Source organism: Apodemus sylvaticus, chromosome 23 (genome assembly GCF_947179515.1).
Source record: "Apodemus sylvaticus chromosome 23, mApoSyl1.1, whole genome shotgun sequence".
NCBI classification, from domain to species: Eukaryota; Metazoa; Chordata; class Mammalia; order Rodentia; family Muridae; genus Apodemus; species Apodemus sylvaticus.
The window spans coordinates 40,840,762-40,984,940 of NC_067494.1; the positions used below are offsets into that span (position 1 = coordinate 40,840,762).

At 45.3% G+C, this 144,179-nt stretch overlaps 1 protein-coding gene across 2 annotated transcripts; it reads left to right on the plus strand.

Annotated features, from left to right (window-relative positions):
• Positions 1-21,953: 21,953 nt before the first annotated feature.
• Fndc1 (fibronectin type III domain containing 1) lies at positions 21,954-105,163 on the plus strand. Of its 2 annotated transcripts, XM_052169752.1 has the most exons (23): positions 21,954-22,227; positions 42,649-42,843; positions 46,020-46,106; positions 46,680-46,748; positions 58,880-59,086; positions 62,490-62,588; positions 64,448-64,565; positions 66,912-67,099; positions 68,133-68,240; positions 70,432-70,620; positions 72,226-74,622; positions 76,476-76,576; positions 78,537-78,648; positions 79,546-80,010; positions 86,306-86,374; positions 88,898-89,041; positions 91,485-91,715; positions 94,366-94,474; positions 97,393-97,472; positions 100,946-100,975; positions 102,096-102,257; positions 103,414-103,536; positions 104,428-105,163. In XM_052169752.1, the coding sequence occupies exons 1-23, from the start codon at positions 22,128-22,130 to the stop codon at positions 104,541-104,543; spliced, it is 5,499 nt and encodes a 1,832-aa protein (XP_052025712.1). In that variant the 5' UTR covers positions 21,954-22,127; the 3' UTR covers positions 104,544-105,163. The 2 variants fall into 2 exon arrangements, with proteins under 2 accessions (XP_052025712.1, XP_052025713.1); XM_052169753.1 differs by lacking the exons at positions 42,649-42,843; positions 46,020-46,106; positions 46,680-46,748.
• The last annotated feature ends 39,016 nt before the right edge of the window (positions 105,164-144,179 follow it).

Below are 144,179 nucleotides of genomic sequence, written 5' to 3' on the forward strand. Positions count from 1 at the left end.
TACTCAATGAGAAGCGACTTTAGGATGAAGGGCTTATTTTGGCTTACAGTTTGAGTGTGTGGTCCAGTGTCAGGGGACAGCGTGATGGCAGGAGCTGGGGCTGCTGCTCACTGTGTGCGGCCAGGGGATAGAAAGGATGAATGATCGTGTGAAATTCAGTCTAGTACCCCAACCCATGGGATGGTGCTGCCCACCTTGAGGGCGGGACTTCCCTCCTCAGTTGCCTCTCCATGGAAATGCACCCACACGTATATCTCCTGGATGATTCTAAATACAGTCAAGTTAACCATGGCCATTAGCCATCACACCCTGTGGTGGTTTGAATATGCTTGGCCCAGGGGGTGTGGCACTATTAGAGGGTGTGGCCTCATTGGAGGAATTATGTCATTGTGGGCGTGGCATAGAAGCCAATCTTCTCCTATTGGCCTTCCGACGAAGATGCAGAACTCGCAGCTCCTCCTGCACCATGCCAGTTTGGAGATGCTGCCATGCTCCCACCTTGATCATAATAGACTGAACCTCTGAACCCGCAAGGCAGCCCCAATTAAATGTTGCCTCGGTCATGGTGTCTGTTCATAGCAGTAAAATCTTAACTAAGACAAACCCCAGGATTTTAGTGACTCACTATACATAAGAAGGTACATTTCTTGTCCACAGGAGCAAGTCACACAGTCAGGTCAACAGGCATCTGGGGACTCAGGGTCCTTTCACACATCCGCTAAGCTCTTGGAAGGAACCAGAAATCTTCTACTGGGTTTTCTACAAGTTGGCCACCAGAGGGCGAGAAAAGTCCTGTAGATGTTTTAGGGGCCAGGACTTGGCAACGGCATAGTATTGACCTCTGCATTTTACTGACCAGAAAGCAGTCATTCATGACCCTCCGTACATAGAAGCGGTAGGCAGAGAAATGCTGGGGACGTACAAAGGTATGTGTTTATTCCTGGTATTACAGCAAAGACCACACTCATTTGTTGTCCAGCCCATCAATCTGGGGGTCAGAGGTCCAAACCAAGCCTGAAAGATCTGGGATACTAATAGGATATCCACATGGTGCAGGGTGGAGGTGGGGTGGGGGGTGGAGTGGGGGTGGTGAGGTGGGGGCAGGGTGGATTCCTGTAGAAACAGCAGGCACGTCATCAGTCACCTGGAAAACGAAACCCAAACCTCTTAGCCAACACTGTATGAGACGCTGTGGACCGTTTCCTGAGGAGGACTCCACAAACTCTTCAAAAGTCGGATTTAGGAGTGAGTGCGTTTAGCTTATATCATTCCTGTGGGGCAGGAACCCCTTTTGGGAGTCCTTCCCTCTTTGATCTTGACCCTGAAAGGTCAGAAACCATCAGACCAGAAACATTTATGGAGGAAAGGCTTCAACAATTTGCATGTTCCCAGATGTAGCAAGGATTGTGAAGATACAATTTTGTGTCGTTTGGAATTTTTATCTCTATAAAGGAGTAGACATTTTTGGTCACTGAGTTGACATTGGTTTTGGCTTGAAAGGGTCAGAGACTTTTTTTTCCTCCTTAGCGGCCTCAGAAGTCATGCTTATCCGAATTTCTCTCTGAGGCAGAAGAACTTTATCCAATAAACATGCTTTAAGGAACAGTGGCTTCTTTCTGCGGGTGTCCGCAATGCTTAGGATTCCGTAGCATAGATAGATGTATGACCTTCCTCCTTGCCGACGGGGTACATGCCACTCTGCCCATCAACTGGGTGAAATGGGTGGGTGGGTGCTCTCAATATGGGAGTGAACAGGAACCCTTGACCCCTGATCACAACATCTCCCTTCCCCAGAGCAGTTAACAAGGAAGCAGTGCTGGCTGTTAGCTATAGGTGATTCCACTAGGCTCCTCCTAAGGACCTAGCAAAGACATCGGTCATCTAACGCAGTATGTTACCTGCTGCTGCTGCCAGGTGCAGATGTCATATAAATCTCTCTCTCTCTCTCTCTCTCTCTCTCTCTCTCTGTGTGTGTGTGTGTGTGTGTGTGTGTGTCTGCTTTGTCTCCTAGTTTCTGCCCTTCTCTGTCCCCTCTTTTCTTCCCTCATGGCTCTGTTTCTGTCTGTCTGCCTCTACCTCTTCTCCAGGCCCTTACTCCCCTCCCTTCCCTCAAATAAACCTCCTTTATACCAGATTTGTTGTGCGGTGTGATTTCTCAGGGAGCTATGGGCCCACCACATTAAATGTCATAACAGCTGTTCTTCTTAAACTATGACAATTCACTCTGTCTTGGTTAGGGTTTCTATTGCTGTGATGAAACACTGTAGGCAAAGCAAGTTGGGGAGGAAACTTACACTTTTCCTTACACTTCCACGTCACTGTTCGTCACTGAAGGAAGTCAGGACAGGAACTTAAACCTAGCAGGAACCTGGAGGCAGGAGTTCATGCAGAGGTGCTGTTTACTGGCTTGTTTTCCATGGCTTGTTTAGCCTGCTTTCTTATAGAACCCAGACCACCAGCACCACCCACAATGAGCTGCCTCCTCCCCCCCAAATAAATCACCAAGAAAATGACCTCCTGGCTCAGCTACATCCTGATCTTTTTTCTTCTTCTTCTTTAAGAAGTATTTTATGTATGTGAGTCTTTAGACATACCAGAAGAGGGCATCAGATCTCATTACAGAGGGTTGTGAGCCACCAGGTGGTTGCTGGGATTTGAACTCAAGACCTCTGGAAGAACAGTCAGTGCTCTTAACCGCTGAGCCATCTCTCCAGCTCCTACATCCTGATCTTATGAAGACCTTGTCTCAATCTGAGTCTCCCTTCTCTTTGATGACTCCTGTTTGTGTCAAGTTAACATAAAACTAGCCAGCACCTTGCTCCCACCTCCCTAAGAAAGACAGCTCTATCTCCATAGGCTTGTGGAGCCAGGAAGTCATGTGATCCAATTAAGCCAATCATATGCTCCTTCCTGGGACTATGACTCTTGGGCACACTAACAGAACAATCTATTAGAGGGTAGTGACAGTGGCGGCATCTGGGTCGGCCCCAACTACGTCGGTGGGATCGGGTGGCCCGGTAAGCAGTGTGCGCCGCCAGGATCCTGTTCTCCATCAAAGCCTACCACATAGAGAGGGAGAAGGGGAGGAACCTGGAGCACTGGGCCATCTGCAACCTGGGGCCCTGGGTGAAGCGCTCCGCCGCCCTGGCCTCCAGATGGGGTCGAGGATTTGGTCTTTTGGGTTCCATTTATTTTTGGAAAAGATGGTGTATTAAATCAGCTAAACAGGGTCTTTGGACTTATATTTTATATGCTACAGTTATTACTTAGCATGACAGCAAGCGCAGTTGGTGCTCTGGTTCTCAGGAGCTCCTCCATTGGGTCTGTGTGGGGTCTTTGTGGCTGGCCTACACTGTGCTTTGTGCTGAAGGAGTTTTGCATCATCTGCGTCACCACGTCGTATGTGCTGAACTTCCTCCTCCTCCTCCTCCTCCTCCTCCTCATTAATTGCAAACGACAGCCTAAGGAAGACTGAAGGCCAATGAATCTCCACCCAACCATCTCAAGCACTTCTTTAAGTTTATTTTGCAAGGATGTTGTTTTTGTTTTTTTTTGTTTTTAAAAATTCACAACAGACACTTTCCCTGAGAATCTTAAATTGATTTTTAAAAATATTGTAAATTAGAAGAAGGGGCCCTAGCTATTGCCTGGGTCAGTCTTCATTTTAAATATGGACACACACAAAAGGATAAGCTGGGCCAAAAGACAAGCTTTAACTTTACCTTGAAGATGTGTCTGAGATAATCAAATGTAGCCCTAGACTCCCCAGTCCTCAACTGTAAAGTGAGCAGCCATTGCTAGTCATTCTTTAATGTGTATAAATTCAATTTCAGGTATAACAAATGTGATCATGAACATGAAAATATTTTAGAATAGATACAGAATTAAGTATTGCCATGTTTACAATAAAAGAGAAAAATCTTTATAAAAATCTAGTTGAAAAATGGGAAATGGTCAGAGGCGGTGTGCCCCAAACAAGTCTGGGAGAAGCTGGTTGGGTTTTTCTGTCCCAGAGCTTTCCTGGGTCCTGCTACCCCAACCTGTGTAATTTAGCCTTTTCTATACCCCCTCCCCCCCAGTCATCTCTTATTCTCCTTACACTCTTTAAAAGCTTAATTTCTCAGTTCTTTGCCAAAACGTTTATTATTTTAACCAATAATACCCTTAGTGTCTCCCCTCCCCCAGGGGCAAGTATAGAATATGAGGCAGTGTGAAAACTTCTGGCAACATCTGGAAGAATTGGAACTTTGTTTTATTTTGATTTGCCATTAACAAATCTGTGTCACATAGACTCTTCTCTTTGTTTTCCTAACACAGTAACAATCTTACTTTTTTTTTTTTTAAGTATCATGAATACCCAGAGGGGGCTTGAAGAGGGTATCAGATCCCCGGGAGCTGGAGTTACAGATGGCAGCTGTGAGCTGTCCACTGTGAGTGCTGGGAACAGAACCCAGGTCCTCTGGGGAAGCAACAAGCGTTCTCAAACCATCTCTCTAGCCCCTTGCCTCCACTTTGGCTTCTTGAGAGTTGCTTGTTTTTTAGTACAATGATCGTGGTACTGGAGCGGCCAACAAATAACTCACTCATTACTGCCAGAATACAACTGGTTTGTATTAACTTGCAGGAGGCACCCTTGGTGAAATGATCTAGTACCAAATTAATTTTGCTGATACGTGGGGTGATTCACAAGTACCTTAAGTCACAGAATTAGACACAGCCTTCTTGCACAACCACATTAGATAGTATAAACAATGACATAATCAGTAAATACTGGCACAAAGGATGGACTATCATGATATTAAGGGTTTCTTCAATGAACGTACTTACTGCTTACTATATTCTTACTTTAAATATACATCAGGGGAAAATGGCAAGTGTGAAAGTAGAACATTTTGGGATTTGAATGGGCAGCATATGACAACAGTTCAGACCAATTGGGCCGGAAATAATACATTTATAGTATGTGCATGTAGGGTTGTCTGTGTTAGGTAAAGAAAAACTTCCAGGTGACTTACGCAATAGATGAGTTCTATATAAAGATGAGTTACAGCAGAGACTGAATCACTAAGAACTGTGTGTCCTGGGAAGAGTATGAAGAAATAGCTCCATGCCCACAATCAAGTCACCAAAGTATTTCATAAAAGGAGACGTGTGTCCACTTTCTGAATTCTGCTTACTTTTACCCAGACTTTTAAAGACAGTGGAAACGACCCAGAGGAGAAGGGCTCTCAGAGCTAACACCGGGGCTTGTTACGATTCTCCTAAGAGCCAGAGCACTGGTCACAAAATTTGAGACCCACCCTAATCATGTAAATGAACACATCAAACAGATGAGATCAAGAGCCAGCTCTTGCTTTACAGGGTCACTGTAAGGAGGATCACTGGAATAAATAAAGAGTCCTGTTGTTCTGTTGCTAGGACGTGTGGAAAGAGCGGCTCTCACGTGCCAAGCCATGCAACTGACAGCAGGGAAATATTGCTAAGTGTCTGGAAGAGATAACGGGCTTCGTGCCAAAGACTCTGGTGCAGCTGGGATAGGACTGATGACCATGAACATCCATGTTTCCTGCGTTTCACAGTTAAGGGCAACTCACAGGAGAGTCCTGATTGAGACTATCCACGAATCTAGGGGATCTCTCTGGGTTGTAAATTTAGTAAGAATAATCTCATTTTTTTTCCAACGTGAGGAGATGTGGAATTTTATCAACTACTTTCTGAGTCAAATGACCCTATGACCATATGAGGACCATATGGTTATTCTCCTGACTGTGGTAAATTACATTTACTCCTAAAGTTAAATGTCTTTTGAATTCCTGGGAAAGAGGGAACTTGAGTATGTTTTCATTTTTTTTCAATATTAAGCTGGATCTGATTTGTTAATTTTTGAAATGGTATTTGTACCAAAGTTCATGAATGTATCTGCTTTAGTCTCCTGCCATCAGATTATCTTTGTCTAGTTTTGCTATCAGGTCTGATTAAAGGACCGTCCGGGACTTCCTTTTTTCTGGGGTTAGATTTAGAAACTATAATCTCTAGGAATTTTTTGTTTTATTTTGTGTGGATCGACTCCAGGGTCTTGTGAACTCTCAGTGGCTGAAATACCACCAAGGCATATCCCAGGCCAATGGTTTTTCTGTATTGTATTTTTCTGTACTGTATTTTTATTGATCTTGCTTTGTAGCTGGGGCAGGTCTTGATTCCCATGCCTCATCTCCTGGGTGCTGGGGTTACAGGTGTGCACCAATATACCCGGATCAGGGATTTTCTTATTTTACATAATGTTTCAAATTTGCCAAAATATTTGATGAAGTAATTTTAATCAGATAAAATAATCACAACAATTCAGACATATTCTTTTTAGTATCTGTGGCTTTATAGTTGTTTGCTTTTAAAAGTTCCATAGTCCATGCCTTCTCTAGCTGATCTGTTTCTTACATATTTAAAACACAAAAATTTAAAGTTGCATATTTCTCTCCTATTTCAACATTAGAGCTATATACTGTCTGCTTTTTAAATCTGTGTATGCATGTGCCATGGTCTTCATTCTTGTCTATGCTTCCAACATCTTATAAGTTGCCACACACAAAGTTCATTATTGTTCAATTTTTTTTAGCATCAAAAGGTTCTATTTGATGATGTCTAATTTCTAAAAAAGGATAATTAAAATTTCCATTTCAACTCCCGACTTCATCTCAAAATAAAAAGAGACCATAGTCTGTATGATCCCAAGTTTGTGAAATTTACTCTGCTCCTGTTTGACCCAGTTTATGATCAGATTTTCTAAGAAGGACCCCACGCGTGCTTGAGGAAAAGGTGCTTTGCGTCCATGACTGTGCAGTCAGGCCTCTCAGTGAACAACTCAGGTTTTCCACACCGTTGCTATGTCATCCAGTTTATTCTTCCTTGGTGGAGACACGGACAGCGAAAGCCACTCCTCATGGTCTTGAAGTTGTATGATCCGTATTTTTCAATTTTGCCACGTCCGGCAACAACGAAAAATGTAGTTATCCCCATCTTTCCACCAGGACAAAGCCAGTTCTTTTGAATACCTTTGCCTGTGCTCACAGGAAAAATTCTTTTTTGTGTGTGAAGCCAGAATTTCCATTATCTTTTTTCTAGGTTATGTATCTTTATGATACTCTATATTTGGTGTCTGATTAGACATATCTACTACACATTTTAAAATTTCTCTGTTCCCCAGACCTTCCTTCCAAGTCTATCTTTTATTCCTGAAGCACCTTTAGAAGCCCCTCTAGAGAAAGTCTACAGGCAGTGATTGCTTTCAAAGTCTTGTTCATTGGAGAATGCCTCATTGTACCAAATCCTTGAAAGGTAATTGTGCTGAGAACATAGACCTAGATCTTCACTTTTCCGTCTGTGGTGGTTTGAATACGCTTGCCCCATAAGGAGTGGTACTGTTAGGAGGTATGACCTTGTTGGAGGAAGGGTGTCACTGCACTTTGAAGCTCCCTTGTGTGCAGAAGATCAGTTTTCTGCTGGATACAGTCAGATTGAGATGCCAAACTCTCAGCTCCTCCTGCACCACGCCTGCTTGGATGCTGCCCTGTTTCCTGCCTTGATAAGCCAGCCCCAATTAAATGGTGTCCTTTGTAAGAGGTGCCTTGGTCATGGTGTCTGTTCACAGCAGTAAAACCCAAACTAAGACACCATCCATGTCTGAAAATTTTGTTTTGGCATCCTAGTGAGAGGTTTCCTTTTGCAGGCCTCCCCTTGCTGCTTTCTGGCTGCTTGCTGTTCTTCATCTGTTGAACCCTGGTGTGTGCAGACATGGGTTTCCTCGTGCTCCTCTGGCTTGGCACTCATTTGCTTCCGGTATCTGTGGATTTACATCTCTCCTCATCCTTCAGTCACAATTCCACTGAGCATTGCTTCTTCTCTGTCCAGTCAGCTTTTGCCTTCTTGGACGTTGCCTGGACACCTGTTAGACCTTTCAATGTCATTTCATCCTTTTACTTCTTTATAGTCCCTGTCTTCTTGTGTATATACACACACACACACACACAAACACCCCCCCCCCAAACACACACACACAATGTTGGTAATTTCTTTTCTGATTTTATTTTATTTTATTTTGTTTTTTTCAGACAGGGTCTCTCTACACAGCCATGGCCATCCTCGGACTCACTCCACAGACCAAACTGGACTTGAACTCACAGAGATCTGCCTGCCTTTTTGCCTTCAGTGTGCTAGAATTGAAGCTGGGTGCCCCCGTGCCTGGCAGCAATTTCTGAAGGAGTCTTTCACTTCCCTAGCAATCTCTTTGGCCATGTCTAGTATATTTCAGACTAAGTAAAGGTCAGAAGATGTCAGATCCACTCTCTGCCTGTGATTCACTCTCTGCTGTGATTAGCTTTGATGTTAATGATGACATTTCTTTAAGCCTCTTGACACACACATGTGATGTTCAGCTAAACCTTGCTTCACAGATGTCATCTAGGGACTTGTTTCTCTGCTGATGTCCTCACTCAAGATGCCCTGCTGACATCTGATCTGAATTATTTTAGTGCTTCCCAAGCTCCCTCTATACCTTCATTCTTTCCCACCTCTCTGATCTCCAGATAGCTGCCTAGTATTCTTAAGATATGATTGTGAAGTCTTTCACAATACTGGGGTGTCTCCATCTACTGCTCCTCTGTAAGGCATGATTAGTGGCCTCCTCTTGCCTTCAATCTTCTTTTTAATGAATTCTAACCAGTCTTTAACATCTGATGCCCGTAGTCCCTGTATGCATCCTTCTGTCTAGATAGTGTGCATACTCAAGTCTACTTTCATTTTTTGCCTTGGTCTCTCCAAGTCCCAGTCATCACCACTTCCAAGGGAACTAACTTTTCTTCAAGGCCCAATTCAGTGTTTCTTTTCTTTATAAGCCACAGACCCAGCTGAGAACTTGTAGTGGCTATTCCTGGTCATCAACTTGACTATATCTGGAAGGTAGTACAATCCAGAATTGGAAGGCTCACCTGTGATTCTTTTCTGGAGGCTAGGAGATGCAAGTTTCTGACCTGGATCTTGGCTTGGAGATCTTGAGGCATGGTGGCTATGAATCCCAGAAGATTAAGACAAGGAGATCTCTGAGTTCAAGGTCATCTGGGACAAAGCAAGTCCCAGATTCAGGTGTGATGGCACACACCTTTAATCTGGGCCACACCTTCTGCTGGAGACCTATGTAAGGACATTGGAAGAAGGAAGATTCTCTCTTCTTTGCCTGCTTGCCTTGTGGGACTGAGCAACTGCTAGATCCTTGGACTTCCATTCACAGCTGCTGCTGACCATTGTTGGGAGTTGGACAATAGACTGTAAGTCATCCACAAAGTTCCTTACTCTGTAGAGACCACCCATAAGTTCTGTGACTCTAGAGAACCCTGACTAATCCAGACAGTTGCTGGCTGCTGGAGGAGGATGTGGTCCCTGGTAGGTAGGTAGACCATGCTCCAATGGATGGCCCACACCTGTGTTTATATGGGCAGTCCAAGTCTGACTCAGTGGGCTGTTAAAACTCCCGACCCCCAACTCAAAGCAACATGGACATGAAGCCAAGAGGCAGTGCTTCTGGGAGAAGGTGCAGGAGAGTGGAGGGTAAATATGATCAAAATACACTGTGTGCACGGATGAAATTATTAAAGGATCATCAGAAACTTATTTAAAAAAAAAAAAACGACTCTACAAGATGGGTGTGGTGATGTGTGCTTTTAATCCCAGCACTCAGGAGGCGGAGGCGGAGGCGGAGGCAGAGGCAGGTTGATCTCTGTGAGTTAAGGCCAGTCTAGTCTACAAAGAGTTCCAGGACAAAGAGAAACTCTGTCTGGAAACAAAACAAGGCAAAGCAAACCAAAACACAACACAACAAACAAAAAAGACTCCTCTAAGATGACTTGTGAGTAAATTCTGTTGCATTTTCCCCGTGCTTTCAGCTGTTTCTCTGTGCATATTCTTGCACACACTCACACACACACACACACACACACACACACACACACATGTATGTGTATGTATAGAGATTTTTGTCTCAGAAAGTAATATTGTATTTCTTTTTTTTGCCCTGCCTTTGATGTCAGATTCTGTTCCATCTTTGTAAATCAGTTTTCTCTTCCCGTCATTCCAACCCCATCTTTAGGAATTTTCAACATGAAGACAACTGCTTTTAGAGCTTCCTAAACGTTTTTCTGGAGCACAAGCAGACACGATGGAGAAACTGTAGCGACCATAACTGTTTGATTCCCCCCAAGGCTCCGCAGGACTTTTTGGATGGAGCAGGGCACACACAGGGATGGATTTGGAGGATGGTTTAGGGGCCAAATTCTGAAGATCTGTGGTTTCTGTGCATTAGGAAAACAAACTCAAGTAAACCAGAGGCACCACCCTGAATGGATGAGAGCCAGAACTCATGAGAATATCTGCGTTCACAAAGAGAGGAGTTGTGTGGTGTAGGGCTGGGGTTTGGTTCCTTTGATGAAGGACTCTGCTCATTACTGAGTTTATGCTTGTGAGCCAGCCCTTCCTAATATAACCGGGGATAGTTCCTTGATTTGGTGAGGGACTCAGTAGTTCCAAGCTTCTTGTTGCTTTTGGTACTTCATGTATTTTCTTTCTTGGCAACAGTTCTAACAAGGCATCCTGCTTTAAAACACTTACACACCAATGGTGGGTTCATGTCAGGCTTTATGACCATGCCCACCGCAAAATGAAAGGAAGAATATCCGGCTCGCCCAATTGGCCTCGTTTCTGAGTTCACTAACCAGTGCAATATGCAAGAGGAGGATTACCTTGCTGCAGTCCAGCCTTGACTTGAGATGACGTTTACTTATTCACAGACACCTACGTCACACATTATAGGACAATGTGTCATGGCCACATTGGAAGACAGTGTCACCACCCATTTGTGCCTGTGTGCCTCTGTTTATCGTAGTGTTCTGCATGTAATGGGCATTCTGGAATGTCTTTAAAAAGATCCATGAAGTGATTTATATAAAAACAAAAAGATGTTAGAGATTCAGTATGTGCTCCATTTTTTCAATAGTTTCATGGGCTGGCATCATGATGTAGGCACGTGTGGAAGTGAGAACTCATGTTGTAAGGTGGGCATCTTAGTCAGGGTTTCTATTCCTGCACAAATATCATGACCAAGAAGCAAGTTGGGGAGGAAAGGGTTTATTCAGCTTACACTTCCATGTTGCTGTTCATCACCAAAGGAAGTCAGGACTGGAACTCAAGCAGGTCAGGAAGCAGGAGCTGATGCAGAGGTCATGGAGGGATGTTCCTTAGTGGCCTGTTTCCCCTGGCTTGCTCAGCCTGCTTTCTTATATAACCCAGGACTACCAGCCCAGAGATGGCACCACCCACAAGGGGCCCTCCCCCCTTGATCACTAATTGAGAAAATGCCCCACAGCTGGATCTCATGGAGGCACTTCCACAACTGAAGTTCCTTTCTCTGTGATGACTCCAGCTTGTGTCAAGTTGACACACAAAACCAGCCAGTACAATTGACCCCTTGTCAACTTGACACACAAACATATCACTATTAAGCCTCAACCCTTACTTTTTTTATTCATCCCCAAGATCTAAATAACTTTAAAAGTCCCACATCTTTACATACTAAAAGTTCAATTCCTTTACAATATCTAATATCTTTTAAAATTCAAAGTCTTTTAAAAATTCAAAGTCTCCTAATTGTGAACTCCACTAAAATGCCTTCTTCCTTCAAGTGGCAAAAATATCAGGGCACAGTCACAATCAAAAGCAAAATCAAACTCCAACCGTCCAATGTCTGGGATCCACTCACAATCTTCTAGGCTCCTTTGTCTGAGGCTTTTGCAACTCTGTAATACAATTTAGAATGTTATATTAAATATAGAATAAATCAGAGTCCCATGAAAGCTGCCTTCATTCCATCTCTGTGACCAGAAGAACACCCGTGAGGACCCCCAGTCTTCATCTCTGAAGATTCTCACCAGCTCAACATAGTGCCAGAGAAAACCAACTTCCCCCACAGGAATCCTCCATCGACAAGCCGCACTGAAGATGTAGTTGTCCTGAGGACCAAGATGTCACCTCTGCACATCCCAATTGCTGTTGGAAGGGAGGAAACGCAAACAGGGTGAGCATCACCAACTCTGAAAGAAAAAAGGACTTGGGTGAATGAGCTCCTGCCCTCCCTCCCCCAAACTTGGACATAAACAGTCAGCCTCTCGTAACTGACTAGATGCACCTCCTCACTAGTGAAATGAAAAAGACCATTTCTAAAATGTGGTTGCTGCAGGGTCTCTGCCTCAAGTCACCCACCTGTCTTCAGATCCACAGGATCATGCAGGGTGATCATGTAATCTGGTCACCCCGCCCCCCATAGCTAAGTGATGGGATGTGGGGGGGGGGTGTGTGTGACCAGATTACACTGGTTTCCTGCAAAGGGCCATCCTCCCAACCCAGTACTGCTGAATAATGAATGTCCATGCATGAACTCACAAGTCCTTTCCCTGTACTGGCTACAAGGTAGGGCGTGTGCTAGGTCCTAAGGGTGTAGGATATAGTGTACGTAACTTAGATGAAAATGTCCCTCAACATGATACTACTGGAGGACCCTGCTGTTCCACTCCTGGGCATATACCCAGAGGATTACCCAGCATGCAATAAGGATACACGCTCCACTATGTTCATCGCAGAACATAGTTATTTATAATAACCAGAAGCTGGAAAAAACCCAGATGTCAATCAAAGGAGTAATGGATACAGAAAATGTGGCATATATACACAATAGAGTACTATTCAGTCATTAAAAACAATGAATTCATGAAATTCTTAGACAAATGGATGGAACTGGAGAATATCATCCTAAGTGAGGTAACCCAGTCTCAAAAGAATACTCATGGTATGCATTTACTGATAAGTGGATATTAGCCTAGAAGCTTGGAATACCCAAGACACAATTCACATATCAAATAAAGCCCAAGAAGAAGGAAGGAGTGGCCCCTGGTCCCAGAAAGGCTCAGTGCAGCAGTGTAGGGGAATACCAGGACAGGGAAGTGGGAGGGGGTGGATTGGGGAACAGGGGGAGGGAAGAGGGCTTATGGGACTTTCAGGGAAAGGGGAGATCATTCGAAATGTAAATAAAGAACATATCGAATAATAAAAAAATAAAGAAAATGTCCCTCAAATGTCTATGTATTAAAGCTTGGTCCCCAGCTGGCACTGTTGGGAGGCAGTAGAAACTTTGAGCGGTGGGGACAAGCCAGAGGGTCTTGAGGTCGTTGGGTAGATGGCCTGGAATGAGATGGTGGAACCGGGACCTTTCCGTTTTTTTTCTCCTCTTTGTTTCCTGTCAGTGGTGAAGGATTTGGATTTCCTGTGCATTCCCACTGTGATGTGCTGTGTGGTGCAGGTCTAAAGCAACAGGACTGAATAAACACTCTCCACTCTATCGTGAGCTGCACGGATCTCAGCTGTTTGTGACTGTGAGGAAAAGCTGACAAACACGTAGGTTGTGAGCAAACCCAAGCGTGGCACCTGCTCTCATGGAGCGTGTCCTCAAGCCAGAACAGGGGACAAGGATTAACCCCAAAGAGAAGAGTAATTCCACAGCCGGAAGAACATCTACATATAGAGTGGATATAAGCAGATTTCCCTGACTTAGAGAGGTTTGTGGGCAACTCCAGTGGAAGTTGAATTTGGAAAGGCTAAGTGAAGACAGATAGGGAAAGTGGCCAGTAGCAAGCCGTGAGGAGATCCAGTGGCTCTGTGGTCTGAGCAGACAGGTTGTGGATAGGCCTTTTGTGAGTGGCAGAGAGGGGGACAGGAAGGGGCTTCGATATTGTGGAGATGGAGAGTCACTGGCAGGGGGCGTGTGTGAAGAGACGCTGGAACAGGTAGATGCTTCCAGACAAAGAGAACGCCTTGGGGCTGAATGTGCTGAGGGCTTAAGTCATGACTGGAGCAAAAGCAGACAGACAGGTCCTTCCCTGGTGGTTCAAGTGCTTCCTTTCTTCCCCGGAGCATCATGTAAATAAGAACCGAGAATCGCCTCAGAGCTGTAAGAGAAGGGCTTAATTCAGATGACACAAAAAACCACAGAACGTTGCTGATGAGATGCCTCTGTCAGTAAAGTGCTTGCTGCACAGGCATGGAGGCCTGAGTCAAGTTCTTAGCATCCCTGTAAACGCTGGGCATGGCAGAGCATGCCTGTAATTCCAGTGCTGGACTGGCAGAGAGGATCCCGGCCTGGGCCTTGCTGACCAGCCAGTCTAGCTAATCGCTGACCTCTGGGTTTGGTGAGAAGCCCCGTCTCAGAAATAATGTGGAGTGCTGTAGAGAGAGGCTGGGTGGCACCATGGCTGAGTGACTGCTTCAAACGCAGGCTAGAAAGACCTCAAGGAGAAATGGAAGAGTCCTTGCCCCGGTGCTGCCCAGTCAACACTCTTGTTGGAGAGTCATGCTAAGTCGTTCTAAGATGGTACAAAGTTCGCCAAGCTTGTCCACGGGAAATCAGGCCGACCTCCCCTGGTTGGGCAGTTTACCGACTGAATAAATGTACAAACCTTTTCGGTTCTTCCACCTCTGCAAAATGTCTTCTGTGACAGTTCAGGAGCACGAAGGAACGGGCGCCACGCCAGCTACTAAGCCTTGCATATGTACAGAGGGGAACACGTGAAGTCTTCCCGGCCCCTCACAAGGCTGCCTTCCCGTGAACTTCTGAAGGGAAGGATCGTGCTACCAGGGCTTGAGAGGCTTGCTTGACTTTTCCACGGGGCAGCTCGCTGGAGTGATGGCGAGTCTATTTTCGACCACCTGCCAGCTGGTTCTGATGTCATTTTGCAGGTGAGCACAGGCCTGTGCCCTCCCTTCTTGACCGGGTACACAGCTGAGGTGCATCACAGGACTACTGAGCCAGTCGTTAGCTTCCCCATTCAGAGAACAGTGTCTGTCTGTCTGTCTTTATGCTGTCTGAGGCACGGAGGACATGGGGCTTGGAGGATACATTCTGGATGACCCAGCAGCTTTGGATTACGGGTGCACAGCTCTGTAGCGGGGTGTCCGGAGGTGAGCTGTGCACCGACCTTGAACCCTGGCGACCTGGTAGGCGGCTTCAGCCTACATGGGACCGGAAGGAGTTGGGTCACGCCTCCGGGCCCCTGGCTCCTGGTGCAGTTGCAGACCACCCCCCAGACCCTCCCACCCTGCAGGAGAGGTGTGTGGCCATCAGTCACACCCCAGGCCCCTAGTATTCTGGCTGGACTCCACCCCCACAGTTACCTGGCAACAGCCAGATAGCCCCGCCCACTATAAGAGGGGCTGTTTGCTCTCTTCTCTTTCTCCATCTCTTGCCCTCTTGGGCTCTTCCCTTCCCCCTTCCCTTCTTTCCACGTGGCCATGGTTGGCCTCTACCTCTCTACCTGCCCTCTCCCACTCTATTCTTCTACAATAAAGCTGTAAAACCATGAGCTGCCGCCTTCCGTCTAAACCTGCCGTTTGGAACAGGCCCACAGCAGAGTTTCCTTCATGGCTGTACGGTGGTCTCAGCAAGGGCCCGGGAGTCAGTGATGTGCAGCCTGGGAAGGTGGCCAGGCATATGTTTCCCTAGTATGGTGCCCAGGCCAATGTTTAAAACTGTGACCGCAACTTGAGGACTGTACATTTTGAGCTCTGCTGCTACCCAGACTGGTCATGGCCTCCTGTGCTCTCTGGTAATTGCCTAGGATTAGAGTAAATGTGACTGTGTCTACCTACAGCAGCGGTTCGCAACCCGAGAGTCGAGACTCCTTTGGCGAACCTCTATCTCCAAAAGTACTTACATTGTGATCCGTAATGGTAGCTGTACTGGCTGGTGTTGTGTGTCAACTTGACACAGGCTGGAGTTATCACAGAGAAAGGAGCTTCAGTTGGGGAAGTGCCTCCATGAGATCCAGCTGTGGGGCATTTTCTCAATTAGTGATCAAGTGGGGAGGCTCCTTGTGGGTGGTGCCATCCCTGGGCTGGTAGTCCTGGGTTCTATAAGAGAGCAGGGTGAGCAAGCCAGGGGAAGCAAGCCAGTAAGAAACATCCCTCCATGGCCGCTGCATTAGCTCCTGCTTCCTGACCTGCTTGAGTGTAAATGGTGGAGCTGGGCTATTAGCTATCTCTTGTGATATGGTGTGTCTGACTGAGCTAGAACACTGAACAGAAGGAGAGATCCTAAGTCTCTGGCTTTCTGTTTATATGCTCTCTCTCTCTCTCTCTCACTCTCTCTCTCTCTCTCTCTCTCTCTCTCACACACACACACACATATACACACATAGCCACATACTACAATGTGTAACCAAAACCCAGAGATCACACCCTGCTATTTGTGACAAAGTCTCTCATTGGCCTGGGGTTTGCAAATTGTCTTAGGCCAGCAGTTGAGTCCTACAGGCCTACCTGTCTCACCTTCCCAGGGCTGGGATTATAAAGATGATTTTTTTTTTTGCAAGGGTTCTAGGGAATTTACATGGACCTCATGTTGACATTTTGTCAACAGAGCAGGCTATGGTTTTATATGAGGCCAATAGATACAGTCTCAGTCAGTGCTCTTAAGGAAGCACATGCCAGGCTGACATCTTAAGTCCCTCCTGTTTCACCAACCCCGCTCCCCCAAAACCTTTGTACTAAGGAAGATAATCACCTTGACCTTGCGTGGAAGCAAGTCAGAACTTCTGTGCTCAGAACCTCACCATGGGCAGTGACCCAGGTGCAGAATGCTTTTCTGACCCCGGACACCATTTCTCTCCCATCCCTCACAAACTCTGAGAAGATAAATGATTTAACACCAGGGCTTGCATGGTTGCACGCTCTCGAGGTTGAGCTCCGTCTGGATGCTGAGAGAGCGTTTCTCTCAAATCTGTAGTGGTATTGGGGAAAGTGGGACAGACTTTAACCCGAGCTCTCTGCCTTGATCTCATTCTGAGTGGCCAGGCATGGTGGAGAGAGACCTGAGCTTGGAGTCATAGCTTGGCTGGGCTGTCTTGCCCACTGGTTAGAGAACCCAGGACATACCAGATTCCTGGATCATCGGCCCCTCCGTAAAAGCTGAGCCTTGCCGACACTCTTTCAAGGACGGAATGAATACAGTTCAAGGGAAGGTTTGCAAGGTGGAATCGTATTGCCAGATTCTCATATCCACAGAATCGAGAGGAATAGCTGAGCCTGCTTTTGGCTTTTTTTTTTCTTTTCTGTCTTTTCTGTTTGTTTACCGAATCCTAGAGAAACATGTTCTCTTCCTGATTCGTCATGGTGAAGTTGTGTTTTCCCCTCCCTCGTCCCAAGCATATCAGCCGCATTCTCCTTTTCCTGTGTAACCTCTGCAGACTGTGTGCACACCACCACTGTGTAATGGGCATTGCACGGTATCTGCTAGCACCGCCCATGAGGTACATCTGCAAAAACAGTGCTTTCAGAGGAATTAAAGAGCCACACCAAGGCCAAGCAGGACTGGCTGTCTGAGGAAAGGGATGAGAAGCAGACTTCCAGAACTCTGCTTGAGCCTGCTCTGCATGGCCTTTGGACGTGGTTCCCACTTATCTATGTGAACCACGAGAACCCCACTCTAACCCCCGCCCTGCCACATAGGAATGCCATGACAACGTGCAGGGAGAGTGCTGAACTCTTTTGATGCACGGTTATTTAAAACATAACTAGAACCAGAGACGGTGTATGCGGACACAGCCTGATGCGTGTAGCTGGGAATAAACCATGGAACAGGGCAGGAGGCAAGCTAACAGAGGGTCAGACTTCAATAACTGATGATCTACATGACCACAGAGAGATATCTGTCTGTCTATCTGTCTATCTATCTATCTATCTGTCTGTCTATCTATCTATATCTATCTATCTGTCTGTCTGTCTATCTATCTGTCTGTCTATCTATCTGTCTATCTATCTATCTATCTGTCTGTCTATCTGTCTATCTATCTATCTATCTGTCTGTCTGTCTATCTATCTATCTGTCTGTCTATCTATCTTGTCTATTATCTATCTATCTATGCTCTCTATCTATCTATGCTATCTATATCATCTATCTATCAATCTATTATCTGTCTATCTATTTATCTATCATCTATCTATCTATCTATCCATCATCTGTCTATGTTGTGTGTATCTATCTATCTATCTATCTATCTATCTATCAATCATCTGCCTGTCTGTCTATTTATCTCTCATTGGTCTATCTATCTATTATCTGTCTATCTGTCTATCTATCATCTTTCTATCTATTATCTATCTGTCTATCTATCTGTCTGTCTGTCTATCTATCATCTGTCTATCTATTATCTGCCTGTCTGTCTACCTATCATCTATCATCTATCTATCCATTATCTATCGCTCTATCATTTGTCTATCTATCTATCAATCTATCTATCATATATCTATCATCTGTCCATCTATATTGTATATTTGTTTCTATTTATATATCATCTGCCTGCCTATCTGTCTGTCTGTCTATCTATCTATCTATCTATCTATTTATCTATCATCTATCTATCAATCTATCTATTATCTGTCTGTCTATCTGTCTATCTATTTATCTATCTATCATCTATCTATCTATGCTATCTAGCATCTGTCTATAAATCTATTATCTGTCTATCTATTTATCTATCATCTATCTATTTATCAATCATCTGCCTGTCTATCTATCTATCTATCTATCTATCTATCTATCTATCTATCATCTGTCTATCTATTATCTGTCTATCTATCTATCTATCTATCTATCTATCTATCATCTATCTATCTATCAATCTATCATCTGTCTATCTATCTATCTATCTATCTATCATCTGTATATCTGTCTATCTACCTATCTATTTTTTAAAGACAGGTACACATGTAATCAAGGCTGGCCTTGAAATTTTGATTCTCTTGCCTCCAACGCTCATGTTCTGAAATTTCAGTCCTGTGCCACTAAGCCCAAGTTTTTTTTTTTTTTTAAATTTTGATGAGCGAAATCAAAGCAACAGTCAGGAGATTAAGAAAAGGCATGGAAAAGATAGAAAACTTGTTAGAACAGCATTGGTGGGTGAGCACACTCAAAATTAAAGCAGAAGGGGGCATTATGGGAAAGGGAACTAGCCAGAGGGGGCAGGGCAATGTTGGAGGGGTCCAAATTAGAGCCCCAAGGTGTATATGACAAACACACACATATATGAACAAGATGTATACACATATACATATACATACACATACACATACATACACATACATATACATATATATACACACATACATATACATGTGTATACAAATATACAGCTCAGTTGGCAGAGTTCTAGCACACAGGAAGCCCTGTGTTCTAACCTTAGCACCACATAAGCCAAGTATGGTAGTAACACAAACCTGTAATCCCAGCACTTGGGAGACAGCGGCAGGAGGAACAGAGAGGTTCAAAGCCATTCTCACCGTGTGAGCTTGAGGCCAGGCTGGAACACATGAGACCCCATCTCAAAAACAAGCCAGGAAAATACCAGCACCCCTACATGTCTGAGACGGCCACGTGCAGGACTGACGGCAATGCTTATTAGGTGAGCTGAACACCCATCCCCCCACATACACACCTGTGTGTGTTCTGAACCTAAAAGTTGGGATGGGGGCGATGATGCAGTTGGTAAAATGCTTCTGTGCAGGCTTGAGGACTGTCCAGATCTGCAGCATCCACGGAAACGCCAGGTGTAGTGTCGTGAGCCTGTAACCCCCAGGACGTGTAAACGCTGGTCACATCACTGGGTGTCCAGCAGTCCTCAGCTGACTCCTGTTGGATGCCCAGACTCTAGCGCTGGCACTCGATTTATCCTGTGGTCTCTGAAGAGTCCACATAAGTGGTTACTTTAGACAGCCAGCCACCTTATAGGGTGTATGGTCTCAAGCTAAAAGAAGGAACCCACTCTCCGCTGAGATGTCCGCTGAGCATGGTGATTTTGCTGACTCTGAGCTAAGGAATGACATCTTGAAGTTACAAAAGTCTTACAGAGTGGCCTGAGGGGCAGCATGCCATTGCACACTGTCAATCTCTTTTCTCCACAGCCCATCAGTCTTCCCAGCCATCTTTTCCAGATGATCCTGGGATGTTTCTCGCTCTCATGCCCTGTTAATGTCCCAGCTGTATGCCCTAGTCTTCACTGGGTTGTGGGAACCTATTCCTGGTCTCTCTCTCTCTCCTGCTCAGGGTTCTGAGCCCAGCACCCGATTCCTCCCTGTTTGGTGGCTTGCTGTGGGAGGTTTCCTTTTCTCAGGCTGCATCTCTTGGAGTCAGAGCCCTGGCTCATTTTGGCTACTATGTTAGACTCCTCTGGCCACTATAACAAAGTATCACACACTGGGTGGGTGGCATAAACTTTGGAAGTTTCTTTTGTCATGGTTGTAGAGACGAGGGTCTAAAATTAGGTCTGCTGGGCTTACAGCTGGGGGTGCAGGGCTGTGCACAGGCCCTAGGGAGAGCAGTCCTTTGCCTCTTCTTGCTTTGGGTAGCTGCCTGAATCCTTTGGACTTTGACTGCCTCTCTTTCCTGGTCTCCCATAGCACATGGTCTGTGGTAACACGTCATCTCTTATATGTAGACGAAGCTCCTCTCTTCTTTTTATAAACATACATGTTACATTCATAGCCTAAACTCTCTGAGAATGCTCAATTGAACCACGAGCCATCCTCCTTGTGATGTCCCTAATACACACAGTCTCCAGAGATGAGGACAGACATACATTTTTTGGGGGGCTGAGTTTCAGCAAAACATGGTCACTTCCCTTCACCATTATGGACCGAGGAGAAAGAAGATTGGGTCACCAGCTCTATCTACAGAGATTTTTCCTTCTGACTGACCAGCTAGAGTTGACCACAGGAACCCTGGATCAGCTGACTTGGAACACACTTGAGAGAGAGTGAGGAGTGTGGAAGGAACCTGACACTCCTGAAGGAAGACCAAGCTAAGAGACACGAAAGCCAGAGAGAGGCTAGACTACCTAGAGCCCTAAAGGGCAAGGCAAGAGCATCTGTTTACCTGTAGAAGGTTCCGGAACTCTAAAGAGGGGATCAGTGGAGGGCCTTCCTGGGGCAGCCTGGAGACTTCACTGCAGATCGCAGTTAGGCAAGAGGTGTCAGCCAGGCCTCAGCCTGTGGATGTCTTTTGTAAATTTTGTTTCTGAATAGAGTCCATGTTTCATTACCATCCTTCCAAACTTTGTGTAATGTTCTGGTCAAGTCTGGGGTTGCCACCTCGGAGAACCGATTCCATATTCTGTCCTGTTCCAGTGGCATCAGGTTGGTTTGCAGAGCGCAGCACTCTAGCCTCCCTAGCGCGAGTCTTTGTCGCCTGCAGGGGCGCTCCTACTCCGCTAGTGTCTCAGGCTGGGAGTGGACCAAAACCCAGTCTGTTATCCCGCACAGCGGGACCCCAAGGCAGTGTTTAAATTACAGAAAGGGAGGTCAAATGAGTTCTTGGCCCGACTTTTGCGGCTTGCTTAAAGTCAGCTTCCGTTTCAACTGGGATCACGCGCTCCTGCACAATGACAGCCAGGAGTTGCCGCGGCTAGTGCAGTTCCTCACTCTTTCCCAAGCTCCGGCTGGGTGGGAAGGATACCGCGAGCCTGCAGACCACTGTCGTGTGCAGAAAAGAGTGGCGGGTCCCGGTCGGGTCCCCGAAGATGAAACCACACAGAGGGGCTAGGAGGTTTAAGGGGACACAAAGTTCACGCCCGTCTTAGCACCGATTGTTTACAATAAGTCACTTCCCCGCCTAGAAAAGTATTGGAGAATTAGACAAAGGGAGGGGAACTTTCCTGGTCACTCTTCCTGGTGCGGATTTTTAATTTCACAAAAACCGAGTGGGGTTCCGGGACTTGCGCCCCGCCCGCCTCGTGGGGTCTCGTCGCGAGCGCGCCGGCAGGGGGCGCCCGAGCGCAGCTAAAAGGCGCTGCGGGCAGCGGGTGGCCCCAGTGGCGGAGCGCGGCCGCGGTGCGTGGCCAGGAGCGGTCGCCGACGGGCTGCAGAGCCGCTAGCACAGGACACCGGACGCCCGGCCACGGGCACCCGACGGCGTTACTCTGCGTTCCTCTCGCTGCGGCCCGCGCCCTGCCGGCCACCCACGCTCGGTCCCCGCGCATCCCGGGCTCCCGATGGCCCCCGAGGCCAGGGCGTCCCCGCGCCTGCTGCTCAGGGCGGCGCTGCTGCTCCTGGCGGCGCTGCTCCCTGTGACTTCCTCAGCGGGACCCCCAGGTACGCGCACGCCTGACTCCGCGGTCGGTCCGGCTATCCCCTGCCCACCCGCTTGGCACTCTGGGGTCCACTGTCCCGCTCTGGCTCTGTGTTGCCCGCGTGCGTGTCTTGTCACTAACCCGTGCATCCTCGTGAGTTGGAGTCAGGACGTGCTGGGTGTGGGCACTGGACACTCTGAGTATGGGAGATGTGTGGACACCGACCGCACAACAAAACTGGGGACTGGAACTTGTCTAAGTGTCCCAGAGAGCCAGGCAAAACAGAAGTGACTTTGGGCATCGCAACAGGGGTAGGAGGTGGGGGGGGGGGGGGAAGAGGGCACTTTGTTTGGACTCTCCCCGGGGGGGTGAGGGTGAGCATCTTTCTGTCATCTTCTTCACCTGTACTTGATGTACCCCAGTGAGGTAATAGGATCACTGGGGAGCTCACAGGGAGGCTGAGAGGCAGGATTGTACTCCAGGACCAGCAACGAGGCTTGGGAACTTTGCAGATGGAAGAAGACATTTGTCTTTCGAGGAGGATAGCCGGAGGATAGTCAATGAGTTCCAGAGAACCTAACCAACTCCAACGGACAGGCTGCAGCCTGAAAGGACACTTGCTTTGCCCTAGAGGCTTGGCTGACTCTCTGTTTTCTTCTGTTTCACTAGCATCCAGCTGGCCAGCCAGTCGTGGGCTTTCGTCCCCTGTCTTTGGTGTCTTCTTTTCCAGCATGCATGCATTTCCACACTTGGAAATTAAACTGTGGCTTTTATTTATGTCATCAATTTGTAGGAACCTAAAAAGTTGACTCCCCCCACCCCCTTTCTGGTATGGTTCAATGCCAGCAGGGCTGGGAAAAAAAACAAAAACAAAAACAAAACACCAAACTTCTTTTCCAACAGGGACCACTAGTTTGATTTGCTGGTGTCTGTCTTGCTGTCCCCGTAAGGATAAAGGGAGAGAGCTCGGTGACCTCTTTGGTAGCTGTCATGCATATTGTTTGGGAATATTGTTTGGGATGCCACGCACTCTGACGTTGAGTTCCCTTTTTTGTAAAAGGGTCATGCAGAAGTAGGGGGTCTTTTCTGTTTATGATCTCAAGGCGAGTATTCCCTTCATATTTCATACAATGCCTGGCAGAATAAGTCTCTTCTAGCTCCCAGTTTTCCCACCCACAGTCCAAAGGCTTTGTTCTTTCTAAGTTCAAGTGTTCAGGGCGCTGAAAGAGTCCTTGTTACAGCTTAAGGCAGTCTGAGTGGGGGCCCTGGTAAGTGAGTTCTTCGGTGGTTCCAGCCGCCTTCCTTTCCGAGTCTATGGTCACCTTAGGATGGGTTCTGCTTTCGAGTGTGGGAAGGCAGGGTTGTTTGTGCTCCTCATGGGTTCGACGGTGTTGCCAGCCAGCCTCTAGCTTTCTTTTGCACTCTGCTCTGCACAGCACTGCCCTGTGGAATGTTGGAATTGGAAGGCTTGCTGGCGCTTCTCTCTACTGCGTTGACGTGGGATCTGCAGTAAAATGATGACCAGTCTGGAAACGGACAAAGGGAGACAAGCACATTTCCAAGTGCCTATTTACCCTACTTAAGTTCAATTAGGGCAGGGAAGGAGTGGGCTTAGCTGCCTGTAGATGGCTCCTGTGCCTTGAAGAGCTCACGGAGCAGCATGTAATTTATTCCGTGGGCTCCCTGAGGAGCCTTCCTGTCTGTCTGTCTTGCCATTCACAGTTGCAGCAGTTGCTTGGATTTGTGTCTGGTGGGGCAAAGCCACGGGCAGACGTAACTCACACTTGCTGCAAACGGCTGCTGTCAGCCGCATCCCTCCTCTTTTGGGTCCAGCATTTCTGTAAGGCAAATTACCCAGAGCCTCTGCTGACAGTTAACACACCATTACAGCCTCACAGGAGCTCTTCTTCCAACACACACACACACACACACACACACACACACACACACACGGAAGATCCCCGCTACTTAGGACAGATTAAAACAGAGTGAAGTAGGCAGTGGTGCCCCTCCCCCACCACACCCATTACTACCACAGGCTACTAGGCAAGCATTAAAATAACAGGGGTGCGCCCCAGTCTGTAGGACTGAAACCATCCACGCATTTATGGTAGATACCCAGCAATGGCTTAGGGTTTGTCATTACTTTCTTCTTCTTCTTCTTCTTCTTCTTCTTCTTCTTCTTCTTCTTCTTCTTCTTCTTCTTCTTCTTCTTCTTCTTCCTCTTCTTCTTTCTTTTTTCTTTTTTTGAGACAGGGTTTCTCTGTATAGCCCTGGCTGTCTTGGAACTCACTCTGTAGACCAGGCTGGTCTTGAACTCAGAAATCCACCTGTCTCTGCCTTCCAGAGTGCTGGGATTACAGGCGTGCGCCACCCCTGCCCGGCTCATTACTTTCTTCTTTAAAGCTAAAGATCTTTTCAATAAATCCGCAAGGCCAAAGTTATTCTCAAAGGAATATGAGTTCACGCTTGGCCTCTTTCCTGTGTTGATGTTCACATGAATGGTGCAAAAGCTTGCTGGGTGTAATAAATGGTACCTGACAGGGTCCAAGGCTGGGACACTGAACGTACTAAGTATTTAACCCCAAGGATAAACACCTGTGGCACTTCCAGTCAGCACTTGAATAACTTGCTTTCCTAGTGGAATGCAGTATTTACTTAAAAAAAAAAAATCTACAGACAAGCTATAGTTGCCAACTTGAATGGCTCTCACACTTTTTATTTTCCTCCAAAAACAAAGTGAGCCTGATGCCTCTGGTAAAGTAATTGCACACTTTTCTCGTCAGTGATTGAGTTTCTTAAGTTAAAACTCGAATGTAGCTACGCTGTCTCTGCCCTTGTAGGCTTGAAATACTTTTCTGTATTATACACCTTTCTTAGGGCAATGGTGACAGGAATGAACATGGTTTGAATAGCAATATGAATGAAGATGTACCTTTAAAAATGTCACATGTAGCTGGGTGGTGGTGGTGAATGCCTATAATCCCAGCACTCCGGGAGGCAGAGGCAGGCGGATTTCTGATTTCGAGGCCAGCCTGGTCTACAGAGTGAGTTCCAGGACAGCCAGGGCTATACAGAGAAACTCTGTCTCAGAAAAAAAAATATGTCACACAATGAGACATGGTAAATCCAAATTGCGACTGCGCAAAACATTACACAGGGGCCCGAGGCAGTGGCATGTGTATCTGCAACACATCTGTGATGCCAGAGCTCCCAGAGTGAGGTGGGAAATGGAGATGGGAGAATTACTCACAATTACTCACAAATTGTGAATCAGGTGCATGGGAATGCACTGTAGAGCCACAGAAACAAGAGAGGCTCTGCCCCAATTAGGTAGAGCGTGAGAACCGACTCTCAAAGGCCATCTTCTGGCCTCTGTGTGCAAGTGTGCATTCATATGCACACGTGCCAGGGCACATGTGAGTATGCAGCATGTGCACACACACACACACAGATACACACAGACACATACGTGGGCACACATGCATGCATGCACACAATCTATTCTCTATCTTGAACTTTTCACAGGGCCTTCTACAGGCTAGATACCCTGTCCTTGAGCTACACCCCCATTATAAACTAATTAATCGTTAATTAACTTAACAATTAATTAGTTTATAATTCCTAGTATAGTAGGAAGGACAGATGACAGACACCCTGTTCAAGTATAACTTTCATGGGAACCTTGTAAGTTTAAAGGTAGAAAGCTATCCAGAGGCCATGGAATGTTGTAGCTCCTGGGATACACGGCTGAATGGAGATGTCTGGGTCAGAGTCTTAACACCATCATGACCCCTCTGCTGGCCTTCAGCAGTCTGTCTGCATTTGTGGATAGAGGTGGTCAGTGAGCCCTTTAATCTTTAGAAGCCCTGGAGTCTTTCCTATGACCCAGGTGGCTCCAGCTCTCTGGTGTTTCTTTTTACTCCTGTCTTTGTGAGCAGGTGGACTCCTTTGGCTTCAGGTTTTGCTTCCAAGCCCAGCAGGCAGACGGCCCATATCACTCATTTTTGTGAGCATAGACACATTATTATTATTGTAAGATTAGGGTGTGTAGTGGGATTGCAAGATGACAATTCATGTCCCTAGAAAGTCATCACTAGAAAGTTCCCATGTCCTATCTACGTGTAAGTCATAATGGCCCATCCATTGTCTACAGGAGGGGCACGGACGTGGGCTGCATCCTTTCCCTGTGTTTGCTGTGAGAAATGACCACACACCTCCTGGCTTAAAGCAGCAGGAATTATTATAAGATAGTATTGGAGGTCAGGAGTCCAGATGGGGTCTCTTGGGGCTAAAACCCAGGACTGTGTTCCCTTGGGTTTCTTTCGCTTCCAATTCTGGAGTGCTCACCTTTCTTGACTCTGGAGACTTAGGAGGAGATCTTTTGGTACCACTACTATTCTGCCAACCTCAAGGGGTGTGAATGAGAAACCTGGGCACAAACATTTCTGGAGGTGCTCCCAGAGGCTGATTGGGGACAGGACCTCTATTTTCTCCCTTAGGGAATTTCAGGACTGTCTTAGGTTGTAATTAAGCTTCGGTTATCAGGAGCTTTTGTTTTAATTAGAAAACATGGGAGCGGGTGTTTAAAGCTATAAAAATGAAAGCGAGAAAGAACAGGCCTGCTGAGTAGTGAGTGCATAGAATACATCTGTCAAAATACAGAGCAAACTGGAAACTTTGGTGCCTTGGGGAGAGCAGGTCGTTGGGGGAAAGGGGACAACTGTGGCTTTTGTTGCCCGCGCATCTTCCCAAGCCGTAATAAACGAGCATTTGCGTATTTGGAACCATTTGGTTAGTCGTGTAAACCAGCATAATTTTTCTTCCTTCCTCTTTAAGACTTGGAATCTTTAGCGCTCCACGGCATTTGCGTTCTGTGGCCCATAGAGGGCGCTCCTGGCCTTTCGGAGGCGGGCCCATCTTCCTTGGGCCTCATTCAAGCTAGGCCTTAGAGAGAAGAAATGAGCACAAACTTTCAGTTATCTGCTTTGTTCCCTTTGTGCACTGCTTTAAAAAATTTCTTTAGCTTGCCACTCGTTGGATCTTCCTGCACACGTTAAATTGGGAAGGACATGGTCGACATGATTGCCCATTAACAATTGACAATTAAGTGTTAATAAAGATGGAATTTGAAACCTAAATCTAAAGTTGGGGTTTGCAAGGTTTTAGTTGTTGGGGTACCCTAGGTACCTTTACAGGCCCAGGCCAAAATTGGAAGAGTTGGACCATGGAGGAGAATTAAAAACGTGTGTGTGTGTGCGTGTGTGTGTGTGTGTGTGTAATAGTCTTGATAATCTCTCTCTCTCCCCCTCTCCCTTTCCCAGCCTCAGGCTCTCCTTTTGTAACTAGAGGAGTACTGTACATTATTTTAATTATACTAGTCAGAATATATCGTAACTTACTGTTAAGTGTAGCAACTTAACTGGAGAGCTGTACACGCTGATTAAAAACAGACAGCAGGGGTAGTTTTCTGCTGTGGCATTAAAATACTCAATAAAACACAAACTGCAGATGTGAATCTCACCCTTTCCGTGGAGGTAGACTTTAAAAAAAAGTTCTTTTCCTAACTGACTCTTTCTGAAGCGGTCTAACGCCTGGTTTCCATACTCACGGTGTGAACTTGGTGATACTCTGATTTAATTCCTGTGGGAACCAGGTGTAAAGCTGTTAAACTGTTCTCCCACAGGCATCATCTAGTATATACTTGTCCTAGGATTTGGAACTCAAATCTTAGAAGTCCTACAATCCTCCCCTGGAGGCTACCTGGGTACCTGGGGTTACATGTCTGAGAATTAACTGTGCTAACCAGAGTTTCTTCCCTAGGCTATGTGTAATTGTCAGCAGCAGTATTTCTGACCTGCTCTGAGGGCTGGTTCGTTTTAACTGTCAACTACATACAGCACAGAATCACCCGGAAAGAGAGTCTTAACTGGGATTATTTAGATTGGATCGGCCTGTGGGCAGATCTGTTGGAGAGCGCCCTTGTTAATTGACATGGGAAGACCCCGCCCACTGCGAGCGGAAGTAGGCAGTACAAGACAGGACAAAACTTGCAGCTGGGAGCAAGCCAACCAGCAAAGCACCCATGCAGTCACTTCTTCCTACCCTTGCCTGCGGATGTGGTGTCTCCTCTAAAGTCCCGTTGCCTCAACTTCCCAACATGTCAGACTGTAAACCGGAACTGTAAGCTGAAGAAATGAATCGAGAACAGGGAAGTAGGGCTTCCCTGAAGTTGGTGCGAACCTAATCCCTGCTACAAAATGGACCAGGGGATGTTAGGATAAAGAGGCGCTTGTGCCAAGGTGCGTGCCGCTAAGAAATTACCCCACGCAACAGGTCTAGGGCAAGAGATTTATTGGGGGAGGTGGAAATCGAAAGGCCATCTCTGAGTGGGAACATGCGAAATAGACCTGCAGACCGGCAGACAAACAGAAACGAACGGGAGAGAGATAGCCCGATCTGGGGTGGCCAGAGCCTTTTATGAACTGCACCTGGTGTTTCTGGCCATCTAGGGGATGACCTAAGTTGCTGTTGGGTCCCTGAGGGTAGGCCAACCGGAATGCCTGATTTCTAACAAGGGGCGTGGTTCTAACAAGGTCCTTCCTATCAAACCAGGTCTTGTTAAACTTGCCATGACCTGTGTTTGTGCGTCATAGCACACATATGCACCGCATGCTCAATACCTGTAAAATCTTTGAAAGTGTGTTCTTGATTTCAGCCTGGTCTGGGTTTGATCGCTGTCTCTTTCCGCCTGTGTAAGAGCTCCCTAAGCTCTCACATGGTCAGTTCGAGGAATACCAGGGTGAGAAACTACAGTTGAACCAATTTAAATTCATCCCCGTCTAGTTTACAAATGCATGAGACTCGGGCTATGGTTGTTCGGCTTTGACAATTACTGGGGGGTCACCCCTAATCTACCCTTCTAACTGCAGGCCTGGCTACCTCCCCAGCAGTGTTCCCCAAATAGTGGCCATGCGTTCATGGTCGATCTCTTCTCATGGTTGCTTCCCCCACCCCATCCCACTCTCTCTCCAACCACCAACCAGGTAACGCAAAACCCACCTACCTCTAATCCCTCCAGTATTGGTTGTACCATTTTTTTAAACCAATAGTTTTAAATTAAGGAACAAGGTTGACACAACAGAAGCTGGAAAATGTAAGAATTTACACATAGGCAACTTTGGGTCTAATTTAGCATTACAACACACAGCAACAGACCAAACCTCAACAGAAAACACTCGAGAGAAAATGGCTACCACAGGTGGAAATCTCTCTAGTCACTTCTGTATCCCTTGTGCCTTACTTACACTCTGAGACCTACTAAGTGCTTCTTTAAGATTTTACACACACACACACACACACACACACACACACCTTTTTGTTCAAAATATTGTTTGTATTCCTCTTTTATTGACAGATTATTTGCCTATTCCCATTAATAATTACTAAGTGATTAAAAAATATTTAAGCTATTCATTTAAAATTTGAATGGTCACTGGGTCTGGTCACATCTGTCTCACTTGCTCTTTTTTTTTTTTTTTTTTTTTTTTTTTGGTAAACCTACCACCCTCACAGCACTTGTTGGCCTCTCTTATTAGTTATGTGTGTGTGTGTGTTTCCTAGGATGGCCTTAAACTCACTATCTTACCAAAGATGGTTTTGAGTTTCTAATCCTTCTGCATCTACATTCTGGGATTGTACATGGACCACCATTTTTGGGTTATGTGGTGCTGGGCACTGAACTCAGGGCCTCATGCACCCTAGGCCAGCACTCACCAACTGAGCCCCATCCCAAGACCCTGCCTGGCACATCTTCTAAGGGAATTTTTTTAGGGAGTTTTCAGGGCTATATCAGTGGTCACAGAGGACACAGGATTGTCCAAGTATTTAACATAGTTAGACAATGACTTTCACATTTTGGGGGAAGAAATGAATTTTTTAGAGAGTTTGTGTGTGTGTGTGTGTGTGTGTGTGTGTGTGTTTTGCCTGGCATGCCAAGCAGTTTGTAGTGGGCTGAATCTGAATTGGACCAGGGAACAATGGCAGTTTTTTAGGGAACCATTTCTTGTTTGCAAACTAAATTTGAAGAATGTGCAAAAGATTCTATAAAAACCTGGGAAGTACTCATTTCCCATGAGTCTGTGGTGTTGCCATTGGCAGGCATGGTACGGTGTTACCTCCACAGTTCTCAAAATTTGCTCTCTCCAGTGACATATTGTCTTATGTTCCTTACATGGAAAACATCCACTAAATCCCTCTGATTTATCTTTCTAATCCATTCCGGAAAGCCAGTGGTGTACATGGGTGGAGGGGAATCTTATTTCCTCTGAAACAGTAGCTTTTATTTATGTTAATTTCCAAACAGAAAGTCCGAGAGCTTTAAAATGTTAAGTCCTAATGATCACACTTTGCCAGAGGTGTTGGTTGGGTTCACTTTCATTTCTGGTTTTGTTGTTCTGGGGACAGATGTACTTACTCAAGTCGGGGGCATGCCTACAAAAGGACCAACATTGTCAAAATGGCATTTCCAGAAGGGACCCCTAAAATCAATGGGAACAAGCTAAAGGGAGCACAGTTCTCACTTAAAGTAAAAAGTGACTTGGCATCATAAATCCACAAGCAACAGTGTGTCTAGCCCCAAATCCTTTGTGATATCAGTGGGTAAACAGATGAGGGAATTATTTATCTCTTCCTTGTAAACTTGGGAGCAGAGACCTAGACTGAGGGTTTAGTGAAGCCAACAGGGCCCCAGATCATTCCATGTTTCCACTCTGTCATTGCTGGCCTTGTCATCTCATCTCCCATTGCTACACAGTTGCTGCCTGTGTAGGGATTATGTATGACATCACAGGAGGTGAGAAAAGAGGAAGCTAAAAGAGGACTGGAGTTCATGATGTCCCTTTAATTTGCTTTCACATAAAAACAAATTATGACAGTCCTTTTCCTCACCTGTGTCATAGGCCAGGCTAACTTGCAGGTGTAACCTAGCTGCAAGGGAAGCTGAGAGTCAGGCGTTCCTGTGTTTGACATTCTAACTTTATGGCAAGGGGAAGCAAGGGCCAGAGAAGTGGGTAATGTTCTTGGAGTGGCCCACAGGTAGTGTTTATCTTGGCAGTTTCAGATTCCATCATTCTGCTAAACTGTTGCAAATTACTTATGACACAAATTACTTTTGTTACTTATGATGCAAATTATTTTTGTTACTTATGATACAAATTGCTTATGTTACTTATGATACAAATTACTTATGTTACAAATTACTTATGACTGATAAAAATCTAACAGAAAGCATCTTGGGAGATAAAGTTTTTTTTTTTTTTTTTTTTTTTTTTTTTTTTTACCGAGTATTCTTGGGCACAAAAATCATCTGACTGAGGTGTTTGATTTTAATTTTGTCACTTGCTGCCCTCTCTCTTTTAAAACAATTCCTTAATAATTTCTTTGTTGTTGTTGTTGTTGTTGTTTTGTTATTTTAAATTTTGAGATCCCAGGCTTGCTTTGAACTATGCAGCTCAGGATGACCTGAATTAAACAAAAGATTTATTTTATTTGTGTATATCTGCATGTGAGTATGTGAATGAATGTGTGTGTGTGTGTATGTGTGTGTGTGTGTACATGAGAGGCCAGAAGGCATTGGCTCTCTTGGAACTGTAGTTACAGATGCTTCTCTGATTTTATTACATAGATGCTGGGATCTGAATCTGGGTCCTTGTGTTGCGTAGTGAGTGTTTATAACTACTCAGTCACCTCACTGGCCCAGATGTTTCTTTTTATTGTTCCATTTTATGTTTCTCTGCATTGTAGCTCTTTCTCCAGCTACAGGCGAGGGAGAGATGGAACAGGGAGATAAGGAGAGGGAATCTTGGGAAGAAAGCTGTAGTAACGGATGTACATTTTTGCCTCACAGCTTCCCTTGAATACAAATCAAGGATAGTTTGTACCAACTCTGTCTGAAAGAAGCTGCTAACCCCATGCTTAATGTGAAGACACTGTGAACCAGCATCTTCATTGTGCAGATGGTTTTGCATGTAAATTGGGGCTCTTGCTCTGGGCCACTCCCAACAGTATATGTAGTGGTCTTATGTGACCAGCTTGAGTTTAGCACCCAGAGAGATCAGAATGACATAGTTTCTATAGTCAAGAGTGAACCTACTGAGGTAGCCCACATTGTGGACAGAGATGAATGCAGACCGGTGATGCTCACACAGAGAAGGGAAGCAGAGTAGACTGTGACAAACTCTATGTAAAGGTTAGCAGGTGAAAGTTGGATAGCACTGGTCACCAGTTGGCTCCTTGGGGCTGATGAATTAAAAATGTGATTCACAATTGTATTTAGAGTCAGCTTGGCACTGTCATGGGCACTTTTGGCATGCATGCGTGGTGATGAGGCCTTCCGATCTGAATAAGTGGTACTTTGTTATCAAAAGGCTGGCTGAGGGTGGAGGTAGGGGACAACCACAGGGGATTCACATTTAGCTGAGGTGGCAGGAGATGTGAGCCCGAGGCTCCAACTGGCTTCTGGGTGCATTAGTGAGTGGCAGCCAGACATGCTGTGGCCACCTGCCGGGAGCAGCCCTCCCCCAATCCTGGATCTCTCTAGCTCACACTCAGTTGTGTGTGGTGCTTCCTCTGCACAAATGCAGAAGAATTCATTGAGCACCAGAAGCAGAATCCATCAAGTTAGCACTGTCTGGGCAATGATTGGCTTCCGAGGACCCTGAACTGTTGCGTTGGCTGTCCTTGTCCTTGTTTTTGTGGAGGGGAGTGGCACAGGACACATCTGATTGCCTTGATACTTCTCCGTGCAAAAATATGATGTGTCTTCCCTGTGGTGGGGTTGGGTGCTTTCTGTGCAAAGGTCTTCTAATTTCCTGTGGTATTTCATCTATCTATCTATCTATCTATCTATCTATCTATCTATCTATCTATCCATCCATCCATGTATGTATGTATGTATGTATGTATGTATGTATCTATCTATCTATCTATCTTGGGTTTTTGAGACAGGGTCCCACTATGTAGCCTGGCTGTCCAGAAACTTACTATATAGACCAGGCTGGTCTCGAATGCACAGAGATCCACCTGCCTCTGCCTCCCAAGTGTTGGGATTAAAGACCAAACCACCATGCCCAGCTCTCTGTGGTGTTTTATAAGGGCAGACTCCACAGACCCAGAGACACACCCTCAAGGGACCAATAACTATGGAAAATGCTTTTATGGAGCCTTGAAGTTAAGAAACTCCAGAAGAGAAACCAGGCTGTTGTTTTAAGATACAGATACCTGCCTCTCAGGAAAATTCAGCCAGCCATCTGTGGGCCTTGCAGGTACCAGTTCTGTGTTACACAACCTTTAGTCAACCCTCACCTTCAGTTATCCGCCTTTGGGGAGACAAGAAAGGTCATAATTATTTGGCAAGTATAATTCCATGTAAAGACTGATTTAAACTTTAGCCAGTTAACTCAGAGGTTTGCTCATGTGTAGCCAGCCTTCTGGATGTTTCTGTATATTCTGATGCTATCTAGCACTTGTGGGAGATAGCTGAGTGCTTCTCCTTCCCTCTCAGATAAATCTCAAACTTGTCTCTCACCTTGATTCCCACTAACAAGCTGCACTATAACTTAGGTGTGTCCTCCTCTCTTCTGGTGTCCCTGTCGGGTTTTTGGTTAGATACTTGTGGTTGAGGCCGAGGAGATGACTTAGTTTGTAAAGTACTTGCTCATAAGCAAGGACTGACTTCTAAAACCCAATTAAATGCCAGTTGTCATGGTATATGCCTGCAATTCCAGCGCTGGGGAGACAGCCAGGTATATCCCTGGGGCTCCGTGATCAGCCGGTCTAACCAGTGAACTGCAGGTCAGTGAGAGATCTTATTTCAGAAAAGGTGGGTGGTGTTCCAGAGAATACATGAGGTTGTCCTTTATTATACATACACACACACACACACACACACACACACACACACACACACACACAGAGAGAGAGAGAGAGAGAGAGAGAGAGAGAGAGAATCTAGTGGTTGCACTCAAATAAATGCTTTCTTCACTAAAGAACCTTGGAGGCATTCAGAGGCTTTCAAAAGATGGTAGAACTTGATCTCCAAAGATGAAGAAGGGAGACTTCTGTCAACACCCAGACTCCACGCCACTGGAGAATAATTCTGGTGTGTTTGGGGTTTAAGTGGCTCACCTATTTCAAAAGCTTTGAACATTCCTCTGGGGGCCTTCTTTGTAACTGAGCCTGTCCTCACCTGCTCCATGGACCTGCCTGCCTCGCTGGGTATCTATAGCAGGTGCTCCCTGAGCAGGGCAGCCTCTGTTTGTTGGTCTTGGCCTTCCTTGCTTTGGGTGGGTTCATCACTGGCAGCTTTTGTGACCAAAATGCTCTGGCTGCTGTGTTAGCTTCAAAGGTTGCCTCTGATTTTCATAGCAGGTCTTTATTAACAGTGCCTGAATATGAGTAGCAGAATCTCACCTTGGATTAATTTAAAGTTCTTGGAGCCAGAACTTCCATGGCAAGTCCAGGAACTGGCTTTAGAAACCCTGATAACCCAGAACTCATTGCTAGTCTGTTTTCATTGCTACAACTAACTATCCAAGGCTAGATGCTGTGTAAAGAAAAGGTGTTTACCCAGACCACAATTTTGGATCTCTGTTGCCTTCAGTGTATAACAGTAAGATTAGGCTTCCCCAAATCCCAGAACTCCCTCCCTAGCTTCTTGGTGGTGTCCCCAGTTAGAATAAGTCCAGAGAAGGCTTCTAGGCATATTGAGGGTCATAGGATTGTAGGGTCACAGGTGTGTTACAGGATTGAGTGATGCCTTACTGGACAGACAGAAGAAAGATGCAACCATTATACAGTTTTGCCCGAGTCCACTGCTTCATAGAGACTTCAGGGTCTTTAACCATGTAAGGCACTGGCAGACTCTGGACTCAGCTACTCTTACTTTAGGGTAGTGCTTCTCAACCTAATGGTGCACTCCTTTAATACAGTTCCTCATGTTGTGGTGGCCCCCCTACCATAAAATTATTTCATTGCTACTTCATAACTAATTTTGATATTGTTGTGAATTATAATGAAAATATCTGATATGCAGGATATCTGATATAGGACTCCTGTTTAAGGGTTGTTTGACTCTGCCCACACCCACAAAGGAATCTCAGCCCACAGGTTGAGAACTGCTCCTTTTAGGGTGTCCTGAAGGTTCTGTACTAGTTTGAGGGAGATGCTATTGCTGAGAGAACTCTGCCCCATCTGGGAATTTGAATGAATCGTTTCTTAAAATGGAGTAAGAACCTGGGGGAGGAGAGAAGTTTAGATATTTGTTTCTTTGATTTTAAGTTAGAGGAAAAGGATGGCTTCATGTCTATCTGCACTGTCTATAACTGTCCTGGGGACTTTAGTGAAGAGATGCACATACCTGAGCATTGTGCATGTTTGTGTTGCCAGAATTTTGAGGACGTCTCACTATCTCCTTACTTACACCCTGGTGAGCTCTGTTGGGTGTGACACACTGGGCAAAATTTGAGATCATGGCAGGACAGGCTAAGGAGGGGACTTTCTGTCTAGAGATCAACTTGGTTTTGGAGTTGGGCTTTGCTTATTTCACAGCTGTCTGGGGCCTAGGAGACACTATCTCCATGTCTAATCCCAGGAAGACACATGATGCACCCCAGAGGGTATTGCAGGGGGTCCCCCAAACATAGGGTGAGGTCAATCTTGATTCTTGGAGGAGTCAGTACAGCCTGAGCATAGAGTAATGGCCACACCCAGTGTGGACCGGGACAGCTCAAGAGCTGGGGCTGTTTGTAAAGGGACTGACCGCCTCTTTGTCTTCTCCAGTCCTCTTCACTGAAGTGACTCTGGCTCCTGTTCTACTCATACTCCTCTGTGCAGGGCTGAGGGCTCTACACTACTTGACTTCTTCTGTTAGGCAGGGTTAGTAGCTTTGAAGCTCCCAGACCTTCCTCTAGGTGGGAGAGTTTGCATTTAACTCTGTTCTGGCTTCTACATGACACCTTCCTAGTATAGACCAGACCTGTTGTACTGGTCCTCCCTGGGATTTGTCACCCTCAGGATCTCTTCTGGGTTTGTCTAATGCTCCTGAGCTTGAGGAAGAGGGCAGAGAAGCAGGAAGCACATTAGTGACAGAACATGAACGCCCCGTTCTTTGACTCAAGGTTGTCAGCAATAAACTTTATGTTTTTCAATTCTGACTCATTTTCATCACTTGGAGTTGAATTTAGATGTTTAAAATAAATATACAGAGAAGTCATTGTATATACCTGTCAGACTAAATAAAGGCTGTGCCTGGTTTGTTATTTGTTGATGTGATAGGAGCACCCAACACTTTTCTGTCATTTGTGCACAAGGTGCTGATGCTACCAAGACTTGAAGGTGGTTCTGTGAACGTGTGACTGTCATAGCACAGTATGCGACCATGACTTTGGAACACCAATGAATTTTACTCAAATCTACTTTTCAGATGTGGTTTTTCTTTTAGATCAATTAAACTAACTCTCAGTTACATAAGTTTCTTCAGTAAGTACTTGGGAGAATATCAAAGAATGAGAGAGTATTTCCTTTTAAACCATCAGTGTGTGGTTAATTGTTTCAGAAGATATCTGGTTCTTTCCAGTTAACATTTTCTTAGTGGTTTTTTTTTCCCCCTAGAACTGTGGGTTTTAACCTCAGGATCTAAGAAGATCCTGTCAGCAGTAGCTGTCTGAGGTAGGCACCAAGATGGAGAAAGGTTGGATCGTAGCTTCCCTTTCTTTGTAGACGGTAAGCTGCCTGTCAGGCAAACGTAAATATTCACCCATTCATCCGATATGAGCTGAATGCCAGTTTAACTTTCCGTGCTTTAACGACTTTGGCTGAAATCATTCAGTGGCAAAATTACAGTGGAACAGCTCAAAGCGAGTGAGCCAAACGGGAGGACGTTCCTGCTTTGTTCTTTCTTGGGTCTGTGTTCAGGGGAAACCTTTCCCTGCCCCGCCCCCCCCCCCCCATGCTTCTCCTCCACACACATCTCTCTCTCTCTCTCTCTCTCTCTCTCTCTCTCTCTCTCTCTCTCTCTCTCTCTCTCAATCCAATGAAGCAACTGTATTTAAAAAAAAGAAAGAAAGAAACAAAACCTAGAAGGATTCAGTTGTAACTTTGAATCAGTTTTACTCCTCTGCATGGAGCCAGCCTTTAGTGGTTCATTTTATCGACTGTGCTTTGGACATTTTGTTTCTTTATTCTGAGACATAGCTCTCTATGTGGCTCTCATTAGAGAAAAGCTGTGTTTACAACCAAGGGAGACTGGCCTGGGATTTAAGGATGCTTCTGCTATCTGCCTCTAGCTCTCAGGTCAGGGCTTATCTAGATCAAGGCACTGAACTGCACATTGAGACAGTGAGTTCAGTCCCGAGCTCACACAGAACTGTGATGTATCTGGAGCGCTCAGACTATGCATAGATATGCAAGCCATTAGTTCTGCTAGTCTCTAAGCTTGGGTAGCATCCTACATCCATCCTTTCTACCTCCAATCCCCTCTAGCACAGGTCTCTATTGTCTCTTAGAGCCCAGGTCGAGGCATCTCCAGACTCCTTGGGTTTCTTGGGAAGGGAGGGATGTCTGGTCTCCACTCTTTAACTCTCTTCCCTTGTAGTCTTTCCTCCCAGACCTGCAGTCATCTCTGAACAAGGATGCTGGGAGATTGCCTGGGTCAGTAGCTATAGGATCTTTCCTGGGGTTAAGGTAGCGGTTGATGACTGGCCGTCAGTGGACCTGCCTGGCCTACTGAGCATTTGCATATGCATTTCTATGCTGTTTTCAAAAGCAGATTCCATTGCCCAGTTAGAATGAAAATTGAGATTTTTTTAAACCCAAAACTGAGATTTCTGTCTTGGAGCTGGTAAGGTGGTTCAGTGGGTAAAGATGCTTGCCACAAATTCTGGTCACCTGAGTTCAATCTCACACGGCTGGAGGAGAGGTCCAACTTCTGTAAATTGTTCTCTGGCCTTAACACGTGTCCCCATGGTGTGTATGTGCCTGTCTTCCTCCCCACTGTGTTTCATTTAAAAGTAGAAATGACTCCTGTCTTCTTAGGATAAGGATCTGTGGCCACCTGAGAGTTGGGAGACTCCTGAAATCTGTTATGTCAACAGGTGCCTAAAACTAGACAGTGGCCCCAAATCTGCAGGCTGTCTTCTGCTGTGACTCCCGAATCTGCAGGCTGGCTTCTGCTGTGATCCCCGAATCTGCAGGCTGTCATCTGCTACAGCTTCCTGGCCCTAGTAGGCATTTGGGTTGGAGGACCCTGGGTTGATGTGGTTACCAGGTGTTCTCTTAACGAGTGTATGGTTAGTGATGGATACCAAGGCATATCGGAGCAGGAAGGCGGTAGGGGAAAAGCCAGCTGCTTGGCCCTGCCCACTCTGGAATGGACGCACTGTAGACATTGGCCAAGCTCGCCCTAAGGACTTAGCTTTGGCTTGGGCTTTAAGGTTGAGTATTAATTGGAGAATTTTTGAGGTCTGTTTTGAAAGCTGAAGACCCTGCTAAGGGCAGTCATTGTAGAGGTTCCAGGATCTAGAATTAATCTTGATGAGTGATGGGTCAATAATTTGACCTTGAGCCAAACTGGCTCCCAGGATCTGCACTTTGACTTTTGAAGCACAGAACCCTCCTGGAGTCCTCTTGGATGATCCCTGAGGTTTGGGACTAGACCAAAGTAAGGAGTCAATCTGTGTACCAAGTACCATTCCTAATGAGCAGGTAGACATCTTGTGGCAGCTGAGACCCAGAAGTGTGGGAAGGGATGGCTAGCTGCAAGATCAGAAGAACAGCATCTTGCTGTTTAGTTCCTGGCAGAATATTCTCAAATCTAGATCCAGTCCACTGGCATGAGCTACTGGCATGATTGTGCCCGAGCACGGAACTGCTGGAGCCCTAGCTGACTAGTGTTGGCTGCTGCCTTGTGATGGAGCGCCTTCCCACATGTCTTCATTCAAAGACTGCCCCGCATGGGGGACACAGGGCAGGCTGCCGACAGGAAATTCTGCTAATTTAACCCCAAATCCCTTCAGCTGTGGCTTAAGCATGCTTCCTCATTTGGCATACTCCTGGAGATGAGAAGCAGCTTGCCGGGGTCCTGCCTGTCTTCCCCCCCCCCCACATTACCCTTCCTAATACCACAGCATTGACATTTGAGTTTGTTTCCTAAGAGATAGAGCTTCTGGGTCAGAGAGCCTTCAAAGCTGCACCAGGGTCCTCCCTGTCAAGAAATAGATAGAAAACCATTTTTTTAAAAAAGGCTGTGTGCTTCAGCTGTTCATCAGGCATTCATAAAGAACCCGGGCCAGGCAGTTCAGGTCTATAGGCCTGGTTATGTGGGAGACTGAGGTAGGAGAGTCAGAAGATCAAGGCCTGTTTGAGCTATAGGATGAGTTCAAAGCTAGTTCAGGCAACTTAGTAAGAACATGTCTGAAAACAAAATATTACCAAAATAATAAAAAATAAAAAGGATGTAAATGTAACTCAGTGGCAGAGCATTGCCTGTCAGTGTAAAACCCTACGTTTGACTTCTGGAGCCATAGATGAATTCATATTTAAATAAATAAGAAAATAAGGACCTCTGTATTGTAGTTAAGCTTCACGCTGCCAGAACACTCCTTCTTCATCCAGAGCCTGGAAACCAGCCTGCTGTTCCAGAGCTACTTTCACTGTGTGGCTTTGCTTCATACTTAGAGAGTAAAGTCACTAGACCTTTACAGTGATCTCCAGAAATAGGACATGTGGTCATGTTCCCAGCCCAGGCGTCTGCTTACTGTGACCTGAATCTGGATGATGGTGTGAACTTCCTGGAAGGACTGACCTCACCCCATACTAAGTTGGTACCCTGGCTCCTCACATGTGGAGGTCAGTGCCCAGGCTGACATGTGGAGCATGGCCGCCCACTCACCAGGTTGTTCTGATTCCCTCTCCTGGTCCTCTTGTCAGCCATTCTCTTAGTCATCCATGGGTGATGTTTATCTAGTTCTTTTCAAAGATTTATTAATTTATTTTATGTATATGAGTACACTGTAGCTGTCTTCAGACGCACCAGAAGAGGGCATTCGATCCTATTGCAGATGGTTGTGAGCCACCCTGTGGTTGCTGGGAATTGAACTCAGGACCTCTGGAAGACCGGTCGGTGCTCTTAACCGCTGAGCCATCATCTCTCCAGCCCTGGGTGATGTTTAGGTGCTGGAAATGATGTCAGTTGTAAATATCAAAGCTGATGGAAATCTAGAAAATGAGGACATTTAATCAGGCCAAAGACCCCATTTCACTGGGAGGGCAGGCGGCGGTATGCTAATCCAACGAGTTTTGACAAACCTTAATTTCAGACTAGGGCTGCCTCTGAGACATGACTTCAGGGTGTCCCCAAAGCCTTTATGTTCAAAAGTGACTTCTACCAGTGGCACTCTAAAGTCTAGAAAGCTATTTCTAGAAAGCCATTTCTTTGGTTAAGTTTTTTTTGACACGAGAAGGCAAACGTCCCCAAGAGAGCACATGGAGTGTCAGTTACAGCTTTCTTCCCAGAGAGCAGGGAAGAGGCGTTGGCCAGCGTTGGTTTGAAAAAGGGCTCGTGTGTGAGATCTAACGTACAAGATTGCCGTGGTTTAGATGAGTCCCCAGAGGTCCTAATAATGGCTTGCTGTCTAGCTCATAGTCATTGGGGCACCTTGAAGACATGGGATCTAATGGGAGATTTTATGTCATTAGGTTTGTCCCTGAAGGAGGCAGTGGAATCCATCTTTACTCTTATTTCTTCCTGGCTGCTATGAGGTGGGGAGCTTCACTATACTGTGTGATTCCACCGCCATGGCTGCCCCCTCACAGAGCGGAGAGCAACTGTGACAATCTCAGATGTTTTATAATAGTGACAGGCAGAGAGTCACAGCAGGGAAGTAAACTGAGTGTATGCGGGTGGCTCTCCTCTCTAGATGGCAATGTTTTCTGACCCGAGTGGTTGGGAGAAGCATGCACAGCTCACTTTTCAGGCCCAGGAAGCATCTGACATTCTGTCTCCTGTTCACTTACCCGTGTCTTCTCCCTCACGGGGCTTTGGGAGCCTCTCGTGTGGAGTTGGGATGGGTCCTCTGGGGATTATGGTCAGGGCACATCATCTGACCTGCTTCGGTCCAGAGGCCGTGGGGCAATGTTCAGAGGGAGAACCGGCGCTGGATGTTACCATCATTTGTGTTCGTTCTGTTCAGATGTTTCATCCGTATCAAAATCACATGCTAACCCATGTGTGTCCTCATGTAAGCGTTGTCTCCCCTTTCTTTCCCCTATGAGACTGCAAGTGCATTTTTTTTTTAAAAAAAATGTTATTAAAATTCAGGTTTTCCTCCCCACCCGCTTAGGTCCCTTTTTATTTATTTATTTTCTGAAAATGCCTCATGTTACTGAATAGTCAGGCATCTTATCATCCAAGTTAACTAACATCTGTCTGGCTGTTGCAATTGCTACGTCAGTATCTAATGCGCACATTGCCGCAGCCTTGCACTACAGTTCCACTTATGCCGGAAACTGAGAGATTGTGTTAGGTAAGATGCTGTGTTAAATTAGTTTGGTAACTTTGAAAACGAAGAAAAACAAAGATCTCCTCATTGAAGATGAGGTGGTACTTTAAAGAAGTCATTTGATTTGTATAAATGTTTTGTTTGTATTTCTGCAAGTGCAGCACGGTCACGTGGTTGTGATGCCCACGGAAGCCGGAAGTGGGTGTTGCATCCTTTGGAACTGGAGCCACAGGTGACTGTGTACCATGTGGAGGCTGGTAACCCGAGATGGGTGCTCTCCAAGAGCAGTCATTGATCTCAAGCACTGAGCCATTGTTCCATTCTCCCCCGCCCCCCATGATCCTTCTTAACCATTTTCTACTATGTTTTTTTCTTCTGGGAAAATATGTAACAATTTAAAGATTAGATACAATACTTAGATACAAATAAGATCAGAGTTTTACATTCCCTTCAAGCATGTTTTGGCCTTTGTGGAAATGAACACTTTGTCTCCTCCCTTTGAATCAGGCAGCTGGTCCCTCTCACCAGGAGCTGATGTCGTGAACACAAGCTTCTGGAGAATATGTAAAATAAATTACTCATTTGTTTTTCTTGCCCTGGCATGTCTGCATAATCAAGGCAAGAAATGCCAAGGGTTTATTTTGACTTTCTTCCCCGTTTGGTTTAAATCTACCACCCACAGTTATCCAAAATACAAACCGCACTTGGGATCTGTGTGTTTGTCTCGCTGTCATGCTGTGACGGCGTGCAAACACAGTTGCACGCAAATCTTTAGGATCAGACAGATCGGATGTCATTTACATTCTTGCTGAGAATATCAGAGAGCATTCCGAGTTAGTCACCCAGCCTGCCATTGCGTAAAGTTCATAGTTGCGCTGTTTGTATAGTTGACCACCCACTGAAGCCAAGGCATGTGAAACTGCTGTCCACTAACGTGGGCCTGAAGGTGACATGGGACCCACCCAAAGATGCTACCAGTAGACCCGTGGAGTATTACAACATTGCCTATGGGAAGTCACTGAAAAGTCTTAAGTCCATCAAGGTGAATTCGGAGACACAATCCTTCCTTATTAAGGACTTGGGTAAGTGACACACATTCCTTTTTTCCGCTCCTCCTAAACTGTGTGTGCATCAACAATTGCAGCTGTGCACTAAGGATAACTTAAGACAGAGTGTGGCTGGCCCAGAGTCTTTGGAAACAGGAAGCCAAGTTTTGAGGCTCATCATAAGGGTATGCTTGGAGGCCTCACCATGAGGCCTTTGGTTTCACGCCAGGTTTCTTGCCCATATACTTACCTCAAGCATTCTTAATGTCAAAATGAAGTAGAAAGTTTTAGTTTTTGATGGTGCTTTGGAAAACAGTGGAAACATTGTTGATCTATTATTATTATTATTTGGTCTTAGAGCAACTTGACTATTTAATAGTCTAGAATGATATCTTTCCATTCATAAGCCACTGAATAATTAAGTACAGTTGACCATTGAACAACTTTGGTTTGAACTGTGTTGGTCTGCTCATATATGATTTTTTTTTGGAGGGGGGGGGATTGTGACAATTAGAAAAAAGAGCTTGCTGAAGAACTTCAAAGCCTAGTGATATGGAGAAGTTGGATGGGTCAAGATGGATAAAATATGTAAATGACAGTCTACCTGATCTGCTACTATAGTGTAATATACAAATCTGTTTACAGTTAGCATTGATCAACCCTTATGCACGCAAACACTTGAGTTTGCACACAGCACCCGTCTCAGTCTTCATTGTCAGTCAGTATGACTCGGCCTAGAGTCAACTGAGAGAGGCCTCGACTGAGAGGCTGTCAAGACTATGTTGGCCTGTGAGCGTGCCTATAGGAGATTGTCTTGAATATTCATTGATATAAGAGGACCCAGCCCACTGTGGGTGGCAACATCCCCAGGCAGATGATCCTGAGCTATGTAGAAAAGCTAAGTAAGTATATGAAAGGCCCCCCGTAGGGAGCCAGAGAGCCGACCCACAAGCAGCATTCCCTCATGGTTTCTGCTCTGAGCTCTCATTTGAGTTCATGTTCTGATTTTTCTCAGTGGTGGACTCTGACTTGCATGGATAAGATAGATAAACTCGTTCCTCCTCTAGGCTGCTTTGGGTACGAGTGTCTTATCACAACAACAGAAAGGGTCCTAGGACATATGAACAACGGCTGCAGTGTTAAATCATGACTGCAGAAAACTGACTCTCATGGCATCAGTGCCCTCCATGTATGAGCATTCCATCTCCCTAGTAAACCATGCAGCTCAGTTTCTTAAAAAAATAAAGTCAAGACCCTATATCTTGTCACTCTGGCTAACTTAACAATATGGAAATAGGTATCGCTTGACCACTTCTGTTAGACGTGGGGCTTCCTGTCACAGGCAAGCTCTTTGTAGCTAAGATTTTGGAAAGGTCCAAGTTATTATTTGCAGGGTTTTACCTGCATGGGTGTTGGGGCCCCTAACTCCTGAGCTGTTCAAGGTCAACTGTATCACATGCCTGCGAAGGCATATAGGACGGAGGTCATGCATGTGGACAGTATAACCTTTGCACTCACTGAAACTTTATTTTCAGTTGATTCTGGAAACCGGGAACATTTTAAGTTTTGCCTCAGTGTGCCTTGTCTTAAAGGCACAGCTCTGCGGGGGGGGGGGGGTGTCTCCTTTGTACCCTCTTTTCTTCTGCTAAAATTTCTACCACCACGTAAGGCTACCACTTTGAGATGGGGCATGAGGAAGCCACAGAGCCTTATAGAGAGAAGCCAGTATCCTTTGTGACATGTTACTGTTCTGATCCTGGCATGAGCCATAGCTCACCTCTCCCTCCGTATCTCCACCCTCTGCTGGGTACCACTGTATCCTTTGGGTAACTGAACAGGAAATGTGTAAAAATAGACCATCTCCAGCCCAGCCGTAAGGTAAAATGAATCCAACCAAAGACAGAAGCAGGGCTGTATTTGTTCAAACACTGGATTGCTGTGATTGCTGGGAAGAGAAAAAAGAAATACAGATGGGAGAGGCCCGTACCGCCCAATAAACAATGTCTCCCAAGGAAGTGCTGAGTTAAATGGCCAGAGACATGTGGACTCCATTGCTGGGGAATTCAAATGAGTCCAAAGCAGGGAAAGGCTGACAAAGCACAATTCTGTATTCTGTTGGGACCTGGACCGGTTTCCCATTAGCTCGTCAGGTTGTGCCAGACCCTAAATGCCACCAGCTCCTGCCACAGACAGACAACAGCCCACACCAGGCCTCAGGATAGCGGAAGTCCCAGAGAACCTCCAACTTCTGGCTCGAGGACCGAGCAAGGTTCTGTTTAAAAGAAGGCCTTGCCACTGAGAAAGGCCATTCCCACTTGCCTGTCCAGCAGGACAAACTGCCGTCTCTCCAACGCTCTGCCCCTCCTCACACTCTCAGACTTTAAATGCTTCAAGGAACTGCTCCCACCTTACCTGTCATGAGACAACGATTCATTTTGAGGGAAATTAGTGTTATGGATTCGGTTTTGGAAACTCATGAGTCCAGGGCGTGTCCTCTTTGTGCCGTGACGGTTCCCCCAGTTTCCTTTTGAATCTCAATGGTTTCAGGGGCTCAGCCAAGGAGACCTCTGCTACTGGCCTTGACCCTGAGACCAAAGTCCCAAAGCAAAGCCTAATTATTTCAAGATTAGCATTTTCAGAATTCCAGGAAATATTTTTCTAGCATTTTTTTTGGTTGAAATAGTAAAAAAAAAAAAAAACCACATGCAGATGTAGCCTGGGGAACATTTTACAGTGAAAAAGAAAAATTCCATGAAGCTTTATGTAGACTCATAAAGATTTTATGAGTTTCATTGATATTTCCTTTTTTTTTTTTCTGGATCTTTCCATTTGGACTTTCCCTGTGCAGTGTTAGTTTGTAACACTGTGTTTGGGTGCTAATGTGGTCAGTGAGGTCCCAATTCCTCTGCTGAGTTCATACTACAGACCTTAAAGTCGTCTGTTATCAGAGGCGTAGGAACCCAGGTTTGTTCCGCCTGCCTGCACTTCGTATTAAACACAGCTGACATTCTAAGGGTCAGCCCTGTTTCAGCCGCATGGGGAGGATGGTAGCGATTTCGGTAAAACCGAGGAGAAAGCTACTGCTAGACTTACTATACTGCATTCGGGCTTTTGGTATTTGTGTGTAACCGGTGTAAGTGAGATGCTGAATGAATGACGTGTGCGTTTCTGGAGGCCGGAGGCGGCGGTTTGATGTGAACCGTGTGTTTCAGAGCCGGGGGTGGTGTACTTTGTGCTGGTTACCGCAGAGAACCACAGCGGAGTGAGCCGCCCGGTTTACAGAGCTGAGAGCCCACCGGGTAAGTCTGACCTGGAGGCTGAGCTTCGATCATGAGTAGACTGAGAGGGCCCCTCTCTCCTGGCTTCTTCACGCCAATGAAAACATAGAATTACTGGGCTGGTGAGACGGATCAGTGAGTAAGGGCGCTTGCCACCAAGCCTGGTGACCTGAGTTCGATCCCTGGGGCGCACACTGGGGAAGGAGAGAACCGATTTCTGTGAGTTTGCCCTCTGAGCTACCCATGCGCAGTGTGGAATGCGCAGCCCCAATAAATATACGTAATTTAAAAATTAAAATTAGAATGATTAAAGAGTCCCACATTGTAGGCTTATACACTAGGACCAAATATGGGAAATTAGGAGAGAGGGATTTTTTTGGGAATAGCTTTGGTGCAACTTATGAACATTTTGTCTGCTGTTTTTCAATGTGGCTCAACTAGCCATGTGCAGACCCTACAACTAATTGTGTTATCCCTAAAACTTAGGTGTGGCGTTTCTCAAGAACCATTTGACTAGTCACTGAGGGTGTACTGAACTTCGGAGAATCCCGCAGACCTTGTTTCTAACTATCCAGTTGCATTTCCCTGATTTAGGAGGTGAATGGATCAAGATAGATGGTTTTCCCATCAAGGGTCCAGGACCATTTAATGAGACCGTCACAGGTACTTTGTGCTCACCTGAATCACGCCTTCACCGGAGCCACATCTCCCAAGAGGACTGTGGCTCTGTCACACGCACGCGCTCACAAGCCTTCATCTCGTCCTCATTGCTAAACTAATGCACACGCTGGTGGTCCAGACTGCAGCTGGTGTTGTGTGCGACTTCCTGTTTCTTCCCCTCCCCGTGTGGGCATCGTCTGTGTTTACATCTGGAGATAGTCACCTGCTAACTAGCAAATATGGCTGCCGAGATGGTAGAACTGACCACCTTAGGAATTTTAGAGCCTTTTATCTGTAAACAGCTAATTGAGACCCCCCAAAACAATGGCTCTTGTTGGCCACTGTGTGTCTTCAAGTCTTGCACTTTGCTTGGAATACTCTGGAATATTTTGTGATAGGCCAGACCCTTTCCATCTCTGCTCCATATTTGTCTATGCGTGTGTTGCCCTGTGGACATCGATGTTGTCTGGTCATATTGTTTTACTTATTGAGAGAAAAGTTGTGATTTTTATGCGCTGTTACTTGAATATATTTAATTAATGGTAAAAAAGTAATTCACAAAAATGTAGTTATTTCAGAATGCACTTGGGCAGTAGGGCAGAGAGCTATGCTTAATTTTTGCTACCACGTGCTGAAGCACATCGGCATGGACTGGGAGAGAGAGAGGTGAGTATGTGTGGAGACTGAGGACTACAGTGAGCTTCTTAGAGCAGTGTTTCTGGGGCAGGCAGTTGCCAAAGTCTTCTATATTAGAAAATGGGGGTAGGGTGGGAGAATAAAATAAAGGAAAGGATGTGGGAGGCAACTTGATCTTCCTCAGGGGTGCTCCAGGTGGGAGCCTCACACTCTTCCTCAAGGGTGCTCTAGGTGGGAACCTCACACTCTTCCTCAGGGATGTTCCAGGTGGAGGCCTCACACTCTTCCTCAGGGATGCTCCAGGTAGAAGACAGCACACTCTACCTCAGGGGTGCTCCAGGTGGGAGACAGCACACTCTTCCTCAGGGATGCTCTAGGTGGGAGACAGCATACTCTTCCTCAGGGGTGCTCCAGGTGGGAGATAGCACACACACTACCTCAGGGGTGCTCCAGGTGGGAGCCTCACACTCTTCCTCAGGAGTGCTCCAGGTGGGAGCCTCACACTCTTCCTCAGGGGTGCTCCAGGTGGGAGACAGCACACTCTTCCTTAGGGGTGCTCCAGGTGGGAGACAGCACACTCTACCTCAGGGGTGCTCCAGGTGGGAGCCTCACACTCTTCCTCAGGGATGCTCCAGGTGGAAGCCTCACACTCTTCCTCAGGGGTGCTCCAGGTGGGAGACAGCACACTTTTCCTCAGGGGTGCTCCAGGTGGGAGCCTCACACTCTTCCTCAGGGATGCTCCAGGTGGAGGCCTCACACTCTTCCTCAGGGGTGTCCAGGTAGGAGACAGCACACTCTTCCTCAGGGGTGTCCAGGTAGGAGACAGCACGATCTTCCTCAGGGGTGCTCCAGGTGGGAACCTCACACTCTTCCTCAGGGGTGCTCCAGGTGGGAGCCTCACACTCTTCCTCAGGGATGCTCCAGGTGGGTAACAGCACACTCTTCCTCAGGGGTGCTCCAGGTGACAGTGGGTGTTGTAGTACAAATGTTTTGTGATGAGTAGAGATGAGGGGCGGAAATCTGGAAAATGGAACAGGAGTTAGATACAGCTGGGGAGTCATTTTACAGAGTGAGAATGGGGTTTTAGAGAGCATATGGGTAGGAGAGGACCGGGAGAGGAAAGGCAACAAGGATCAAACTTGGCACACCCTGACAGCACAGGAAGTCTCTTTATCTCCGGAGTGTATGTTTCCAGAGCCAAGGAGAACCTGAAACCACATATGGTACCAGATTTGTACATACGTGTACTTTTACCTCAGCCTGTGCCCCTACGACCATTTAGAACTCTTAAGGGAGCTACAATAAGTTTTGCTTTCTTTACTTACATGGATGGCATTTTGTAGTTTCCTAAAATCTTTTTTAAATTTAATTTAATTTTTTGTACTTACCCTACATCCCACTCACTGCCCCTCCTGATCCCCCCTCCCCAATCCTTCTCCCTGCCCTTCTTCTCAGAGCTGGTGAGAACCTCCCTGGATATTCCCCGCTGGGCACCCCTCTCTGGCTAGCGAGGCTAGGCGTTTCCTCTCCCATTGAGGCCAGACAAGGCAGCCCAGCTAGAAGAACATATCTCACATACAGGCAACAGCTTTTGGGATAGTCCTGGCTCCAGTTGTTCAGGACCCATATGAAGACCAAGCTGCACATCTGGTGCATGTGTGCAGGGAGGCCTAGGTCCAGCCTGTGTATGCTCTTTTGGTTGGTGGTTTAGATTCTGAGAGCCCCAAGGGTCCAGGTTAGTTGACTCTGTTGGTCTTCCTGTGGAGTTCCTATCCCCTTAGGAGCTGCAATCCTTCCTCCTCTTCTTCCATAAGAGTCCCCAAGCTTCATCCATTGTTTGGCTGTGGGAGTCTGTATCTATCTGAGTCAGCTGCTGGGTGGAGCCTCTCAGGGGACAACATGCTCCTGTCTACAAGCATAACAAAGTAGCATTAATAGTATTAGGTTTTGGTGCTTGCCCATGGCATGGGTTTTGAGTTGGCGGGTTATCGGTTGGCCATTCCCTCAGTCTCTGCTCCATCACCCATGCCCGCATTTCTTGTAGACAGAATAAATCTTGGGTTGAAAGTTTTGTGAGTGGGTTGGTGCCCCTATTGCTCCCCTGGGGTTCCTGCCTGGCTACAGGAGGTAGCTTCGCTTCAGGTTCGCTGCCCTTGGTACAATAAAACTTTAACACGAAATGTAATAAATCAAAAAAACCTGTAACACTACCCTATAATGATAATATGAATGTGACTGTTCTTTCTTGCCTCTTTTATAATAGCCAACTGCATTGTCTTTACGCTTTTTCTCAAGATGATAATGAGCTGATACAATATGCAGATGATTATATAAAGTAATGAAAATTAGTCATTGTGGTACTAATAGTAGGATATTACATGTAAGGAGATGTTGCTAGAACATGAATACTTGCAAGAGCCAATTTGGTGACTTGGAAAACTATTGGGTGATTAATCAGCAGGCAGCATATTCACACCAGATACACTGGATGAAGTCATCATTTATACCTTGGGCAGGATGGAGTAGGGTAATGTGAGGGTCCGTTACATTTTGCAGAACAATGTATACTTTCATTATGAATTGTTTATTTCTAGAATTTTCCACTTAATTTTTTGGGGGATACAGTATATTACAGGTAATTGGACCTGGGAAAGTTAAGCTTTGGATGGAGGGGGGCTGACACACCCTTAAGCTGAGGGCAACATAGGAAAGTATGTTAATTTTAGATGTATTTACTCCTGAAGACACATATGTCAGAAACAAACATTTTACTGAGAGCTATTCATGCTTTGTATTTGAATCTCATATTTGTATTTTAAATGTTTATTTTATACTCTCGATCTGACATTAGATTTAGAACTAGGAGTTTTCTTGCTTTTTCACAGATAGTCACTTTCTTTTGCCACCTTTAATGGGAGTGTATGAGTGTGTTTGAAAGTGTCTACAGGTGCGTGTCTCTTATGTGTGACATGGAGCCCTGGGGGTTACAGACTAAGACTTGGGAATCAAAGAAATTCAGGTTCTAACTCATTGTTGCTTTAGTGCATTGGGACTGTATTCAGCTTCTTGTTGTAGGAGCTTTTGGATCTTTTGGTGATTACCAAAGCTCTCTGTTAGAATTTATGATCTTCATTTGTTATACATAATGAATAAAAGATACTAGAAGAGAGACACCTAGCTGAACTCGCAGCATATGATGCAGTCCTGACCTCAAAACACCAAACTGAACAACCCATGGTATCCAGAGAGCACAGACTCAGAAAAATGCTCTATTTCATTATCCCTGAAAGAATGAGAATCTATAGGAAATTGTCTATGACTGATTGATATGCCACCTAGGCCTTTTTGCTTTTGGGTCATGAAACAAAAAAGCCATTTCTTGTTCAGAACAATGATTAAGTAGATAACAATTTGGTCAAACAAAAGAAGCATTCTCAATGGTGCAGGTCTTATGGCAAAGCATTTGCCTTTAAAAACATAGATAACACATCAGCACCGGCACCGGTACTGGCATGAGATCTTGCAGGAGCTTGCTGGTGCTTTGTCTGATTTGTCTGCACCCCTGTTTAAAATCAGGGGAGAATCCATTTTCTATTCTGCCAAAACCAGGGATTTCAATTCAAATTCCAGAAAGGCCTCCTTTGGCTGGCCCAGACCTATCAGGTTTAAATATTCTTTACCTAAAAATAGAACCAAGGTTGTTAATCTGTCGCTTCAGTGCCTGTGGTTTTGCAGGCACGGGTCCCAGAGGTCTCTAGCATGGTGAACAAGACAAATGAAGGCTTATCCGTGTGAAAGTATACACTAGTGGGAAAGAAAACCAGGAAGCAACTAAGGGAACCTCATGCATCAGAGTCGTGTGGGCGAGGGCTGCCACCCACGGGGAGTAGGGAGGGCTTGCACAACACAATGTGTTTCCAATGGCTCTGGAGTGTCGAGGTCTGATAGTAAAGTGTGGGTAGGTTTGAACCTTGGGAATTCTCTGTGTTTGCAGATGGCTTCCTCCACGTTCTGTCTTCACCCAGACTTCCCTCCATCTCACACGGGAAAGAGATGGCAAGAAGCTATGGATCTGCGTGCCTTCCTTCTGCAAGGACGCCAGTTGGGTTGGATGAGGGTGCACCCTGATAGCCTCATTAAACCGGATTGCCTCATTAGGGTCCCTACAGCCCACTAAAGCTAACTCTGAGGTTCTGGGATTAAGATGTCAATATATGAATTTTGAAATAGTCACCAAGTATTTGAAAGCAATGAACTGCATAGTAATCTTGGATGAACGGATGGAGAGCCTGGTGATAAGGCTGTTCCGCCAAGCTGAGATGGTGAAGTAACCTGACAAGGGGGAGGAGGAGGAAGAACCTTCTAGAAAGTCCTAGGGGTTGGAGAGGGCTTGAGTGACTCTGAGTCTGCCTGCTCACCCAAATATGGAAGGTTTGGACCCAGAAATGATATCCTGAATAAAAATGCTGTTCCTGGGTGGCAGCCTTGCTTCTGACGCAGTAGAAGGTCTCCTCCGTTCTACATGCAGAACCCACCCTCCTTGCTGGGATGCCTGCCTGTATCCCCCTCTTTGGATCCTAGGGAAGCGATGTCTTGAGACTTCATTTTCTAGAACGCTGGCGTCTTCTCATTTATCTCAGAATTCTTCACTGCTATCTTAGCTTTCTCAGCAGCTGGCTCCAGAGGAATGAGATCACATAGAAGCAGGCCCCCAGGGTCAGGACTGTGCCGTGTCCCAATTTTGATAGTGAACAGCCCCACAGATGCAGCTGGGCCAGTTATTCTGTATTTGCCAAAATTTCATCTTGGAAAACCACGTTAGAGCCGTTAATTTTAGCGCAGAGTATGCTCATATCTGTTTTAATAATTTTCGTGGAGTCTCACAAACCCTGCGCTCTGTGCTTTTCCCTCAAGCTGTGGAGTTGAGTTGGATCCAGAACTGACACAAAGTCTGGGTTTTGCGTCTTGTCTTCTTTGCCCTGTATTTTAGTTATGAAGGTTGTTCATGCTTTCAATAATTCAATGACAGCTTGATCTAAGTTGGGTATGGTGTGGGCCATTCCTCTCGGGTTATTGCCACCAGCACTGTGGTTTAGATACCATAGCCCTATGGTTATAGCCACTGCCCTCTGGAAGGCTCTCTCAGGAACATAAGACATGTGTCTAGTAGTATATCTTACACACCAGGCATCCATGATGGTAGCCCATCTGCTAGCCCTGCCTTCTAGTTTTTAACAGCTAGATCTTGCCAAAGATCTACAGTTAGGCTAAAGTCAGTCGCTCAAGCGGGAGTTCTGAACTCCTCTGACTGTTGGCAGCATATCTTGTTTCTTCTATCCCTCACATCATGAGCTTGCTTCCTGACCTCCTCAGGCCCCTTGGCAGAGTCCCGAGGTCACCCTTGGCTTGTTTCTTCTCTGCTTTAACCCGGACATACACTCAGAACATCTCCCCTCTCTGAACTGCCTTCCCTGGTCCCACCAGGACCACCCAGATGCTTGGTGCTCTCTCTTTGGCCTCTCATAGCTGGACTAGGGGAGAGAAAGGAAGAGCTAAGCTGCTCTGGGCCTTCTCAACCATCACAGCCATGTTTCTCAGGCTGGGCTTCCAGTGATGTTTCAACGAATCTGCCTGTCTTTACACGGTCACCCTTCTTCTCTTCCAGGAGGGCTGCCACAAAAAAGAAGCCATTTTCTTCAGCTTCTTTCCTGGCTGTGCTATCTTCCTTCTGTCAGGTGCCTTTCTTCCTGTTCCTCTCGGGGTAAGATACCTCATCTTCCTTGGATGACTTCCATCTCCCTTTCTCCATGCTTTGGGGAAAAGTTGAATCATCCCTTCTCTCGAAGGCTGACTTCATTAGCAGAGTATCTTCAAACCACAATGAGACCCCAGGGCAAATTTGGGGTTGGACTCCTCTTTGCAGCCATCTCTCCAGCAGGCTTCCTGGATGACTGGCTCAAAGTGTTGACACATACTGTTGCACAAATAATTCAGCACTGAAATAACTTAGCCATGAAATAATGAAAAACCAGCTTAACCTCTTCTTGCTATCTTAACCTGGTTTGTTACTTTTTTGTAGTTAAGACAGAGTGTCTGAGGTTGAGGATACATTATAAAGAAACAAAGTCTGTCTTGGCTCATGGGTCTTGCCATGGGGGTGACTGCTACTAGGCTAGGGCCAGAGTGCCAGAAAGCTGGAGAGGCTGAGCTGTGCTTGCTCATGAAGCCTTAAAGGAATGTTCTAGAAGGACCTCGGTAGTTTAGTAAAAGCCAGCACTTGTTCAGAGGTCAACAAGTGAGGCCATGTGCCACTCTCTGACCCTGAAAGTGAAAAAAAAATGTAAGCGCTTGGGACTGTCAGGCTGTAGTCTAGTATGCAGGATCCCTGAAAAATCCAATGTTAGTCTGGAAAGAAACACCTCCTTCTTATGGAGCTATTCATAAATGGGATTTTATCATGAATGGGGGACCAGGTAACAGGTTGAATAAACCAAGCACCCAGTCAACAAGACCAGTCCTCTCATTTTCAGAAAACACATGCCCTTCTTTCCATTTGACCCCCGGAGGAAGCAAATGCAGGAAGACTCCCATTAAAACCACCCTAGAGAAAGCCAAACCACACCTTTGAGATATGCTTTTTGCAAGAATATGTCGCATTAGTCCTTCTTAGCCTTGATTGGCTATGATCCTGTCCCTGTGCTGTTCCAAGGGGCCCAGGAGCACTAGCTATTGAAGACAGGAAAGGATTGCTTGCTCTCTTTGCTTTTGATGGCCCTTGTGAGCTGTCAGGAAGTGTGGCTGGAAACTAACAGGAACATGGGATGGATCCACGGCAGCTGTGGGGTCTGACTCACCCGTTAGGAGCATAGGGAGCTTTCACAGCTGGCTACCCTGAGAATCTGGATGATCCCTCCATATGTGTTGAGGGGAATCAGGCCAGCAATGGGAGCCAGTAGTCACTTCTGTCTACAGTGTAGCTTTCTGTCCTCATGATGGGCAGGCTTCTGGTAGCTTCCTCATTCAAGGATACCTTGGACGCAGGAAAGCAGGATCCCAGACATATTCCACAGGCCCAGTGAGCTGGACTGAAGGGCCCTGTGGGGGTGTTTGAAGTTAGTTTCATGTCCATTAGAAAGGCTCATTGGCTTCTGTAACCTACAATGTTCTATATGGTGTTGGTGAGCCTAGAAGATGTCAAAATTCTTCTCGCCTTTTCTCCTTTTCAAACTGCTTTGTCTTTTAGACTGTCTCCTCCTTCACCTTGACTGTTTCCTGACACCATGTACTGGCCAAGAGGCACTGTTCTGGTGTCTCTGAGGATGGCAGGATGTTTATGACTGCCTTTCTCCTCTTTGGATTCTGAGAGATTCCTTGGACAAGTGAGCCAATGGATCCATTGGCATGGTGGACTGGGACTTGGATCGTCATCCAATGGTCCTTCCTTGGAGCATTGAGTGCATCTCTAATGTGAAAGGGATAGGGCAGTGAGTTTGCTTCAGTGGGACAGATGTCACTGACTTACTTCCTGATGGGGATACAGAGTTTGGGGAGCTCAACAAACCATTTGTGTAAGGAGATAAGTGTGAATGTACTGGACAGGGACTCCCACTGAGCCAGATCCTTTACCCAAAGCACTCAGGAGCACCACAGTCCTCCCCAGAGTGGGTGCACTATTTATACTAGTGTGGCTCCAGGGATGCTTACACTGCAGCCACCAGGAGCTTCTGAGTGAGCACTGCAGCACAGTGAGCTAGAACTACAGGTCCTACAGCAGGGTTCTAGTTCCTGCTGCTGTCCAGCTCTGCAGTGTGCCCCCCCCCCTCTGCCTCTCAGTCTCTTTGTCTGCTATTGGTGCTGTTCCAGGTGAGTGATACCTGACAGATCCATTCCAGAATAGGGAAGTTAAGGTCTTCCTTTGTTATTATTAAGTATATTATCTTATTTAAGTATTACCCCAAAAAGTCATGCATTGGAGAGGAGACCAGCATCACAATGGACCGTGTAGGCAACCCTGGTCCTTGAGAGTGTATGACACTTAGTGATGTCATAGTCACCTCAGTGTATATGAATGTGCCATATAACATGCACATGATAGAATCATCTGAGAGTGCATTTACCAGAGTATGTTTCTGTGGTTAGCAACACACAGCTGTATTGTAATATTATGTGTGTGTTGAAGAGTTTTGGGAATCTGTTCAGAGATGGTTCAAAGGGTCACATCTAAATTTGCCCAGGTTTATGATGGATGTAAGCTTTTGAGGCAGTTGCAGCCAAAGCTATCTCAGAGTTTGTTATATAGCCTGAGCTAACCTTTACTTTGTAAGTGCTGAGGTTACAGACATAAGCTCTGTACCCAGCTATTACATACAGTTTCAGAGAAAAAGAAACTGATGCAGTCAAGGAGTGCTCTTGAAGTCCTCTGTAAGTAGGAGATTTGATGTAGACCCTGAGTCTAGAGTTTGGGTTAGCCTGATCTAAAAACCTGTCACATATAACTAGCATAGAATTATACCCAGGCAAAACATGATGTGAAATTTTTGCCTATTTTTTCCATGGTAAAAAGAAAAAATTGATTCCATACAACTTGAGAAATATGCTGACTTAAAAATCACGAGGAACAGCCCAGCCCTGCCTGTCTTCCTGGTTTACAGCCAGGCAATGCTTGTTTTATTCTGTCTGGCAGGGGGACAGTGTGCAACTGTCCCAGGTCTTCTGGGACCCACCAGCTCTGCCCATGACGTACCTGGTTCTGTTGTGCTAAGACTAATGGGGGAGGGGATATATCCTGTCACTTCTTAAATAAATACACTCTGCCCTGGTGGTGTGAGCATGATTGATCTTGGCAGTTGTGACTCCCTGTTTTCAAGATAAAAGATCTACAGAATTTATTAGAAAAGTTCATAGTGCTTTTGTGAGGCCATTGCACACAGCTTAGAGAAAATACTCACATGATTTAATTGCAGATGGCTTCTAACCACAGGTGTGCCTTCCTGATGCTCGTCTCTGCTTTAAGAGAGGCTCCCTGTGTGATGTGCAAAAAGCAGTTGACAGTATACAGAATCCAGAGTATTAAAGAAAAAAACATTTCAAAGTGCTTGACAATCAAAGCCTCAAAAGAGAAATGACTGTGTCTGAAGGGGTTGTGGCTTTTATCCATACCCCCATTGTCCTGGGAATAACCTCTGGCTAACTACTCCTCTCCATGGGGAGACTGCAGCTCCATCTTGTGTAGAGTCAACTGGGCAGGGCATAGTGTGTAAGGAGCCTGCCTAGACACAAAGTCTTGTTTCACACTCATGAGCAGAAGAGACTGGATAGCTAGTGGGAGGTGAGTTTAAACAGAGAGAGAAAGAGAGAGAGCACTGGGGATAAGAATAGGTGGGTCCCCACCCCCAGTTGACACCAAATGACACTAAATGGCCCCATGACTTTATCTGCTTTGTCTCCGAATGTGGATGTCTTTATTCCTCACCCCAAGGCCACCTTGTTTTGGATTATCAGCTGTTTTGTGGTCCTAGCCTCATTCTAGGGCCCCAGTAGGAAGGTTGGCAAATGCTGGTGGCAGGAGCCGCACCGTATATTGCATATATTGGGACAGCTCCTGTCTCTGCCATGGGGCTGTGTGGTTAATGCTCAACAGGACTATTGTGCATGGGAGTTCCAGGACACACACTACAGCCAACAAGCTTGTGTGGTCTTGTCAAAGCTCCTTGTCCCGAGAACCTCATTCTTTCCTCTTGTAGTCTCCATCACTACAGAATTCCACGAGTCTTTGGGATCCCTGCTCAGCACTGTGCTAATGAGTGCAGAGGTTGCTAAATGAGAATCTGTCCCAAGAGGAAACCTACAGCTATCCTCAAGGATAGAATAGTCCAGGGGACACCAGGTCTCCTTCCAGATGCTTGACTGGGAGGACTCTGATGGAAAACAAGTGCAGGCTGAGCATGTTGGTCCTATGCAGCTGCAAATGCCTGGACTCACAGAAGACCCAGGCCCATTGCATTTTGCTGGTTCATTCTGTTGGATTACAAAGAGTTTCAACTTTTGTTTATTGGGGAAAACTTTTGTTGTGACTTACTGCTCTCAGATGTCTTTAAGGAAGGATGTCCAGAGGTTTATTAAGCAACTCCAGGAATTCCACAAAAGGATGGTCTTTGCCTAGATGTACAACATTGGAGATGACTATCAAAGTTAACTTCCTGAGATGTCTGTTCGTGAAGCTCACTCTAACTCATGGCACTCGTTTTCAGATATTATATGAGACTGGGATTTCTAGTCTAACAGAATTAGTCAGAATTGGTGCTGAGCCTGATATAGACGACAAAGAAAGGATGCTTCGAAGCAGCTGCCTTATACAGTTAGAGAAATGATCTTTGCTTAGCAGCATCCTCGCATGAGGGCTAGAAGGTGGTCCACTGTTAGAAATTGGCAGGCATAGTGGTCACATGATCCATAAACCCTTGTTCCTCAATGTATCAGCTCTTACTAAAATTAGATAGGTAGGTAGATAGATATGTAGGTAGGTGGATGGATGGATGGGTGGGTGGGTGGGTGGGTAGGTGGGTAGGTGGGTAGATAGATAGATAGATAGATAGATAGATAGATAGATAGATAGATGATAGATGGGTGAATGGATAGGTGGACGGATGGACAGATGGATGGACGGACAGGCAGACAGGTAGGTAGTTACATAGATAGATAGATAGATAGATAGATAGATAGATAGATAGATAGATAGATAGATGTGTGGGTAGATGGATGGATAGACAGATTGACAGGCAGACAGATAGATAGGCAGGCAGGCAGACAGGCAGGCAGGCAAACAGGCAGACAGGTAGGCTCTAAATACTAACCAGTGTCCCCAGGACATACTACTTTGAGAAAGTTAACAATGGGTACATTTCAAGTCAGTTTAGGATGTTTGGAAACTGGCTAATTTGTCAATAAAAAAAGTCAGAGACCCCTGAGAATAGTGGCAACAGTGGGGCATAACCCAGATTTGTGGGGGAGGGGGAGAAAGATTTACATAAGGGTGGGAATAGAGACTCCAGGACAAAATTGGTTCGTGTTTAGCTCATTCAGCAAGGAAAGTTAGCCTTTCAACATGACAGTGAAAAAGCCTTCTAGAGGTCAGTTACAAATAACAAACACTTAATGACTCTGTTGTATTTCAATATCTTTCTCTAGCCCTTGCCGCAGACTATATAGTCTTCTAGCTTAATGGGAATGAAGGGAAGTAGATGAAAGGGACCTTATAATGCTTCCAGATCTGTGGCTGGCACACATGGAATGTATTCATTTTAAGTTCAGAGAATTGGCCTGAAATGGAAGCCTGTGTGGACACAGCCCACCCTGGAACACAGCAGGTTACCAAAAAAAAAAAAAAAATGAGTGTTTTTAACCCAGCAATTAACCAATGTGGCTAATGCAAACAGAGATTTCACATATATGATGTAAGCTCCACCCTTTAATCATTTCTATGTTGTGTCCTTCTTAAGAAAAGGAAGTGCCCAACAAGCCCTTGCGTATGCGCGTCCGAGCCTCAGACGACAGGCTATCCGTCGCATGGAAGGCGCCACGCCTATCTGGAGCGAAGAGCCCACGAAGATCTCGGGGTTTTCTTCTGGGCTACGGGGAAAGTGGCCGGAAGATGAGTTATGTTCCACTGACCAGAGATGAGAGATCACATGAAATTAAAAAGCTTGGTGAGTTTGAAATGATCTTCCATACAACGTGCTCATCACTTCTATGTTTAGAACGTCATCCAAGGCAGAATGTTGTCTGAGCGAGAGGTGCTTCTCCCAGCTCTGGTCATTCAAGGCAATGCTCTATGTTAACCACCTTCCCCTCCCTATGACTAAACCAACTTCTAGAAGGAAGGGATTATTTTGGCTCTTGGTTTTGGTGATGGATCCCCACAGAGAGGAAGGCGTGATGGCAGGAAACTCTATGGTAGCTGGAGTATACTTCCGGAATGTCTTAAATCTCAGTAGAATAAAAAGCAGAGTGAACAGGAAGTAGGGTCCAGCTACAGAACTCCCAAGGTTTGCCTCAGGTGACACACTTCCGTCTACAAGCCTCATCTTGTAAATGTTCCACCACCTTCCACAGTGCCACCATCTTGGGGCCAAGTCGCAAACTCATAACCCTGCGAGAACAGTTATTACTGAGACCACAACCTCACTTTGTCCCCTCCTGTCTTGGCCTCTGTCACATTAACCTTTATTCAGTGGCAGGACCACACTGTCTTATAAGTTGTTTCTATGTGCAGAGTCCTTGAGCCACTTATGCAGATATGAGGTGTGGTGGGGAGGGGAAATAGCTATGGAATGTTCATGGGCATATTTGCTGGGACCAGAAGATACTGTGTGGTCCATCTTAATAGGTCTTATCCTTTATTAACAAGCTAGACAGGGACACAAGCCATGTTCTGAGGACATGCTATTCTTCCCTTAGGAACTGCTAATGGCTACTCTTGCCCTTGCCCCTGCTGCATTATCTACCCAATGAATTGGATGTATAGTTGGGCCCCTTTATATACTTCTAGGGGAAGCCAGGCTAAAGACACTCAAGGGTCCAGGGTGGCCTTGGCAACACATCTTTCTTGTGCTATAACTATAGTTGTAAAACCCCTTGGCACATGCCCTGACACCTGCTCTTTTACCAGTAATATGGATATTTTGGCCCACAGGGTTCATGCTTCTTTTATTTCCTAATGGGTCAAGACTCACCTGAGAGAGAGGCTATGGCTTACTGGCGGGACTCAGAAGATTCTAGTAAAACATCTGGTTTGTTCACTCCAGTGCAGTTGGGTGCCTCTTATGTCATTGTAAACCTGATGCTGTTGACAGTGGGGATAGAGGCTCATATAACTCAGGGGCCTGGAGGCCAGAAGTGGAGACTGGCATTGTGGGGGTCAGAAGGTATGGTGGGAAGGAGCAAGGCCACCACACAGGCCTGTGCTGTGTGAGAAGGAAGTGCAGTACCTCTTGCTTGGCACCTCTGTCATAAAAGGTAAGTTCTACAAGAGAGGTGAGGGGCATACAGATGGAGAGACTTGGGAGTGGGATGAAAGCATGGAGAAGAGAGACTCACAGCCAGGCTGTGAAGCACCATGACTTGAGCTCAGGGAACAGCCCTGGGTGAGAGCAGCTTCAGGAAGACAGAGTTCTGGGAAGAAAGCCTAGTGGTTTGCATTGCTGGTTTGGTGTGAGAACTCCCCAGCTAAGGGCATAAGTAGACACCTTTATGTATACTAGGAGCCTAGGCAGACAGCCCTATAGTCCCCAGGACCCCCAGTTCTGGCTTCCAGGACTTTCTGCAGTGTGAGCAGCTCAGATTTGAACTGCTGAAGATCCTGGGACAGATGGCCCTATGCGAAGAATCCCAGACGTCTCTTTTATTGGATGCTGTGTTCAGCCGCTTGCTGGACACTCCAGTGTTACACTGTCTATCCAGCTCCTTGATTGGGTGTCCCCAGCATGAGACAGATGAGAACTGTGCAGTATTCTTTGTATCTTCATGGTCCCCCCAAGGAGGTACAAGCCCCTCGGAGCCAGGCAAAGCCTCTGAGTCGTCAAAGCCCAGACTCCAGCGAGAAGACGCCAAACACCTCTCTTCTCCAATGCCACAAGAAATGTGGAGAGAGCCAAGGAGGCAACAGGAGAATCTAGGCTGGGTGTGCTTTGTGAAGAGAAGATGTGGGGAAAGTGACCTGGCGGTGTGGGAACCGCAGAATGACCTGGAGTCATGTCAACCCTCCGTTCCTGAGCTGTCCTGATGGTTTCATCATGCACGCTGTTCAGCTCTTTAATGACAGGGATCAAACTCTACCTGACTGTCCAGCCAAAGGGGAGGGACTCTCTTTGCATGTCGATACTGTGGGAGAGCGTCGTTTGGCGGAACATTTCATTCACGTGTCTCATTCACAGCAAGCACTGGAACGTAATTTGGCATTACTCTGACCCACATGACTGACCTTGAGAGTTTTTCATCTCTTCAGTAGCACATCTCTGCTCTCCTGAAGATGACATGATCTTGATCTTTTGCCACCCAAACTTGGTCAGATTTGGACCTAAGGTATACGTGAGCTCTAGGCCCAGTATACCTAGAGCAGTGCAGGCTCCTTGCAGGGGTTATCTTTGCAGCATGTTATCTTTTGAATTTCATCAAGAGATTTGGCCTTCCCCTTGTGGGTTCCTGTGAAGAGGGGGTATCAAACAGAAGGACATGACATGGAATGAGGACAAAGTGAATTCTCTGGGGTCTGCTTTGTTCTGGAAGCCTGTCTTTGTGATTTACTCTGCATAGGACCTTAACACTGTTTACCACAGAGATGCTACTGGCCATGGGACATCTCGGAAGTGGACACATACTGAGGAACCTTAGAGATTGGCTTAAAGTCTCATCACCAAGGAATCCTACCCCTACACAATCTTTAAACACATTTTGTGGGTGGTCTTCTGAATCAGCGAAATCCCTGAGACAGGCAGCAATGTAGAAGTGGAGGGGCCTCAGGAGGACAAGAGGAGACAAGAGCAGACCCCAGAAGGCAGGGACATCTGAAGAGCTTCAGGAAGATGCCAGATGGGAAGTGGAGAAATTCTGCTTCATATATTAGAGACTGGGATATGAGCCATACAGGGTTACATGGATAGGGTGTGTGTAGGTGCCCTAGGATCATTGGATAGTGATTTTGGTGTCAGTTTGGAGATTGTATTTCTATTCAATATCCAATAACCAAGGCACAGAGAGAAGTGTGTGCCTACTGTTGGATACATTCACTTGTATCTCTAATGGCTGCATACGGCCTGCTTCGTCCCCATCTGAAGTTATTAAGAGCAGGGCCTTAAAGTCATGTAGAACTGGTTGCAAGACAAAATTATAATTTTTTCAGTCTCCTCACCCCTCTGAGCCTGTCCTTGCCCATGAAACAAGGGCAGGGATAGGGGCCTCTTTGCAGGGCATAATGACTAGATGAAGACTTACCTGTGAAATGGTTAGTGTAGTTGGGGTAAGCGGAGGGAAGAGGAGGGGCCATAGGCTGTAGGGCACATAGGCTACTGAGGAATGAGGACATTGTCCCATGTCCTGCTCTTTGGTCCACAGCCTCTGAGTCGGTGTATGTGGTCTCCCTGCAGTCCACGAACTCCCAGGGGCAGAGTCAGCCCGTCTATAGGGCTGCCCTCACAAAGCGCAAGAATGCAGGTACGTTTCCAAGGATGATGCACTTGGTGAAACCCATGGTCTGGTGTGAATGTGATGTTCTCCACGTGATGCTGGCTGTGATGGGATGGGGGAGGGGACTGGTGAATTTCAAGGGGAGTGAAGGGAACTACAGGTATATGCAGGTGTGTTTCTTTCATGTGTAGACATGGGAGAATTCTTTGGATAAGGCCTGTTTCACTGAAAATTATGGACACTTTGTAGTACAGTTGCTTTGCAGTGCTAGAGGGAACGAGGCATCATTCCATGGAAAGATAGTCAATTCCATCTGTTAATTGTCCCTAGGGAGGCACTGAACAAAGCAGGAGAAAGGGCAGGTGTGTTGGGGCAGCATAGAGGCACACACACCATTTCAGCTCACCTTATGCACACGTGATAGCATCAAGAGAAGTATGAAAATGTGAAATTGTGGTTCACTAGTAGCCCAATCATTGTGAACTTATCAAAGTGTGTTCTTCTTTACTTCCAACAATGGGTGCTTTGTTTGTTTGTTTGTTTTGTTTTTGTTTTTTTTACATCACTCATACTATTTACAAATTACATATACCTTTCTGGGCACGAACCTCAGTGGGTTCTAATTGCTTTCTGTTGCTGTGATAAACCACGGCCAAAAGCAGTTAGGAGAGGAAAGGATTTATGCCATCTTACACTTCCGATAACTCATTCATCGAGGGAAGTCAGGGTAGATGCTGAAGCAAGGAACTAAAGCAGAAGCCATGGAGGAATACTGCTCCAGGTTCACCCTCTGGCTCATGATCAGCTAGATTTCATATGCAGCCCAGACCCACCTCCCTAGGGACAATGTCACCTACAGTATGCTGGGTCTGGGTTGGGTCCTCCCACATCAACCAACAATTGAGATAATCTCTTATAGACACGGCCATGGGCCAGTCTTACGGGGCCGTTCTTCAGTTGAGGCTCTCTCTTCCAGGTGTCACTAGGTTGTGTCACTTGGCAATAAAAACTAAAAAATAAGGAGACCCTAGCACAGTCCTTTAATGAAGTTATGATGCCGAGTGGGGCCTGCTATGGTTTTCCACATTGCATAGAGATGTCCCACCCAAGGCCATTCACTTATATCAGTCATCGATGGTTACCAGAGAGAAGGACAGCTTCTCCAACAGTCCACTCCAGTGTCCCCCATGTAGGTAAAATCTGAATTCTTTTGATTCATTCAAAAACCAAACCACCAAAAACCAGAACAATGAAACAATGAAACTTACAAGCAAAGTTGAGTACACTTCGTAAATCTTAATTAGAGACCACAATAAGATGGTAAGAAATCCCAGTAAGAAATTGGCAAACTCAACTCTATCTTCTATCCAAATAGAACATTTAACCTGCCTTTCAACCACACACTCTAAAATATGAACAATATTGACTCCCATGAGATTCATAACCATTGTTTAAAGCAGAATTTTTACTTGACATCATGGTCTCTAATGAATAACAATGTAAATTTTTATTCCCTCAAACATACGCCCTGATGAAAGTTTTATTACTTCTGAGAAATTTACAGCATGTCACGAGCAAACACTGAGCTTCTTGTAGTGTTTTCTACCAGGGCATAGCAGCCTCTTTACACCCTTTTGCTCACTTGTTGGCACAGGCAGCTTTTGAGGCAAACTCCTTGCTTCTCAGGCTATGGTTAGGAGAAGCAAGAACTGAGACCCCCCCCCCCCCGTATATAGACAAAATAAATAATCACTTAGCATTCTATTCTTTTCACCTTACCTAAAGTAAGTACGAACAACTAAAAGTTAGGCAAGGCTTGGGTGGAGGAAGTCAGCGCAGAGCCTGTGGTAAAAGGAGTCCCTTTTGTGCATCCACTGTCATTGCAGAAGAGGATGAACTGGATGTACCTGAAGACATTAGTGTCCGGGTCATGTCGTCTCAGTCGGTGCTCGTGGCCTGGGTGGATCCTCTTGTGGAAAAACAGAAGAGAGTTGTTGCATCAAGGTACACATGTACGCTTATGTCCTATCTCTGGGTATGTGAAGGGCAGTTTCTCCAGACTTGAAATGAATTCAGCGATTTTTCTTTTTTAATCTTGTGAAGACTTACTTATTTTACTTTTTTGTGCATGAATGTTTTTGCTCGCATGTGTATATGTGTACAATATGCATGATTGGTGCCCACAGAGGAAGAAGAGGACATAAGATCTTCTGGAACTGGAATTACAGGTGGCTGTGAACTACAATGTGGGTGCTGGGAACCAAATCTGGGTCCTATGGAAGAGCCCAGTGCTCTTAACCATGGACCCATCTTTCCAGCCTGATTTTATTTTCTTTCCTGTGTGGGTGCTGACTACTCTTTACCTCTTGAATGTCCAGTACTTTGTGGCAACTAATTTCCTGCAAATCAAATAGGGCCTGGAGGATAATTCACAATACAATACTTCATATTTCATCTGCTTCATTTTGTCTCCTGTTTGTTTCCCCCTACCTCGATTATGTAGTTCCCCTCCGTGAAGAGTTTACTGTGGGTGAAGTCTTCTTGAAGAGTCAAGGCAAGATAGATTTTTATTTTGAAAGGCAGATGCTTGTCTAATGTCACATGCATGGCTTCTCAGTAGATATTAGCTGATCTCTGAAGTATGTCAGGTTCACCTTGGTTGTGTGTAATAAAGAGCACCTTCTTTTCCCTTAGCTCATGATGTTGTCCTGTTCTGTTTTTATACCCATTTGTAGTAGCTACAGACAAAAAATAGCCAATATTATAAAGTTGGAATAATGTTTATGTGAGTCTTATGGTTTTCTATATTGTATAAAACTGGTGAATATAAATTTAAGATTTTTTTTTGTGTTCAAAGGCTTGGTAATTTATACAACTAAGAAGAAGCCAAAGATATGGTGGCATGGTTATTATATGTTAAGTTTCAAACCTATCTACAGCAGGAAAGTGGAACATATTTTGAAGTAAAAGAAATGCAATGCTCAGATTTTAAAAGTATGTAAAGTATGATCCTTAATGGATACAGGACAGCCTTTCTGTTTGCTGGTAGGATGACACATGTTTCTAAGGGCTCAGAAGAGTCACTGTGTCTCTCTGTCCATATACCCCCAACAAAAAGTGGTCCTGATTGCCTCTGGGCTTCAGTTTCCAACATCTTAGAGGAAACCAGGGGAAGCTAGACTCTTCTCAGAAGAACTGTTTTGTTCATAGTTGTGTCCTGTCTTCAACTGATGTTTTCTCCTGATTTACTAAATATAATGAAGAACGTATGTGTGTGTGTGTGTGTATACACATGTACATGTGCATACAGAATCCAGAGGTCAGCATTAAATGTTGTTCCTCAGGTATCCTCTGTCTTATTTTATTTATGGTCTACAGAAAGGGTCTCTCACTGGTCTGAAACTTGCTAACTAGGCTAGGCTGGATGACCAGCAGGCCTCAGGGACCCTCATCTCTGCCTCTTCAGAACTGGCATTACAGCATGGACCACCATGCCCATTTTAAACATGGTTTTATGAATCAGAAGCAACTGATTCATATTCTGATCTTTACACTTCATCTTGCAAGTACGGTGTAGCTGAACTCTCTCGAGATCTCCAGTAGAACATTCTTAATGCCTCAGATGCTTTCTACTGGGAAGAAGCCATGAAGAAGAAGTTGTATTAACAGGGGTCCAGTCTTCAGGGTTTGTTGCTCCTCCAATGCCACGGATATCTGCTATCTGGGGCTTTTGAGAATCAGAATTTTGGTTTTTCTCTCCCTGTGGATCACACTGGGCTCCTCTCTCAGCCACTCTGTCCTGCTCCATTGTAGAGGTCTGGTCCATTTCGTGGCAGTAAGTCTATACAAGACCACATGTTTCCTGTTCTCTGAGTCTGTTGAACATGTCCAGTTAAGCATGAAGTGAGGATTTTGGCTCTGTGTATGACTGTGCATGCATATGAGAGAATGAGAGACAGGCAGAGAGAACCAGTTCTGGCTCTTGGTATCATATTCTTCAGCCAGTGTGCACACACACATCACTGAGAAAATAGGTGTTTGTAAATCCTGCCCACCTCCCTTTACCCCTTCTGTCTGCCACCTCTGGTATTTGGAACACTGGGATATTTTTAGTCTTGGACAGAAACACAGTCTATTTCTTGGCCTGTTTTTGCATACACTTGCCAGAACCCTGGCTTCAGATTCTTAGAGTCAATGACATGGCCAAAAGTTTGGATTTTTCTCTTTAACTCTACCTGCTTGCTTTTAAGAATCACCACTTACAGGGAAAGATGAACAGTGATGACTCTGGAAGTCAACTGCAAAGTCTCAAGTCTTCGGGGATGATTGTCATGTTGCATTTTCTCATAGGCAGTACACGGTGCGCTACCGAGAGAAGGGGGAGTCGGCCAGGTGGGATTACAAGCAAGTCGCTAACAGGCGTGTACTGGTGGACAGCCTGATCCCAGACACTGTGTATGAATTCGCAGTCCGGATTTCACAAGGTGAACGGGATGGCCAGTGGAGTGCATCTGTCTTCCAGAGAACGCCAGAATCCGGTTTGTGTCTGAAATGGCCTTGGGGTTTCAACTGAGGATCACTGCTAAACTGACAGTTCACGCAATACACACAGCCTTTAAAGTCTCACTAACTATAAGTCTTAGTAGTAGTAGAGTTTGTATGTATAGTTAGAAGTAGCACTTGGGTTTAGAAGTATTAAATTGAGAGGCGGGGGAGGAGGGAGGGACTGAGGGAGGGAGGGTTCAGGAGCAGTTTTATTTGGTTCATGCTTTATACTCTGACTTTTTGTTTTCTACCAAAATGGTCTTCTGACATATCAAACCCTTCAAGTCCCAGCGGGTAGCATACATATTTAGCTAGTATGGCAACAGATGTTCCTGGGTGGGCTTAGTTTTTATTTTTTTAAAAGATTTATTTATTTATTTTATGTATATGAGTATACTATAGTTGTCTTCAGACACACCAGAAGTGGGCGTCAGATCTCATTACAGATGGTTGTAAGCTACCATGTGGTTGCTGGGATTTGAACTCAGGACCTCTGGAAGAGCAGTCAGTGCTTTTGACCACTGAGCCATCTCTCCAGCTCAGTTTTTGTTGTATCATCTTCCCGAGAAAATGTAGCCAAGGCTAGAAATACATCTTTTCTTAGCGGTGTATGACTTTTATCTCAGCAGTTGGAACACAAAAGCAGGTGGATCTATTGGAGTCCAAGGCTAGCCTGGTGTACATATTGGCTTCTAGGCCAGCCAGAGCAATAAAGTGAGGCCCTGTCAACACAACAACAATAAAAGTTGTACCAACGGGACATTGCAGATTTTGAACTTCTAATAGCACAATGTTTTTCTGGAAGAAAAAAATTCAAATTCCTAAAAGCCTATTTCTAGATGTTCCTAAACTCTCTGCAGGAGCTGTGGTGTGAGCCACAAAAGTCACTTTACAAAAATCTAGTGTAGAACCACCTCTTGTGTGTCACCAACACAAACACACCATCTCTAAAGTAGACAGTGTATGAGGGGCCTGTCAGAGGTCATGAGAGCCCTGTAAAATGCTTGATGCCCTGTCACCTTGTAGCTCCCACCACAGCACCCGAGAACCTGAGAGTCTGGCCAGTCAGCGGCAAGCCCACGGTTGTCACTGTATCCTGGGATGCATTGCCAGAGTCTGAGGGGAAAGTGAAAGGTAGGTGTCTCACCCTTACCCTCTGAGTGGCCTTTTGTGACTTTGACTGAAAAGCAGACTAATGACCTTCATAGTGAGGTGAAAGAGAGGCTAACAAGGTCTTCACCAGGGGGCACGAAGGTGGACATTACCGAGAGCTAGGCAGTCACCTGCCAATTATTCTTGTCATTTTCCTGAAGGCATGATGGTCAGCCACACTGGGGTTACCATATATATGATATTTTCTTTATTTACATTTCAAATGGTATCCCCTTTCCTGGTTTCCCCCTCCCCAGAAACCCCCTATTCCATCCCATCCCCTGCTTCTATGAGGGTGTTCCTCCACCCACCCACCCACTCCCGCCTCCCTACCCTCAATTCCCCTACACTGGGACATCTATCCAACCTTCATAGGACCAAGGACCTCTCCTCCCATTGATGCCTGACAAGGCCATCCTCTGCTACATATGCAGCTGGAGACATGTGTACTCCTTGGTTAGTGGCTTAGTCTCTGGGAGCTCGGTGTGTGTGTGTGTGTGTGTGTGTGTGTGTGTGTGTGTGTTTGATATTGTTTTTTGATATTGTTTTTCTTCCTATGAGGTTGTGAACCCCTTCAGCTCCTTCAGTCCTTTCTCTAACTCCTCCACTGGGGACCCTGTGCTCAGTCCGGTGGCTGGCTGTGAGCATCTCTGGCAGGATTTCTCAGGAGACAGCAGTATCAGGCTCCTTTAGGCAAGCCTTTCTTGGCATCGACAGTAGTGTCCGGATTTGGCAACTATATATGGGACGAATCCCCACCATGTGCTATCATAACTTTTAAACCCTTTGCTAATTCTGTAGCTTTCTATTGTGCCTGTGAGATCCTGAAAAGAGAAGTCGGCAGGGATCTGCCAGGACCATAAAGATCCTTAATGAGACCATAAATGCTTTTAATGGGGCTAAATCCTTACGTCATGATTTTCAGAACATGGATTCGTTCCCTAAACTTCAGCCTGTATTGATTTATTTGAGTCGAGGAAAGGATTAAAAAAATAGAAAAAAAAGAGATTTCTGAAATTAAAAAAAAAAATAGGAGATTATACAGGCTGAAAGTAGTCTGTCGGGGCTACTAAATAAATACTGAAATCTTTTAATCTCAATGTTAAAAGACTTTGAAAAGTTTCAGGAATACAGACATTTTCATGTTGGGTTTTACCTGGCTTTGCCCACAAGTGAACCCCCATGGTAGGAGAGATGGAATCTTTATTTATTAGTATCAATATTTATTAGTATAGTATTAGTATTTATTAGTATAGTATTAGTATTTATTAGTATATTAATATTATATTATATATACTATTATTATATTATTAGTATATATAAATTAGTATATATAAATATATTTCTAAATATATAGATACAACCTGGGAGAGGTAGGAAGGGGGAGAAGGAAAGGAGGAAATGATATACTTATATTTTTATTAAAAAAACAAAATAAAGAATAAGCTTAAAATATAAATAAATATAAAAATGTACATGTAATAAAAGAAACAGCTCCTTATACTCTGCTGGTCTGTGGCTCTCAAATGTCAAGGACATTATGTGATTATAGACAAGGCCAGAAAGGATGGAAGCATTAGGAACTGCACAGATCTATCAGCGAGTTTTCCTCACAGTTTTAAATACTATGAAATATTCGTCTCAGTGTAGGGCGAATAAGAACTTTTATAATTCTTACAAGAGTGAAGTTATATGCAAAGCAAGGCATTTTTTCTGAGTTAATGTACTAAAAGTCGTTCCACGTGGTAAGTGAAACTTGATGTGAGCGGTTTATTCAGAACCAGTTCCTGGGAGTCAGCACTTTTGGAGCTCCTGGGTTTCTTACATTAGGGTATATTAAGGTCAGAATAAACATTTTTTAAATAGGTGTAAAAACAAACAAAAACTAGTATAAACATATTTGGTCAATTTTATAAAGATAAACGCCCACCCCGTGTGCTCCCTTTGTTTTAAATATCAATTGTCTGCCGGGAACTTAACTTCCAGGGGCTCTAATGAGTGCGAGCTCGCCTTGCGCCCCGTTCTTTTGCTGCAGCTGTTGGCCAGGTGTGCATCGCTGGGGTGTCAGCTTGAGCAGTGTGTGTCTTATCCTGTGTGCACGACCCATCCATGTCTGCTGCATACGGAACTGTTGTCATTGTCTTCCTTCCAACCATTTGCCAAATCATTTCAGAATACATTCTTTCATATGCCCCGGCTCTCAAACCGTTCGGAGCAAAGTCCCTCACCTTCTCTGGACACACTACTTCTGCCCTCGTGGACGGTCTGCAGCCTGGGGAACGCTATCTGTTCAAAATCCGGGCCACAAACAGGAGAGGCCCGGGGCCACACTCCAAAGCCTTCATTGTCGCTATACCAACAAGTAAGCAGTGTGCATTCACGCTTTCCCTCTTCCCGCCCCGCCCCTTTGTGATTTCCCTCTCACCCCGCCCCTTCATGCTTTCCCCCACGCCGCCCCCATTCCTGCTATGTGTTTTGTGTTACTTTGAATCATGCTTCTCGGGTTAGAAATGCTCAGTTGATGATTTTTTTTTCAGGGCTGGGTTTGCGCAATTATTTTCAAAACATTCTGTAGACCCCTTTGGAGTCAATCTTTCCAAAGATTAAAATATTACTCCTGATTGGTATTAATAACGATATACAGTATTATTGGCATGTTAATTATCTGATTACTTTGGCATTAGTATTTAATTTGGGGCTTAGGAAGAAAATTTATAAACACTTTCATAAGGCTAATTTGACATTTTAATTGTTAGCTCCTGCTGCCATCATTGAAACGTGGTCACTTTGTCCTCTGTTATTCTGGATACTTTCAACTGTCTGGTTTGTCTGATCAGTGCTAAAGGCAACAAACTGATGACGATCCAGAGATGGGGGGGACTGTGTGTGGACCATGCTTCTTTTTTTGCTTCCACATTTATTCTAGATATGCACAGCTCTCGCCCCATTGTCTGCTGTGAAGGCCCACAGTTTCATGTTGGAAGACACTGGAAAAGATGCTTGTCCCCTCTAGGTCCTTCTGTTGCTATATAAATTCCCTTCTAATACAATGTCCCTTTCCTCAATCAGTTCTGCTCCCACAACAGAGCGAATCACAGGATATGTTTAAGATACTATTTTGCCGACTTGAGGCTCTATTTTTCAAGCCTTATTTGGGGGATACGATGTATCCATTTTGAAAGAAACTTTTCTTTTCATTTGAGAAGCCAGAGAGAGGAAGCAAGCGAAAGTATGTTCGCAGGAAACGGGGATTCTATGTGGTGCTTCAGAGTTTAAAGCTTGGTGCTGACACACCTGAACATTCCATATCATCCACTAACGTTGATTGTGTGTCACTCGACATTAAGAACAGCCATCCTACCTTAGCAAAGTACCAACAATTAGTTTAAGAAAGGCCCACTTAGGATTTTGCACTTACAAAGCCAGTGACTCAGTCATTCCTTACTATTTTGGTGTTGGTTCCAATACCACCAAGGATGCCAACTCTGCAGATCCTCTTTTTATGAAGTAGACCTGTTGGCATAGACCCCACATACACATTTCCCCAAATACTTTAACTCACCCCTTGCTTACTTACACATCAGTGCAGTGGAAAGGCAAATGTTTAAGCACTATGTTATTTAGGGGAAAATGAGTATATACATGGTTGGTATGGACAGGCAAGATTGACTGAACCTGTAGCTGTGGATACAGAAGGCTGACTCTATCGAAGACTCGTTCCAGAATTGCTTCAAGTGACAAATTGTGGCATCTCCTGATTCAATCCACACATATATTCTATACTATTTATAGTAAAATATAACTTTTATAAAAGAATGTTGTAATTGGGAATATGGATATTTAATGTTCTAAGGAGTTAAAAGTGATCAATTATAATGAGCAATTTGGAACATATCTACATGGGATGGTGGTTGCTCTTAATTTCCCCTGACGTCCATCCTTTAATGTTCTGCCTTTGATGTTTCAGCCAGTTCTACTGAGGCCAGTGCCCAGCCAAATGGGAGAGACAGCAGAAAACCTGAGAAACTGCAGCAGCCTTCTTCCTCTCGTCCCAAAGTTGCAGCTTCCTCAGAACACACAACCCCAGTCAAAAATGTCAAGGATGCTCTCTCGGACTTAAAGAACAGAATTCAGACTGATGGTGTGGTACCCGGGAAAACCCAGATTCACTCTAAAATGGGAGAGCTGGATCCCCAGTCCACAGAAGTCACTGGTGAGGAGGAACTGGATTCCCTTGAAGATCCTCGTTCATCACGGTTGGAGACCCTAAGTCAGAAGCAACGCTTGAGGGTACCGAGTAGATCTGGTCATGGGGTTCTGGCTCCAGGAAGGAGTCCAGCCAGGGCTGGCCTGTCAGTGCTGCCCCGTAAGGAAGGGATAGACAGGCGTGGCCCCTCACTGGACCCCCATCCTCGTCAAAGTGTTGAACCTTCAGCGTCTTCTGCCTACCACCAACTCAGCTCTATAGACAATGATTCTGTGGACCAAAATGAGAATGATCGAGCAGGATCCCCTGACCCTAAAACAGCTGCCTCTTCCCATTTACCTCCCAAGAATCCAGCCAGGTCCAGGCCAACTTCTGTCCCTGGCCGCCATGTGGCTTCTAACATGCTCAGAGATAAAAGCCGGGTGCACCCAGGTGCAAAGGCAGCCTCGTCATCTGCGTCATCGACGCAGTCCCATTCTTCCACCAGTGAGGAAGATTCCAGCACGACAGCCCAACGCTCAAGACATTTTCCACTGCATGGAGGGTCCTCTGGGTCCCCACTTTCTAGGGGCTGGAAGGACCGCCAGGATGCTCAGGCCTCTAGTTCTTATACGCCTTCCCAAACTGCCAGGTCCTCTCCTCCCTCTACCCTGACAGAAGGCTCCGAGGAAGCGGACACTTTGGATGGTGGGGCGGAAAGAGACAGAGCTGCAGAAGACACCAGAAGGCGAGCCGAGGCCACAGCTCAGATCCAACAGACCCGGCCTACCTTGGGACACTTTAGTTTGATACGGAATAGACCCTTGACTGCCCACAGCAGAAATCCAAACAGATTCCCCAGACTCCGTGGACCAAGGATTCAGCCCTCTAGATCTCCCCAGTCTACCTCAGCCTCGAAAGTTCTCACCAGGGCTCCTTCGCTGCCAGTATCCCACACTAGTCCTGGCTCTGATGTCTACGGAGATGGTGAAGACGAAGAGCCACTTCCAGCCACTGTGATCAACGATCGTACGCCTTCCTCTGCCAGGCACCCAATCTCTGAGGGCTCAGACACTCTGAGAAGAGACCCCCAGAGAGGGGCCAGCTTGTACCGGAAGGAGCCTATCCCAGAAAACCCCAAAGCTGGAGCAGATGTACATCCTGGGGGCAAATCACCTCTGTTCTCCAAGGCTCAGGGATTGCAACAGAGCACCAATGAGGGTGCTCCTCAAACACCCCCAGCATCTGCCAGCCGTCAGCTGTCCCCTGCTCGACCTCCAGCATCAAGATCGCAGCCCTCCCCTGGGTCCACTGTTCCCCGAAGAATGGCACCCGGTCGCAGCTCAGAGCTCTCCAGTTCTCAGAGTAAGGATCGGTCGCTTTCCCAACCCAAACTGTCCGTTGCTCATGCAGCAAACTCCCGTGGAGTGTTCCCCTCGGCTCCCCAGAATCAGAATGAGGGCTCCCAGAGCAGCCTCGAGGACAACAGCACTGAGATGGAAGGCCGGGACTCCCGGGCTCCCGCTCGCGCCAAGGATACCACTCCATCCATTCTCAAACCTCAGCAGATGGGCTCCCAGTCGGGTAACAGGGACAACAGACCTCAACCCAGTCATGCAGGAGGCTCTGAGAGACCTGTCCGGCCCGGCAGCACCCACCCACGGGCCCAGGTTCCTGCCAGGGCTGGGGTCCAGACTACACCAGTGAAGAAGATCTCGCCTTCCAAGCATCCACTGCCACCTGAATCTCAGCAATCAGTCTTTGCTGAGGAGGAGGAGGAAGAGGAAAATGAAGGGATTTTAAAAGGCAAGGAAGACTCTCTGTCTACCTCAGTTAAAAAGTGGCCTTCCTCCTCTCCCCGGGACAAATATGCAGACAGGAACCCTGACAAAGACAACGCTGCCATCGGGCTCCGTGTGCAGGAAGAGAACACTATCCCTGGAAGGCGAGCACCAGGCAGCCCCCCAATAGCCTCACACCCACCTACCCGGTACCAGCCTCGAAACCCGGCCACTGCAAGTCCCATCGCAAGCGCACACTCCTGGCCAAGGTATACCACCCGGGCCCCTTCCAGCTACTCCTCCACGACCCCAATGCTCTCCTTGCGGCAACGAATGCAGCGCAGGTTCCGGACGCCAATCGCACGCCAGCCTCCACCGAGACCCGTGCTTACACAAGGTAACTAACTGGGTCTCGCCCTCGGCAACCCAACTTTTTATATTTCTTTTTAAAAAGTGCTTAGTTCCAGGCAGTGGTGGCGTACGCTTTTAATACTAGCACTTGGGAGGTGGAGGCAGAAGGATTTCGGAGTTCGAGGCCAGCCTGGTCTACAGAGTGAGTTCCAGGACAGCCAAGGCCACATAGAGAAACCCTGTCTGTAACCACCACCCCCCCCAAAGTGCTTAATGTTTGTCACAATTTCTGAAAATGCTTTTTTTACTTGCTTGTTTTTAGTTTATTCCATGTTACTAAGCACCCACCATAACCAGGCACGGTTATCCCGACTTCCTTGTTCAGTTGTATGTGGGGGTGGGGGATGACTTGTATTGTGGCCCCTGCTTTTCAGATGAGTTTGACCTTCAGAGACCAGAGCTGCTGGCTTCAAGTCACATCAATGGGAGATGTCTGAGCTAAGGTTGAGTTCCTAACATGAAACCCACTCTCCCATCACCCTCCAAACTGTCCCTTCATCTGTAAAGATGGGTCATAGTCCCATATCTTCAATTTTCCACTTGGCAGAAAATACTTAAGGAACTAATAGTAATAGCATATGTATGTATGTGAATATATGTATGTGTGCATGTATATATGAATATATACTCCATATGTGTATATGTGTGCCTATGAATATATATATATATATATATATTCATATATATATACAAATATATATATATTTGTCTTCTGCTTGTTCCATATGTAGTATGTATATGTATGTATTCGTTATTCACATATTTAAGGAATCAACAGTAATAACATGTGGATGTATGTGCATATGTACATGTGTGTATATGTGTGTGTGCACCTTGCACTTATCTTGCATGTAACTGGGGTTTCTTAGAAGATATTCAACAAATGTATTAGGATCTGGTGTTGATTGATTGATTGATTGACTGATTGATTAATTGATTGATTGATTGATTCATTCATTCAAGACAGCATCTCACTCTGTATTCCAGGCTATATTTAGCTCAAGTTGCCCTCAAACTTAAGACAGTTCTCTTGCTTTAGCCCCTTGAGTACTCAGACTATGGCCTGAATCGCCTGGCAGCATTTGTTAATTTGCTTGCTACATTGTCTCATGTTGGGATAGTTTTTCCACTTAGACTTTTGTAAGCGATGACTACATTAACAGATGTCATGCTCACCAGTCCCATGCATGTTGTAGAATCCAGCACATGCTGGCTCTCTAAGGGAAGCAGTGATATAAGTCTGACCATCAGTGTTGTCAGAAGCACCAATACTTCCTCCTGAAGTGAGGCTGGACCACAGAAACTCCCAGTCGAGAACAAAGCCCACTGTACCCTAGAAGAGCCCATAAGGAACAACTCAGTAAACCTGTCTCAAGCTGTACTGTGGAGCCCAGCGTGCTGGGAAAACACCATATGGCTACTCAGCCACAGAGACCTGGGATGGCAGTCAGCTGGAAACAGCTGTCCTGTTTGATAGATTTTAAACCACATCAGAGTTCCTCTTCATCATTCCAATGCCTTCCTGTTCTTCCAATGTCTATGTGAAAATGAAACTAGACCCACGAAGGTCTTAACTTCATGCCCTAAGACACTTATAGGGCACATTCTCTGCCCCTCAGCACTGTCAGACTGTCACTTGACTGTCCTATAGACATTACTGTCATGTAGAAGTCACATTGTAAGATTATTATCTAACACATAGATGCTATTGGTCAAAATTCTGTTTTGTATTTGTTGGAAGTGAAGTGTTTGCACTTACAGTGTGATGAAGTCAACAGTCCAGGAAGGTTTCATTTACCAGGAACTTAGTTTTTTCCTTCGCTTTTCTTTGCTGTGTAGGTTATAATGGAAGATCGAATGTAGAAGAGAACATACCTCCTGGTAGTATTGGGAAACCAAACGGACAGAGAATTATCAATGGTCCTCAAGGAACAAAGTGGGTAGGGTAAACTTTGTTACACTCTCTTGGTGTTCCTGGTGGGAAGAAAAAAAAAAAACCATGGATACTGTGTGCCAAAAATCAAGCAGTCTGCCACTCCCCTCCCTTCCTCTGCCCTCCCCTCCTCTCCTTTCCCCTCCCCTCCTCTCCCCTCCCTTCCGGTCTCCCTTCCCCTCTTCTCCTCTCCTCTGCTCTCTCCTCTTCCTTCTCCCCTTCTCCTCTCCCCTTTTATCTTCTCCTCTCCCTTCCCTTCCCTTCCTCTCCTTACCATCCCCTGCTCTCCCCTCCCCTTCTCTTCTCTCCCCTCCCCTCCCCTGCTCTCTCCTCCCTTCCCTTCTCTCCTCTCCTCTCCCCTCACATTTCCTTTACCCTCTCCTCCCCTCCCCCATCTTATCGATAAATTCTTAGAGTATCCCAGCTGTCCTCAAATGCAAGATCCTCCTGTTTACAGCCTCTCTGGCTCTAGATTCATGGGTGTACCCATCCTGCCCATCTAAGAATGTAATAACTTAAGAAAGAGGAGAAGGCACATGTTTCTACTTAGTAAACTGAGGCAGCAAGTGGGATGGCCACTCCACAATAGAAACTTTCTCTTTTCTTCATCTTTAGTTTTAACTACCTGTGGACAGGGCACTTGAATACAATGACTAGAAAGTCTAGGAAAAAAATGTCTAGAAAGTCTTTTGTTCTCCCAGGTAACTAACTTGTTCCTTGAAGCCAATCAGTGAGGCATGGGCTTGGAAAACTTAGTGAGCTTGGAAACTCTTGACTGACAGGAATATATAAGATAAATGCAAGGATCCACCACAGTGGGTTTTTTTTATGTTCCTCTCTGTATTTAATTTTTATTTTTAGCTTAGTGTATAATTAGATATTGTATGCTGCTGTCACTAGCTTTTCTACATGGCCTCTTTGTTCCTAGAATAACAACTCTGAGACTTAATTATTTATGAATAAATATTTTGGCTCATTCTCTGACTAGCTTGTAACTTATATAACCCATTTATTCTAGTCTGTGTCTTCCATATGTTTAGTTACATGTCCTTGGCTTCATGCAGCCAACTTCCTCAGAGCCTGGAGCAAATGCCTCTTTCTTGACTCCTTCCCAGAATCCCGTCTCTCTCTCTCTCTCTCTCTCTCTCTCTCTCTCTCTCTCTCTCTCTCTCTCTCTGTCTCTCTCTGTGCTGGATGTCCCGCCCTCTATTTCCTGCCTCAGCTCATTGGCCAGTCCGTTTTTTATTGACAAGTGATGCTTCCACACAGGGCATAAGAGATTCTATAATATGTATTTTCTGTCAGTTGTTTTCAAATCATTTGTAAAAGAAAGAGTAAAACCAAAACCAAAAGCTCTAAATCAAATAGATCATTTTATCAGATAATCTTTTGAATCTGACTACTGTCTGATCAAAATTGAAAGTATGCCATGGTACTTTTTGTTTAGACAAAGAATGTGTTAAATTCCTTCTTGGGGCTAAGATAAATGTTTAGGGGGCTTTTGTGGGTTGAGTGCATAGAATAGAAAACAATATTCAAGGCTTGAAAATATTCTTTGTAAGAATAAAAAAAAAAATCTCACTGTAGAATTACCAGTCAAAATTTCTATTTACAGTAAAAAGGTTTAAAAAAAAATAAAATGAGAGCCTCTGAAATGTTTTGTCACATATTATCTAAAGATGAGATCTATGGAAATAAAAATGGAATTACTTTATAAATCATTCTGAATTGAAAAGGCTTCCTTGTCTGGCCTCAGTGGGAGAGGGTGGATCTAACCCTGCAGAGACTTGATGTGCCAGGGTGTGGGGACACCCAGGGGCCCCACCCTCTCAGAGGAGAAGCAGAGGGAGGGATGGAGGTAGGGTCTCTATGGGGGAGCAACAATTGGGATGTGCAAAAATTTATTTATTTTAAAAAAAAGGAAAAGGTCCCCAACATATCCTTCCATCCATGTTGTGTTGGTTTAGGTTGTAGACCTGGACCGCGGCTTGGTGTTGAATGCAGAAGGGCGGTATCTGCAAGATTCACGTGGCAATCCTCTCCGGGTGAGACTCGGGGGAGATGGTCGCACCATCGTGGGTGAGTGAGACAGGTTCCTAGGAACCAAAGCCGCATGAGCTGTGGAATAGCTTCGGTCTTCACCAGGCCCCTTCTTCCTAATGGTCGCCAGTGGCCCTGGCCCTGCCAGCCATGTGGGAAGAAGGTCCCTCCAAAGGGACCAGAACACAGCATTTGCCTCATGGTTTTAATCACCCTATTTCTTTAGAATCCCCTTCTAGAAATGTGTAATCTAGTTCATTCCTGAACTTAGTCATTTAGAGCACAGGCCAGAAAACTATAACCCGTAGACCAACTCCTGTGCAGCCTGGTTTTGCAAGGCCTATGAGTCCAGAATAGTTCTTACATCTTAAAAAATGATTCTCCCCCCCCTTCAGAAGAACAAGGTCTGTCTTGTGACCTGTGTGCTAAACTCGTATGAAATTCACATTTCAGTGTCCACACACAGAGGCATCATTGAAACACAGGAGTATTTATTTAGGTATTGTTTATGCACCATCTATTGTATATTTTGCTCTACAAGGGCTGAGTTGAACAGCTCCATCTGTGTAAAAAGGTGATCTCTAGCCTTTTGTGAGAAATGTTTGCTGTCCCTGATCCAAGCTAACATGCTGTCTGCTCTGGGAGTAGAACCACTTCCCTTAGCAGACAAAGTTAGTTTTCTCTGGTAATGGCACATTCAGACGTAAGAGTTTATATGGTTCTATAAGGGGGAGGATGGACGATGACCTGAGCCCATCTATTCTGCATAGCAGCCGATATTGCCTCCTCAGACTCATACATCTCCAGTTTCTCCTCTGCCATTCTCTGGTTACAGCATAGGCATACATAAGCTCTGAGAAGACTTGTTCTCATTGTGCTTCCTGACCTCTGGATTGTTGTGCCTTGCTACATCTCTCTTGCTTGGTTTTATTTCAGACCTGGGAGGAGCCCCTATGGTGAGTCCCGATGGTCTCCCCCTCTTTGGGCAGGGGAGACACGGCAAACCTGTGGCCAGTGCTCAGGACAAACCCATCTTGAGTCTTGGAGGGAAGCCCTTAGTGGGCTTGGAGGTGATCAGAACAACCACCCATCCTCCTACCACAACCATGTCTCCAACCACAACGACCACCACTGTGCCGACCACCACAACCCTGCCACCCACAACCACCACCACCCGCCGGACCACCACTCGCCGGACCACCACCACTACCCGCCGCACAACCACTACCAGGCGTCCCACAACTACAATCCGAGCTACTCGGAGGACAACGACTACTACCACCACTCCAGAACCTACCACCCCTTCTCCTACCTGTCCCCCTGGGACCCTGGAACACCAGGATGAAGCCGGCAACCTTATAATCGGCTCAAATGGGATCCCAGAGTGCTACCCTGAGGAAGGTAACCAGCTTTGTTTTAATGTAGGCAACTTACTTACCCAAAATACTGCAAGACAGAGATGGGTCTCAGAGCCCGTCAGAAAAGGGTGAGTCCTGTGTAGGGCAAAATGGCAGCCAAGCAGAGACATCATGAATCAGCCAGAGACATCTTGAATCAAGGCTGTCAGATTCACTCATTGAGAAATATAGTGTGAGATATACCTATATACACAGGTTATGTTTAAAAATTCAGGGTGTCTTTTATTTATCTAACAACTGAAACAGTATTCTTGGTTCAGGTTATGTTTTCCAAGGGACTCTACTATGTATTGTTGGTATGTCTGTGTGTTTATCAGTGCATGAGACAGAGAGAGCAAGAGAGAGGAAGAGGGAGAGAGTGAAGGAGAGGGGGAGAGGAAAAAATATTGCGAAGTCAGTTCTGAGATCAGGCGATTTAACAGGTCAGATGGGTTTCTGACTCGGTGGCCCATTAGATAACAGTCTCCCTGTGAGCTCTTGGAAAGCCATAACTGCAATGGGCAGCAAAGTTCCCTGTGATCAGCTTTCCTTGTAGAGACAGCCAGTGTCAAGTGGTGAGGCTTCTCCTGTGAGTATGGAGTTTCCATTGGATAAAACCAGACAACGTCTCCCGTTTCATCGAGGGCTTGATCCGGGCTCTGCGGTCACTCCTGACATCTGCCTGTCTTCCCACCGATGACAACAATGGTCCAGGTCACAGAAGAACAACGCATCATCATCCTCTCTTCTCAGACTGCTATGGATGAAGCTCTACCTTTGACACGCAGGAGACAGAGTCCCACCAGTCTCACACATAGGCTGTGAAGCCTGTGTATCTTTCGTCTAACACAGACTGAAGACCCTTCCTCTTGGGACGTATTTGCAAAACTAGAACTCTTGTAGAACATCCCTGCACATGGCGAGCCCTGATGAATCTGACATTGGCACTGTGTTCAGAATGAGGGTCCACTTCTGAGACATTATTTGCGTGGGAAGTTGAAAAATTAATGGGAAAACTTGACATCTTAAAGGTCCACAGCAGAGAACAAAGGAGTAGAGACCAAGGTGGAGAGAGAGAGTCACTGGCCAGAGAAGTCTTATAATGACCACTCAGTAAGTACAACTCTGAATATTTTTTCTTTTTTTAACGTTTGTTTGTTTGTTTATTGGGGTAAGGGATGTTTGGTATTCACAAGCCAGAGTATTCATATGGAGGTTGGAAGACAATGGTGAGGGTCAATTCTCTACCCTGTGGGTTCCAGGGATGGAATTCTGGTCACTAAGCTTGGTGGCAAGTGCCTTTACCCGCTAAGCTGTCTCACTGGTCCTGGATTTATCTTTGACTTTCTAGTAGTATTTGAGTGACTTCTTCCTTCTACACGCACTGGGATGCTTGTTTCTGGAAGTAGAGATGTAACTACGGCAGATAACTTTGAAATAATTGGTTGTAAACAGAAGGGTTTGTAAGGCCCAGGGTTTGATTTCCATCTCTGCTGTCTTGCATCTCTTGGTCTGCATCTTCAAGGCCCCTCAGTGTGGCCATTCATTGACGCTTTGCTACTGCAGACTTTAATTTGGCATGAAACCCAATAGATTTCCTCAGCATCTCCGTCAATGCCTCTTTTTTTCTCTTCAACCACAATGCAGAATGTTCATTTTACTTGTATCCCCTTTTCTGGCTCCTTGGTCCAACCCAAAGGCTAATGTACCTCTCCGCAGCATTTTGAAACAAGAACAAATAAACACAGAATCTGGCACAAAATTATATTTGGCAAGAGCAGCACATCTCTCGGCCATGTTTAACAGACTATGCATTAGCCTTAAATTCCTTCAGTAAGCTCCGCATTTTCTATCAGCCATCTCTAAATCTTGAATGGTTTTTCTCCCACTTTCATTACAATTGTAGTTATTTTATATTTTAATTTAAAACCCTCTCATGGAGGTGTGGTTGACATATAAGGAGCTGTGTGTATTTAATCTACAGTCTGAGGAGCTTGGGGATGAGAAGACTCATAAACATATCCCATCATCAGGACCACAAACATATACACCACCCCTCAGAGTCCTCAGCCCCCCTCCCTCCAGTGTTTATTCTTTTTATTTTGCTCCTGCCTTTTATGTCTCAGAGTTACTTTTTTTCTTCTGTGTCACTAGGCTGGTCCATTGGCTGACACCCATATGTTATTCCTTTCTGAGTTTCTTACAGTAGGCTCCAGTGGCTTTCTGTCCACTCAAGTCCAATTTAACAGATCATTAAATGACCACGAGCCAGCCTCAGTGACTGCCTCTTGTGTAGAAACATAGTTGCAAAGATGGCCCGAGGTTTAAAAACAGTCAGAGTGCTTTAGAAAAGCCTGCTCAACAACTATGTAACATACTGGTTCTTTGTTGACTAAGCACTTTGTCATGGTCGTGGTTGTAGAATGCTCAGTTAACATGTAATGGCACTTGGGGAAGAGATGGTCCCAGTAAGGCCCCAGTGTCAGAGGAGGAAGGTCTGTTCCTGGTCTCCCCTACAGAACCACAGAAACTCCTGGGTCTCATCCATGCCTTTCATTTTCCTGTTCCCTTAACACAACCTTCTTTGTTGTGCTATGGAGAGTTCGGTCCTGAATATGCATACATTGTAGCTCCTTCTGTACACAGCTAAAACTACCCAGACAGCATCCTGGCTGTGGCACCCCTCAGCCCAGGAACCGGAGTGTTCATTGCTGCCGTAGTTATGACTTGGAACCTGTACTGGTGGGAGTGAAGACCATCAATGAGGCGCTTTTCCCATCCTCTAGCCCCACCCCATCCCAGCTGGCATGGGACAGTCCATTCCATTTGTAAAGTCCTGGTGTTTTGTTCCAGTGTTCCAACTTTAAAAGTGTCTTTTCAAACATACTGCTCTTGGCCCCTTTGGTTAAGTCACAGCTCCTCCTTTCCTTTGAAAATTGCTTCCAAGAAATGTTCTAGGAATAACCTTGGGTTACTTGGTCATGCCTTCAACTCTGTTATTTATGGATCATTCCTCATTTGCTATGGATGTTGTATTTTCCAAAGCCATAGATTTATATTACATGCTTGTTTCTTGTGTATTAGTGCATCTATTCCTCTCTCTTTGCACATACACGTGAACACACACACATAAGTACATACATCTGCACACACACAAGTATACACACACACACACACATATACACAAGGACAATGGATTTTGTTTTTAGTTTTTAATTTTAGCTAGAATTAGCTTCTCCTCTCAGTAATAAACCTCCGGAGCTGGGATAACAGACTCTTTCCTGTCTCCAGTTTTTCAGAGTACCAGGTTATCTTCTTCAGTTATCTAAATATCTTAAGATACAGGCATTCTGGGTTTTCTAACTGGGAAGGTAAAACCATTAATCTTGTTTTCCAGGTTCCAGACTAGATGATTGCACGTCTCTGGAAGGACTTTGAGTCCACTGAACATTCAAGAATTTGTAACGTGACGTTGTTACATGTTGGAGAGACACACATTCATCATTATAAAAAACAGTTCCAGTCTGCCACGTTCACCCTCCTGACAGAAAATACAAAGACAATGATTGGGATGTATTCAAAGTGGACCCACCATACCATATGGGGTTGTCCCTGATTTCCCAAGGCTGGAGTCAACTGCTTCTCTCTAAACTTCTACAGAGAACAAACTTTAAAAAAAAATATTTTAATGTCTCTGGAGCTGAGACCTCAATTCCATGGAGATATTGAATGTTCTATTTTTTTTTTAATACTTGGCTGTGGTTAGGAAGACCTGGCCACACCCCCATGCTGATGACTGGAAGCCACTTTTATGTGAAGGTCAAAGTTTTGACAGCGATCTAGGTTGGCTTATAAGATAACCAGTTTTACATAATTCCAGATGGTCTTGTATGGTAGTCAGGAGGTCATTTGTTCTGATGAAATGTGGCTGCAAAGTCGTTACACAGAGATGATACATTTACTTGGAGAGAAGACTATAGTAATTATGAAAGCATATAAGTGATTTTATTTGGTTTTAGAAATGTACTAAATGACTTAGTGGGATGTTCCCTTGTGCCAGAGGCCTTGTGTTGGTCACCACAAGAGGTGCTCTAAGTTGGCAGGTAAAAAAATACATGCGACCTTCTGCAAGGTACCAGCTATGTCAGCATCTCAAGGAGTTTCAGTGAACAAGGGTATCCACAAAGGAAACCCTGCTTCTCCCTGCTCTGTTTCACCTGGGATATTAAAAATGCGTATTTTGTTCCTTTTTAAACCTGGAGACATAATGGAAATGAAATGATCATGTGAATAAGAAAGTCACACTGTGCTCCTAAAAGCCCAATTCAAAGATGGAAAATAAAAAAAAAGTAGGTCAGGAACCAGTGGCAAGATAAACCCAAACTTCAGGAACCACGAATCCAAAAACAGACTTGAATTTTCTCAGGAGTAGCGCCATCTTGGCTTCAGGCTGATAATGTTGCCCTGGCCTACAGATAATAATATTATATAATAAAAACCATGCTTGAGATTTTTTTGGAAAGATGACCATCATGCCCCTAAGGGTGATCTGGAACTGGCCTTATTAGCAATCACTATAAATATAGGTTATCACCCTAGGGGTGATGGTCAAGGATGTTGACGGCCATCTTGGACAGCTGAGGATGGCTCTGCGTGCCAGGATGCTATGGGCTGGTGACAGCTGAGTACCCCTGCCTTCTGCCTTAGCAACTCACTTTAGCCTCATTAAGCTCATGTAATGCTTACTAGAAGCTCCAAGGGAACTGGCAGGATGGTTCTATTGAAACATTGTTAGGTAAATTAGATCCATGACTCCTAACAGTTTAGAAAATGCCAAATCGACACATGTGGTTTCCTGGAGATAGGAATTTAGATACTTGTTTCCCTTTGAAATGCTGAGTCAGACAGCAAGGGTTCACAGACAGTTGGATTGGTTGGTTCAGCTCGGAAACACAGAGGCTGTTTGCTGGATTATAGATACATGTTCTCTGAGCCAAGGAGCCTGATGCTCCAGCTCTATGTTCTGCACCTGTGTGGCTTTAGACTATAAATTCTATAGAGCCCAAGTGTGGGACCCAGAGTGGGTGTGATAAACACTATTATCCCCAGGGTGTGTTGTGAAGATTATTCACTTACCCAACATCCACTGAGAGCACCCAGAGTTCAGAAGGCATCCGGTAGCCACCTTTCTCATGCCATCCCCTCAGCCTTTCTCAAGAAGGCACGTTGTGTCTAGAGAGTTCTGTATCGTGGCTAGGTGGGCTTCGGGTCAGGAGGAGGAGTTCCTCTGTGCTGTTTGGATAAAAACTTCATTAGCTTCAAAGCTCACATGCAAGTCAAGGAATCTAATCAGTGCCAATTTCTCCGAGTCAGTGATACAAGGTCGCTGGGGAGGAAAGACGAACGGGAAAGATGACTTGAGATAATAGGTCCTTTAACTGGGTGGTAGGGATGCAGGGAGGGCTCTCGCTAAAACCCTGAGCATTCCATCTACTTACAAGTGGGGACAGTTTTAGGGCACAAAGGAATGTCAGGGAAGGGCTCACAGTCCCCCTTAGAATTGGCTCATAGTCCCATTGCTAGGAGTAACCACCGAGTCAGTCAATGTCAGGCGATGGACAAATACCTTTCCTGGCAATTATTAAGGTCCTCCAAGGCCCGGAGCGCAGGGGCTAGAGACACAAGCTCCTCTACCAGATTACTGCAGTTGTAGGAATGGTCACATTTCAACCAGACTGGAAGAGCTTTACATCAGGGCATGATCCTGGCTGACACAGAGAAGCAAGGGAAACTCAGGTGGTACCGTCTGCCAAGCTAGAAGGAAGCAGAGGCAGGAAATCACTCTAGTTCTAGAATATTCTAATGGCTAGGTAGAAGTAGGTAGAGAATAAAGGCAGATATCATGAGCTCCCTGGGAAGGGGATTTTTGTCACCGTCCAGGGCCCCCCCCCCTCTCCTGGCCGAACTCTGAGCAAATGTGTCGAGGCTTGTGACAGTAACTCAGGAGTCCCTCCCTCCAGTTCTAGAGCAATTCAGACAGGTGGGTGGACGTGACTGGGAGGGTGACAGAGGGTGCTAGGAAGGCAGACCTGGGGGGTTTGCTTCTGAGTAAAAGGTTTTAGATTGCCTTTCCCTGCTCTCAAGGGAGGAGGCTTAGCTTCCGTTTGAGGGTTCGGATGGTTGGTCTTCTGGGAAAGTGAGGAGACTCTGGTAACGGTGGCTGGGATGCTATTCTCAAGGGTAGCATTCTAAGCGCCCTGGGAAGAGCCACGGTGATTGGCCCTCTTCCCTCCTCCTAGATGACTTCTCAGGCCTGGAGACTGACACGGCACTGCCCACAGAAGAGGACTACGTTGTGTACGATGACGGTATGGAGCCGAGCCCACTTTAGCTTTCTCATCACTTATTTTAATTACAAGTGTTCCATCTTGATTGCATTCTCCGGTTCAGACTGGGACGGTGGTGGTAACTACCCCGTCCTGTCTTCCAAGCTGGTGCTGCCACGGCTCAGACCTCCCCTTCACCGGCATCTAACTCTGGCAAAACCGTGTGGTTTAAATCAATGGGGAGCCTCCTGGTCAGGCTTTGTGTTAGGAAATATAATGTGGTGGGAGGGTGGGAGTCAGGCAGGCCCATGCCAAGGTGTCCCCCTGTGAAATCACGCCATGCAATAGACCTGTTATAAGGTAGGATTATTTGGGGGTAAGTGAGGGGACTGAGAAACTGGAGCGGGGTGGGGCAGACAGACAGAAGCAGAGCCAGGAGGACAGAGGAAGTAGGGACAAAGAATGACAGGAATAAAGAAAGAGAGGCTGGTTGGGACCATGGGAACAGAGAGGGGGAGGCAGGTAGCAAGCAGTCTTTTTTTATGCACCACTAGTACTGGCAGCAGCAAACGGTGACATAAGCAGCCACTAGGTCCCTGGGAGGAACCCAGTGGAATCACCTATAAGTCAACACTTTGTCCTTTCTCATTTCTTTCCTTTTCTAATTAAATAATACAGATGCTGCTACTGGTGTGTTGGTTTCCTATCATGGAATCTTTTCAAATAGTCAAGTTCAAAATTCCAAAATGCCCCTGGCCCAGCTCCAGCAGTCTCTTAAGAAATGGCTACTTCTTAGTTACTGTTAGGGGTTGTTACCTTGGGATTGTCTTGTCCCTTCTGGAATTGCCTCTACCAGTGAGAAGTCCACTTGGGAAACTAAGTGTGGACCTCTGTCGCCCAAGCCTAGAGTCTGCTTCCTCTCATCCTCAGACGTCTGGTGTCTTGAGCCGCAATCCTGTGAACAATGTTGCCTTTGATGTTTTCTTTATCCATAATTAAGTTAGACTCACTGCAGTTTTCAAATGAGGATTGATTTGAAAGAAAAACAGCAGGTGCTGGGAAACTCAGGAAGATTTCTCAGCACCTTGTAAAACACTCAGTTTTTTTTTCTTCTTATCTTTGAGCAGGTAAGGAGGATCAGTTTTGTTTTCTTTTTTAAATGTTAAAAGGTTAGTTCTTTTTAGAGCATCATTTGCAGTCTCCTCCCCAAAAAAGTCTGTACTTAGATTTTTTCTAAGACTAATTCATTTTTAAATTTTATGTGTATGTGTTATGTCTGATATATGTTTTTTCATCACATGAGCATAGTGCCTCTGGTGACCAAAAGAGGAGGTCAGATTTCCTGGACCTGGAGTTACAGGCAGTTGTGAGCTACCTAATGTGGGTGCCTAACTGAGTCCTCTACAAGGGCAACAAGTTCTCTAAACTGTTAAATAATCTCTCCAGCCCCAAGGATTTTCTTTTTAAATATAAATTTATTTTCTGGTATGATTTTTAAAGAGTTATATATATATATATAACTTATTATTTATCTGTACACATGTGTGTTGTCGGAGTTCATATGCACTGTGTGTGTAGGTGCCTATGGAAGTCAGGTTAGTCCTGAGGGTGTCAGGACTAGAATTGGAGGTGCCAAAGGTTGTGAGCCACCCGCTATGGGTGCTGGGAACTGAACCTAGGGCGCCTGCCTGAGAAGTAAGTGCTCTTAACCACTGAGCCGTCTCTCTATCCCCAATGTGATCTTTTATTGCTTGAAAAGAAAAAAAGAAAAGGAAATTCCAGTAAGTATTAGTTTTGGGCATGAGCACTGCCTGGAAAGTTCTAAAGGTCTCCCTTTTCTGTTCCTAAAACTTCATGTTTGTGGGTGCATGTGTGTCTTTGTTCTTTCTCTTTCTTTCCATTTTAAAATATGCAACTGCATATAACAGTTGTTCTAGAGTGTGTTTTGAGGGGGTGTGTGTGTGTATGTGTGTATATATATATGTATGTGTGTGTGTGTGTGTGCATATATATATATACATGTATATATATATACACACACACATACCTGTGTATGTCGAGTGTGGCCATCTCAGTGTGTGATATGTGTGATATGTGGTATGTATGGTGTGTGTCTCACTTTATGTGACATCTGTATATTTGCATGTGATGTGTATATGTCTGAATATGTGTGTGTGTGTGTGTGTGTGTGTTGTGTGGCATCTATGTGTATAGGGTATGTGCTGTGTCTATATGAGCATACGGTATGGATGTATTGTGGCATGGTATATGATATGTATGTGCATAAGTATGTGTGTTTATGTGTGAATTAGTGTTTGGTGTGGGGGATAGGTCTGGTATTGTTTGTGGTGTGTGTGTGTGTGGTGTGTCTATCTGTCTAGGTGGTGTGTAGTGTCTTTATGAGTGTGTAGTGTGGCTGTATATGTGGTGTGATATGTAATATATGTATGTATGTGTTTGTATGGTGTGTGTCTGTGCATCTACAGTTAAATCACAAGTATCCTTAGATTGCAACAAGTGCCTCTTCTGGTACCACACAATTACAAAGACTTCATATCTTTTCAGATTATGGATTTGAGACCACAAGGCCACTGACCAGCACCATGCCCTCAACCACTGTGGCCACACCAAAAGTCGTCCCAGAGCAGGGCACTGTCAGCTCCTTCCCAGAGGAAGAATTTGACCTTGCTGGAAAGAGGCGATTTGTTGGTGAATATCACTTCCTTAACTGGAGAAACCGATTTTAGCTTTGCTCCTTGAAGACAGCATAACTAAGCTCTGGCCTGTCACCTTAAGAAAATGCTTCCCTGGGGTGAATTTTCCATGTGGGGTAGTTTAGTGAGTCTATTTCACGTAGATGGGCATTAAAGTCAGATATGAGGAGGACCAGAGAACTGTTAGTATACAGGGGACCTCAGTGAGTGTGTCCATAGGAGGGTGCACACATACATGTGCACATACACATGTGTGCACACACATGTGCACATACACACATACGCACACATGTGCGCACACACGTGTGCACACAGAGGCCAGAGGTCATCCGATGTCTTCCTCTGTCACTCTCTATTCTATGCCCTTGAGACAGCATCTCTCATAGTACCAGAAACTCACTGTATCAGTCAGGCTGGCTAGGGAGATCGCAGGGTCTGTCTGACTCCAGGCCCCAATACCTGGGTTACAGGAATCCCCAGCTATGCCTGACTTTTTATGTGGGCACTGGGGATTCAAACTCAGGTCCTCACACTCATACAGTGAGTGTTCTTACCCACTGAGCCATCTTCCCAGCCTGGTAGCCAGGTTTTTTTGAAGGCAAGTTAGATGGTTGGACCTTCACTTGCTCATGGCTTGCTAAGTTCTGAACAGTGCAGCTTACTGAATTGCTGTCACTAGTGCTGGCTATTCCACAGAACCAATGCCATTTTTATACAGTTATCTTCTCCAACTTCATTAGCCTCAGAGAATTGGGATCCGGAAATTCATTTCTCCCCTCTTCTTTCTCGGCAGCTGAAACCATTTCAATCGAAAATTCTGTGTAGCTCAACTAGGTTCTACTTCCGTTCTAAGCCATCCCTTTTCCCAGGCCCTTGATGAACTGCACTAATGAGGCAGTTGGATTAATATGTTACTGAGTGGAGACAAGCAACAGCTTAAATTAACATTGTGCTTTTCAGTTTCCAAAACAAATGTCTTGCCATGAGCAGAGAAGACGTCTTGCCAGCTAAGACACTGTGACTGGGCGTCTCATCATATGAATTCAAGAGCAAGACCATTAGCCTGAGGCAGCATTCCAGGGCCTGAAGCCAGTGTTTGCTGTGGTGTTCAGCAGCTGGTGGAGTCCACCAAACCCTTTCTTCCCTCCCTGCTGTCCCACAACAGAAAGGGAAAGAAGCGTGGTATCAGTAGTGGTGTCTGTACCAATACCATTTTATACTGTGATACTATTATGATACCATTCAGTGTTAACTTTAGCCCTTCCACAGATTGCTCCTAAAGACCAAAAGGTCTTTAGAGATTTCTAACCATTACAGTGAAGAGAACTAGAGGGTCTTGAGTGGATAAAGCCTGAACTTCAATTCCTAGGCATTCCTAATTTTTTTTTTTTTGAATGAAATGCAATCAAAGGGACTTGGGTTGGTAGTAGAGCCTTCTGTTTGTCCATGGCTCATGAATGCATTCTCACTGTAACAGAGTACCAGGCCATGGCTTGCATATTCCCAGTCTCGTGTAGCCTCTGAAATCATGTGGTTAGGAAGGGCTTCGACATGCCATACATGTAAGAAGCTGATCAATGTGGCAGAGGGCCCCTTGGGCCTTGGCTTCATGTCCAAACTTCCAAGAAGCTCGGAGGTTCACAGAGCTCTACAGGAGGCCACCTAGGGAAAAGGCTTGAGGCCATCATCTGTTTCTCGGGTCTCAAGAAGGCCAAGGAGATGGAACATGATGCAGAGATGCTAGCTAACGGGCTCACGGTTTCCCAAATCTGAGGGCCTACACAGGGAAGAACACTGGAGGTTTATATCACACAAAGTTGTAGTCAGAGGACCTTTCTAAATCACATTGAAGTTAGAGCCATCAATGTGGATGGCCAAAGAGGCCTTTTGAAACCATCTTATTTTAAGCTATATGCACACGAACCTGTTAAAGAGAGATAGGGATATGTTCTTTTACATTGCTTATGTACATGTGTACAGTGTGCATATAGGCATGTGTTGGAGCATATACATGTGTGGGGGCCAGGCACTGGTGTTGGGTGTCTTCCTTGCTCATTCTACACTTGATTCGCTAAGGTAGTGTCATTTATTGAACCCAAAGCTTGCCAATTATTGTAGTTTAGCTAGCCAGTTTACCACAGGAATCCCTTGTCTCAGCCTCTCACATATTAGGATTATGGGTAGCTTCCACACCTGCTTCACTGTCACATGGATGCTAGGGATTGAAATTGGTCCTTATTCTGTATCCCCAGCATGCCCTGTATCCCCAGAGACATCTCCTTAGTCCCAGAGATGAGCTCTTGAGATAGCATCAGATGTCTCTGGAGTCTTGGCAGGAAGAGGCTAAATCGTGGGTCTGATTCTATGCAGCCCATGCTATGATTTTGTTTCCAAAAAAGAAAAAAAGGAGTCCAACTGAGCATCTCTGTTCTTTCCAGCTCCTTATGTGACATACCTCAGTAAAGACCCATCGGCCCCGTGCTCCCTGACTGATGCTCTGGATCATTTCCAAGTGGAAAGCCTGGATGAACTCATCCCAAATGACCTGACAAAGAGTGATCTGCCTCCTCAACACGCTCCCCGGAACATTACTGTGGTCGCCATGGAAGGCTGCCACTCTTTTGTCATTGTGGACTGGAACAAAGCCATCCCTGGAGATGTGGTAACAGGTGTGTCCTGTTCCAACAGAATTCCAACTGGTCTGTAAGAGAGAGGAGAGATGGATGGGTGGATGCACAGATGGACAGAGAAGATGGGGAAGGCAGACATCCTTTTCAGTGGCTTGGGGTATGTGGGTAACTTCAGGAGCATTGTGGGTAGTTAGGAGAATACTGGACGAAAGCCAAAGTCCTGAATTATAATCCTAGATTGGTTTGTGTGATATTGGGTTAATAATATATCATCTTGCTGGGACTTGTTTTCTCATATGAAAAATACAAGTACCATTAAATGTCCAATATCTTGACTTCCTGCAAATAAGCAGCCAGGCAACCACTTGTCAGAGATGCTAGAGGAGAGGATGGTGAAAGGTTTCTACTGAAGTGCTTCTATATTTCTCCTTCTCCGGTGCCTGCTGGCCACTCCCATAGCAGCCTGTGTGTTTCCCAATTCCTTATGCGGGCATTGGATATAATGGGGGAAAATCATACGGGTCTTAAGCCCCCACCTCTGGGCTTTGGCCTATGAGATGCTTGTGAGTTTCTGTTGCTCTGCCAAGATGACAATCGAGCACGAGTCTGTTGAGATGAGTTCTTACAGAAGAGAGTCAACATGTCCTTTCATGAACAGTCTCCTTTGTACATGATTCCTACCAGGCCTGGGAGTTGTGTAAGAGGAAGGTGCACACGTTGGCTGTGAATGTGTTCCTATGTGGCAGGGGGTAGTGTCAGAGGTTAGAGGTCAACGATATCCATTGCAGAAGTCACTTGCATAACTTCAAGCTTGTAGTGTGTCTGCTGTAGGACCCCAACGTTGTCCTTTAAGGAGAGGAAACATTCAGGAATATTCCAAGGACAGCGTCTCCTGTGGAGTTTGTGTAGTGGCCCCAGAGCCAGGGTAAGGAACCAGGAAATACAGTCCCCATGCATCCAGCCCGGTGTGGCCGAAGGGTTAAGGGACACAGGGCCAGTGTGGGTGAGTGGGTCTGAGCCTTCGGTGTAATGGACAGTTGCTTCTTTCATGATGTGCGCGGAGTGAGACTTGCCACCCTCCACCTTAGTCCCCGAGACAGGAGCTGGACGTGGAACTAGATTGTTGACCATGAATTCCAGCAGTCTTCTTGTCTGTGCCCACTCCCCGCCCCAGCAATGAGGTTATAGGAAGGCGTGTGACCACAGTAAGCTCTTTGCCTGCCGAGCCATCACCCCAGCCCGTGATTGGCAAGCTTTAAAGGCAGATGGGGTCCCAGGGAGTCTTTCAGTCCCGCCACATGCCTGGCCGTCACTGTTGGTATTCTTCATCTCGTATAAAGGACAACTGCAGGTCTCTACCAAGAAGCATGGGGTTGTCTGCCTTTTAAATTGTTATTTATGCATTCATTTTACAAGGTGGTGGTTTTCAGAATCACACTTTCATTCCAGTGTATCATCTACTTTGACCATATCCACCTCCTCCTCTCTTTCCTTTCAACTCCCCCTTTCCAAATGGTCTATCTATTTATCGAGCTATTTATCTATTGTCTATTATCTACTATCTATCATCTTCTATCTGTTTGCTTGTCTGTTTATCTATCATCTACCTACTTATTATCAATCTGTCAGTTATCTATCACCTACCTAGATCTATTATCAATCTATTATCTATCATCTGTTATCTATCACCTACCTATATCTGTTATCATCTATCAAATGATAGATGATAAATATCTATCATTTATTATTTATCTGTCAATCATCTATCTACCTATCTTCTATCTATCTATCTATCATCTATTATCTATCAGCATTTATTTGTCTATCATCTATCTGTCTGTCTATCATCTATCTATCTATCTATCTATCTATCTATCTATCTATCTATCTATCCATCCATTTATCATCTATCTATAGTCCACATATGATGGGGAAAACAGAGCACTTGTCTGAGTCTGGCTTAGTCAAATACCAAGTGCAGGGAACGGCTTTTTTTTCCTCCCACTTCTTCTACGTGCAGTCAAGATTAGATGTAACGAGCCCCATGAGGGGAGTGAGGACAGGGGATGGTAGAGTAGAAAGAGAAGCAGGGAGCCAGCAAGACAGAGAAAGCACTTGAGTTTGCTGTCTCCACCTGAATTCGCCAGATGTTACTGAAGTGAGCCGTCCCAACTCAGTGAAATTTGCTCTCCTTGAGTTTCTCATGGAGCCGTACATGACAGAGATGAGCACATGCTTTGGCCCTTCCCTATCACACCTCTGTGTGATTTGGTTCTCAGTTAGCTTCAGCTTTTAACACAGCCCAGAATTATCAGAGGGAGCAACTGGGGTGTTGCTTCTATCAGATTGGCCCATAGACACAACCACAGGTTTTCTTAATGACTAAGTGATGTGGGAGAGCCCAGTCCACCATGGGTGGTACTATTCCTAGGCAGGCAGGTGTGGGTTGTATAAGAAAGGAAGCTGACTCAAGCCAGGAAGCACATTCTACAATTCTGCTTCAAGCTCCTGCTTGAGTTTCTTCCCTGATTTCCCTCCCTGATGGACTTTGACCTGGAAGTGTAAGGTGAAATAAACCCCTTTCTCTCCCAAGTTGCTTGTGTTCATGGTGTTTATTGAAGCAACAGAAAAAGCAAACCAAAACAGTTTCCTTGATGCTCACCAGGTTCCTCCCTCTTCCTGTTTCCAGGATACTTGGTCTACAGCGCCTCTTACGAGGACTTCATCAGGAATAAATGGTCAACCCAGACCTCGTCAGTGACCCATTTGCCCATTGAGAACCTGAAACCAAACACAAGGTAAGTATGGTGGTTGCTTACAGACAAAAGGCTGGACCTGTGAGCTCGGTCATAGCATCCTTTGATTGGAAACAAAGAATTAATCATCATCATGTCCTTGAACTCTTGGTTTAGCCCATGGGATACCAATGAAGGCTCACCCTGTGCCATGCCTCTTGCTAAAGACTGTGTTATTGTGGTTGTTGCTTGACAGTTGTGCTTGGCCCTCATTTTCTTAGGCATTATCTCAAGGGCAGAAAGGCTGTTCTATGGAAGAGAATTGATTGTTTCAGTCACTAATGTGACATGTAGGTAGTACAGCCTTGCGATGTGACATTAGTGGGACATTATTTCCAAACGTGTGAGGTGGATATTCAGAACATTCTAGAAAGATGTGTCCAATGCATTAGTAAAGGCTACAAGTCTGCCCTCACCACATGAGGAATGGCTGGCTGATAGAGCACTGTTCTATCAGCCAAGGTTTATGGCACTCGCTGAGAAAGTGGCCAGACTTGTTCCCATCAGTGTCTGTTTGTTCACTCTTCCATTGTGCTGCCTGGTTTGGAAGGCTCTACTCTCAGAAAGTGACCAGGTCAATGAACAAGTGTAAGGTGCTGGGCATGCCTTAGCCAGGCAGTGGTGTGCTGGTACAATGACCATCTGGGCAGCTGGGCATCGGGTGGGGAAACCCTTAGTTTATAGCATTTTCAATGCCTGTGGTTCAGGGACTCCCACCATAGCAGATTTCACAATGACAGTGAACTCACAGGATCCTATAGCTTTACAGATCCTGAATAGTTCATGACTGACAGGTTGTCCTAACAGCCAAAACACCATGCTGTTGTGTAAAACCAGTGGGTTTGCCGTGAAGAACTCAGAGTGGCTTCCACAGGCTGTGGGGTACAGAAAAGTGTGGACTAAATGACCCAGTAAACAGACTTGTGCTAGAGAGAACAGGATCTGACCAGAACCAGGCTACCAGGAGACTTCCCCAAAGCTGGGAACACTCCCTGTGACATTTTAATGTGACATTTAGGCTCACTGGAACCAAGCTTCTGTAAACTGTTATGAATTGCAGGACTTGGCAGATGGAAAAAAGCAATAAATCAGGGAATAGAGAAAGGGTTTCATTCTTTTCTCATAGCAGTTAAAGTTGACCAGAGGAAATAAAAGGAGCAGAATCAGATGGAACAGGACCAATATTCTTTTTGACTATGCACCATCATTTCTTCTATAGCATAGCCACCATACATATTAAAAAGCTGGAAGATGCCTTCCAGTGGGTTCACCACATAACAACCAGGAACAAGAATTGAATCGTAGTTTCTCGACCTCTTCCCACCCAATGTTCTTTCCACGGCTTTGGCTGCCATATTGGATTTCTGCCATTTTGACTGTCAGGTGATGGTGGTGTAAGGTAGAGTTATATTTGTTCTAACCATGGCTCTGGGTCCAAACTTCATTCAAGCAGTTCTTCTCATTTATTTTGGGTCAGGATTCAGAGCCTGGAGGTGAGCTAGATGCAGCCCTCTTGAAGTGTACAGTACTGTCCTCACAGGGCTTGTTGTGTGGCAGGAGAGACAGATGTTAAAAAGGGAAAACAGATGTAGACTCCCATAGCCAGTGCCTTGAGGGAGTTTAGGGAGAGTTTATAATGGAGGAATTCTTGTTCTTCTGAGCCTGAAGCCAGTCAAGCAAGATGAGGAGAAAGTTAGGTCCAAGACATATGTGGTTCAGTAACCCAGAGAAGAGGTAGGCAAGGTGAGGTAATGCAAAATTGCTCCAGGAAGACAAAGCCCTCAAACCTTGAGATGTTCTAGGGAAATGGACGGTCCCAAAAGAGAAGAATGGGGATGATGGACAAGAGCACAGGCTTTTGGCTCTTGGGGTGGAGTGGTGGCGTCAGGTACGATGTGGCATGGGGACATCTCTGGTCACATTCCCTCAGGACCCATGTGAGCAGCAGCTACAACACAGCCAGAGCAATATGGACACAGTGAACAGAACACCCCTCCCTTTTGCCCTCATGATTTGACTTCTCAGGCTGCTGTGAAGGCTCAGGTACCCATCCTGCTGAGACCGCCTCTTTGTGGAAGGTGGGAAGGGGCACGTGGTCTTTCAGGAGAGACAAGAAAGCAATCTACTCAACGGAGGAGCCAGAATCTAAAACTTGGTGGTTTATGTCAGATCCTGTTTGTTGTTGTTGTTTTACTAAAACAAGTGTATTCTACTGTAGTCACTAAACAGGGCCCTGTCATCACTCCTTGGGGTCTGCATATTTTAAACTCCAATTTTACAGTAAAAAGCTGAAATCAGAGTCTTAGATCATACTTCATTAGGGGTGTGAGGGCCTGTGCAGCATAAGGGTCCCACATGGCTTCTGGGTGTAGATCTCCTAATTTTTGAATGGCTTCTCTTTAAAGAAAAAAAAACATTGGCAAAATTCAACCAGAAGTATTGATGCATGTAATCCCCCTGTTGGGATTGCCGGTAGGGTTTTGCCATAAACCACTCTACAGCCACTGAGCATGAAAAATCAAGAAACATGTACTTCTGGGTCAACTGAGGTTTGAAAACACATTAATTGTATGTATCTTTTTTTAAAAAAAAGAATTGAAATGGAAAAAGAATCAATAGTCATAATATATGGATGATTTGAGATTTTACCAAGTGGCTTTCCTCTTAACGGTTAGTGAATGCGCAGGAATATGTCTGTGTACCGTGAGACCAGAGGTGGTGATGTCATTACCTGTGGCTCATGGCCACCCTCCAAATGTAAAGTCCCTCCTTAAAATGTCTTAGTGTATTTTAGTCGGTACTTGTGTCTGTAGCTAGGTTAGCCAGATAAAGGATTTTGAAATAGTTGAGTGAGACATTTCTTCTAGCCAAAAACTAGAGGAAAACACTATTTCTAAGTTTTTGTTTCCTTTCTATTTCAGGTATTACTTCAAAGTTCAAGCCAAAAACCCTCATGGCTACGGGCCTGTCAGCCCTTCAGTCTCATTTGTTACAGAATCAGGTACGGGCACCGTCATCTTTGTATTGCTTGCTTTGGAAAATGAAAGAAATGACCAGGATAACAGCCATTGGCAGAGTGGAAACTGAGGCAGGAAAATGCCTTCCTTTCTGTTGGATGAGTTCAGGTTTCTTTTTATAAAACAAACTTACCCCCCACTAGGTCAGGAGAGAACTGAGGTCAAATTCTTTTAAAAAAAAAAAAAAGAAAAAAGAAAAGATTTATTTTATGTAAATGAGTACACTGTAGCTGTCTTCAGACACACCAGAAGAGGGCATCAGATCCCATTACACATGGTTGTGAGCCACCATGTGGTTGCTGGGAATTGAACTCAGGACCTCAGGAAGAAGAGTCCGTGTTCTTAACCACTGAGCCATTTCTCCAGCCTGGTCGAATTTTTTTTTTCCACTAATTTATTTATTCACTTTATATCCCAATGTCAACCACCCTTTCACGAACCCTCCCCCCGCCCCCACAGCTCTTCCCTTTATTCCCGTGTCCCTTCTTCTCTGAAAAGGAGGAGCCCCCTTGAGTATCACCTCACATTGGCACATCGAGTCACTCGATGCATCTTCTCCCACCCACTGAGGCCGCACAAAGTGGCCCAGTTAGAGGAATGGGATCCTGACAGGTGGGCAACAGATTCAGGAACAGTCCCCAGCTCCAGTTGCGGGGAAAGCACATGACGACCAAGCTGTGCATCTGCTGCGCATGTGCAGGGACTTAGCCACGTGGTGCATCTGCTGCGCATGTGCAGGGACTTAGCCACGTGGTGCATCTGCTGCGCATGTGCAGGGCCTTAGGTCCAGTCCATGCTCGCTCTTTGGTGGTTCAGTCTCTGGAAGTCCCCAAGGGTCCAAGTTAGTTGACTCTGTTGGTCTTCCCGTAGGGTCCCTATCTGAGGTCAAATTCTGATGAGAGGAAAAACAAATTTAGTTTTCAGTCTAAAGATGGGTTTGACTCATTAGCATAAAGTAGTTTCAGAGCTTTCATTGTTGCTGGATTTTTATTGTGTGATTGTTTTAGCTTTAATGAAACAGAATAGCCCAGGCTGACCTCAGTTCTGGGATTACAGGCATGTACAAGCTCAGCTTTTAAAGTTTAAGAGCAACATTTATTATTCCAAATATCTGGAAAAAACCCACCTTAGATGACCTGGGAGGCAGCTGCTTCTCCAGGGAGCCAAGTCTCCATCTGAGTTTTTTTTTTTTTTTCTTTTAAATGAAGAAGCAGAAATGTCTGTACTAAGTACTTCAAGTTTAACTTTTATTCTAGTGGTTCTCAACCTTCCGAATGCTGCTACCTTTGAACACAGCTTCCCATGTTGGGGTGACCCCCCAACCATAACATTTTTTTGTTGCTACTTTTTTTCCCCCTTCGGTTTTTCGAGACAGGGCTTCTCTGTGTAACCCTGGCTGTCCTGGAACTCACTCTGTAGACCAGGCTGGCTCAAACTCAGAAATTCGCCTGCCTCTGCCTCCCAAGTGCTGGGATTAAAGGCATGCGCCACCACCGCCCCAGCTTGTTGCTACTTTTTAAGTACAATTTTGCTATTGTGATGAATCACAATGCAAACATCTATGGTTTCTGATGGTCTTAGGCAATCCCTGTGAAAGGTTTGTTGACCCTCAAAGGATTTTTTTTTTTTTGCTACTGTTTCATTTTCACCCCATCCTCTGCTCTGGAGAATTTGAGAAGAGAACCCTTAGCTTTTTCCTCTTAAACTGACACCACTGCTTCATGCACAGCAGATGGTGTCAGAACGAGCTGTCTATGTGAAGCAGGAGAGAAGTTCGGGGTGATAGCATATCCTAAGTGTGGAGGGGAAGCTCTGTGATTTTATATATGTTCAAATTTATTAGGTGTGAACCCTGAATCGCAGTTTTTCTGACTGAGGATGTAGTGCGGAGGTCAGGCTTGCCTAGAATAAATGAAGCCTTCTCCTCCTGCTGCTGCAAAAATTAAAATAAGGAGAGGATGAGCGGCAGGCAGGAGAGAGTGTTAAGCCTATTTACTCCATGCACAACATTTATGAAAATCAAAGTGCTATCCAAAAATAGCCCAGTGGGCAGAGGCCTGCCCTAACACCACCTGAAAAATGATCATTTTCTGAAGCAAAACTTCTTCAAAAGCAAGTTTTATATTCTCTGAAATGATTTTTGCAGTTAAGGCATAAATATGTTTAGATAGGAAGTGTAACAGATTTGGAGTTATGTTTAGCCCTGGCCGCTATCCAGACGGTGTGCCCTCCAGCATCCTCCTGCTGCCCTGCACACATCTGCTCCCTCCCGCTAAGTACACATCATCTAGGATTTGATATACCTGCCCTAAAAGGTAGACTCCTGTGGCTGGCTGCTCTTCAAATAATCATTTTGTTTGGGGGTTGCTTTTGTTTTTGCCTTTTTGAGACAGCATTTCTCTGCATAGTCTTGGACATCCTGGGATTAATTCTGCAGACTAGGTTGGCCTTGAAATCAGAGATCCACGTGACTTTGCCTCCTGAGTGTTGGGATTAAAGGTGTGAGTTGCCACACCTGGATATTTAATTATCAGTTTTTGATCCATGTATTCTGTGTGTTAGTCTGTCATTTCTCTTTTATGCGGTTTGTATTCCATTGTATAGCTATGCCACAACCTGCTCATTCAACTGTAATTTAAGTTATTTCTGCTGTTTGGTAATTTCAAAGATGCTATACAAGTGTCTATATGAAAATGTTTGGATTTGTATTTTAACTTCCCTCGGGTAAACACTGAAGGATGGAAAAGAAGGTGTGATTTTATAGTACGCAGAAGAGTTTAAGAAATCACCATACTTTCCCAAAAGGGAAGTTTAAAAACAAGAACATTGCTTTTTTTTTTTTTTTTACAAAGTTTTATATGATACATTTATTTATGCATGCCTGTGTAAGAGAAAGAGTATATATGTGTGTGCATGCCAGAGAGTATGTGTATGCACATGCCGATGGACCTGTGGGAGAGTATGTATGTGCATGTGCGTATGTGTGCCACAGTGTGCATATAAGAGAGAGAGAGAGAGTGTGTGTGTGTGTGTGTGTGTGTGAGAGAGAGAGAGAGAGAGAGAGTCATAGTGTGCATTCAGAGGTCATAGGACAGCTTTCAAGACTTGGGTCTTCTTTCACCACACAGATCCTAGGGATGAAACCCAGGTTCTTACTCATTGAATCTGGACAGCTTGAAGTATACACACATGTATGCACATATGCAAATTGCTTTCACAGCACACAATTTCAAAACATCACTTCAGCTCCCGTGTCAACAATAAAGCAGTTGCCTGGAGAGTATTATCAAAAGACAATGCTCACAAAGTGAAACCTATGGAATGCTCTGGTATCTGATAAACAAACCTTCTATTTCCCCCTCTGTTCCAATTGGATTAGCTCTTCTAATTATAGTCGGCATTTCAACATTTTCCCAACATACGTTACAAAGTCAATTACTTGTTTTTTCATCCACAGACAATCCTCTGCTGGTTGTGAGGCCACCAGGTGAGTTTCCCATCTTGAGGATTCTGACACTCAGGTTGTGGGTGTGAGATGTGGATGGTGGGTGTGAGCTGTAGGTCACTACGGTGACCCACAAATAGAAATGGTGGAGCAGTTTACATCTGCACGACCTTTCATCCACCCTCCATTCTCTTTGTGGAAGAGAACGACTTGAGACTCCTTTAATATAGATGTTGATGGGAACAGCCAATACCTGTAAAATAGGGATTTTGTTTACATGGTCCCCATGAGCATCTTAAAGTGGTGAAAAGTTTGTAAAATGCAGCAAGTGTACCAGGACATTTTACCTCCTTTCCCTTCCGCTCCCACAATAACCTGAGCAAGCTCTGTGTTTCAAGTTCAAGACAGGAATAAAGAAGGACAGAAAGAGCAGGAATCTAGGCTGAGGGACTTGGAGTGCTGTCCCAGGTCCCAAAGGTCCAATGTGCCAATGCAGCTGCTTTTCCTTCAGACTTTTATGAGTCTCATGCTTTTTCATGAGCGTTGAAAGTCCTCTGTTAAAATACCAAGATACTCTAGCATAGAAAGAACTCTGTCCCTCAGCAATTGTAGTTAGCTTTTTGGATGCCTTGACAAAAAAGACTGAGAAAACCAGGAGAGGGGAGCTTATTTTGGTCTATCCTTTCTGAGATGTCAGAGCATAGCCACGAGGCTTCTTTGCTCCTAGGCCTAGGGTGAGGTATAACATTCTAGCTGAAAGGACACATGAAGCAGAGCTGTTCTCCACGGCTGGCAGGCAGGTGTGAGGTAGGAGGGGAGATCCCTTTAAAACCATCCTCTAGTTACTTGGTTCCTTCACCAGGCCCCTCTTTGGTTCCATGGTGAAGTGAGAAGCCTTCTAATCCAATCATCTCCCCACAGCCCATCAGAAGCAGATCAAACCTTTAGCACACGAGCTGTTGAAGGGTGCATTTTAGATCCAACCCATAATACCCCAGTGTATTCTAGTATTAAAAAAAAGAAAAAAAAGATACATATTTGCTCAGAGAAGCCCAGAGGGAAGTCAGGCAGTTGTCTGATAGTTTGTGTGGAACAATAAGCCCTGTAACCCACTGTACCTCAGAGTGTGTTTTTTTTGTGTGTGTGTGTGTGTGTTGTCAAGGTGGTGAGCCCATCTGGATACCATTTGCTTTCAAGCACGACCCTGGCTACACTGACTGCCATGGTCGGCAGTACGTGAAACGGACATGGTACAAAAAGTTTGTGGGAGTTGTTCTCTGTAATTCTCTAAGGTATAAGATCTACCTCAGTGACAATCTCAAAGGTAAGTCTTACACATGGGTGGCTATGGTGAACTTCTGTCCATTACTGATTTGGAAAACAGAGGTCTTGGGACATGGAGGCTAGGGGAAGTGTGTATTCACACACACACACACACACACACACACGTATATATATGTGTGTGTGTATATATATATACACACACAGCATTTTTAGGAATATATATATATACATACTGTGTTTTTAGAAATATATATACATACTGTGTTTTTAGGAATATATATATATATATACATACTGTGTTTTTAGAAATATATATACATACTGTGTTTTTAGGAATATATATATATATATATATACTGCTTTTTAGAAATATATACATATATTGCATTTTTAGGAATATATATACACATACTGTGTTTTTAGAAATATATACATATATTGCATTTTTAGGAATATATATATATATATATACTGCTATTTGGAAATATATACATATATTTATATGTATGTGTATATATATACACATACATACACATTTTTAGGAATGAAATACAAATCCAAAATCACCTGAACTGAACAGTTTATTTTTCTTGCTAGAAAGAATTTATGCCTAACTCTGGATATTTACCTGCCTCATCTCATTACTAGATACTACTCACTCTCTCCCTTCTCTCTTTGCTCATCTTCATGTATTTCTGTCTCTTTATGTCTCTTCTACCCATTTTCTTTCCCTTTAAAATCTCTAGGAGAGATTGCACCTTTCAGACCCTGGCATGGGAAACACAATGTGATCCAGCCGCCAGCTGTGCTTCAGCACCATGGACAGCACCTGGTGCCCGAAACTGTAGGGATCAGCTCTAACTAGACAGACCTGTCCGACTTCCAATCTCTTCTTCCTTCTGTTTTTGCTTTATTCTCTCCGGAAAGCTGAGGATTAAGAGACCCATCATTTACAGAGCTGCCTGTTCCCCCCACAACTGAACATATGTTAAGTATTGAGTATACAAGATCTTGCTGGCTTCTTAGAACAGTTAATGACATTTGTGCCATTACGAACATTTTTTAGACATGGAAACTATGGAACACATGACTTAAGTAATGTTCCCAATTTAAACAGCCTCCAAAGCTTGTTCTAATTCATAAGCCAACAGTGATGTTCTCTAGTAGTCAACAACCTGTGGTATTCCCTTATGTAGACACATTCTACAGCATTGGAGACAGCTGGGGAAGGGGTGAAGACCATTGTCAGTTTGTGGATTCACATCTGGATGGAAGAACAGGGCCTCAATCTTATATAGAAGCCCTCCCCACTATTCAAGGTAAGATGAACAAAGCTGCTATTTTATACTGGGGGTGGGTGGAAGAAAATGGCTATAATGAAAAAAATTATGGTCGCTCTGTCTTTGACTTAAAATTTAGAGATTCATGCTGGGAGCACGTTGGATCATAAAGAGTAAGAATTAGGGAATCGAGGAATTAAAGCACTTCTACCATATGCTGGTCTTGGGGTGAGCCTTGGGAGACTGGAAATATAAGGGGGTATATAGGACCCCATCCCTGCTCTCAGAAACAAGCTCTGTCCCCAGGAAGAGAAAAGTAACTGTATAGAAAGTTCATGATAGTGGACACTGTGATATGTAAATAACAGGTTGTAGAATTGACCATGACTGGTTAGTGTGCTCCCTGATAGAGTGGCGGAGGCTAGTCATTATTTGGCATGAGAAAAAGCCAAAGTTGAGGGCAATAGAGGTCCCTAGACATCTTAAGGATGTTAGAGCATCTTCTACTTCAAGAGGTCAGCAATGTGATGATTTTTCTAGAAATATCTACAAGTCAACTACAAGTTTTCAGGCTTAAACCTTAGAGTTGAGCAGTTCCCAGAGGTTGGAAGCTCTGAACTCAGAGAACAGAATAGGTATAAGTGCTGTGTAGTTTCCCCAGATCAGGGTGCATTCTGCCAGGGATTCTCTCTAGTGGTAGCTGAAATCGCATTCTTTGGTGATGAGTGAGAAAAGTTTATCACCCACAAAATGACACATGCCTTGGGGGTAAACCTACTTTTCTTGTGACACACCAAACTGTCCCAGTGTGTTGACAAACAACACTCAGAAATGTTCACTAAAATGTTCTGTCTGAAAGCAGACCGCAGGGTAAGAAGTTTTCCTGTCAGTAACTCTGGTCTTTCCCTCTCTTTCCCACTACCTTTCCAGGCTACCATCGCCAGTACCGCCAAGAGCCCGTCAGCTTTGGACACATTGGTTTTGGAACCCCCTACTACTATGTGGGCTGGTACGAATGTGGAGTCTCCATCCCAGGGAAGTGGTGACCACAGGATGGGCCTGCTGCCAGTCCCCCCTCAGCCTGTGTGACTAACCTGCACTAGGGACTCTCGACAAAGGAGAGACTGTTCCAAGCCCGCTGCCTCAGTGTGTCAGGATGTCACAGGGTAGACAGGGCATTTGATCCTCTTCAGTCAGAATGTGGACACATCTCTTGGTCTGGACTATAAATATAATTCAGTTTTGCTGAAACTTCACTTCTCTGCACTTCGTTCATTTGTAGTCACACCTTCCAGAGACATCGACACTGCGGCAGATCCAGTGTGATTTCCAGACTCTCCAGGCACAAAACCTGGACACTGCAGGATCTCCAGGGACCAGCACTGGCAATGCTCTGCTGGCTTTGCAGAATTCTCTCTGCTTCTCTCCTTTGAATCAGCCAGCTTTAACCTTCACACGTCTTTGTATGAAGTTGAATTGAATTACTGAAATTACCAAAGGAAGTATAGCCTCTTTGAGATTTATCCTAAAGACTTATCCACCACTGGGGCTAAGTGCCTCAAATCTTATTTGTAAATTCTCAATTTTGTTATATATGTGTGTGTGTGTATATATATGCATATATTCACACTCATCAAGAATATTGATTAAACTTGCACTAAATTTATAGTTGTTTAGATGAATCTGTGAAATACTTTGTGGACAAAGGTTCTTTTTGTTAATATCTTTCTGAGATCTCCAGGGGATAGGTTCTCTGAAGAATATTGCTTCAGTTTAAAAGGTATGCATGCTTCCTGTAGGTGCTGCTTGGGTCAAACCATGATGGCATTGAGGAGTAACAGCATTATCAGCAAACCAAGTGCTTTCCTCCAGTCTTTTCCTATAAGGGAAATGGTTTTATTACCTTTGTTGAAGGATGGAGAGAGAGAGAGAGAGAGAGAGAGAGAGAGAGAGAGAGAGAGAGAGACTGAGACAGAGAGATAAACAATCATGGGGGGTGGAGGGCTTGTGTGCATATTTGTGTGTGTATATAGGTAGATGTATGTGTGGAGGCACAAATAAACTCAGAAGTCAAGCCTCAGGAGCTATCATCCTTAAGCAAGACCATGAGAAAAGGCTTCTCACTGAGAGCTGGGGTCCACAGGTTATTCTAGGCTGACTGGCCAGCGAGCCCCAGGGGTCTGCCTGTCTCTGTCTCCCCAGTGTTGGGATTTCAAGGATGCACCACCACACCCAGCTTCTTATCTGAGCCCTGGGTATCAGACTCAGGTCCCATGCATATATAGCAAGTGCTTCCCTGACCAACTCCCCTTAGCTTCTATATCTAATGTCTTCCTCGATGAATAAATACTTTAGGTTCAAAGTGATTTTAAAGTCATGTCTTTAAAAATTCAATTTTCTTTCTGTCCTGTCTTAACATCTTGAAATAGATTTAAGGACTATTAAGAAATAGTCCTCCCTGGACTGTAACACAAGAGGGTGGTGCATTTGGACCCTTTGTTTCCATAGTTACAAAGGTTTCTGGCTTCATATATTCCCCCAGACATCCCTGTGAGTAAAGGGCTTTGTCTTCTTACATCCAAGCGTCAGCATCAGCGGAGCAGAGATGGAGATACGGTGGGAGAAAGTGCTTCTGGGTCTGAAGGCCACTCCTGACCCCACCCCACCCCCCAAAAAAACAAACCACCAAAGGGCAGAGAGTGTGGTGCCAGAGTGTGCGGCTGGTGGCATTTAGTCCCTGTACTGTGCTGAGGTGATGGAAATTACCACAACCTTCAGAAGATAAGCAGCTAGCACCAACACAACCAAACAAGAACTAGAGCATAGGCCATCAGTCAGGAATCATCTCTGGGGTGATATAACCATGAGATAGATGACTGACAGACAGACAGACAGACAGACTGGAAAGATGGCTCAGCAGGTAAGAGCACTTGCTGTTCTTATAGAGGACCAAAGTTTAGTTCCCAGCACCAAAATCTGGTGGCTCATAGCCTCCTTTAACTCCAGATCCAGGGAATCTGACACCCTCTTATGGACTCTATGGGGACCTGCACACCCATGAAAACACACACACAAATTTTGAGAGACAGGATAGATGAATAGAAGATACATAGATGATATATATATATATAGATATAGATATAGATAGAGATATAGATAGAGATATAGAGATATAGATAGAGATATAGATAGATATATAGATAGAGATATAGATAGAGATATAGATAGAGATATAGATAGAGATATAGATAGAGATAGATATAGATAGATATATAGATATATAGATATATAGATATAGATACATACATAGATATAGAGATATATACATAGCTACATAGATACATACATAGGTAGATACAGAGATATGTAGATAGACACTATTAAAGGTCTTAACTGAAGCAATTGGCTCACATGGTTACAGACGATGACAAGTCTCACAACGGTCTGTCTGAAAGTGGGAGAGCTTGGCATTCTGGCAATACAACTGGGTTTAGGGCCGTAGAGCCTAGAACCAAAGACATCATGCCAGTCACTCTCAGGCCAAGACCTAAGGCCCCGAGAGGCTGAGCCAAAGGCATCTGAGATAATGGTCTTAGAATTCTTTTGTAGAAGAGCATGTCCCAGCTCTAAGGGCAGGAAGGCCTGCTGTCTTTCCTCGGTCTCTTTCCTGAGGCCCCATCTGACTGAACAGCATTCATCCACGCTGTGGGTGGATGGTCCACCCTGACTGACATGTCAGCGTCCCTGGGGAACCCCTATTGCAGACTGTCCCTCTAGTGTCTCATCGCTTCTCTAGGCTCCAGTCAAGTTGGTAACAAAAATGAACCATCATGGGTAGTGCTGTCAGCAATATCCCATCCAAGTTAAATTACAGAGTACATCGGATAAGTCTCCAGTGGCCATCTTGGGTGTGACACTTTGGAAAGGCCATTGACAGCAGGGTGACAGCAAGACAGAGGCAGATATGAAAATATGACTTCACACTGTAATGATGTCCACCAGATGCTCTGCCTGAAGACAAAAATGTCACCTCCCCAGAAGCCTGTGAGGAAAGACAGAGTTTGCCAACTCTAGAGGTTAGAGCAGATGCCCATGGGGTTACAGAGAAAGAAAACTGGCCCAGAATGACAACTAATTTTAGAAGAGCCCAACCAAGAATGAGTGTCTGTAAATGGAGAGCTTCCCTTCCCTGGGGGGGAACCTGAAACAACCCAGGATGCTGAACTGTTGGCCTGAGACCCACCTGCTATATGTGCCTGTAAATCCAGAATTGTCCATACACATGTGAAGCTCTGTAAAGAATGCTAATAGGAAAGACAAAAGCCAGTAGCCTGGAACACCAACCACAAATGGTGTGGGAGGCCCGAAAACATTTATAATCTGTCCCTTTTAGGAAAAGTCTGAATAGTCAAGAGTTTGAGTTTTCCATGTTTAAAATCCTAATGTTAAAGTAATATATACTAGGCTGGGGAGATATCTCAGTGCTTGCTGCGATTTGAGTTGGATCCCACACTAAAAGACACACACACACACACACACATACATACATACACACTCATACATACATACATGTAGCACACACACGTAACACACACATGTAACACACACATAACACACACATAACACACACATACACATACATACACACACATACGTAACACATACGTAACACACACACACGTAACACACACACACACCCCCACACGTAACACCCCCACACGTAACACACCCACACGTAACACACCCACACGTAACACACCCACACGTAACACACACACATGTAACACATACACACACATACACACACAAGCCCATGTGTCATGGCATGTGCTTTTAATCCCAGGCAGAAACAAAAGAAACCTGGGAGCTCACTGATCAGCCAACCTCACAGAACTGGTGAGTTTCAGACCAATTGAGAGACCCTGTCTCAGAGGTAGGAGCCCAGGCAATAGCTCAGTTGTTGCGATTCCTGAGACTTTTCAACATGAGTTGGAATCCTAAACCATGTTACAAAAAGCTAGGCATGGTGGCATGCACCTGTTACGCCAGCACTGGGGGCCAACTAGCCTAACTGAGCCAATGACCTGGGGAGCTTTGAGTTAAGGGAGAGCGCCCCCACACAAGTGTTCGCACTCACACAAACAAGAATACCACACACTAACTGCACACACGCATACCAATATGGATGGCTTCTAAGAAACAATACCCAAGATTTATCTCTGGCCTCCATACACGCATACACACATATACACACACTTGCACATATATCAACATGAACACACATACAGTCAGGCTGAGGAACGGTTGATTGGGTCAGCTGCCTAGTCAGAGCCTCACTCAGCACCTTGGAGTCTGGATCTGAGACACTAGGGCAGGAGGCTAAGAACAGTGGAGCTTCCTGAGGTATAACAGTCATGATCTAGGGATGTCACAGTGTGCCTTAAGTGAAAATTGTGGCTGTGGTGACTCTTCATGGTTGTCAACTTGACTCTATTTGGAATGAACTACAATCCAGAATTGGAAGGCTTACCTGTGATCCTAATCTGGAGGCTGAGAGAAACAAGTTTCTGACCTGGATCTTGGCTTGGAGATCTTGAGGCATAGTGGCTATGAATTCCAGGAGACTAAGGCAAAGAGATCTCTGAGTTCAAGGTCACCTGGGACAAAGCAGGTCCCAGATCCAGGTGTGGTGGCACAGACCTTTAATCTAGACCACACCTTCTGCTGGAGACCTTCATAAGGACATTGCAAGAAAATAATCTTTCTCTTCTTCACCTGCTTGCTTTGTGGGACTGAGCAACTGCTGGATCCTTGGACTTCCATCCACAGCTGCTGCTGACCATTGTTGGGAGTTGGACTACAGACTGTAAGTCACCAACAAATTCCCCTACTATATAGAGACTAACCATAAATTCTGTGACTCTAGAGAACTACGACTAATAGAGTGGACATTCAGGTAACAGGCATCCAGCAGAAGCCGGTCTTTAGGAGAAAACTGAGCATGCACACAGAATAAGAGCAGGACTTATTCAAACGAGGAACCCAGCAGCGTCCAGCAGCACATTACACAGCAACTCCTGTCCTGAAACTGTAGCTTACCCTCTAGGACAGTGAGCTATGTTTTCCTAAACCTGAGCACAGCCTAATCTGAGACTGGGGCATGATCTAGGGTCTGAGTGAGATGTTTAGAAAGATACTTTACATTAAATAATCATCCATGCATAACACCTTAAAATATTGTTTTATTTATGTGTGTGTGTGTGTGTGTGTGTGTGTATGTGTGTGTGAGTTCATATGCACCAGATGTGTGCAGATATCTGCAGAAGCCAGAAGACCAAGTCAGATCCTCTAGAATTGAAGTTAAGGGTAGTTGTGAACCAACAGATGTAAGTGCTGGGAATTGAACGCAGTTATCCACAAAACAGTTACTGTATGTGTGTGTGTGTGTGTGTGTGTGTGTGTGTGTGTGTGTGTGTGTGTGTGGTGGGGAGTTCAAGACAGTGGTTCTCTCTCTGTGTTGCCCCAACTGTCTAGAAACTCTCTCTGTAGACCAGGCTGGCCTTAACTCAAAGCTATCCACCTGGCTCTACCTCCCAAGTGCTGGGGTTAAAGGCGTGCACCAATACCACCTAGTAACAGTTACATCATAAAGAGATTGTTGGAGGCACTGTATACAAAGTTATAGGTCTGGGAGCTAGAGAGATGCTCATTGGTTAAACACACTAGCTGCTCTAGCCAAGGACCCAGGTTCAATTCCCAGCACCCACAAGATAGCTTGCTGATACGTAACTCCAGTTCTACAGGATCCAGCGTCCTCTAAAGACACAGACCTGTATTCAAGCAAAACAGACATATACATAAAATAAATAAGTATAATAATGAAAATATTGAAAAACAGGGTCTTTTTCTTACAGGTCTGAGGTTGACTCTAACAGAGGGCTTGTTCTGTAATTACTCATAATGACTAAAATCTGTTTTTCTTGAATTCTCAAATTCCCTGCCCTACCACCAGCTGACACAAATATGCAGCTTGACTAGGTCAAAGGGGAAAAATAAGTCAAAACTAATTTGGAAAATGCTGAAAGTTATGTCTTAAGTAAATGGCAACATTAAATGTGCAAGAAGCTGCCTACAAGGTATAAATGGCTCCCAAGATTACACTCAAGTGAAGGTCCTTCCAAGCAGGAAGCATGGGAACTCAAGGCCCAGCCATAAAACACAAAACTACTCATGGAGGTGGTGGTCAGAGAATAAACATATTTTAAGACATTACCAAGTCCAGCCACAGCACAAGGCTATCTCTGTAACACAGCCTCTGTGCTGTCAGAAAACACTTTCCAGAAGATTTCACCCCAGGGATGCTGGTCTCTTCTTAATCACCACTAATTTCTTAGCTCCAGCTAACTAGTGTCAATAGTCCCAGGAATACAAAGGTTTCACTTTAGTGGTTCTGATATCTTGTTAATCATAGCTGATTCTTCAGCCCCAGCTAACTAAAACCACAGAATCTTCACAATCAAAGTAGCAATGGCCCTGATAAGAGTCTACAGTCTTCTCTCTGAAATTTCACAAGCCAGGCCTCCATGTTCTGCACTGTTGTCAACATTGTCTTCCAAGCTCCTACAGAACATCCCACAGAGCTCTTAATACTCAATGGCTCTTCTAGCTCAAAGTTCCAAAGTTCTTCTACAGTCCTCCCAAAACATGGTCAGGCTGTCATAGGAATACCCCACTATGCTGGCACCAATTTGTCCTCGTCAGGGTTTCTATTCCTGCACAAACATCATGACGAAGATGCAAGTTGGAGAGGAGAGGATTTATTCAACTTACATTTCCAATTTGCTGCTCATCACCAAAGGAAGTCAGGACTGGAACTCAAGCAGGTCAGGTAGCAGAAGCTGATGCAGAGGCCATGGAGGGATGTTTCTTACTGGCTTGCTTCCCCTGGCTTGCTCAGCCTGCTCTCTTATAGAACCCAAGAATACCAGCCCAGGGATGGCACCACCCACAAGGGGCCCTCCCCACTCGATCACTAATTGAGAAAATGCCTCATAGTTGGATCTCATGGAGGCACTTCCCCAACTGAAGCCTCTTTCTCTGTGGTAACTCCAGCCTGTGTCAAGTTGACACACTTGACCAGCCAGTACACACCCCAAATGTATTTCTTTTGCATATTTTATAGAGTTGGCTTCTCTCGGTGAAGTTTCGGAGGCCTGTAGTCACAGGAAGGGTTCCGACAGGCTCCATGTTAAAAATAAATAAATAAATAAATAAATAAATAAATAAATAAATAAAGTGACTTCGGCCATTTTGTTTCTTTAAGACAGAGTCTAACCTGTGTGACCCCGGTTGGCCTTGAAGTCATTATGGGACAAAGCTGGCCTCAAATCCATGGCGATCTTCCTGCCTCTTCTTCCCACATGTTGGGATGACAAGCATGGCAGTCACATCCATCCAGGTGTGCCCCACCCCCGCACCTCAAAACAGCTGGAATGAATAAGGTTGACCAAACAGAACTTAAGTCAACGGATTGCAGATGGCTGTCAATACAGTATCGGATTTTCACTGACATGTGGTTGTCATTCAAAACAGAAGAACGGGGGGCAGCACAGACAACTGGGGTTTAATTATTACCCAAACATATGAGCAAACGCTTCTGAGTGATTAATGAGCCTGTAACACTGTCAGGACGTCTGTCTGCCACCACGAGGCAAGCCACGGGAGGCGAAATGCACGTGACGCAAATGTGTGAGTGGACCTCAGAGCCTGGGAAACCAAAGAACACGCTGTTCGTTGAGCAAAAAACTTCTGCAACTAACGGAGTGCTTTCTATATACAAAACACACTCCTAAACACTCTGTAGGCTTCCTCCTCAGCTGACATGGTGGTCTCACGCGGAGCTATCAGGATTCAGCCCCTGGTGCAGCAGAAGTTTCAGAAAGTTGCTTTAGATCCTCTGGGCTGGAGTTGCAGCTACTGCTTGTGAGCGTCCATCCCGGTGCTGGACCGTGAGCCCTGGCCCTCTAGAAGAGAGAGCACCTGGTGCTCTTAACCTCTGAGCAGTCTCTCCAGTCTTGCCAAGCCAGTGCCTCTCAACCTCCTAATGCTGTGACCCCTTAACACAGTTCCTTATGTTGTGGTGACCTCCAGCCTTAAAATTATTTTTTGTTGCTACTTCATAACTGTAATTTTTCTCCTTTTAGGAGTCTGAAATATCTGTGTTTCTGACAGTCTTAGGCAACTCCTGTGAAAGGGTCATTTGACCCATTCCCCCTCCAAAGAGGTCTTGACCCAAAGGTTGAGAGTGGGTCTAAATTGGTTACAAGTGGAGAATTCCAGCCAAGGACAGACAAACAAGGTGTACTGGCTGGTTTTGTGTGTTAACTTGACACAGGCTGGAGTTATCACAGAGAAAGGAGCTTCAGTTGGGGAAGTGCCTCCATGAGATCCAGCTGTGGGGCATTTTCTCAATTAGTGATCAAGTGGGGAAGGCCCCTTGTGGGTGGTATCATCCCTGGGCTGGTAGTTTTGGGTTCTATAAGAGAGCAGGCTGAGCAAGCCAGGGGAAGCAAGCCAGTAACAAACATCCCTCCATGGCCTCTGCATCAGCTCCTGCTTCCTGACCTGCTTGAGTTCCAGTCCTGACTTCCTTTGGTGATGAACAGCAATGTGGAAAGTGTAAGCTCAATAAACCCTTTCCTCCCCAACTTGCTTCTTGGTCATGATGTTTGTGCAGGAATAGAAACCCTGACTAAGACACAAGGGGATAAGTGTGTGTATTGTGTGTGTATGTATGTGTGTGTGTGTGTGTGTGTATGCGCGCGCGCATGTGTGTGTACATGTATGCATCTATTTTTCTGTTCTCTTGACAGTGGCTATGAAGCAAGCCACTGTATCAAGCTCCTGCTTGCTGTGACTTCCTTGCAGACCGTACCATGGAACCGTGAGCTAAATAAACCCGTCTTCCTTCAGTTGCTTTGGGCAGAGGTATTTTACCACAATAACTGCAATGAACTAGGACATAAATTAGTCTCGAGGTAGTGGGCCCACTGCTGTGATAAAGCTGACCCGCCTTTTAGGCTTTTGTTGTGGAAGAATTTGGAACGCTGGGCTGGAAAAGGCACTGGGTGATGGAAGCTGTTCTTGTGGGAGCTGGGAAGATGGCAATGCAGCCTGGGGCAGAGCTTTCTCCCTGCTGCCTCCACTGGACACTTCCACAGTGACCTGTTGTCACAGGTTCTCTCAGGAACTGTGTCCACTAGCCTAGTTAGGCCGAGATTGCGTCCTAGCTCCCTTGTCCACAGGCAACAACTAGAATCTAACACCCATTTCCCAACCCTTCACTTTGCTGCTCTGATCTCGTCAATTGCACCTCAGTGAGCCTGGAATTTTGTTGTCTGACACCATTTCTGGGGAGCTGTGAACAACTCTACTCACCCAAAGCAGAGAACTGATCACAGACCAGAGTCACGATACTGCCAAAGGGTATCTTGATCAAGCCACACATTTATGCAGGCAAACGTTCATACACATAAAATAAATACAAATCATAAATTAAAAATGTGAAACCTTATCCTCTATCTGCTTATATGCTTACTGGCCATCCAAATTTCATTAGTAAAATCTCTTTTTGAAAATATTTTAGGGCCTAGGGACATGGCTCAGTGATTAAAGGCACTGGCTGCTTTTCCAGAGGATCTGGGTTCAATTCCCAGCACCTATATGGCAGCTCACAACTATCTATAACCTCAGTTCCAGGGGATCAGACACCTCTTCTTGGCCTCAGTTGTTACTGCATAAATGTGACACACTGACAGATGACAACACACACACACACACACACACACAGTAAGTTTAAAAATATTTCACCCACTAATTTTAACTGGCTGTTCGTTTTCTTATCATTGAGTTGGTATGAAAATATATTTTTTGGCCAGATTATGATGTGTTTTCTTCAAGTTCATGGCTTGCATGTTTCATTTATTTTCCTAATGATACTATTTATACAGCCGGATCTTGTGCACGGATGCTTATAACAATTTTATCCACAATTAAAAAGGGCAAATTCCTGGGGTTTGGAAGAGCATGTAGGACTCTAGGGCACATTGTCTGTACGATCTCTCTTCTACAGTGTCCTGTAAAACATGAATTATAGAAAATAAATTGGTAGTTTGAGGGCAGGAGGCAGATAGAAGGGGTTATTTAGGGTGCCAGAATTGCTTTGTTGTGAACTGTGGTTTCATGGTCTCATGCATTTGTCAAAAAGTACAGAAATGTGCACCAAAGAAGATGGATTTCACAGTGCGTAAGTTTCCAACCAGTCCATAAAACAAGGGACACATGTGCTTAGCAAAGATGCTGATGCTTCGCAAGCACTGTTAATAATACATGGACAGAAATATGAATAGTATTATCCTGGTTATTTTTCAAACTGTGAATCAAGGCACAAACCATTTTTGCCTACAATTTAGCCCAGAAATAATCTGACTCCAGATAGAGCAAGACCAGGAAAACCCTCTGTGCTGGCTAACAAGGCTCTGTGCCTCTCAACCACTGTTTATTTCCCATTAACTAGAGCATTCCCAGGGGATAAACAGCACTTTCTGGAAAGGGGCCACGAGTTACCAAATAAGTATTTTCTATGTCATAAGGCAGCCCGGAAACATTCTCAGTGGAATTCAGAGAGTATCAAACATCTGTGCTTCCTACAGAGTTAGACCATTGCAGACAGCCGTTCACAAACACTATTTTAAATCTAGCATTCAGTCCTTGTTTTCCAGTCTAGCATGGAAAACAAAGGGAAGCCATTACAGTTGTCACAGTTATAGTTCAGCTTATCAAATACAGTGGCTTCCAGCTGGGCACTGCTCTGGGCATGTCTGTCACCCATCCGGCTAGCACACGCAGCACTTCAGAGTTCACTGAATTGAAGACAGAATGGATAAACCCTAAACAAAAAGGAAGCCTGACAAGTTCTAGATGTCAGGGTTTGAGTGGGTCCGTGTCACCCTGCAGGTGACCTTGGGAGCCAGGGAGACCTGTGCCCCAGGAAAAGGCTGCTGTTGTCACCGTACCCAGGACACCCTCAGCCACACCTTTATTCCCAAATGAACCTCACACTCATTACAACAGGGAAGTGCTTACACAAAGCTTTGAACACCCTCTCTGATCCCTCTAGATTTTAGCCTTCCCAAACCTCCCAGGAGGTGATAGTGGGTGGCCTTGTGAGGGTGTGTGGGCAGAACGAACCAGGCTTGCCAAGGGCCAAGTGGGCAGCCTGGGGTTCGGGGGATGACCTGCTTTGGCATCCAGTCTGGGGTCAGGAGAAAGGAGGAAGAAGAGGAGGAGGGGGAGGGGAAGGAGGAGGAAGAGGAGGAGGGGGAGGGGGAGGAGAAGGAGGAGGAAGATGGGGAAGGGGGAGGAGGAGGGTGCAGAGGTTGGGTAAGCTGGAGTTACCTTGCTCTCTCAGATCAGGGAAGAACTGTGAAAGAAGTCTGAGGTTTAGTCTTTCCTTCTGAGGGCTTGATAGTTTTAGTCCATCAAATATACAAACGACAGGAAAAAGAATATGCAAGTTTCATTATGTGCCTAAGTGTGGAAGCCACTTGCACTCAGTCTGGGGTTGGGGGGGATGGTGGCTATAAGCTCAGGAAGAGGTCAGATTCTGAGAAAGGAAGGTGGCACAGGAGGGGGAAGATGCACTCTTGGGGTGCAGATGGTCTTCCAGGCAACAGCCACTGTGGCCTCTTCTGTCTGGGCTAGTATCTGATCCTTCGTCTCCTCTTCCTGCAGGGGATGTTCCTGTGCAGAAAGCATGGCATTGGGTGGACACAACACACCTGTGATTTTCTCTGCTGTTTACTGAAGAATAAGAGGAATTCAATCTAAATTTCTTTTTTTCTTTCTTTCTTTTCTTTCTTCCTTTTTTTTTTTTTTTGGTTTGGATTTGTTTTTTTCGAGACAGGGTTTCTCTGTGTAGCCCTGGCTGGCCTGGAACTCACTCTATAGACCAGGCTGGCCTCGAATTCAGAAATCTGCCTGCCTCTGCCTCCCAGAGTGCTGGGATTACAGGTATGAGCCATAACCACTTGGCTCAATCTGAATTTCTAACTTCACTAATTTCTGGTCACTTGGGCCAAAGGGAATGGTCTTTAGCTTACAAGTGGTCTATCTGAGGAGCTCTTCATCTCTAGTTTTGGCTGCTATAACTATACAAACAAATGTGTCCATCCATCTCCCCTGAAAGCCAACCATGCTCTCTAAGATTAACACATGAACAGATGTCATTCATACAAACTCTTTAAACCTCCTGGTTCCCTGCTATATAATTCCTAAAAATGTGACCTATTTGCCAAAATAAAATTTATGTATTTAAGACAGAAATTGCAAACTTTTCTCTGTCTCTGTTGAAATGCTGCGTGGGTCGTTGACTGACTTCTGGGGGCCCGCCCCTTCCTGGGTGCGTCTTATACAACATTTTAGACAGCAGACTTCTTGCAGGTCGGAGGTCAGAGGTCGGAGGTCGGAGGTCGGAGGTCGGAGCACTGCGGTTACTGCGTTAGGCGTGTCCGTGCAGTGGTGCTTGCCTCTGGGTATTTGTAAAAGCTTCTGAAGAACATGTAGACCGAGCCACCATGATTATTCATAGAACACTACAGTCTGCATAGTAAGCAAGAATGCAAAAAGAAAGCGAAAGACCTATTTTTAAAAGGAGTTTTGAGGAGTTCAGTCTCTGTTTAGTGCTAATTAATAAACAAAACCCTTTACCAAATCTGAAAGGCAATTCAAGTGCCCATTTGCATACTTACTAAAAGAAGAGAAGTATACTCATTAAGCACACCAAATTACATAAATGTCTCCACGCCATCTACTACACGCCTGCCCCTCTGGTCAGGTGCCAAGCAAGACCTATTAACAGGACCATTAGACAATACATGAGCCACTCCTAATCCAGGCATCACGAGGAAAACTATAACTCTCATCAGCTCTTGTCTATCTTCTTTTAGAAGAAGGAGAAAATCAGATCTGACAGCCCTTGTTTTAGAGACATTGGAGACTGTAGATTGTAAATACAGGAGTCCTTGCCTCTAAGATGCTGTCATCCCTTTTGTTTAGTGTTTACGGCTGTAAAAGATGAGCCACAGGAAGGCCCTCGGTGCCGAGAGCTCTCTCTTGTGACATTACAAGCTTTATCAATAAATGGCCTCAGTGACAACACTTCCAATTCTCTGATTCTCTTTGTCATCACAAGTCACCTGTACTGTCTCAAGGCCTGATCAGCTGGTGTCCACTGAGGCACTCCCCACATTTCCTTTCCTGATGTTGGGATTATGCATAAGTGTTGTATGGCTTCTGGATGACCTCAAAGAACAGATCTGCCTGTCAGCTCTGTGTGTGTGTGTGTGTGTGTGTGTGTGTGTGTACATGCATGCACCACTGGAACAGAAATCTATGTTCTGCTTTGCTTGTCCAGTTCCTTGGTATCACAGATTCAGTAGCTTATCTTGGTTGATATCTGTTGCTTAAACTCATCCATAATCCATTCCCTCACTTGGATAAAGCTCCTCAAAGAGAACCATCAGCATTCTCCATGTCGTAGTTAGGGTTTTACTGCTGTGAGCAGACACCATGACCAAGGCAAATCTTAGAAGGACAACATTTAATTGGGGCTGACTTACAGGTTCAGTCCATTATCATCAAGGCGGGAGCATGGCAGCATCTAGGCAGGAATTCCTAGGAGTTTTGCATCTTCATCAGAAGGCTGATAGTGGAAGGTTGGCTACCAGGCAGCTAGGATGAGGGTCTTAAAGCCCACACCCACGGTGGCACACCTACTCCAACACAGCCATACCTTCTAATAGTGCCACTCCCTGGGCCGAGCAAGTACAAACCATCACATTCCACTTGCATCTGAAGTGGATGAAGCTCCTCTGTTTCCCAGCTCCAGCAGCTGTGTAAAGAGTCAGGTACATGCTAAATCTGTCCTTTTAGAATTCAGGGCAATAATTACAGGGCTACCAATGAGCACCTAGCCACAATTCATAAAGAAGTGCTATCTCTCCGCCCAGGCTAGGCTACAAGGCCATGCATCTGATGCTCCTTGTGGTAACTGGAAGATACCAAAGCTTACACGTGGTAAAACATAGCCCATTATGTGAAGGTCCCAGAAAGCATGAGCTGAGCCCCTGGGCCCAGCCTGCCCTGGGACAATACACCACACAACATTACAATTAACTGAGTTCCCGGTAGCCAGTGTGTGTAAGTCGGTTGCAGTTTGGCTTCTGAAACTTAATCCTGATAGAACTCTTAGAGAAGAATTCCCAAGCCTAGGCATTTCTTAGATGCTGCTTGCGACAGTTCCGCAAGAGAGGTGACATAAGTATGAAGTAGTGAGTGACTTGGGAGGAGGTGAGAATGACCAGGACCCAGGGGTCAGGAGCCAGGGGTCAGTGGGTTCAGGACCAGGATCAGAAAGCTGAGCGGGTAGACAGGGTGGGCAGAGGGTTTTGATAAATGACTATAGTGTAGGGCCTGTGTTTGGGTGTAGGGCCCATGTTTAGGTCTTATCATCCCTCAAGAAAAGTCAGACAAGGACGAATGTCTCTCTAATTATACTTGGCTTTTAGGCTATGCCCTTGACTGTTTTTGTTTCTGGGCCACATGATGCTCTAGATTTATAAATTTTATATTTGTTTGTAGAGTCTGGTGTTTACAACTGCTTTAAGGGGAACACTTTTTCCCTCCTCACCTTAATTCTTCTGCTTATAACCTTTATTTTGACCTGAGAAGCCTTCAAGCCTGGCTGCCAACATTGTATTTTATGTACTAATATTACTAGGAAAATGCTGAAATTCTTCTAGGAAGAGACTGAAATGTGCAAGTTTTGAGTATAATTTTGTTCTTAACAAACCGAATGACAAACATTTTATTTCCAGAAACTCCTTTTGGAAAGCATGAAAGTTGTATTTCACAACAAAATCTGTGCTGGACAAAGCTCTTTTGTTCTCCTTTGCTTTGATTGATTTGGAGAGATTTGGCCAAGGTTTGCACAGTCTTACAGACTGACAATGATTTACTCAGGCACTAATTACCTCGGAGACTTGGTAAGGAGCTAACTGAAGGGGCTCTGTTCACCACTGCAGCTGGAGGAGATGTGGTCGTTGTCTTCTGTTGCTTCAGAGTCCTGAACATAGAGCACTTGCTGTCTTAGTTATTGTTCTATTGTTGCGATAAGACCATGACCAAAGGAACATATAGGACAAAGAGTTTATTGGGCTTCACTACAGAGGAGGAGGCCATGACTATCATGGCAGGCAATATGGTGGCAGACAGGCAGGCATAGTGATAGAGCAATAGCTGAAAGCACAAATCCTTAGCCACAAGTGGGAGGCCTCTAGGGAGAAGCTGGGGATGGGCTAGGCTTTCAAAACCTCAAAGCCCACCTCCCAGGAACACACCTCCTACAACAAGGCCACACCTCCTAATCCTTCCCAAACAGTTTCCACCACCCAGGCACCGAGAATTAAAATACATGCCCCTAGGTGGCCATGTTCATTCAAACCACCACACTTATATTCAGCAGACTTGAGGTCAGATAGCCTAAATGGTACTTGAGATAAGATTTTCTTTGAAATGTGTATCAGTTGAAGTTCATTTTACAGAACCAGAAGCCTCTCTGAAGATGAGAAGGTCAAGCAATCAGCTGGGGGACCTTGTTGACAGGTTGACAGGTATCCTTACCTCTAGAGGGACAATGGTAACAGACAGTTCAAGAGTCACTGTGAATTATGGATGTCTGAAGGCTTCACTCTGTGCTCAGACTGAATTCCTATCCCCAGACAAGGTCTGAGACTCAGTGGGAACTTTTGTTGACTAGACAAGTAGAAGATTCCCACTTCTTGATTTACCAGTAAAGAAGGTGACATACGAGGGCTCACCCCACCCAATTACTTATACTTAATATATGGATGATTAGCATTTAGTTTTGCTAGGTGTGATTATTGTTTTTTTTCCCATTTGACACAGCTAGGGTCATCTGGGGAGAGAGAATCTCAATTGAGGCAGTGCCGTCATCAGATTGGCCTGTAGGCAACTCTGTGCAAGCATTTTCATGATGTTCATGAGAGACCAGGCCACTGTGGGCAGAGCCACCCCAGGGTTGCTGGTTCTGAGTTAAAAGAAAGGAGGCTGAAGAAGCCATGGTGAGCAAGGCAGTGGGCAGCATCCTCCATGACCTCAACTTCAGTTTCTTTTTCCAAGTTCCAGTTCTGACTTCTCTCAGTGATGGACTGTAATCCAGAAATTGTAAAATTAAACAAACCCTTTCCCCTGAAAGTGGCTTCTGGTTGTGGTATCCATCACAGCAATAAACTCTGAGCTTATATATCAGCATATTAATTACTGTTCTAGAGAGCTTAATAGTTTTAGAAGCATAGCTTAGACTTTGCAGAGTGCTGTCTTTAAGTTCAAGTCAAAGTAGACATGGTGAAGGAGTATTAGTTGATACCACAGGTATGGAATGGGAAAATAGAAACTACACACACATCCACCTGGACAGACCACACTGAGGCTCAGCTTCCCCCAGTCTCCTTCCCACACGCATGAGACAGCAGACAGCAATACAGAATCTTGCCAAGAGTCTATAGACAGAGAGAGGGAATCTAAACACCCAAGACCCCCTCTATACCACCAATGGAGCAGAGATGTGGCATTAAACGTCTGCTTTCCTTCGTGTAAGAGAATGAGAGTTACATGCTCTGTGTACAAATAATTCTCTCCAGGGCTCTGGGTGTGAAGCCCATGCTGGAGAAGAGGAGAACAAACTCAATTCTCTTGGAAGTAAATACCCAGAAGGCTTAGCTTCCACTAATGCATGGCAGGTGACAAGGGAAGGGTCCCTTAGTCCCTCCAGTGCTGACTCGGCTAAGACATGGAGAATGGTGCCACACCTCAGCCTCAGTAGCCCCCCCTGTTCATGGCCCTTCCCTGTCTCCTCTTCTAGGTGCTGGGGAAGAGCTGGGTCTTCAGCCATCCAGCCAGGCCCTGTTCTCCTCTCTCACCCCAGCCCCTCTGGCCTTCTCTACTTGGTGCTGAGAACAGAAAGTTAGAAGCAAAGCTATGAGCAAAATTCTAAAACTAGGAAGGCTAGTTTTTTTTTTCCCAAAAATGGTTCCATAATTGGGACTGAAGAGACTGCTCAGAAGTCAAGAGCTCATGCTGAGTTCACCCATCTTCAAATGAACCCGTGTAAGAGTTCACCCATTTTCAGTTCCCAGCACCCAAAACAATGGGCTTACAACTGCTGGTAAGATCAGGTCTATGGACTCTGATGCCCTCTTCTGGCTTCTGCAGGCGCTGCACATATATGCAAACACACACACACAAACACACACTTAAAATAAAAATTAAATATCCTAAGTATAAGTACAGTTATAAAACAGCATTGTGGAGAAATTTCATGCAGTTCCCTGATACATTCTAACCTCCACGCTGTCTGTCCATTATTGCATTCATTTCCACCATAATCTCCTTTCAGAGATGATGGATCATCAATTTCCCACCATTTTCATTCCCATTCTTCCCAGTGTCTGATTTGTCCACAGCACAGTAGTAAACTGCATGTTTATCTGTGTAGATTTGATTTTGTTCAATGCTGTCTGCTCCCATATCCTACAGGAAAAAAAAAGATATTTTGGAAACTATGTCTCAAATGGACTTTGAGAAAAGTCCATTTTTGGGGGGGAAACAGTCTCAGATTCAATCTGGAATAAATTTTTATTTTAAACTATTGATGAAAATATTTTTTGGCTTCTGAACAGGCATGCATTCTCTGCTGAGTATTTACTTGAATGTTTTTGCTTCAGTCAACATAATTACATTTTTATTTGGTTTACTTAGCCTCAGCTATAAGATGTTATTCTCCTAAGAGCTGTGTATAGCAATCTGGTAGGCATTTCAAGTGTGATCTCTAACTTTGAAAACTAGCAGACTGGTAGGGAAAAAAATAGAGGAATTTTAAGCTAATTTGTGAGCCAAATGTAGTATTCTGGGAAAGCCAGGGATAAGGCGGAGGCTGCTACACCGTAATCCCCTCCCACTCTATAGCAGACATTACCAATCATTGCTGCATGATCTCCATGGTCAGGGTAGTCCTGGAATCATTTTCATCAGTCACTACCAATTGATTGTGATTAGCAAGCTAACTGAGTCTCTGAGCCACCTCTGGGATAGATTGCATAACTTCTCAAAGGGCTTCCAAATTGAAGAATTCTGTTTGGGTCTGCGCCTGCAAGCTTTGTGCTTAGAAACTAAAGCAGCTTGGTGATTGCAAGATCTGTTACTTGAGATGAATTCAAGCCACACAAAACCTTCAGTGGATTTTTTCCCCCCAATCAACTCACATCATGAATTCATGCAGTCCTGTGGAGAAGCTTTGGGGAGATTAATCAGAAAGTTCTGAAATCTCTAATTTAGATAAATCTGTAAACAGAAGAGTCCCAGAAGATTGAGATTTCACTGTAGCCTGCCACTAAGTAAGAATGTGATCTTGGTCAGAAACCAGCCTCTTTGGGAATTTGAACTTCGTCGTGAGGACAGGGAGAGAGAGAATATAAAATTTTAATAACATTTCCCCATAATTATCCAAGTCATCAAACTGGTGTCAATAATGGATGAAAGCAAAATGGTTTTGCTTGAATTTGATGGTTGTAGTCTGACCCTGGGTCTCTACCTCAGTCTTGGGGAAAGTCCTGGATGGAGCAACTGCAGGATCATCTGTGACCCAAGGACTGAATCTGGAAACAGCGGAGTCGAGACACTTGTTAACCCTCTTCCAACTGAACAGACACACAGTAACGAATGTGAATCATTGTATCCAATTCAATGCAGTTTGTGCTGGGCTCTGTTAGGAGAAGACACTAGGGCTGGGTGCAACTCAGGGTTTTATCTTAGTGTGGAGGAAGCATTGAGTTCCATGCCCAGTGCTGCCTTAATAAAATAAAATAATAACACACACTGGAGATTAGTTTTCTTGGGGGGAAATTCAAAGCGGAGAAAGCAAGGGTGCTTTGTTGTGGTTGAGACTTCTCTCTTCCCGCCCCGTCATGACGTCCTGTTTGGGGAACTTCTGTGCAGCTCACACACTTACTTTCACATTACTTCGTTCTCAGTAGCACGGGACAGTGTGAGGTTGCTTCTGTATATATACAATGAGGAATGAATAACTGTCTGATGGGCTTGGAGGCCAGATTTTTAACTTCAGTCTGGTTTTAGTGTTTTGACATTTTCTCCCCAACACTAGCTCAGTTACGCATTAAAAGCTTTTCAAGGCCCGAGTTCATTGTTGCAGCCATGAGAGTGGCTCACAGGAACCTCAGGGGAACACCCAGCCATGGAGCTAATGGTTTGGCTAGCACATGGTTCACACTGGTGCCTGTAAAGGTGTGGTGGGTTTTGGTCATAGAGACAGGGAGTATGGCGGCGCCTGTCATCTGGGCACCATATTGGGTCTGGAGTGCTGTGTGCCAGGCTGTGATGGAGAAACCTGGGACTCTGGAAAGTCCACTCTGTGATCAGTTTTCATCATGAGTCTTCTCAGCTCAAGGGTTTTGAAGGTTCTGGATCAGCTGTGGGTGATCTCCACTTTGTCATGGTACTGGTAAGACACAAAGGACCTTACGGATAAATAGACTCGGTCAAGATACGACAACACTGGAAGCCATCATTGACAATTTTAACCCAAGCTACAGCCAATAAGTATTAGCATTTCTTTGAGATAGAAGAGTCTTTAAAGGTGAAAGACAGCCAGAACCCACAGGCTCCCAGGGTTGAGGGGGTGCCCTGAAGCCCTGCATTTTCTTGTCTGGTTCCTCCGTCACACTTCACTTCTGCCTGGTTTGTGGATCTATGCTCTAAATGGCTACGTCCACCCACTAGGCATGAGCAGGCCTGCCCTTCCTGAGTCTTGTGCAATGGAAGACAGTTAGGAAACACACCTTCCTCAACCGCCTCAGGCCTGCACTTGAGAGACTGCAAGAGGGTCCTGGAGACTAGCATGTGTGCCTTGCTGCTCCTGCCCCTGGGCCCTGCTTGTCCTGAAGAATCAAGCCACATCAACCCCTCCTCCTCCTCCCTCCCTCCCCCTCCCTCCCTTTCCCTCTCCTCTCTACTTCCTCTCCTTCACTTTTTCCCTCTTCTTCTTCCTCCCCACTTCCTTATCCTGTTCCTCCTCTCCCTCCCCTCCCCCTCCTCTCTCCTCTACTTCCTCCTCTTCCACTTCCTCCCCCTCCTCTCCCCCTCCCCCTCCCCCTCCCCTCCCCCTCCCCTCCCCCTCCCCCTCACCTCCCCCTCCCCTCCCCCTCCCCTGCTTCAGGGGCTTTGCTGATTCTGTTTATTCCCATCATTATTCATCTATCTTCCCTTCAGAAACAAAAACAACTTGGCGAAGCAAGAATTGAATCGACTTGTGAACCGACAGCATTTCATGGAGGAAAGCCAGCAGAGGCATTCACAGCAAGAACCTGGACAGGAGAACCGCAGCATGGACCATGGGGGATACTGTCTGCTATACACACACACACACACACACATGAGGATATGCATGTATGTATGTATCCCAAGACCACCTGCCCAGGGGTGGCACCATCCAAAATGTGCTGGGTCATCCCATATCAATCAGCAATCAAGAAAATATCACTCCCAACATGCCCATAGGTCAATCTGATGAAGGCAGGTCCTCAACCCCTCTTTCTAAGTCGGCGACCAAGATCAGCCATCATACAATGGGATACACATTATTATGGCATTGAAGGGAGCGGAGGATGAGAAATGGGAATAGACTTTGCAATGTGCAGAAGGCTATCCACTACAAAGAGTCAAGGCTATCCACTACAGAGAGACAAGGCTATCCACTACAGAGAGACTTGTTGAAGTTCACTTTCCTTAGCAGGAATCATTTCCAGAGTGGGCCACTGATGTCATTAGGAGATGGACCCTCTTGAAGTGCAAGATTTATTTCTTACATCATTGCGGGTCTCAAGGGAGACAATGGTCACAAGGAACCCTTGGGATGGTAACAGTTTTAGAACATGGCCATAGCCCACTAAGTACTACTTATGATGGCCTTTTACTCCCTGAAGGCAGTCCTGGATGACGCTCACACAACATCAATGCAGTTGAGTGGCTATGCAGTCATTTGGGCTTGTTGTTTTACATAGTTGAGAGCTCTAGGCTGAGTCATTAGTCAGAAGAGGTCCTTCCAGCTCACCTCTTTGCCATGATGCACACAATCACATAATCCTGAAGCCCTAGAAATGACACAGCAAGCAGCCCTGGGCCAAGAGCTGACTGGAATGAGAAGAAGCAGGTGGCGGTTGAGACATATGGTGGGAAAAGAGATCATTTCTTTTGGTCTTTCTGAGAGATCAGGAGGTTGAGATACAGCTGGACTTGCAGTTAAAAGTTGGAAGCACGATCTCGTAAACAAGTTTCACACCTAAGAAGAGTCCAGAGTCAGGTGGCCAGCTCTCCAGAGTGTTCGCAAGCTTCAGTGAGCACGAGCCACCCCAGAGGTCACAAGTTTAGAGTCAGCCATGCTGCGCTCCACAGCCACCTACGGAGCTACGCCGTGGGTGACATCATCACTAGCGGTGGCTGGATTCCAGACAGCAGGAAGAACCACTGGCATTTGTCCAAATAGATACTTGACATGTAGCCATTGGTCCCACTCAGAACTCAACCACTGCTTTCTGAATGCTCACCAAAGAGCAGGGACTGTGCTTCAGACTGAAAGACAAACCACAGCTTTGCGCTTGTGCCTGTGAGCTTTGAGACCATAGAGTGGTTCTTTACTAGGACAAATCTGTCTCCTGGGAACATCTGACAGTCACTCCAGCTGTTATTGCTGAGGCAGTGCAAGCATCGGGTATGTGGCTGCCCGAGGTCCAGAGTGCAGCTGAATGGCTTGCAAGCCTAGGAAGACTTCCCCAGCTAAGAAATATCTAGCCTAGTATATCAGTGGTGTAGAGACTGAGAAACAGAATCCACACGTTTACATGTAGGGACAATTAAATGTTGTGAATTAATAGTATCAGACTTCTCAAGATGCCCTGGAGTTTCTGAGGTGGGCTCCAGAGGGCACAGGGAAGGAGTTTGGGGAGGGCTTGAAGGAAGAGAAGGTATTACTCTAGCCAATGGGGCAACAGTGAATAACAGTGAACCAAGGCCGGGGTGTGAAATGTTGCAGCCTCTGAGGCCCTGGGAGATTGTCTAGTGTTTAGTATATGGTTCTACTGAGTTACAGAACCCATCCTTTGCATAACTGCATAAAAAGAGAATTATACATCAGCCTTGCCCACAAGGAGGCCACATTGTAAATGTTCAGTCCTACCTCCAGGTCTAGACGAGCCCTCTGGTCAAGGTCCTGCTTGAGTGCGTGATTGAGAACGTGAGAACAGTCACACTCAGGGTCCACACCAAAGTGTCTTCCAACCTTGTCAAGTCTGATTGACCTTGAAGGGTTAAGATCAAGGGAAGGACAACAGCTTGCCTGAGAGCTCTGAGGTGTGGCCTGAGTACAGGGAGGTTAAAATCCTTTGTGTCATGTGATCTTTTCTATAGAAACCTAAGGTGATTGAGAGCCTGCGAGGCAATCCAGGGATCCAGCTGAACGCCTTGTTCATTCACACAGGCATGTTACTGGCTGCTAACACATCCTCACTCTGACCCTGTCACTCAGAAGTGAGTTCAGCCAGCCAAGGATTTAACATTAAAAGAGGGTCAGAGTTTGTGAACGCAGGATAAAATGCACCAAGAGTTACTTAAAATTCTGGCTGGTGCGGCAAAGAGATTTTCCCGAACCCCTGGTGTTCTAACATCCTTCTATGGCACTAGATAGGGTTCCAAGGACATAATGTGCCCGGCAAAGGCTCAGACCATTACAAAAACAACACGGTGAAAGCTCAGAGCCTCCGACCAGGCGGGCTTCTTGTCTGAGCACAGCTCCACTTGCAGAAGTGCTGATGTGCATTTTTGCAGAGGCCTATAAAATTGTGGCGAGAAAGGGAAATTTGTATTGGGTGTCTTCCACTTGTCAGCTGAGTTTCCATTACCCCGCTCGCCCGATTCTCTGGCGATTGGCTACATGACTGTGGCAAGAACCAAGCCTGGAGCTCGCATCCAAGTGTGGAAGGCTACCAGGATGGTGACTGAGACAGAGGACCGTGAGAGAGGACACCCATGGGACATGCCCCCAGTTACTGGATGCACCTGCAGAAGACATGACAGACAGAAGGGGTAACGGCAGAGGCCACTACTGCCCGTCAATTGAGAAGAAAGGAAATCCATCTAAGGGCAGGAATGGCAGCCACCCAGGACCATGGGAGCCTCAGCACATTTACACATTTGAGCTCCTAGAGGCTTCCCTAAGAGAGGAAGCACACATCCCCTGATGTAGTGGTGTGCTTGCCCTGGAGCCTGGCCCTAAGCCTGAGATGAAAGGATTCTTATGTACGACTGGAGACTGTGTCCTGCGATGAGGAAGCTTGGGGCTGTTATCCTTTAAACCAAGGCCTCAGCATTCTTTAACAATTAGCGTCATTTTTAGTTTACAGCCCATGTTCTAGGAAGAAAAGGAGAGAGAGGGAGGAAGGGAGGGGGACAGGGACAAGGACAGGGAGCTTGTGGGTAGGTCTTGGACTTCTCTGCCAGCCTGCTAATGCACTGGGAAGATGTACTTAGAGATTTGGCTCACATAATGTTTCAGAGTTCTAGTTCCGAAGATTAAACTGTCAGGAAGCCATTTCCTTTCTCTCCCATGTAGATGCGACATTCCTATAATCTACACCTGGACAAATTGTTTCCGGTCCTTCCCCAGTTGAATTCTCGAACCCCCAGTCCCTGCAGTTGCTGGAAACTGTCGGAAGTGCACAGTGAACATTCAGAGAGGAGAGAAGTCACTGGTGGGAGAGGTGACTCAAGAGTCACCAAGGGGCTGTGCCTGCCTGCTGTCAGCCTTGTGCCCATGAGTGACCGGGTGCCTCTGTGTGTGTTTGTGTGTAAGCGGTGTGGTATCTAGGTGGAGTCTGGGCCAGGCTGACAGTCAAGGAACTCCTGGGAAGACGCTGCAGCAGGGAGCAGTGTGGATAAAGGGGGCAGTGTGTGTGCTGTTGGGTGCTGCAGGGGCTAGGGGTGCGGAGTGAAGACGGAGTCCTGGACTTGTGTATTCTGCCTGTGCTCAGTGCTGACTAGAGCATCCCCTGACTCTCACACTCACGCCAATCTCCCTGACAACCAGGAACTGGAACCCAGCACACACTGGAAAAAGCACTGCAAAGTGAGAGCAGAGGAGAGGGGTGCCCTTCAAGCCTCAGGAAGGAAGAGCGAGTCTAGAAAGAAGCCTTGGGCATTGGCTAGTGATGTCAAAGCTGTGGAAAGATTCCAGAAGCTAGGGTCTTTAATTAACATTTTCTACATGACTGGTATTGGAAGATTATTTCCATACAATCGTGTCTCTTCATACTTCACTATGTAGTGAAAAGAACATTGAGTTTGGAGTCAGAAAAGCATAATCAGGATCAGAGCCCATGTCTATGAGAACTCGAAGAAGGTTTTGCACTTTTCTATCCTTTTTGCACTTCCCCCACAGCCTGCCTCCCATTTCACTGTCTGTAAAATCCAAGGGGCTAAGGACAGAGGGTAAATAATCATTCCAAGTCTGACATTTTGGTTATTTTATAATATAATATTAGTCTGCTCTGCAATGAAACTCTTCCTCCTGATGGTTTCCTCTTCTCTTTGGGCCACTGCTTGTCCCTTGTGTGTCTCTTCTTTGTATTATTTATCTTTTACATTCTATAGAAGACACAATAACAACAAGACAAAATAGGATGTATCTCCAGCATAGTTTCTGACTTCCTTCAGACCTCATCAGTCTGACTCATGGGTGTCTTTTCTTCTTCACAAAAGCTATTTGAGCACATTACTCATTTGATGATCTTACCAGGTACATTTTTTTTTTTACAATTACTTACATTGTGTGCACTAAAATAGAAGACTTAAAGGTACTGACCTGTTAACCCTTCAATAAACCCAGTGTCCATTAGGTACGGCATGTTTTAACTTTGAAAAATGTCTTTAATTGGCAAAACCCATATATTATAGTAGAGATTCACATGCAGAAATATATCAGTGGTGTGGTCTATATGTAAAAGAGATAATACTTGGGGAAAATGAGTTTCCTCTAGAAACACAACTGATGCTTATACTCGGTCTGAAGTCCTAGCTGTCAGGTATTAGGTCTCAACGAAAACCTGATTTCTTGTTGTTTGATGCCTAAGGATTGGGGCTAGGGGTGCTACCAAATTCAGAGACCAAGATGATGAAATGAAAGCAAAAGCCTTCATTTCAGAGTCATTTTTCTCTAGAGCTTCAACTCAACCAAGCTGGTCAGTAATTGATACCAAGAAGCCCTTGCTGACAGGAGCCTGGTATGGCTGTCTCCAGAGAGGCTCTTCCAGAGCCTGACAAATATAGATGCAGATGCTCATAACCAACCACCAGACTGAGCATGAGACCCCAATGGAGGAGATAGGGAAAGGACTGGAGCAGCTGAAGGGGTTCGCAACCCCATAGGAAGAACAACAAAATCAACTAACCAGACCCCTAGAGCTCCCAGAAACTAAAGCACCAACCAAAGAGTTTGCTCTGGCCACAAATGTAGTAGAGTATTCTCTTGTCATCAAAGAGAGGAGAAGCCCTTGTTTCTGTGGAGACTTGATGCCCCAGTGTAGGGGAATGCTAGGGTGGTGAGGCAGGAGTGGGTGGGTGGGTAGGTGGGTGGGGGAACACCCACATAGAAGCAGGGGGAAGGGGGAAGGGAGAGGGGGGGTTTCAGAGGGGAAACTGGGCAGAGGGATAATATTTGAAATGTAAATACATAAAATAACAATAAATTGTAACTACACCCCAGATTCAACTTCACCTCAGGCTTGACTTGTGACAGCACTGATGTGACATATAATAGTCCTATTCCTTCAAACACTGGACAATGGTTCTTTGAATGGAAATGAGAGAGGGGCCCATGGATCCATGTAGATGATGAACATTGCATATGGTCTTTCTAAATTGTGTGTAGGTGGTTATGATGCCTAATACTGTCAACCTGATGAAATTTAGAATCACCATGGAAATGAATCTCTGGACATACCTGTGAGGAAATTTCTTGATTGGATTAATTTAGGTGAGAAGATGAACACTAATTGTGGGTGGCACCTTCTTTGGCCTTGGACCTAGTCTGTATGAAAAGGATAAAGGTGGGGGGAGGTGAGCATAAGCAGTGCTCCCTCCTCCCCTTCTCCTTCCTCCCCCTCCCCTCCTCTTTCCTCTTTCCGTTTCTTTCTTTGCCTCCTTCTTTCCTTCCTCTCTGCAGATACAGTATGATCAACAGTCACAAGTCCTTCACCCCGATTTCCCATCCATGACAGAGACTGTGCCCTCTAACTGTGAACCAAAATAAACTCTTCCTTAAGATGTTTTGTAAGTGATTTGCCACAGCAATAAGAAAAATAGCTACCAATAGGCTGTTGGGACGAGAACACACACTGATGGTGATGCTCTTGCAGTCGCCCCATTGCTGGCTCCACGGATGTCAAGACAGTGGGAATGGAGGCGCACAGCAGTCCATCCTCACAATGCATCTTGTGTTATAATGTTGGGAACCACAGTAAAGCCCTCACCTCATGTCTTTAAATCAAGTTACCTGTTCTTCTTAGTTCTCGTTTTAAAACATGTGGGGTCTTTATTAGAGCTCTATCCACTATAGAAAGAAACAATCTCCAACTGGGTCACCCTTGTCAACCTGGCTTTGAAAGTATGCAGATTTCTCCATGAGTCTGTGTTTTCTTCCAGAGGTGACTTTTGGATGGTATAGCTATCAGATTGTTTTGTTTGGTGTTGATCTCTACTGCCTCCTGTCACCCACCCACATCCAGTTGCCTTAAATGTGTTCACTAGAATTAGTACCAAAGAGGTAGCAAGGCAAATAAGAACTGATATTAGGAGCAATCTCAGAATGTAATTCTACCTAATGGTATCCATTTACATTTGTTGGATTGGGTAAAATAAATAAAATAGGTCGTAGGTTAGTACAAACTTTTTTTGCTGAGAACACTGGCCCTGCGATGACTATGGTCTTGAAGAGGATGTTACTTCATGGATTGATCCACTTCTACATATTGAGGTTAGCCTTGATCATCAACTCGATTGGGCTGGGTAGCCTCTGGGAGCTTAGTAAAGTACACTTTCAGGGGAATATCTGAAGTCATTCTGAGAGCCAATCAGTGAGGGAGGAAGAATAGCTGAATACGGGTGGTACTAGCCAATAGGCTGAGGCCTCAGACAGGACAAAAGGAAGATAAGAGGAAAGCTACAAGCACAGGGATTCTATTCTGTTTCCAGGCTACTATGAGGTGCCAGCCTTCGCCATACGTTCTTACCAACATGATGTTCTCACTGGAGCCCAAGAATCACTCCGTCATGGACCGTAACCCTTGAAGCCATGAACCAAACTAAGTCTATCTTTGTTTTTCAATGTTTCTCTTAGATCTGTGCCAGATTAGTAAGATTAGTAGAGACATTAAGGAGCTAGAAGAGGATGGAAGGGGCAATATGTGGTGGCTAAGCAACAAGAAAGTGTAATAAATCGCTTGAGAAGAGTCTAGCATTGTGTAACCAGAAGTCATCAGGAAGAACTAATGAAGAAACCCATGGCGGAAGAGAAGCAGCCACAGTGTCCCAGGCATTTGAACACTTGGTCCCCAGGTGGCATCTCCGTTTAGGGGAAGGTCAGGTGACTAACCATGCTAGAGGAAGTCCTGGAATCGGGCTTTGAGATTTAAAGCCTCCCGGCCCTCTCCATCCACTCTCTACTTCATGCTTGGGGTCAAGATGCGAGCTCTTAACTTCCTGCTTTGGTTACTTGCTACCATGCCCACAACTTGCTGTTCTGCCTCTGCCCTGCTAAGATGGGCTTGTATTCCTCTGCAACCAGAAGTCTAAGTAAACTGTTCCATTTGTAAGCTGCCTTGGCCATGCGGTTTTATCACAGCAACAGAAAAGTAACCAATACCCTATCCCAAGCAGATCCTTTTTACTATGATGTATTACATTTAGTTCTTGCTGGGGAGGGGCACACGTGCTATACATGGGGAACCTGGGTACAACTCTGGAATCACCTCTCTCCTGCTATACTGTGGGTCCCAGAGATAAAGCCCAGGTCATCAGGATAGGTGACAGGTGCCTTGACATGCTGAGGTCACAGATAATTTTTACCAAAAGCCTAGTGTCTACTTTAGCGTTTGAATTCACACTCATGATTTTTTAGCTTAAAGATACAGCAGTCTTCCGAAGCACCGCTCCCCCTCTTTCTTTGAACAGCCACCAGGAACATCTGCTCCTGTTCCTGACAGAAAATGACATAGATGCATTTTCAGGCATGGAAGGGAGGTTGTCTTGGACATCATTCAACAGCAGGAAAATAGAAAATGGCTCCCTGCTGGGAGAATGCTCCTGTCCTCATGCAAGGACCTCCCTGAGGTCCCACTCCCTCACCGTTTGATCTTCTCTTTTATGTCAGGATGTCAGAGAAACAGTCCAGGTCGGTGGTATGAAAAGCCATGCTCTGTGGAAGGCCGAGTTGGAAGACAGCCAGGTCCTGGTGCCTTGTTAAATCAAACAACTGTTCTGAGCAGTTGAGCTACCCTTGGTGACCGTGTGTTTACATGTCTAACTTCCAACAACAAAGGAAATTGGAGCTCATTATGGTGGAAGTCCGTGCCGAGTGGCAGGCCAGGGCTCAGATCCACCACTTCCTGGTTCTCTTCACGTCCCTCAGTGTGGACCCTCCTCATTTCCCAGACTTTAGTGGATCTTGATCTTCCCAATGGCAATCTTCCAGTGCCACCAGATGGTCCCTGGCCTTTCCAGTGAGGTGTGCTGTTTGTCACATGACAGCTTCAGGACTTCTCAGAGAAGAAGCACACTCTCTTCTTCAGCGGCAAAGCTGACCTCTAAGGCCCAACAGAATCACAGGACATGTTTCATTTGAACAGGGATGCAAGAAAGCCAGCAGGAAGCCCATGTATGACTCCTCCCGAGTTCAGTGTTTTTCCCATTTGGTGATCATCATTCTACATAGGCAACCCTGCCAAGGCAGACTCGACCCCACCCCCATTAGACTGGATCTTACTGTAACTGCGCCCCCCAGCCCCCACATACATACAGCCATGTGCTACAGATTGAGCTCTGGGGTTAGAAGGCTAGACTCTTCAAGAGGTGTATCATAGAGGGAGGTGTTGAAGTCCTATGAGGCATGCTCTTAAAGGGGATTATGGGACCACAGTCCCCTGATCTTCCCCAACACAGAAGCAGGTACTCTGAGTCCAGGCACATCCAGGCAAGGGCCTTAGAAAGGAGGTAAACAGGGCCAAGGCTTCTGAACGTCTAATGTCTAGACATCTCCTGGAAAAATTGGTAAGACATTTATTATAGAACACACACTAGAACAGCTTCTTGGCCCAGGACAGGCTTAAAGCAGTCTGCATGTTCTCAGCAGCAGGTACTGCCCCTGGCACTGTGGGAAGTGGGGGGGGGGGAACCCTCCGACTTTGAAGGCAGCCAAGTACTTCCAGGGTTGGTACAACTTCTCTTTAACCCCCTTTTCCTGGGAATCCAGGGAGGATCCCTTAGATGAGTGTTACCACAGCCTTCCCGTGAGCTCCAGGACCATCTCATGCTCAGCCCAGCAGTACAGCAGGTCCACATGCAGCTCCAGCCACCTTGCCAAGGGCTTGCTCTGTGCAGCCACACTTCTGGTGTGGCTCAAAGGACTCCTCATCAGATGCCAGCTTCCTGTATGAACTCATCTAGCTCTGCCTTCCCTCAAACAAGCGTGCTGTGCTAGCTAGTTATTTTGCCAACCTAACACAAGCTCAAGTCACCTGGTGTTCTAGTCTGGGTTCTCTAGAGTAATAGAGCTTAGAAAATGAATTTCTACACACACACACACACATAGATACACACACAAAGGAGGGTTATTAGAATGACTGACAGGCTGCAGTCCAGCTAATTCAAAAATGGCTGATTATGAATAGAAAGTCCAAGAACCTAGCAGTTGTTCAGACCACAAGGTTGGATGACTCAGCTGGTCTTCAGTACACACTGGATTCCCAAAGAAGTTGACTCTAATGCCAGTGAAGGAATGGACTTGCTAGCAAGGCCAGGGCAAACAGGTAGAGTAAAAGCTTCCTTCTTCCGTATTCTCACATAGGCTTCCAGCAGAAGGTATGGCCCAGATTAAAGATACCTCTTCCCATCTCAGAGTCAGGATTAAAGGTGTATGTATGTCATCTTCCCAGCTTGAAAGATCTGGAGTAAAGGTGTGTCTTTCTACTTCAAATACCTGGATTAGAAGCAGATCTTTCTACTTTATATTAAGCAAAAATCCCTCACAGCTGCATCCTCCGTGTCTGAGTTTAATTCCAGAAGTAGTCAAGTTGACAACCAAGAATACTCAACACACATGAAAGTTTCTTACATATCACCAAGTTTGGCTACAGCCTTGAGATACAACCTTGGCTTCCCATGCCCACTTCCACCGAAGCTTTTGTGAACTGAATCTGAGGAAGTAATTCCCATAAGATTTAACGCCAGTGATGCTGGTCTCTTATTTAGGTCCAGCTAATCATCAACAACTGTCCCAGTAAAGCAAAGGCTCCACTCCAGTGGTTTGCTATCCTACCAACCACAGCTGGTTCTTCAACCCCAGCTGGTCAGAAACCACATCTTCTTAACTCACATGTATCATAATGTCTTAGGGTTTTACTGCTGTGAAAAGACACCATGACCAAAGCAACTCCTATAAGGACAACATTTAATTGGGGCTGGCTTACAGGTTCAGAGGTTCAGTCCATCCATTATCATGAAGGCAGGAACGTGGCGGCTTCTAGGCAGGCACAGTGCAGGCGGAGCTGAGAGTTCTACATCTTCATCTGAAGGTTGCTAGCAGAATACTGGCTTCCAGGCAATGAGGATGAGGGTCTTAAAGCCCACACCCACACTGACACACCTACTGAAACAAGACCACACCTTCTAATAGTGCCACTCCCTGGTCCAACCATATACAAACAATCACACATAAAATGGTCCCAATAGAGTCTTTGAAGGGCTTTCAAACTCCCTAGGCCTCTACTGTCTGCATTTCTTTTAACACTCTTACCTTCCAAGCTCCGACAAAATAGATTATTAAGCTTGAAGCAATCAATGTTTTTTTCCAACCCTCCTCCAAACACATCCATAACCCTCCCCAAAACAACATGGTCAGGTCTGCCACAACAATACCCATGCGTGGTACTGATTTTGGTCCCACTTCTCTGTTCCTGTGACAAAACACTGACCAAATGGGATTTGCAGGGGAAAGACTTTATTTTATGGATTAGAGTCAAAGTGGAGGGAAGCCAAGCCAGAAACTCAAGGCAGGAATCTGGAGGCAGGAACTGAAGCAGAAAACACAGAGGAATGTTGCTCACTGGCCTGCTCTCTATGGCTTATTCCGTTTGCTTATACAATCCATAATCACGTCCCTGGAGTAAGACCATCCAAAGGGGCCTGGGGCCTCCCATATCAATCGTCACTCAGGAAAATGTCTCCCAGACCAATCTTAAGGAGACATTTTCTCAACTGAGGTCTCTTCTTCCTAAATGACACTAGTTTGCATCAAGTTAATAAAAACTAACTAGCATATTGTAACTGCAGGCTTTTCCATCCACGCTCCAATTCCTGAATAATGATGCAGTGGCTTATTGTTTATTTTAAAATGCCTCGGCTATGCTCTGCACTTGTTCCCACAGGCTTGTAATTTCCTTAATCGGTTTACACTATTCTGTGTCTGCCACGTGGCTAATTACCTCTCCTCAGTTTCATACATCCAACGTCCTCTGAGTCTGGGTGGTGAATCTCCTCTCTATTTCCCAGAGTTCCTCTTTCTCCCGGATGTCCCACCTTCTAGTCCTACCTCAGCTTGTTGACCATTAGATCTTTATTGACAAGGCGATGCTTCCACACAATGCTCAAGAGATTATCCCTATAGCATATTCCTCTAGAAACCTTCATGAAGAGGACAGTCTCCCCTGCTGAGTCTTCTGGTTTCTTGGGTTCTAGCTTCGAAGCCATGACTCTCTCTTCCTCTTCATCATCATCTTCTTCCCAGCAACCAATGAGACTTACACTTTGCTTGTTCTCTTGTGTTTTCCCTCAAATTCTAACAAGATTGCCTTACACTTACTCCCAACTCTATTTTTATTTTATTAGCAAGACTCAGAACCCAGTTTCTTTGGTAACACTGCTCAGTGTAGCCCATCTCTTTCCTATACTGTAACTTTAATTTTTTTTTCAAAACTTATTTTTAATGATGCTTCTTAAACATTTTAACCTACTGTACTGGCTGGTTTTGTGTGTCAACTTGACACAGCTGGAGTTATCACATAGAAAGGAGCTTCAGGTGAAGAAATGCCTCCATGAGATCCAGCTGTAAGGCATTTTCTCAATTAGTGATCAAGTGGGGAGAGCCCCATGTGGGTGGTGCCATCCCTGGGCTGGTGGTCTTGAGTTCTATAAGAAAGTGAGCTGAGCAAGCCAGGGGAAGCAAGCCAGTAAGGAACATCCCTCCATGGCCTCTGCATCAGCTCCTGCTTCCTGACCTGCTTGAGTTCCAGTCCTGACTTCCTTATGATGAACTGCAATGTGGAAGTGTAAGCTGAATAAACCCTTTCCTCCCCAACTTGCTTCTTGTTCATGATGTTTGTGCATGAATAGAAACCCTGACTAAGACACCTACCTTTTAGCCCACCATCCACCAGAGGTAGTAGAAAAGAAAGGATACGGGGAAGTGGACCTGTTTAGAAAGGTTCTTTGGAGCAACTCTCGTCTGTGTTGTCTGGAAACTGGCAGTTGAATTCTCAGGTCAACAGCAGCAGTTCAATCCACTCGCAAAGACTTCACAGATATAGCAGCAATCCAATCTGGTAGAGTCTAGTATAGCAAACACAAATCAGCAGAGGTGGCACTACTTAGCAGAGACAGCCAGGCCTCAGCCTCAGCACAAGCCAGCAGGTGGGACCTGGAGGGAGGCCAGAAGTTCTTGGTTGTACCTCTCTCAGGAAATCGAAGATCATCGAAGACTCAAGACCCACAAGGGTTACACCGCTAGCTCTATAAGCAAGCCAAGCTCAGCCTCTGTCACTGCCCGTAGAGTCCTACTTATACCCTCCAAACATCTTGTGTCCTCCACAGGTCCTGCCTCAGCACATGTGTCTGTCCCAGCTGACATCTCTCTGTCAATCAATCCGAGTCCGAGGAAGCAGCAAAAAGGCGCAACACACCACCAGACAAATGCAGCTCAACTGTGCAGTGTAAGGCAGACCAATACATGCGTGCTGTTAGCAAAGAATCCTTCATCACATGTCCTTTCACCGGCTTGTTTTAACAGAACATCCTTTCACCTGTGCCTGTTTCAGCTAAATGTTCCTTCATGCATTTGCCCCAGCAAAATACCATCCAACCAATTTTCCAAGGAACCTTTAAGTTTCCATCTCGCTATACCATAGCCCCATGATCTAGCCTGAGCTTCTGGGAGAAAGAAGATGAGTGAGGTCCAAGCCAGCAGTTGTATATTATTATTTCCATTCAATAGACAGGTTCCCCCATTGATGTTGTTGCTTTGGTTCTAATTGTTGTTTTTGCATGTCTTTCTCTGCACACCCACATACCTCTCCAAGTCTGCATCATGGTGCCTGTGACCATGTATCCTTCAGTAGGATGTGGCATGAAAACTGACATGTTCAATATGTGTTGACTGATTTTTTTTTTTTTTAGTAAAGAAATGGGTGTATCTTGATTTTCACCATGCACTACAGTTTAATATTAAATAGTTCAGTTAAAAGGAGAGCTAATCCCTCAAAGTCAGATTTTATCTCATTTTCCAAGTCTGAATTCATACACTTCTCTCTCCAATATTATACTGTTAGTCTTTAGGCATTACACAGGAAAAGGAGTGATTTGGACAAGATTTTACAAGAAACATTACTTCCCCCAGGCTGTAGTAAGAAGCTTGGCCGGTGAATACAGTAATCCAGGATTGCCAAGCCTCAAAGGTAGCCACGGTGAGTGACACAGATTTATGAAAACCTGACATTTCACAGAAGTACAGATTAATGAAAAGCACAGGTTACCAATGGAAGCAACTCTGGAACTCTTAGGAAACTGGTTCTTTAATCTAAGCCCAAATCTTGGTAGCTGTATTCCCTCCTGTTTGTTGAATGCACAGAACAGACCTCCATTAACACAGGGAAGTTTTCTTTCTGTCTGTGTGTCCTAGGATGCCATGTGGTATAACCTAAACTTCCATGGAAAGAGTAGCCATCATCAAAAAATAGTCTGGAAAAGGCAGCAAGGACTCAGGGCTCGGCAGAGAGAACTCTGGGTGTTTCTGTGCCGTGCCTGCACAGCTGGCTTCTCTCTGTAGCCAACCACACTCAAGAGGCCCTGGAAATAGATTCCTGCAGTTGTGTCCTCAACTAGGAATTGAAAAGGAAAAGAAGGCAGAGGGCATGGGGTGGGTGGGGTAGGCTAACAAACTTTCCGTTTTACACTGCACTTGGAAAAGGACAAATCCCTTCATTGCCACTACGGCCTAAGAAAGCTCAGTCTTGTGGGAATTCAGGAGAGGCCCAAGGCCAGGACCATTTGTCAAGCATATTGGGTTTCCAACAGGAATCTTAACAGCCACCATTGAAACCTTTTGAGCTCCCAGAGAGAACAAGGCTCTGTGAGCCTCTGGGCAGACTGGACTAGCCTTTAACAAGCATCCTTCGGTTCTGAGGTATTCAGATGGGGAGTGGTACTGGAGGCAAAAAAAAAAAAAAACAAACAAACAAAAACAAAACAAAACAAAAACAAAAACAAACAAAACAAAACAAAAAACTCCGGCTGGCTTAGAAGGGGTTATCTTTGAATGTTTACAAGTGATGGTGGCGTGACTGGTTGCAGTGGGCTCTCTCTTGGTGAGTACAAAACCAATGAGTGTAACCAGAAGACAAGAACAGAGAGACGGCCTTCTTGTGGCAAAGAGAGCATTAGGGTTATCTGTGTGAACAAAGAAAGGCGGGGGATCATATAGGGCAGTTCTTACACATTCACAGAGGAGAGCATATGCAGGCGTGAGGTTCATGCCTGGGCATGCTCAGTCTAAGATGTGCCTTTTCTCCTTTCTCAGTTCAAGGTCCTTGGTCCTATGGACGACAGAGAAAGAGCAAACACCCTTCTGATGAGACTTTAATATTAAATTGAGAAAAGTTTTATCTACCTGGCCTAAAAGAATGAACAAGGCAGAGTCCTGAATTGGTTCCCATGTTTCTCCAGAGAGTTTCTTTTCAGAAGAAAAGAAAGGAAAAAGATAAAACAAGCTAGGCATGGTGGATACTGAGCTCAGGGTGAGCCCTTATCAGAGTTACTCCATAGTCTCTTAAACGGTGATTTTTAGACTATGCCTTCTGTTGGGGTTCCGGGGAGATATCCCCATAGCCTCGGGCATTTGGATACCTGGTCCCCAGTTTGGTGGCATTGCTTGAGGAGGATTGAAAGGTGATGCATCACCTTCCAAGGGCAAGTTAAGACTTTAAAGATTCAAGTCGCTCCCAGTTCACTCTCTCTGGCTTCTGCTTGCGGTTTCAGATGCGAGTCCTCCATTTCCTGCCCCTGCCCTGATGTCTAGCACTCGGTGCCATGCCTCTGATCCACAGTCACGGGCTTTGATCTCTCTGGACTCCTAAGTCAAAAATAAACTCTTCTATAAGTTGTCTTGGATGTGGCGTGTTGTCACAGCAACAGAAAAGTAGCCAAGACAGAAATCGGTAGCAAGGGGTGAGCCATTAGCATGACAGACCTGATCATCTTGGTTTGTTTTTTTTTTTGGTTTTATTGTTTTAGATTTATTTATTTTATGTATATGAGTACACTGTAGCTGTACAGATGGTTGTGAGCCTTCGTGTGGTTGCTGGGAATTGAATTTAGGACCTCTGCTCCCTTTGGTTAACCCTGCTCGCTCAGTCTCTGCTTGTTCAGGCCCAAAGATTTATTTATTATAAATAAGTACTCTGTAACTGTCTTCAGACACTCCAGGAGAGGGCATCAGATCTCCTTACGGATGGTTGTGAGCTACCATGTGCTTGCTGGGATTTGAACTCAGGACCTTCGGAAGAGCCGTCAGTGCTCTTAACCGCTGAGCCACCTCTCCAGCCTACATCTTGGTTTTTGAAGGAGCATGAAATGCTTTGGAACTGTGGACCAGAAAGACGGCTGAGTGTTGTAAGTGCAGAGCTTAATGGACCATTCTAGGAGGAGCTCGGAAGACAGCAGTACTGAGAGCCACAGGGACTGCAGAGATCCAGCTCAAGAAGTCTCGGAGGGGAATCCTATCAGCAGCAACTGGGCTAAATAGCATCACTGTGATATTTTGGCAAAGAACATAGACTCCTTCTGCCTAAGAACTTGCCTAAGACTGGTATTATAATTAGTCATGACCTAATTCCTTTGGTGGGAAAGACTTCAAGACAGCCCAATATGGACCCTGCTTTATGTTTACTAGTAATTGTGGCTCTACAATGAAAAGGAACAAGTGCAACAAAAAGAAACACAAAACATGTCATTTGGAGAAGGCAAGAACAGCGGTAAGCTTGGGGTTACGGCCAACACTTGTGCCAGAAGAACGGCTGTAAAATGCTGTTAAGGAAAGGCCTGACCTACAGTGCTCAGGGTGAAAGTCTATGGAGAATGACTGAGATAACATGAGAGTCTGGGGGAGTCTGTGTGGCCCGGCCCATAGATAGCACAAATAGTCACCAGGCTATTAATCACAGTCATTCCCACTCTGGGTGGGTGGAAGACAGGTTACACGCAGCCTTCTTTGAAGAGATGACCCTGCCTGTGCTTATCTGGGAGCACAAGGACCTCACTGCCTCTGCATGGGATCCTCAGGGAATGCTTCTGCAGTTCTTGGGAAATAATGGAAAGGTAGCTCCATCAACCTGTGTGCTCATGTTTCCTCGGTGGTCAGATGGTCACACAACCACAAAGGCAAAGGAAGACTCAGATCTGGAGAACAGAGTCAGCTGACCTTGCAAAGCCTGGGTGTGGCTTCCCAGAAGAACATAAGAAGATCAGCGGCTCTACCAAAAAATATGGATAGAGGACTCTTGCTCCCAGGGTAGGATCAACCAAAGCAGCTCAGCTTCTAAGAACAGCTCTAACCTCCTCCTCAAGGTCCTTCAAGGTCACTAGAAGAATCTACATTCTTTGTGACCTTGTTTCCAAAAAGAGGTTGGGTAAGTTTAAAGTTCTCTTTGTCCCCCTCTGACTTAGAGTAGCACAGCCTGCTCACCAGACAGGTGACAGAAGAGCAAAGCTAATGTTCTGATGTTCTGACAACAGGGGCAATTTCCTCTCTGCAAGGGTGAAAAACGTTCATTCAATCTCTTGCTTCCAAAAGAGCAGCCCCTCCTTTTCATCCAGCTATTGGCAAGAGGTACTCAAGAGTCTTCAGCTTTATCCAGAAAGGCTCTGGGACTTGGGAAAGAATGTTGAGAAACAGGAGATGTCATGCAAATTCCAAACTCAGCTTAATTCCAAACTTAATCCTTTCCATGCTCTCTCGGCGTTTATTGTTGTGGAAGACGAAGGCCTCACATGGAAAAAACAATGAATTTCTAATAACACGGGTTATATTTAGAAGCTAGCTAGCTGTGCCTGAAGGAAGTAGTCTTCTTGAGTTCCTCACTCAAAATACATATACTTCAACATTTTTAGCATTTTGATTTTTAAGGACTATAAGTCATTAACTGTATCTCTCTCTCTCTCCCTCTCTCTCTCTCTGTGTGTGTGTGTGTGTGTGTGTATCTGTGTGACATTATTACATTGATTGGTATCAGACATTCATTCTGGATTATGTAGTCGTATCTCTTCTAGTTAGATTATAATTCTATTTGTCATAAAACTGAAACTGTTCTTTCCATGAATTTATAATTGTGGGATTAATTATATATAATATTATGCTTTCAGATATGTGGTTCTGATGTATTTTGAAAATTGAAATTCTGAAAATTTGAAGGTTTTTGTTGGAACTGGAAGAATATTAGCCTATTAGAATGATTTTTAAAAAAAAAAAATCCAGAAAACCATGACATTTACTGAACCTATCCTTGTATCCTATGTATCTATCCTTCAAGGACTGATGGGCTCCTCTAGGGACTGAGGACACACAGACCAGCTCACCTGTGAAAGGCATATGGGAATAAGAGAACACTGTCATATAAATACATGAGACAACAGCAATAGACCAAGCCAACAGAGAATAGTACCTTTCTCCAGAATCCCAGAAAGTACAGGAAGCAGCCCAGCCAACCTCTGGACTGGGGCAAGGCTGTTGAAGAACACCAAGATGTGGATATGCAGAGACAGTCTGCAAACCTGCTCACAGGTCACAGCACAAACCCAGACACACCAAGCACGACCTCAGCTCTCATCCTGAGTCCAAGACATCAGTAGAGCACTTTCAGCCAGTAGCACCCTGAGGACAAGAGCAAAAACTCCAAACCCAGCTCAGTCTTTGACTAGGTAGACATATATGGTTGCCTTAAAAAGGTAGGGTGTGGAGTTTCCAGTCATAATTAGTCACTTTATTCTTTGCTGTTCTTCACACAATGTCCGGTATCTTTTTGTTGTTTTTGTTTTTGTTTTTGTTTTTGTTTTTCCAAGACAGGGTTTCTCTGTGTAGCCCTGGCTGTCCTGGAACTCACTCTGTAGACCAGGCTGGCCTCGAACTCAGAAATCCACCTGCCTCTGCCTCCCAAGTGCTGGGATTAAAGGCGTGCACCACCACTGCCCAGCAATGTCCGGTATTTAATAATTAAGAAAAAGCAATCAGTGTGGCTAGGCTCTAATGGCCCAAAGTTTATAAATCAACTATTATTATTATAAGGATGATGGTGATGGTCATGGTGATGATGATGATGATGAATTATGTTAAAAGTTCTCCTAGATGATGTGGACAGCATTAGTCATGCACAAATATTATATTACTGGACTTGGTAATGTGTCTCAAATATGGTATCCCATGAGGACATGAAGGGGATCATGGGAAGAATCCAATGATTGGCACTGTGGGAGGTCAGGAAAGGCTGTTGGTGAAGGTGCAGCTTCAGTTACAGTGAAGACCCCTCCACTTGAGTGGTGTTAAGGAGATGCTGAGACCATGGGGTGTCTGTCGAAGACAGTGGCATGTGTTGAATGGAGCTGTTCTGAGCCCAGAAGACTGAGTATGTTGCAGATGGCAAAGCCTAAGAACTGTAACAGTGCAATCCCTTTGGAAGCAGGAGGCCATGTGCAAGTCCTACATTCGAGCTTCTTACACTGTAGGGTTTGGATTTTGATCTGATTGTGACCGTGCTCTGATTTTTCCCTCTTAGAATAGAAAATATCTAGTTTATTATTTGTTTTATTTTACAGGAGTCTATAGTTAAGAGACTTTAAATGTTTTTTTCTAAGGGACATTTGACTTTTAAAGTGTTAATCTTCATTAA

What these genes read in the sequence shown, in the direction of transcription:
- Fndc1 (XM_052169752.1), top strand. Translation starts at nt 22,128, where the DNA reads ATGGCCCCCGAGGCCAGGGCGTCCCCGCGCCTGCTGCTCAGGGCGGCG. An exon ending in GTCTGAGGGGAAAGTGAAAG is followed by an intron (nt 68,241 to 70,431) that starts GTAGGTGTCTCA and finishes AAATCATTTCAG; the next exon opens with AATACATTCTTTCATATGCC. An exon ending in GTCCTCAAGGAACAAAGTGG is followed by an intron (nt 76,577 to 78,536) that starts GTAGGGTAAACT and finishes GTGTTGGTTTAG; the next exon opens with GTTGTAGACCTGGACCGCGG.